At 40.4% G+C, this 111521-nt stretch overlaps 2 protein-coding genes across 2 annotated transcripts; one reads left to right on the top strand and one right to left on the bottom strand.

The window, feature by feature from the left end:
• The first annotated feature begins 572 nt into the window (after positions 1-572).
• Parpbp (PARP1 binding protein) lies at positions 573-59294 on the top strand. Its single transcript, XM_051139774.1, has 11 exons — positions 573-641; positions 4340-4496; positions 20052-20282; positions 25088-25192; positions 33078-33248; positions 34610-34764; positions 44669-44849; positions 47932-48110; positions 50644-50725; positions 58410-58542; positions 58963-59294. The coding sequence occupies exons 2-11, from the start codon at positions 4344-4346 to the stop codon at positions 59292-59294; spliced, it is 1722 nt and encodes a 573-aa protein (XP_050995731.1). The 5' UTR covers positions 573-641; positions 4340-4343.
• Positions 59295-59442: 148 nt separating this feature from the next.
• Pmch (pro-melanin concentrating hormone) lies at positions 59443-60745 on the bottom strand. The gene is made up of 3 exons (XM_051139775.1): positions 60477-60745; positions 59958-60156; positions 59443-59687 (listed from the first exon to the last, which is right to left on the bottom strand). The coding sequence occupies exons 1-3, from the start codon at positions 60723-60725 to the stop codon at positions 59638-59640; spliced, it is 498 nt and encodes a 165-aa protein (XP_050995732.1). The 5' UTR covers positions 60726-60745; the 3' UTR covers positions 59443-59637.
• Positions 60746-111521: the final 50776 nt, after the last annotated feature.

Here is a 111521-nt window from a genome sequence, read left to right as displayed (position 1 = left end):
AAACAAAACAAAAAACCTCCACATTAAATACCTTTTGAGTATCTGACTTTCACATGAGTCCCACCTCAGGGAGCTTAACCTTAAAGAACATTCCAGACTGGACACGCGTGATGCGTGACCAGCAGATGAAAAAGTCCATAAAGCAGAGAGGAATAGGACGTGCAGGAGATTCTAGGTCCCGGATTTGATGGTGACCCCTCACTTCCAGGTCTTTAAAGCCTTTGGGATGGGGGGCGGGGGGATGCCAACATTCCCAGGGCCTCCCCGGAAGGCGCGGAACAAGCAGTCAAGTCTCTGAAGTGTGTCCCCCACGCCTCTCACGACCCACCTCGCGGGGTCACGGGGAAGAACTCGGGGGGACCGGGAAGGGTCCCTGGGGTTAGCGGCACAAGCTGGCGGCCTCCGCGATCTGTACGCACCTAGGGCAAGAAGGCAACCCGAGCACAGCTCTGCAGTCCGTGTGTGGCCGCGGCGTGCGCCGGCTCTGCTTCCGGGTCGGAGGGCGAGCGCGGCGATTGGTTCCCGGGTTTTGCCGCGAGGTTTGAACTGCGAGACGCCGCGGCGCGTCAAACCTTCGCCTTCCGGCATCCCCGCTGCACCACTCCGGCCTCTACCTGCACCCGCCTGGGTCGCTGAACTAGGTGAATCTGGCTTTTACCCTGCTCCGCGGTCGCATTTCGAGTCGTAACTCAGGCCGCTGCTTTGTGAAGGCTTTTCGGGGACAGAGCCTTGCCTTGTGTCAGTCGTCAGGGGTGTTGTCTGTGCGGTGGCTTCGCCCTGACTTCTGGCTTCTTTGAGGCCGATTTCACAGAAGTTTGTGAAAAAGCACCTGGGAGGGCGCGAGGGCTCGACGGGGGAGCCCATCAAGATCTGCTTTCAGTCCATTAGACCGATCTGTCTGTCGCAGGACATGTGCAGAATCTGTCTGCTCTTCCACCCTTTAAAGGGACATCCTGGAGCAGACTAGGAGAATAACATTGTCAACTGTCACTTTCTTAATGGAGATTTTTCTAAGTGCTGGCTATAAGGAATTTGCACATTTGGTTCACTGATGCCTCATAATTCTGTTAAGTAGATGTTACCGTCCCCTGTACGGACGTGAAGAAATTTATGTTCATCACGATGTACAGCCAGTGCAGGCTTGTGGTAGCAGGGATGCTGGGCAGTGTAGCGCTCTCATTTTGCCTTTCCATCGACAATTTCCTGTCTCAAAATTTCTGCTCCGGTGTACCTTGGATGCAGTTTTAAAGCAAGAGTTACTGCTTCCGCCGCATTCTACCTCTGCTTTTCTAGTTCGTCCTCCCTTCCCGCCTCTTTCTTCACTCACATTCACTAGTTTTGTCATTTTCATATTCAGTGTCTCACTGATTCTTCACAACAGGCTTGGAGATAAAGAACAGAGGGTGAGGCATAGTCCCGGTTCCTTTCTGATAATACGTCTGCCCGGGCAGCCAGGGATAAAGTTAAAACAGGCTTAGGCAGCCCCGGAAAAGCTGCGTCTGCAGTAGAGGCCAGCTGCAGTGCTTATTTGTGGACGGCCAGTTCCAGAGCTAAACATGGTCTTTACATGTTTGAATTGTTGGTGAAAACAAGGAATATGTTGTGACTTCTGAAAAAGCATATAAAAACAAGGTTTTATTGTCCATAAATAAAATTCTAGCGGGGCCCAGCAATGTTTGTATATGCGTTGTTCCTGACTGCCTTTATAAAATGACAAGGTCAAGGGAAATGGTTGCGACACAGACTGCATAGCCTAAATGTCTCAAAAATTTAGTATTTGCCTCTTTCCAAAAAAGTTGTAGACTCCTAGATGAGAGACTCCTGGCTTTCTGACACTGCTAGTAATGCTCTTTCCATTTTAATGCAAAAACCTTAAAAATGTGCTTGGCATTGCTGTAAAAGCTTTATATGTAGTTCAGTCTTTTCATAAAACTATACAAGATAAGAACTTTTTTTTTTTTTTTTTCATTTTCACTATAAGGAAGTCGAGGCATAGCAGATGATGGAGCCAGGGAGTCAGGACGATCTAATTCTGGGTGAGATCTTATTTATAGAAATCTAAACACTCATTTATTTCAGGCAAGCCAAATCGTATACATCACAGATTATAATTTATTATTTGGCAAGTGATGTGTGCCTTTTTTTTTATTGGATAAACCTGAGACACCTACATCCCCATTGTTGTACTCTCCACAGCAGCCGAGTTATATGGTGATGTCCTAGATGCCCGTCAAGGAATGAGTGAGTCGGGGCTGGGGAGGTGGGCACAGTGGATAAAGCATCTGCACGGTTATGAGGACCGGAATCCAAATCCTCAGAATGAATAGAAACGCCGCCGGTATAGTAGTCTGCTTGCAATCCCCGTGTGCTGCAGGTGCAGACAAGAGACACCTGAGCAAGCTGGCTCTCCAGACTAGCTGATATGGTGAGCGCTGGTCCTCAAGACGCTGGTCCTCAATCTAAGGTGAAGAACAAGAGAGGCAAACACTCCTTGTTAACCTTGGGCCTCTGTACAAGTGAACTCCCACATAAGCGAAAACGCACGCATAGACAGACATTTCAGAAAAGATGAACGCCATGAGGAAGAAGAATTGACAGCAAACAGGGCACCACCTAGGGTTGGTCTCTAGAATATAGACACCACGTCAGGTCATTTTTGAAAGGGTTTTGTATGCATCCAGGAGACGTTATGAAAAACTTAGAAATCTTGGATTTATGTCTTTTAGCTACTTAGTTGCTTTGTGTCATTGGACATTACTTTCTTCATGGGTCAAGTGCAGATAATCAGAGACTGACATCATTAGGACAGTCATGAAAACTAAGCAAAGTATTTAATATGACACCTTTGAAAAGTATCTGGCACTGTGTGCCTTCGTGTGTTAGGCAGCACGTTGATTATCTGGAAAAGAACACCAAGAACCCAGTCACTGGAAAATAACCCAAGTATTTGCTCACAGGTATTTGCTTAAAATTCTGTGGGTGAGCAGTCTGGACTGGGTCAGGTAGTTGATTCCTCTGCTCGCCTTGGCAGAGATGACCCATGCTGCTGAAGTTTACCTTCTGTGTTTTCGGGGTCTCCAAGGAATAGGGTGGCCTCATTGTGCCGGTGAGTAGGTGTCAGTTGTCAGCTGGAATGCCTTACTTCTCCTTCACATGTCTTCTTCAGCAGGTTAGCTGGCTTGGTACAGCAGGCTCAGGTCGGCAAGAGAGTAAGATGGGTATCTGCTAGGAGGACCTCAACATTTGGGTGTAGTTGTGGATGTGAATTATTTATTACTCAGAAGGAGCAGGATGGTGCCAGCGAAGGGAAAAGGCATGGGATGTGAAGTCCAGGGAGATCAGGCACAGGCTTTTAAATGGCCCTGTGATAGAGTCAGAGTCATGCTTAATTCTTTTGGCCACATGTTGTGACAATCCATCGGAAGTGATGTCTATCAAGGAATGTTCCAGAAGCTCTGCCAGAGTTTTTGCCAGGGACTAGACTCATAGGCATGCCCTGTCCAACATGTACTCAAAACTCCAGACTCAAAGGAAATTAGATGTTCATCATAAAACATATATTGCTTATAAAAACAGTTTAGCACAGTAGTAAAATATTCTCAGTGGAAACACTACTGAAATCTCCTTTCTAGACCCTTGCTGTAGTAACTCTTTTGTTCAAACCTCTTAAGGCTTAGGCTTAGAATTTTTATTTTTACATTTTTTTCCAAACAAGGTTTCTCTGTGTAGCCTTGGATGTCCTGGACTCTGTATACTAGGCTGGCCTTGAACTCACATTGATCTGCCTGTCTCTGCTTCCCAAGTGTTGGGATTAAAGGCATGTGCCACCATGCCCAGCTAGAATTTTTATTATCTCATAATCTACTAGTCAAATCAAGTCATGAGACTGTTCCAGACTCAAATGGGTAGAAAAGTAAACCACTTCTTTTGGGACAATTCAGGAATGAGAGGAAACACCCCTCCCCCTAATCTGCCACTTTTAGTACCATTTTTCTCAAAACAACTATCTTAAAATACAGACTTAATTAGTGATGTCTGTGTCTATAATTATAAATTTGCAGAATTTGCATGTCTGTTTTATGTGAATTTTCAAAATTGAAGGTTGGATTTTTGGTATTTCAAAAGATTTGGCTTAAAAAAACTAAAGTAGAGGAAAATATGATTGGGTAGAAATTGTATTATTCTGTTTTCCTAGATTTAATTAAAAGCAATCTTGGTAAATGTGAAATGACCTCTTGTCCGCTACTTATTTTTTTCTAACCATGCTTGCTCACACATGTTAAATGTTACTTTCCAATTAAAGCAAGTCACTTTAACATTGTATTCTGTTCTACTTTAGGAGAATGACTGTGTGTAATCAGACGTCTGTCTTGGACATGATTAAAGAGTTTAGAAGGAATTGGCGTGCTCTTTGTAACTCTGAAAGAACAACGTTATGTGGTCCAGACTCCATGCTTTTGGCACTGCAGCTTTCCATAGCAGAAAGCAACAAACAGGTCAGTAAACTATGTTTAGCTTAATGTTTTTTACACCGAATTTAACTTGTTGCCCATTATAATAAGCTTGAGCTTGATTAAATGCATTATTTTCTTTGCAGTCTTTGCCCTCCTAAAATGAGATGTTTCCGAAATGCTTCTGTATATCTGTGTTAAGATATTGCAGCTGGAATTTTTTGAGAAACATTGCCTATGTATCTGAAATGACTTATTTCATGTGAATAATTTGAATTTGGAATGTAGACATTTGATATCTCGAAAAAAATCATAAAGATTAAATCCGAAACTTATAGTTAAATATATTCTTATTTAATAATTGTTCCATTGTTCCCTAAAAGAAGCTCCCTGATTGTTGGTTCAGTCTCTGAGCCCTGCTTAGTTGATTCTGTGGGCTGTGCTCTTGTGGTGTCCTTGAGCCCTTTGCCTCCTACAACCCTTCCTTTCCTGCTTCTGTAGGATTCCCATTTTGGAGATCTTAAAACAAAACAAAACAAAAAACTAGTTTATTGGAGTTTGTTGGCACAGGCCTGGAAACTCAGTTTCTCAGAAGACAGAGACAGGATGATTAGAAGTTCAAGACCTATCTGGACTAAAGAGTGAGTTACAGGCCAGCCCATGCCTTGGGCCTTTAAGGCTCTGTCTCAAAATAACTGGAGAAAGTTCACTGGCAGAATGCTTCCTTAGCTCATGGGAGACACAAGGTTCAATCTTCAGTACTGCCAACCAACAACAAAAAATAGAAGTTGGTACCTTGTTTCCCTAATCATTCTCCAGTGATCTGCTGGAAACTGCCTTTTAGAAAATAGTGTGGGCCCACTGACTTTCCATGGGTGATGGTTGTGGGATAAATGCAGGCTAGGATGGCAAAGGAAGGCTTCTTGTTTATAGATCGATCCTAGATAGAAAGGAGGATTTAGAGAAGGGGTAAAGAGAGGGAGGGTTTAGAGAAGTTCAGGGAAAGCAAAGTCATGGTTTAGAGTTGATAAAGACAGTAGCTTATCTATGGAAGAGCTTGTTTGCAGAGTGATGAGTGATAGTTTCAGTGTCTTGGCATGGGTAGTGAAATGGCATTCTGGATTTCACAGACCAATAAACTTTCATAAAGTATTAAACACTGATAGGATCCTTTCTAAATGAAGCCATTTATGAAAAAGAAAAACAAAACAGTTAATATGTAATATAACCATTCTTTAAAAAGGAAAATTATTTTAACACCTAAAAATTCAGAAGCTGACATCAAAGGGTAGAGTGTTAGTCACTTTTCCCCCTGCCTCTGTGACAAGTGCCTGTGGGAAATAAAGGCGCATATGAACTTGCTTTGGCTTATGGTTTTCAGGTCTTAATTCAGCCATTCAGCCTTGACTATATTACTTTGGGGTCCATGGCGAGGCAAAGCATATCCTGGCAGTGAGAGTGTATGGCAGCAGCTGCTCCTCCACTCATGACAGATAGGAGGCAGCGAGAACTGCACCTTTGATGGAATGTAGCCTTCCAAAGCATGCCCCCAGTAACCTCCAACTTGGCCCCATCTCCTAAAGTCTCTAGTACCTTCCAAAGAAGTGTTACAAATTGGCGGCCAGGCGTTCAATTCATAAATCTATGGGAAACATTTCATATTCAAATCCTAGTAGAATTGCCTTTGCATGGAGAGTTCACAGCTTTGTATATGTAAACCAGTATATAGATGATTTTGAATGGAGAAGGATTTTGGCAATGTTTTAATCTTATGTATTTATTAAAAAATATTTATTGAGCTTTTATGTCTTAGTCATTGCTATAAACATTGGAGATACAACAATTTAGGGACTCCCTGATGTTACAAAGTTAATCTTGTGGAGAAATGCAGCTACTCACTACTCAAGACAGAAGCATTTTAGGTCATCATAAGTGCTATGGAGATATAAAGACCCAAGCTAAGGTGTAATAAATAGGGGTGGAGGGAGAGGGGTGTGGCAGTTTTAAGAGCAGGAAAATTTCAACTGGAAAGTACCATTAAGGCAAAAATGGGAAGAAATAGGGAAATTTACACAAACTGCTGTAGCTAGCCCCCACTGTTTCTCAGGCATGCCGGGAACGCCCCACCTTGGTGGCACGTGCGTGTGCCTTTCTTGTAACTCTTGCTTCTGCCTGGAAGGCTGCAGGTCTGCAGTTGCTGACACTGCTCTTTTCTTTATTTTAAGCATTGACTATGTTGTAGGCATTGTGGTAAGCTGGAGGTAGAATGGTGAGCTGGGATGTTGAAGCTACTTTATGAGCCAAAGGTGAAGAAGACATTAAGCAGATAATTATGCCAGTATATGCAAATAATAGCTACGAGCAGTCTATGGGGCTCTGAGACCAAGTGCTTGATTGGGAAAAAGAGATGAAGATGAACATGAAGGATGATGAAGTTGAACCATAAAGGAAGGAATATCATTGACTAGGTCAAGAAGTAGGAGGTAAGACAGGATGAGGCACCAGCAGGTGCTTGAGAAATCCCTACGGGACAGGATAGCCCCAGTAGGCCGTGGCGTTTACATGTCCTGTTTGTTTATATATTTTTTCATTACGGCTATTAAAAAAATCAATGGTACATAGGTACATTGAGCAAATTGAAGTAGTACTTATTTTACTTAGTGTTTTGGTAATAAAAGTTAAGTTGATGGGAAAGTTGAAGGACTAGTGCACAGATCCCTGTGTGCCTTCTACTTTAGTTCATCAGCTATCCAGTCGCCACATTTATACACGATCGTCCTTTTAAACGTCATGACAGTTTGCCTGTGTGTGTATTTTGATTCTTATACTTTAAAGACTGCAGTAGAATTGGTCTGTAGACCTTCTTCTGGTTCCTTTTCGTTGCTGTGATGAGATGCCGTGACCGGAATTTATTTTGGCTAAGCTTCCAGAGGCGAAGTCCTTATTGCTCACTAGCAGGTGGCCTGAGCAGGAAGCTGGGAGATCTCATCTCTTTCTACATGCAGGGAGCAGAGAGTGAAATGGAATGGGGCGAGGCTATAACTCTCAAATCCCATCCCAGTGACAAACTTCCTCCAGTAATGCCCCCCCTAAAAGTTCCATAATCGCCCCAAACAGTGCCCCCAACAAGGGATAAGGATTCAAATACATGACCCCATGGAGGACATGTCTCATTCAGAACATCATGACTTATAACAAATTTTCCTCACCCAAGATCATGGAATTGCTGTTAGAATCTCTTTATTCTCTTTTATTGTGAGTCAGCCTTTATGTCTATTAGGACTGACATTTTTAGGTCTATCAATCACTTATTTTGTAGAGTGTCCCTACATTTTGGATGTTTTATTGTTACTTTGTACATAGTAACCATTTTTGAGTGAAACAACTTGCAAATGATGGCCATGATCCTGAAAAGCCATTACCTTCTGAGGAATCATGACAGCATGTTTTCCCGTGATGGGCGCTGCTCATCTCCTACTGGAGGCTGGTTAATGTAATCTGTTCATCCTTTCAGTTCCGAGCAACCAGTCACCCATCTTTCTGTTGTCTCCATATACTTTTCATTTTTTGTTTATTTTATTTTAGTTTTCGTTTTTTGAAACAGAGTTTCTCTGTGTAGCCTTGACCATTCTGAAACTTACTCTGGAGAGCAGGCTGGCCTCAAATTCTGAGAGATTTGCCTGCCTCTGCCTCCCAAGTGCTGGGATTAAAGGTATGTGCCACCCACTGCCCAGCTTTGTTTCTTTTCTTTCTTCCTTCCTTCCTTCCTTCCTTCCTTCCTTCCTTTCTTCTTTCAAATAGTTATGTGTGCATATATGCGTAAATATACTTATATTCATATATAGTACAAATATATGTACACATAATCATATACTTCTTTATGAATCATGTGACAGGAAGTAGTGGGCAGCTTGAGCTTTTATCCCTAAAAACTTGAGCCTCTATTTCATATCTAATGCTATTCTCTTGTGTGGCCACAGTATAGTTGTTAATTTTAGGAAATTTTACTATGCTGCTATTCTATATTTAATTTAGTGTCCTCTGCTAATAGAAAACAATCCTTGGGGAAAATCTGAGTGAAGAACCCAAGTGATACACAGTACTAAAGTTATTTCCAATTGATTCAGTGGGATCCCAATCACAGCCTTGTGGGAAGGTTTTTTTCCTAGTGACCATATAGAGTGCTGGTTTTCAACAGATTTTGGCTTTGTGTGACAGAGTGGATGGATGGGTCTTTCACCCAGCTTCCCGCCTTTCTTGGGTGATTTTTTCTATCTTCTAGTGCTCTAAATTCTTTCTTTAATGTTTCAAAAATTTCAAAAGTCATTAACGTTTTGCTTCATGACTAGGCTTATTCTGTGTTGCATTTGTATTTTAAGGCAATAGTGAATGAGATTGTTTCCCTTCTTTCTCAGCAGGTTTGCTTTAGTAAATAGGAAAGCTACTGCTTTTTCTGTGTTAATTTTGGATCCTGCAACTTTGCTGGAAGTTGAAGAGCTTTCTGTTGGAATATTTAGGGTCTTTTAAAAATACTTTTGGTTGTTTTTTTCTACCTATCTAACATCTATCTATCTATCTATCCATCCATCCATCCATCTATCCATCTATCCATGCATCCATCCATCCATCCATCCATCTATCTATCCACCCATCCATCTATCCATCCATCCATCCATCCATCCATCCATCCATCTATCTATCCATCTATCCATCTATCCCTTTATTTATTTACTTTGCATCCCAGTCTTAGCCCCCTCCCTTCTCTCCTCCCAGTCCCACCTTCCCTCCCTCTTTCCCCATCCCCCTCCCCTACTCCTCAGAGAAGAGGAGTACTCCCTCCCCACCAACCCACCCTAGCACATTGAGTTGTATCAGGACTGAGCCCCTCTTCTTCTTCCCCTGTGGCCTGGTGAGGCAGCTCCTCCAGGGGGAAGTGATTTAAAAGCAGGCAACGGAGTCCATGTTAGAGTCAGACCCCGCTCCCCTTGTAGGAGACCTTCATGAAGCCTAAACTGCTCACTGGCTACATCTGTGTAGGGGGCCAAGGTCCAGTCCACGCATGGTCCTTGGTTGGTATTTCAGTCTTTGCCAGCCACCCTGGGCCCAAGTTAATTGACTCTGTTGGTTGTGTGGAGCTCCTGTCTCCTCCGGGTCCTTCTTTCCTTCTCTCAACTCTTCCACAAGACTCCCTGTGCTCCACCTAATGTTTGGCTGTGAGTCTCAGCATCTGTATAGATTGTTGTAGGGTGGAGCCTCTCAAAGCACAGCTATGCTAGGCTCTTTTTTTTTTTTTTTTTTTTTTTTTTACAATGTGTGTGTGTGTGTGTGTGTGTGTGTGTGTGTGTGTGTATGCGCGCGCGTGTAGGCAGGTTCATATGTATGTGTGTATGTGTATGTGTGTGCAAGTTCACTTGTGCCATGCTGTGTATGTGGAAGTCAATCTGTTCACTCCTAAATTGTGGGTTCTGGGAACTGAATTTAAGTCATCAGGCTTGTGTGGCAAGTGCCTTTTTTGTAACCTGCTGAGCCAGCTGGATTTTGGGTTTTTTCTTTTTTCTTTTGTTATAAAAGCCTATCATTGTCAAACAAAGATAGTTTGACTTCTCCCCCTCCAAGTTGTATCCCATTTATCTCCTTCTCTTACTGCTCTAGCTAAGGCTTCAAACACTGTATTAAGTGTGGAGGAAATGGATACTCTTGTTTGCAATTTTAATGGAAATTGAATTTTCTCCCATCAAATACGATGTTGCCATTGGTTTGTTTTTTGTCTTTGTTCTATACAGCCTTTATTATGATGAGATGCTCCTCATGGTCTCTCTAGTCCTTTTCTCACGAAGAGATGTTTTCTGTATCTAATGAGATGATTGTGTGATTTCTGTCCATGCGTCCAGTTGTGTGGTGTAGTCCACTTATTGACTTGCTTCTGTTGAGCTATTTCTGCATCTCTGGATTGAAGGCAACTTGACCATGTGTTATTTAACTCCATTTGTGAGTATTCTATTGAGAAATTTTGCATTTATGTTCATCATAGAGATTAGTCTGTAATTTTCTCTTTGTTTTGTTGTGTCTTTATCTAGTTTTTGGTATCAAGATAATACTGGCATCATAAAAACATTTCCATAGACTTCCTCTCCTTGGAGAAACATTCAAGTCAGTTCATTAAGTTCCATCTGGAATTTTGAAGTGAATCCACCTGGGCTTGGGAGCTTTTCTTATTGTTGTTGATATTGAGAAATCTTGTTATTGCTGTTTTAATCTCCTTGTTTGCTATAGATCTACTTAAAATTGTTTATCTACTCTTTGTTTAATCTTGGTGAGTGCTCAGCTTCCTTTAGGTTTCCTAGGCTTGTGGAATATAAGTCTTTAAGATGTCTCCTGATGATGTCATTGGTATCTTCTAACATTTCCTTTTTATATAATTTTATCAATTTAGGTTTTGTCTTTTGGTTAGTTTGGCTAAGAGTTTATGAATATTGTTTATCTTTTACAAAGAACCAACACATTATTTCATTGATATCTTATTTTTTTTAAGTTTCCTTTTCATTAACTTCTACTCTGCTTGTAATTATTCTATTTATTGATTTTGGGTTTGAACCATTCTTATTTTCCCAAGTCCCTAACATGCACTGTTATTTGTTTTCAATCTGTGTGATATTTTAACATAGGCACTAACAGCTGTAAGGTTCCCTCTCAGGACTGAGTGCATTGGTCCCGTAGCTTTTGGTATGCTCTGTTTTCATTTTCATTCAATTCTAAGAGCTTCTTGATCTCCAATAACCTTTTCATTGTCTAATTGTGTGTTCAATAACTGCGAGGTTGTATATGCTCTGTAGTTTCTCTTGCTGTATATTTCTACTTTTGTTTCTTTGTGGCCATATAGAATACACAAAGTTATTTCAATGTGCCTATATTTGTTGAGATTTACTCTGTGTTCTATTATATGACTGATTTTATAGAAAGTTCCATGTGCTGCTAAGAAGGATGTATACTCTGCACCACTGGATGGAGTGTTCTAGCAATATCTGGTCTCAAGTGTCCTTTAGTTCAGATGTTTATTTTTGTCAGGTAACTTGTCTGCTGATGAGAACAGGACATTGAAGTGACCCAATGTGGTGTTTGGGTTAGTCTCTGTCTTCGTTCTTGTAGTTCATGATCTATAAAATTGAATGTACATGCATTTCGTGCATATATTCAAAAATATTTAAGGAACACTCACACTGCTTTCCTGTTACAGGTGCACTAATTTTCACACCTGTTTAGAGTACAGCGGTTCTTCTTTCTCCATATCTTCAATATTACTTAGCTTTCGTCTCTTTTTTTGTTCTTTGCTTTTTGTTTTTTTGAGACAGGGTTTCTCTGTGTAGCCCTGGCTGCCCTGGACTCACTTTGTGGACCAGGTTGGCCTCGAACTTACAGAGATCCACCTGCCTCTGCCTCCTGAGTGCTGGGATTAAAGGCGTGCGCCACCAATGCCCGGCTTAACAAATCTTTTAAAACTATATAAAAGGCCTTACAGAACATATACAGACAGTAAACATACACAAAGATGTGGACTATCATCTGCCATTAGAGAACTAAAGATAACAAGATACCACTCTACACCTATCTGAATGGCCAGAATATAGAAGATTACATCACTTGCTGGCGAAGATCACGCGAGGCTCAGGAAACATAGTAGAAAAAGGCAGGAAGATTGTGAGAGACAAAATCATGAAGTTGGCTGTCAGATTGTGTCTCCTAGAAATGTCTGTTGTGGCTAATTTATCAGTATAGCCTAATAATGTTTATTACTAGTCCTATAATTATTATTATGGCAGTATTTTCTAACCCGCTGGCAATCAAAGAAGACACAGACACATGTAATATTTAAAAATAGTCGGTTCACCTGGGGCAGAGCAGATATTAATCTCCTAAACTACCTCCCACGCCATCTGCTTCTGATGATTTCTATCGAGCTCCCTCCCATCATAATCCTAAATACTTGCTAATGCTCTCCATCTGGGCCGCACTCTCCATCCACTGGCCTTGGGCTTCTTCCTTTCTCTAGCCATGGGTGTGGCCTCCTCCTTCCCGCTCTTCTCCTGTCCCTCCTCTTTTTCAAGAATCTGTCTGTCTCTCAAAGCCTGGGAACCTTAGCCACGCCTATCCCATTTGCCCTGCCCAGGTGTGATGGCCTTTTATTGGTCAAACAGGTTAGGCTCTTAGACAAGGTACAATTTGGGCCACAGAGACCACAAGCGTAAATATCATCAAAATACATCAGGCCGACCTCCAATAAATGTCAGAAGCTACATCCATGAAGTCCATGGCTGTCTAAACGTGACCCGAACAAGACCAACTACTAGCTATGCTAATGCAGAATGCTCTTGAGGGCCTCTACCTTAGACAAAACACTTCAGGCAACGAAGGAATGCTGAGAGTGGGAGAGATAGTCTTCCCACACAAGAGTTCACCGATCGCATCAAATGGTCAGCCCTGAAAACATATAGACTGAACAGGCTGTCTTTATACATTTAGGAACAGACAGACAGACAGGCAGGCAGGCAGGCAGGCAGACAGGTTGTCTTTATACATTTAGGAATACACAGACAGACGGGCTGTATTTATAGGGACACATGGACAGACAGACAGAAAGACAGACACAAACACACATACACACACAAGAACAACTCAAAAATTAAAAAGGCCGTCATTTTGAAAGAAGGTGGTAGAGGGTTACATTTGGAGGGTGGGAAGGGAAAGGGGAAATGAGTACTCTTTCACCATTTTTGCCAGGGTACCCAGGTGAAACCTCACTGTTTCAATGGACAGTCCACTGGTCGGTCGCTCTGGGCAGTTTTCATTTTCCTTTTTCAGTCTAAGGTTACAGACAGAGCTACTTGTTCAGCTTTACGTGGGCACCTGGATTCTAGCCCAGGTCCTCACACTTGCTCAGCAAGACCCTCACCCTAGCTCCAGCGCCTCTAGCTCCTTACTGGGGACCTTTGATTTTGTGTCTTGGCAAAAATTTTTGGGGAACAGTTATTGTTTGGCCTTTTCTTTAGAAATAGCTTCACAGTTTGAATCTGGCAGTGTATCTTCCCTATAATAGGGCATTTGTCACTTTGTTAGGTGAAAGAATGTTACTTATGTTTTACTGCATGAACCAAAGATACCTCATAACTTCACACAGAGCAATTATTATAGCACCTGTGGTAAACTCTTAGCTTTGAAGATGGCCTAACAAATAGGAATAAATGTACGTAACAATCACACACTTAACGATCTTCATTTCAAGAATTATTTTACCTTGAAAGGGGAAAGAGATAAAAATAGATAATTTTAGTTAACAATTATCAAATTTTATTTAATCTGTAAAATTTTATTTTGTAACCAGAGAAACTGAGTTGGTGATATTTTGCATAACTAATTTTACAGAAATAATTAATCCATGCTCTTTTCTCTAATGGTACCAAATGAAGTCAAATTAATTAAAATTTTACATTTTATTTAAAAGCTGAGTCATCATAAACTAATTTTATATACAGGGTGCATATGCTCTTAAAAATGACATTCCTGCTACATAGTGTCCTCTAGACATGATAGGGGAACTGCACCAAGAAATCTCAACACTATGGTTGCCTGAATGTGACTTGCATAATTACAACACTGACATGCCTGTGTGGGTGAGAGGAAACTCTAAAAGTCTCTTCCCTAAATGCAGAGCCTCAGGCAGTCAGTGGCTTCTAAGAGAGGGACAATCAGTTTTCTTCAAGAGTAAACTCGTACATAGCATGTCCAATACCAACTGGTTAGTCCTGGACTCGGGTACATTCAAATAATGCTAAATGAATTCATTAGGTTGTGTATACACATACATATGGTCTTAGTTAGGGTTTCTATTGCTGCAATGAAACATCATGATCAAAAAGCAAAGTTGGGGTAGGAAAGGACTTATTTGGCTTACACTTCCGTATTGCTGTTCACCATTGAAGGAGGTTAGGAGAGGCACTCAAACAGGGCAAGGCCCTGGAGGCAGGAGCTGATGCAGAGGCCATGGATTCCTTACCCTGTCTTGCTCAGCCTGCTTTCTTATAGAACCAGGACCACCAGCCTAGGGATGGATCCACCCACAGTGGGTTGGGTCCTCCCCCACCAATCACTAATTAAGAAAATGCCTTATAGCTGGATCTTATGCAGACATCTTCTCAACTGAAGTTCTCTCAGATAACTCTAGTTGGTTTGTGAAGCGACCTAGTCTAGTCAGCACATATGTACGTGCAGCAATAATGAAGAAGTGACCGGGGGTGCAGCAGAGAAGGATCAGGAATAATACAGATGCAGTACTTACACAGAAGTTCTCAAAAGGAAGTGTAATTCTTGCACTTCTCATTTTTTTTTCTTGTAAAGTACAGCTCACATCCATCCAAGAATTAAAGAGTTGAACATTTTGAACTGGCTTCATACATTAGTCAGCTGGCCTGTTTTCAGAGTAAAACGTGTTCTAATCTGACCACTTACTCTCTCCATCAGTTGTTACTGGTTTGAATCATAGATTATTCTCTCATGATACACATGTGATTCTGTAAGCTGGTGTGTGGGGTGCCCTTTTGTTTGGCTTTAAAACTTTTTTGCAATACCAGTGTGAACGGTGTTAGTCTGGTAATATACAAGATGGTGCACTTGCATAATTTTACTTTAACTATCTGTAGTCAACAGAACGAGAGTAAGCTCTGTCTTTTGCCTTTTAGAAGCTTTCAGTTTCGTGAGATGCCATTGATTGATTGCTGTTCTCAGTGCCTGCACTATCAGTCCTCTGTTCAGGAAGCTGTCTTCTGTGCCAAGGTTATTACCCACTTTCCCTTCTAGTAGGCTCACTGTATCTGGTTTTATATTGAAGTCTTTGATCCACTTGGACTTGAGTTTTGTGCAAGGTGATGAATATGGATCTATTTTTGACCAGCACAGTTTGTTAAAGATGATGTCTTTGTTTCATTGTGTATTTCTTAAAAATCAGGTGGCCATAGGTATGTGAATTTCCATCTGTGTCTTTGATTTGATTCCATTGATCAGCCTGTCTATTTTTATTGCCAGTACCATGCAGTTTTTATTGCTCTGTAGTACAGCTTGAAATCGGGGATGATGATACCTTCAGAAGTTCTTTTATTGTACAGGATTGTTTCAGCTACTTTGGGGTTTTTGTTTTTCCATAACAAGTTGAGTATTTTCCTTTCAAGGTCTTAAAGAATTGTGTTGGAATTTTACTTTGTTGATCATACTGATTCATAAGCATGGGGATCTTTCCATCTTCTGATATCTTCAACTTCTTTTTTCAAAGCCTTGAAGGTTTTTTTTCTCATTTAAAATTTTATTATAATTTATTCATATTACATCCTGATTGTTATCTCCTCGCTTTTATCTTCCCATTCCCACCCTTCCTTCCTTGATTTTTTTTTTTTTTTTGTCATACAGGTTAGAGTTTCCCCAAGATACCTTAATATGATTTGTGGCTATTGTAAAGGGTGCTATTTTTCTGTTTTTTTCCCCCTCCCCTGGTTGTCACTTGTGTATAGGAGGATTGCTCATTTTTTGAGTTAATCTTGTATCCTGCCACTTCACTAAAGGTGATTATCAGCTGAGAGAGTTACTTGGCAGAATTTTGGGGGCCACTTATGTATATTATATACTATCTGTGAATAGGCCTACGTTAACTTTTTCCATGTACCTTTTAGTCCTTGTTGTGATGAATGTCAACACACATGATGGTGCCTCCTGCTTGGCCAGGTCCAAAAATCTACCAATGATTTTTAAATTTCTGTTATTTTATTTTTGCTATTGGTGATAGTGTGTGTGTGTGTGTGTGTGTGTGTGTGTGTGTGTGTGTGTATGTGTGTGTGTGTTGGGTTTCTTTGGGTTTTGCTGGTGTGAGATTATTGTCTGTATTTTCGTGGGTGTAGTTAGCCTCCTTGGGTTGGAGTTTTTCTTCTAGAACCTTCTGAAGGGCTAGATTTGTGGATAGATATTGCTTAAGTTTGGTTTTGTCATGGAATATCTTGTTTTCTTCATTTGTGGTGATTGCAAGTTTTGATGAGTAGTAGTCTGGGCTGGCATCTTTGGTCTCAGAGTCTTCTGGGTATCTGTTTAGGCCCTTCTGGCTTTTAGAGTCTCCATTGAGAAGTCAGGTGCAATTTGAATAGATCTGCTTTCATATGTTACTTGGCCTTTTTCTCTTGCAGCTTTTAATATTCTTCTTTGTTCTGTGTGTTTAGTGTTTTGATTATTGTGTGGTGAGGGGACTTCCTTTTGTGGTCCAGTCTATTTGGTGTTCTACAAGCTTCTTATACCTTTATAGGCATGTGTCCTCCTTTAGGTTAGGAAAAATTTCTCCTGTGATTTTACTAAAACTATTTTCTGGTCCTTTGAGCTGGTATTTTTCTTTTAGTTCTATTATTCTTAGGTTTGGTCTTTTAATAGTGTCCCAGATGTCTTGGATGCTTTATGTCAGGAATTGATTAGATTTAATGTAATGTTTTCTATGACTGATGTATTTCTTCTATTGTAACTTTAACACCTGAGAGTCTCTGTTTTATTCTTGGCATTTTGCTGGTGATACTTGTATCTGTAGTTCCTGTAGATTTTCTATTTCCCTAATTCCTTCAGTTTGTGTTTGTTTATTGCTTCTATTTCCATTTTCAGGAAATAGTTTTATTTTTTTAAACAAATAGTTTGTTTCTGTCAATGTTTTTTTTTTTCCCCCTCCTTCTTGGCTTTCTTGAAGGGATTTATTAATTTTCTCTTTAAGGACCTCTATCATCTTTATAAAGTTGGTTTTAAGGTCATTTTCTTATACTTCATCCATGTTGGGATACCCAGAGCTTGCTGTCGTAGGACAGCTGTGCTCTGGTGATGACATACTGCCCTGGCTATTGCCAGCTGTATTTTTACACTGGCATCTAGGTATCTGGATTTGGGATGATTATTGGTCTTGGTGCCTATTTCTGAGTTTGTCTTTGTTGAATGGGTGTTTTGTTTCTTGGTTTCTGTTGTCCTTTCTGGTATTCTAGCTAGAGTGGCCTGTGGTTGAGTAGAAGGTCCCTGCCTGAGCTGGGGCCTGGAGTTCTGGCAGCCTGCCAGGGGTTCTAGGGTACTGGCTGCTGGTGTGGTTGCTGACAGAACAGGGGGCATCCACTGGAGGTGTGGGCCAGGGTATGGTGATGAGGAGAGGAGAGGCTGTTGGGCGGGTGCTGGAGGAGTGTTGGTGGTCTGCAAGTGAGGGGCTTTTCTGGGGATCTGGGTGCCAGAGAGTCCTCTGCACCCAGGCACTCTTAAATATCTTTAAAATCTGGATCTCAAAGAACATATGTGACTGATTATCATGAAAGATATAAAGAGACAGGTTTTTAGTAATTCAAATATGCAAAAAATGTATGCTTTGAGTGTATTGATTTATTTTGTATTATTCTTGATTAAGATTTCATCCCAATGATAACAGTTGCTAACTACTTAAGTACCTATCCATTTTAAATGGGACTACTGTACAAGTCCTAGTGTCAGTAGAAACTGGAAGAAGCTTAGCTGTGGAAGGCAGCACATCCTATCCTTCACAGAACCCCATACGAATGCTAAAACATATTTGTTATTCATGGTGAATTGAAAGTGAAAAATTAGAATTTTTTAATGAGTTAAGGCTGGTGCTTTTTGGCTGTCACCATTATTAATATCTTGCATATTAATAGAGGAAAAGGTCATATTGAATGCAAAGCAACCTTTAGCATGTCTGCTGAAAATGTATCGTGTCATTACCCAGGGAGATACGTTAAGGAAAGCTTTTATACTGAGGTGCAATCATGTCAGTAATGCTATTGGGTCCCTCATAAACCACACACTAGTACAGTCAGATCACAATCTTTTGGTGTCTTTCAGGAAAAACAGAATCCAAGAAGTAAAAGAATAAATTTGTCTGCTTAGTAGCATCTAAGTATTTGTAGAAAGCAGCATAATTTGACATTTGGCACTTATTCATTATAATTTAGTGTAGTTAGGACCAGGGAAGAAACAAATCTTTCCAGACTCCAGGGTTTGCAATGAAACGTTTGTTTCTTTTCAATAGTAACAAACTGGAAATAAGTAATAATAACAATAACCTGACACTAAGACTGAATTTAAAGCCAGTACTTGGAATATATTTTGTTTTATAGGACTGCCTCTTGGCATTGGGTATATAAAGTAAAAGATTAAAAACACTTTAGCAAAGTCCAGTTTATTGTGTGCTCATGCTTTTACTTTGCGTAAAAGATATAGTGGAATTGAAGATATGAAACGTTGATTATGCATTTATTAAATTTTTTCATTTATTTATTTGTTCATTTTACATCCCAATTGCAACCCCACTCTCTCCTCTCCTCTCAGTCCCACCCTCCCACCCTCTTTCCCCATACTCCACCCTCCTGCCTGGGTACCAATGCACCCTGGCACATCAAATCCCATCAGGACTAAGTGTCTCCTCTTTCCCTGAGCCAAGACAAGGTATCCCTGCTAAGGAAATGGCATCTAGCGGAGGCAACAGAGTCCAAGACAGACATACTCCCAGCTCTAACTGCTAGTGAACCCACTTGAGGACCAAGCAGCCCATCAGCTTCATATGTGTAGGGAGCCTAGGACCAACCAGTCCATGCATGTTCTTTGGTTGGTGGGTCAGTCTCTATGAGCTCTCATGGGCCCAGGTTAGTTGGCTATGTATGTCTTCCTGTGATGTCCTTGACCTCTCCAGCTCCCTCAATACGTACCTCAACTCTTCCACAAGACTCCCTGAGTTCTGCCTAAGGTTTGTCATCTGTTTCCATTATCTGCTGGATGAAGCCTCTCAGAGGACAGCTGTACTAGGTTCTCATCTGCAAGGATGGTAGAGTTATCATTAATAGTGTCAGGGGTTGGGTCTCTCCCATGGGGAGGGTCTCAAGTTGGGCCAGTCATTGGTTGGACATTCCCTCAATCTCTGTTCCATCTTTTATCCCTATATATCTTGTAGGCAGAATAAATTTTGCATTGAGGGTTTTGTGGGTGGGTTAATAGTTGTATGGGTGGGTTGGTATGCCCCACTCTCCACTGGAAGTGCTGCCTAGCTATTGGACGTAGCCACTTTAACCTCAGTGTCCCCTGCTATAAAAGTCTTGGCTAGGGTCGCCTCTATATCTTCCCAGGAGCCTCCTCCATCGCAGGTCTCCAGCTTTTCCCAGGGATGCCCAACACCAATTTCCCCTTTCTCCCCATTCTGCTCTCTCTTCACCTGATTTCTCCCCACTTATCCCCTCTATCTCTTCTTTCACCCAGTTCCTTGTTTTTCAAGACATGGTTTCTCTGTGTTCCAATAGCTGTCCTTGAACTTACAGACCAGGCTAACCTCTGCCTCCCAAGTCTTGGGATTAAAAGTGTGCTCCACCATGCCCAACCCCATTTGTTAAATTTTTTTATCTGCCTGTTTGTTTATATTTTATCAAATTATCAAAATTTTTGTGTTTAGCAACATGCTACATGCATTTCTCATATCAATTAAAAGCCTTGCTAAATGGACGTCCAAGCATCAAGCACTCAAATTTATCTTTCTTTCCCCATCTTTTTCAGCACAATGGAGAATTTACAGTCTGTCTCAGTGATGTCTTACTGACGTGGAAATACCTCTTACATGAGAAACTGAACTTGCCCATTGAAAGTATGAAAGTGGTTGACCACTATGAAGACATTAAGAATACATATGATGATTTCTTGAAGAACAGTAATATGCTAGATCTGATTGATGTTTATAAAAAATGTAGCACCTTGACTTCTAATTGTGAGAATAACATGATGTCCTCTGTAAGTATTCTAAAAAATAATTCTATTTTAATCAAATTAAAGTTCAGCTAAATTACTTTTATTTTAAACTGTAGAGTTACTAGTCTTAGAAATATGGTGGAAGGCAGAAAAAATAGTCTTTATTTACAGTACTAAAGTACTGGGTAAACAGAAAAGATATGATGAGTTGATATTTTTGCTTTGTAAATCATGTTAAAAATGGAAAATTTAGCTACTTAAAGGCTAGTTTTTGAGAAAAAAAAAATCTCTTTATGTAGCCTTGGATGTAGTGGACTCTCTTTGTAGACCAGGCTAGCCTTGAACTCATAAAGATCCACCTGTCTCTGCCTCCCCAAGTGCTGGGATTACAGGTGTGTGCCACTGCTCCCTGTTAGTTTTTACACAAAAGAAATATTTTTGTTGGGCTTGTGGTACTGTTCTTTGGTATAAGAACATTTTTCTTAATAGATAAAAATTTGGCAAAGAAATAAGTTCCAAATGCCAGATTTCTTTTGAATTAGATCAAAGATTTCCTGTCTACAACTTTTTTCGTTTTTGTTGAATGTACATCTGTTTATTTGGTACATCTATGAGTTCGAGGCCAGCCTGGTCTACAAAGTCAGTCCAGGACTAAGGCTACACAGAGAAACCCTGTCTCTTGTCATGTATTACTATTAGAGGATAAAATGATATAATATCTATGAGATAACAGACTTCTGTGCGTAAACATTTACCTTTAATAGGGTATAAGTTTAAAAGCCATAGTATATCTTAGATTTGTTTATATTAGAATTGATGAACTATTTTAGAATCTATTTGTTATGTAAAGGTTTTAGTTTTGGAGTATTGAAAATACTACTTTCTGTGTGCCAATAAAGTATTAAGTAAATGCTGGTAATGACTGAATATAGCTGGAGTTAGGAGGAAATATTTATTGTCTTTTGTGAAATACTAAGCTCTTTTCATGTGATAATTGGGAATAGTATATAAATTCAGTATAATGGAAATCTCTACTATAAAAATGTGTTTAGAGGGCTGGAGAGATGGCTCAGTGGTTAAGAGAATGCTGCTCTTCTAGAAGACCCGAGTTCAGTTCCCAGCACCCCCATGGCAGCTCACACAACCATGTCTAGTGGAATCTGATTTCCTCTTCTGGTGTGCATGAGAATAGAACACTCATGAACATAAAATAAAAACAAATATTTTTAAAAAATGTGTTTAGAGGAAGTAGAAGTTCATTTCACGTAGAAGACCCACGTGATTCTCACTTAAAGGTCACAGGGCTGTTGGAGTTGCAACAGTACAGTGGTGCTCATTGCAGGAGGCGGTAGGACTGGGGAATGGCATTCTCCTTTTAAGGGAAAAACTTTGTGCTTCAGTCTAGTTGCTTAAAGCTTAGTGGAGGGTGTGTAGAGAATATAGTCTTTATGCAGAGTAGTCACGTGCCAGGGTGGAGGCAAATCTTCTGTTAGTAAGTAGGAAAGGGAGAGCAGATATGGGGTAGCTTGTTGCCTTTACTTCATTGGCACGTCATGCAGACCTTTGCCCTACTATAACTTGTTCAAGTATACATTCACATGTGGTCCTCTGTGTCCTTGAAAGAAGATTTCTTTCTTGCTTATAGGGCTGGTTTTTGACTCGCCCCCATACAGCTAATATCTAGAGCTAATTATATGTAAGCACTGAGTTGCAGGAACTCTTGGGCAGACTGTTTTCATCCCATTCTTCCCCCTGCTTAGGGGGAGTGGGTCCCCTAACACATGTCCTCATTGAGTAAATGGGACAGGTAAAGGTTGCTCGTCAGGCCGTCTATGTGGAAGATTGTCTGCAAGGGTCAGCAGGGTTCTGCAGAGCGCCAAAAATTAAACTGAAGCTGCCAAGGTGCTAGTTTGTGAGCAAAACTCTGGAATTCTAACAACTTGGTCTCAGACACTAATGTTTTCTCAAGGAAACAACAATTGTACAGCAAAACTTACCTGTGGTTGACTTCTCAAAAGCACATTAAATGTAACCCTAATTAATTTGTGCTTTCTTTAAAGTTACATATCAGAATATCCCAAATAGTTCTGATCCTTCATGCTCTTGAATCTTCATGGTCGTAATAGAGCTGCTTTGTTTCTTGTGTGCTGTAGTTTAATGCACAGATTATCGGGAGTTAAGATAGACAAAGGTGAGGTAGACCTGGAAACATGGTAATTTGAACCTTACTTCCTAGATTACAATTCTTCTCCATCTGGGAGCATACAAGGCTTTGGGTTTTAACTGGAATATCAAGGAGAGAGATTTGGAGTAGAGTTGGGTTTCACATGAAAAGAACTTCAAGTGTCTAGACCACCAAGGACCTATGGCCAGTAGAAACATCCATCTCAGAAGAACTTAGGCACAGAGATCTGTGGACGCTCGGTGACAGATCAGCAGATGTTATCTGTGCCTGGCAGGGTTCTCTGTCTCCCTCTCTAACCAAGAAGTCATTCTATTGCTTCCTGTTGGCATGGAGACAAGCGGGACGATTTCCTTGGCCAGAGAGCGAAAAGTCAACTGGCGACATATTCACAACAAAAGAGGGCTGTTAAGGGGAGAATAACATCTTAAATACACAGAAATTCACAGATAACACGCGAGCAGCACAAGACTTGCTGGATCTTACCTAACAAAGACACGCTTGCTGGGGATGCCGTGTGGTGACGTAGGGGTGGATGTTAGGGCACGTGCTCCAACTGTCGCGGCTGCAAGGAGAGGGCCCCAGACGCAGCTTCCTTCGTTGAACTCCGGCCGGCGAGAGAGCTCTTTCCCCTGATGGGCCCACGCTTAAGAAAACTCACAGAACACAGGACTCCTGAGGAAGCTACCCTTAGCTGTCGCCAGAGACCTGTAGGAGATGCCCTGAGCCTTTGTGAACGGAGGGTGGAAGATGGACTCCTAACACCTTCATACCTTTCCAAAGACGTCCTCGTTCCTGAGACAGAGGTCAGCACCACAGCTACCTCTCGGAAAAGGAAGCCCAGGCGGCCCTGTAAGCAGTTAAGGCCCTGCCAGGACCTCTCAGCTCCGGGGGAAGATCCCTCCGTGTTATCTTCACTGGTTGAACATCCACCACAGAAGCGACAGTCTCTCACAGCCATGTCTCGGAACTCACCATTGCCCAAGATTCTCCACAAGACCCGCAGGGGAAAGCGAGACCCCACGAAGCGGGCAGCTGTCATGGAGCGAGTGAGGCAGTGGGAAAGTCGCCTGCTCCAGAATCTTGAGGAAGCCGCGCAGCACCACCTCACCATTGAAACCGAGAAAAAGAAACCAGTGACCCAGCTTAATGCAGAAGACCAGCCAGAAGCCTCCTCTGAGGTCCACACAGGGCACAGACATTTGTTCTTTTGGACACATAGCCACTAAATATAAAGCTGGCATCACCCTTACAAATGTTTGTACCACCCACTTTATCCTTAAAAAAAAAAAAAAAAAAGCTCTTTGATTGTAAAACCGTAAGCACCATTACTTTCCAGCACCCTCCCCCACTTTCTCCTGTTTTACCCCACCCCTTCTTCAGGTGCAGGGAGGAGCGTGTGTGCAGGTAAAAAGCTAGTTGCTAGAGTGGAAACCAGCACAGCTACTGCGTGAAACTGGAAATTGACTTGGGAAAGCAGTCTATTATATGCCAAGGGCATGTAAGGTCTAGGTTGTTCCAAGAGGCAGGTGAGGAGGATAATTTTTAAGCTTCAGGTTGGGTGGAAAGTATTTCTTCTTCTAGTTTGTGTCAGAATAAGAGGCATTGTTTTGGAGGGTTACCAACGTTCAGAAAATCAGGAAATCTGCCAATGAATTAGATGCAGGCCGACAGCGGTGGTCAGTGGGATCCTTCCATATTTCATCCACCCCAGTTCTGCGTGTGGGAGGAATTTACTGTGTAAGATGGCTCAGCATTTATAACTTTTATAAACTTCCTCCTGTGTGAACAGGGTATTCAGTTGGCTCAGTTTTTTCCTTGTAATTACTAATAGCTGATAAAAAAACAACAAAAAATATGTTACAAAAATGATGTCTGCTACCTTTTCAAATAAAACATGAAAATATAAAGAAACACAAAAACTTACTATGTAATGTTCCCAAATAAAGCCTCCTAATTTTTATGAAAAATAAGCTGTTTTCATGATAATTTGGAAAAAATAATGAGGAAAGATTTCCCAGTACAACAGGCATATTGACATAAAAATTAGTATCCTAAGAAGTGGTAAATTTAAAGACCTTAGAGAACTTGACATGAAGATGCTAGTAGTTTCTCCAGAAGGGAAAATACCTGAGGGTATAACTAGTCTATTTGTCATAGTCAATAGTACTGCGAGCTGAAGAGAAATTGTAGTCTGCTGATGATCAGTTTTAAGTTCTAGGATGTGTGGATGAAAAGATACATATGTAGATATGACTTGATAAATATTATAAGATTCCTTAGTTAGGGGTTGGAGAGATGGTTCAGTGGTTAAGAGCACTGTCCGCTCTTCCAAAGGACCTGGGTTCAATTCACAGCACCCACATGGCAATTCACAACTGTCACTCCACTTCCAAGGTATCTGACACCTTCACACTAATGCACATAAAAAAAAATTTTAAAAAGATTCCTTAGTTATAATTTATTATTGAATTATAATTTGTTATTTAATAAAAGATTAATTAAATGATAATTGCTTATCATTCAGTTTAAAAGGACCTCTGAGAATATGCTGAAGTACATAAAGACACTGTTGTGCTCATTTGTAACTGTCTTTGCACTGGAACGCCCCTGACACTTGGTGTTCTGTTTCCTATTCTTTTATTATGCCATATATCGCCTACAGATTCAACTACGGGATTTTCTGTCTGGCACAGAGTGTGCAGTAAATGACGAAACTAGCCCTCATATACCAGCATCCCCAGTGACATGCAACCGGAGCGATGAGCAGGTACTGATAACACTGTCAGCCAGCTAAAGCAGCATGTGGTCCATACGTCTGCTGGCTCGTTGGGGTTATTGTTTTGTTTATCTTCATTTCCCCAAGTTTTTAAGTTGTTTAAAATAAAGCTGAATTTGCAAAGGATAATGCATTGGGATTGATAAGGATGTCATTCTAACTGCATCCTCATGTTTGGGCCACGGTAACCAACCAGCACCGAGCAAACACAGGTACAGCTAAAAGTGACAGAGACACTTTCAGTTTCAGGTTGTCAGGTCTGTCTGTCTGTCTGTCTATCTATCATTCTATCTATCTGAAACTTTCTACTATGCAAAGTTGACACCTGCTGTTTCAGATGACTGGTTCTTAAGCCGATGTGTTCCATAACTGATGATGTTCTTTCGGTGTATGCACTGTGCATACCACTCAAAATTAGTACCATGTTCAGGTTTGTCCAAATGAGGTTTATCCTTAGCTGAAGATTATGCTAGATACCTATTACCTCAACTCACCACAAGTTAATATTTATGAAAGTGTCTGTTTAATAGAAACACCATTGATGAGAGTTTAGAATGTTGGCAAAGTCAGTAAAATTTATTGAAGTATTTTGAAATCCTACCTTTCATGGCGGTCTATGCCGATAAACTTAACACACTTGGTGAATCCCTCTTTCCGTTTTTCGGGAAACATTGCTGAGGTAGATTCTTCTGAAAGCCTATGCTAAGCAGATTGCACTTTAAAGAACACATTCTGTCATCAACTCCAACTACATGCTTACTTGCTTCCTAGATTTAATAATGTACCTGATTTTTTTCCTATGTCTCCTTTTTTGTCTTAAGGATTAAATCCTGTGCCATATGCCTGAAATTCCTCAGTATGTGTTTCCTGACAATAAAGAATAAATACAATGTCTGATGTCTCCACATGTTCCTAAAATAGTTATGTGTCTCTGTTGATTGTTTTAATGTTAAAATTAGGATTCCCTAATTTTATTTTTCTCTCTTTGTCTGCTTAATACTCTCCTGTTCTTTAACTTGTCCCATCTCTAATAAAAAGCTATGTCAAGATTTAGTGTTCAAATTTTCTAGGAAATTCATCATGGCTGATATGGAATCTTTCACTTTGTATCACATTAGGAAATAGAAATTCAGGTTGTTCTGAGCTGGCAGATCTCTAATATAAAAATTAGTTTCCGCTGTGTCATCACCAAAGACTATTAGAAGCTCTTCTGGCACCATTTTAACAGGCCTGTTTCACAGCAACCTTTTACCTAATGGATTCTTTTTAATGCATGCAGTGATTATCCTTGCCTGAATCAATTGTTTCTCAGCAGTTGTAGAACCCTGAGTTTTTAATTTATAATATTTTCATTAAATACTTTCAGTCACCTAAGGCTTTGTCTTGTCTAATGGGGTAAACATAGCTCTAAAGTTGTGAAGGTCATTGCCTAAACCACGTTAGCAATTTAGGAGTTGGTGTGATAGAGCTACATAAGAGGTAAATCAGATAAATGTTTTCTGTTTGCCTTTGTTGTTTATTCAGTGCTCTGAAAGTTATTATATTTTACTGCTAAAATGGAGGGAGCTCCATTAAGGCAGCTCTACTGTCTTTTTTTTCATGTGCCCTATTAGATTTTTTTGAGTATTTTCTTGTTTCTGTTATAAAAATATCCCAGTGCTACCATGAATGTTTCCTGTCCAGAATACCAGGTGTGTGTGTGTGTGTGTGTGTGTGTGTGTGTGTGTGTGTGTGTGTGTGTGTGTGTGTGTGTGTGTGAGAGAGAGAGAGAGAGAGAGAGAGAGAGAGAGAGAGAGAGAGAGAGAGAGATATTTGTCTTCTCTTTGTTTTTTGCTCTTGTCTGCGTGCAGCTCCCACCATCTCTTTTTTAATGAAAAAGTTAGCTCTGTAAAACCGATGAAGGCTTCTTTTGACGCTCTGAACAGCTGAGCGAGAGCCAGTCGTTCCACACAGTAAGTGTGCTTCCCAACTTTTCAGACTGACCCCAACTTTCAGGAAGTGAAAGAAATTGGCAGAAGAGCCAGTCTGAAGACGACACTGTGGAGGCGTTCCCACTGTGGTGGGGGAATACCATCTCTGACACACTACCAAAGCCAGTTTTAGGGATCAAGCCCTAGCAGGTGTCTGCTTTTAAGGGAATTCAATGTTGATAGTGGAAGGGGAAAGAAAACATAAAAATGAATACTCTCACACCACGAGGAACTTGTGCCAAGTGAGAGTCAGGAGGAAGTGTCAGTGCTAGCAGGAAGTCTGCATCAGGCTAGCCTTGGAAACATTCTATTAGGAGCATGTCCTCCCTCTGCCACGTGTAGTGTCTGTGTTCTTGCACATAGCTTAAAACAAAACACACAGCGTACACTGGCGCGCACACCCATACCAGTAAGAACAGACTCTGCTGTTTATAAAACGATGTAAAAAAAAATACCTTTTTATACTGTACAGCCACCAAAAGTAGAGTTATCAAAGATGCACACACTTCACTTGGCATCTCCAGAACCTGCATCCAGCTGTGCGGACTCGGTTTTGGCGTGTTGATGCTCTGCAGAGCTGCTGTCATACTTGCTGACATCAGCTTCCCGGCCTTCACTTTGGATACTTTGTCTCCTTTCTAGGGACCTTTTTGGGCTTGTGCCTGACAAGGTGCTTTTAGAAATCAGTATGCTTAAAATTCTAAAGTAACTTTTGGAGATGCAGTCTTACAAAGATATATTCTGATTTTTTTTGTTTTTTGCTTTTCAAGACAGGGTTTCTCTCTGTGCAGCTTTGGCTGTCCTGGACTCACAGAGATCCACCTGCCTCTGCCTCCCTGAGTGTTGGAATCACAGGTGTACACACGGTGTCGGGCTGGGATATTCTGATTACCAAACACATTTACTAATGGCACACCACAAATCTTCATATGGAACAGTGAGATGAGTTTAAGAAATGTTCTTTATTTTCTTATTTTACCCCATTGTCCTCCCTAACTATTGCTTTAGAAATGCCGAGGGAACAAAGTGGAATATATGAAAAAGTTCCCTTACCGGGTGTTTAAGCAAATCAGAAATTCTACCACCATATTAGTTCTAGTCCGATGTTTTGTCATTATGTACAAGCATTTATGTGTTAGCGAGGAATATTTTTAGCAAGGAAAGCAAGAACTTTTTTTTCATTTAAAAATTCTCACTTCAAATTCAGATTGGTTATTTGTATCTCAGTAAGGATTGGAGGAGAATAAGTGTGACACAGTTTAGAAATTAAGCAGAAATGTCCAGCTCCCAGAAACTGTAAGTGATATGGCCAGAATGTATTAAGTAAATAAAACAATGCACTCACTTTGGTGTCTTGCTACAGCTTTAGTCTGGTAGATTTTTGTTCAATTTAGGTTCTTTCTCTCTGGATGTCATGTAGGCTCAATTTTCTTAGCAAACATATTTTATTATGAACTTATTAACTGAGAGTACCTCACTTATAACCTGACTAACCTAAACAATGGGAAAAGGAGATTAAAGACTACAATAATGAAGCCGTAAGGATATCAGCTCCGAGGAACGATTCTCCTGGCATAATCAGCAATGCCATGACTGTTTCTATGGACTGCTTTTCCAAAGACCCTTTTAAAAACCCACTCGCACATACAAGGGCACAGAAACCGTAACTGCCGTGTTATCTGACCGTAATGAGAGAGGGGTACAGGCCCAGCTGCAGACAGAGCTTAAAGAAGCCCTCCACGTGAGGACGCCAAGATCCTTTCCCCAGTGTTTGCCCAGCAGCACTGATCAGAGAAATGGAGTTTGTAAGCCTTAAAGAGCAAGTTGTAGGTGTGTAAGCTTATGTGCATGTGTATGTGTGTATATATATTATATAATATACTTTGATCAAATCTATCTCCTATCCCTTCTCATCCAGTTCCTCCTATCCCCCATTTCTACTTTTCCTTTTCAACTTTGTATGTTAGATATATTGTCTCTATATATGTATATATACATGCACATATACATATATATAGCTATATATGTGTAATGCATGTAAATCCACTGAGCAGTGCCGGCTGTATGAGCATGGGTATAGGACCATCTACTGGGGCCTGAGGAGCCTTTTAGGGGCTGCATCCCTGAAGACAACTTACTCTCTCCTCTCAAGCAGCTAACGGTCGTGTCTCAGCTAGGGCGGGCCTCGCATGAGAGTGCCTTGCGCTTAGAGCTTATACTCTTGATAGAAGGCTGCCCTCGTCTATTGTGGTGTGCCTCCTTTCAACCAAGCAGGCAGCTTTAGGAGGCACACACATGCTGCGGTAGGGAGGAAGGGCCAGCTAGCTGGATCAGCTGAGGCACCCCTGATGCACAGTGCGTGAACATTTATTACACCCGGGTTCCCTTACCTCTGTCTTGGGGTTTATCTTTGGGCTTTGCATTCTTTTTGTTTGTTTGTTTGTTTTTGTTTTGTTTTGTTTTGTTTGAGACAGGGTTTCTCTGTGTAGCCTTGGATGTCATAGACTCATTGTGTAGACCAGGCTGGCCTTGAACTCACATCGATCTGCCTGCCTCTGCCTCCCAAGTGCTGGGATTAAAGGTGTGAGCCACCTCGCCCAGCTGGGCTTTGCTTTCTTGTACTTTGTGAAATTTTTTTTCTTTCTTTCTTTTGGTTGCTATTTGTTTTTGAAAAGGGCTACTATGTAATCCTAACTTTGAACGTTATGTAAGCTAGACCTGCCTCAAAGTTAGAGATCTGTTTGACTATCTCCTGAATGCTGGGATTAAAGGCATGTGCCACTGCCTGGCCCTACTTTTGTTAATAGTTTATCTAAAGTCTATAATTTCAGTAACCTTTTCGTATCCTATGTAGCCTTTTGTTGAATTTGCTTAATTTTTGTTTTTGTGAGGCAGGGTTTCACGCTGTAGCTCAGGCTGTCCAGGAACTCATTATGTAGTTCAAGCTGCCCTGCAGTGCTCAGATATCCTCCTGCCTTAGACCACCATGTGCTGGGAATTACAGATTTGAGCCACCAAGCAAAGTGGGCACTGTCTAAGGGTTTGTTTTTTAAATTAATAATGACTGTTTCTCATTTAAACAATCCAAAGGCTTGCTGTCTTTAAATTTCTTTTGAAATATATGCTAACTTGGGATCTGCTCACTATTTACCTGAAGTTTCCTAATGAGTTCATCGTTATCTATCGGAAGCACATTATATAATATGTGCTTCAAACCATTTTAATGTGGTTAGGCAGAACAGACACGTATTAGTTAAAATAATTTCTGTTTATTCTCTGGCGATTTTATATACGCTCTCTGCATTACGGTCCTGTTGCTGTGAAGAGATAGTATGACTATGGTAGCTTACAGGAGAAATGTTTAGTGGGAACTTAATTAACGTTTCTCATTGTCAGAGGGTGAGTCCATTGCCGTCATGGCAGGGAGCATGCCAGTAGGCAGGCATGGTGCTGAGAGCTTGTATGTTAGGACAGCAATCAGGAGGCAGAGAGAGCCCAGGGCAGTGCTGTGGGCCACGCCTCTAGTGACACACCTCCAACAAGACCACACCTTCTAATTCTTTCAGAATGTTTCTATCAACTGGGGACCAAACATTCAAATATATAGGCCGGGGGTGCGGATGGGTTGAGGTGGGGCTCTCATATACTTTTATAATATTCATTCCTACTCTCCTCTCTTAACCTCCAACTCCATCTAGAATCTTTCTTCTCCTCAATACATCCTGCTCCTAATTTCATGCATTAAAAAAAAAGCCTAATGAGTTTAATTGTGGTTGGATGCCTGGACATAGTGCATGGTTATTTACCAGGGTCTGTGCTTCTGAAGGGAAATAGCTCGTCTGACCCTAGCAGTCATCAATTGCCAATAGTTCCTTAGCAAGGGGTGGTATGTGTTCCTCCTTCATGCATCCGGGAACGTTGCGCTGTGCAGGTTTTGTGGACATAACTGCAGCTCCTGTCAGCTCATGTATGTAATATCTGTCCCTTGTCCGGAGGATAGTGTTTCACATTTTTGCCCTGCTCTCTGGTTTTTACAGTCTTTCTGTACCCTCTTCCTTGGATGTTCCCTGAGCTTTGGGAAGGACTGGGATGGCGGCTGATAGAGATGTCTCATTTGGGGAGGAGCACTCACTCAGTCTTAGTATTTTGATCAGCTCTGAGTCTTTTCATTAACTGTTGTTCCTTACAAAGAGACATTTCTGTGCCTTAGGCTGAGAGCAGTACCAGAGTATGCACACAAACACAAATATTTGGAGGGTAGTGTGATAACATGGCACTATAAACATGTAGTACAGCAGTGATAGATATCTCCCCACCTCTCTTGGCCCCGTAACCTCCCTAGTCACAGGCTTTTGGGCAGATTTATAATATCAGGCATCAATTCCCTTCTGTATATGAGTCGCAAAAATCAGTCAGAAAGTGTCTGGTTACATTCATAACATTCAAACCACTACTGTATCTGTGGGCACATTTTGCCTTGCATGTCAGTATTGTAGCATGCACACTGCTAGGTAAGACCTTTGACAACCTTTCCCTGCTAAGTAGCTTGCACAGCACCTTCTGGAACTATGAAACGTAGCAAGTAGGCTGGTTTGAATTTGATTACTCTATGCCCTGCCACCAAAGTGTGTTGTGTTTTCAGCAGTAGGGTCTGATAGGTAGTTCTGATAGGCAACCAGGAACAGCAGGGGTAGTCTGTATTGCTTTTGGAGTATTGGGGTCTCTTTGGCCAACAGTCCATAGGGAGGTATTCTATCTCTTAAACTGGGCTAAGAAAACTTAAATAAAATACTTTGAATTTGGAGATGACACATTACTGGGGCTTCAGATTTACGGTGTTATTGGAGCATGTATAAATTTCTTGATTTGACTATGAATTGAGCTCAGCACTTGCAAATCTGTTATCTGAGGAGATGGTCTAGAAGATTCTGAGTGTACTACATGAGAGCTAGAAGTAGAAACAAACAATTCCAGAGCTATAGGTGGCAGCCACAGTTGAAGGGAACACAAAGGAGTCAGTCCTTCAGAGGAGTTCAGTTCTGCTGGGATCTAAGTTTTGTTTATTTGTTTCTTTCCTCCCCCCCCCCCCCTTGAATATGCTATTGGTGTCAAATCTAAGTTCTCTGCCCAATCCTATGTTTTCTTAAAAAAGTTGTACAACTGTATTTACATTTATGAGTTTGAGCTAACTTTCATAAAAGGCGTGAGCTTTTGGTTGAGATTCATTTGTTTTCATATGAATATTGGAGACCTCTTGCCCCAGTCTCAAGAATGGAGCACCCTCTGTTTTCTACTTATGTTGCTGCTTCTGGGTCCTTTTCAAATCCTACCGAGCTGGGTAGCTGTGTCTTTGCTAACACCTCTCTATCTTGATTATTCGAATGGTGTAGAAACTCTTGAGATTTGTTCACACATGTAATATGTTTTTATACGGCTTACATATTTCGTAGTCGGTCAGTTAATGCCAACACCCTCTAAGTGCCATTGTTTTCTTAACATCTGTTTTATTCATTTTGATCTTTAATTATTTGATAATGTTAAAGTTGTTATCAAAATGACTCAAAAACTTAAGTATTTAACTTTAGCGCTGTATCTGCTTTACAGTGGGATAGGTTCTGGAAACTATATCGTTGGCGGTTACTTTCTAGCAAGTTTATGCAGAGGAGTAAGGTAAAAGCCTCACCAGAAAGGCCTTGATGAACTGTCTTTGATGTCATTTTCCAGGAGTTAGCATTCAGTAAGAATGCTGGTTATCCAGCTTGTTCCCAGTTTGTCTGCCTGTTCTTTTTGCCTAAAGAACGGGAAGCAGTGTTGTGATCCCACGAGTCTGTGCATTCTGACTGCGTATGAAAAAGAGGTTCAGAACAACTGCCATAAAGAAAATAACGGAATACTTTACCGTACAGGTGTGGCTACTGGCAAAGACCATTTTCTTTTCCTATTTGAGCCTGCTAGTGAATTCAAGGAATGACCTGGCCCTGGCTCATATTCTCAACATCCCTGACCGAGGACTGGGAAGAGAGGCCTTCACCAGCCTGAAGCATGCTGCTCGAGAGAAACAATTGTCTATGTTTTTGGTATGGATGCTTACATTTTTAGGACTTGTAATTATAATGAAACAATTTTTAAGTAGGTTGTTATGTTTTATCTTCATATTTGAAAATCTATTGACTTTTTTTTCATGTTTAGCAAGGGAGAATTTCTCTTAAGCAGTATTTTCTACAAATATATTCTACAGACTGTTTGCCCAAGTAAATACATGTATAGTTTTCCTCTTCTTTTCTCCTTCCTTCTTCCTTTACTTTGCGGGGCTTTGCTCTGTGGCTAAGCTGACCACAGCTTCTCGGTCCTCTTGTCTCTGTTTAAGTGCTGGCTTACGAGCATGTGTTACTGTGCCTGGCTTTCATAGCCTCTTCTTGAATGAGTATTTCCAAGGGCAAATTCTTCAGACATAGCATACGTGCTGCTGGTTTACATGTTGCGTATCTGTGCAGTAAGAGCTTTGAGAAGTCTCTCAGCAAAGCGATTTTTTATGTCTCATAAGCAGTTAACCTTGTTACTTCATCTGTTTTTCCTCAAGCTGTTTGACCAGCAATCTTTCCCACAGATTAATTTCATAATGTGCCTTTTAGAGGATAGTTTGGAAGATACTGCTTTTGGAACATTTTATCTTTTTGTTGGAGATGTTCTTGGATAAAGCTATCACATACATATTTTTATCGGTGTAAAGACAGCTCTCTGAACTGCTTATCCTGGAATGTGAAAACTTGCTGGAATCTAGTGATTATCTTGTACAAATCATGTCTCATAGCAAAGCAAAATAAAGGTTTGGGCCCATTTAAAACAACAGAGTAGTTAACATTGAAAATGAATTTCTTTTATATAATGGTTTCAATAGCCAATCATCCATATAAATCAAACTATACTCATTATTAAAATCTGCACAGTCAATGGTCTGCTCTTAAGAATATGAATTTAAACTGGGCATTGTGGCACACACCTTTAATCCCAGCACTCGGGAGGCAGAAGTAGAGGATCGCTGTGAGTTCGAGGTCAGTCTGGTCTACAAAGTGAATCCAGGACAGCCAAGGCTACACAGAGAAACCCTGTCTCTAAAAACAAAACAAACAAAAACTCCCACCCACCCACCAAACAAACAAAACAAAACCAAAGAATACAAATATGTTCTTTTTTCCCTTGCTTTGTCATTTGAATTAGCACCTCAGTCTTCCCTTGCAGCGTTAGTCTCTCCAACTAGTGCACAAACTCCATATGGCACTTACTCTTGTGATTATTTGCTCCTCAAAGAGTGACATGCCCCGTGAAATGTGCTTCACTGTAGCTGTGTGCCTAGGGTTATATAAATGGACCCAGCCTCATTATATTATAGTTTAACCTTCAAAATCATTAAAATTGCTACATCCGTTTTCATTCACAGATGGCCACGTCATTTGTTAGAGCGTTAGAGCTTGGAGGGAAAGGCTATGCGCCGTCACCGGCAGATCCTTTATGGGCACATGCCAAAGGGCTGTCTGACTTCATTCATTTCATCGGCAAGTTAGAGGAAATCCTCGGAGAGATACCCAGTCCAAGGTAATGACGTACAAAGTATAAATGTTTGCTGTTAATCTCTTTCTAAAAGTTTACAGAACCAGAGGCGGGAATGAAGGTGATATGGAAATCACCAAGCACCAGAGCAAATCTTAGGTAGAAGGAATGAAATACCAAAATGAGTAAATCATAACGACACGCCATGGTACTGTGTTTGTGTGTGGTGTGAGTGTGTGTGTGTGTGTCTGTCTCTCTGTGTGTGTCTGTAACTGTCTCTCTCTGTGTCTGTCTGTGACTGTGTGTGACTGTCTCTGTGTGTCTGTGACTGTGTGTGTGTGTGTGTGTGTGCAACTCTCTCTCTCTCTTGTGTGTGTGTGTGTGTGTGTGTGTGTGTGTGTGTGTGTGAAAACCAAAGGATTTGTTCCAGCTGAGTTTTGTTAGTGAAGATGGTTATTATTTACCTTTATCTGGAAGAAACAGTTTCAGAGCTGGAGATGACCAAGTAATTCGTTAAAGTGTACTCTTAGCAGTAAAGGAAACCACCACCAAGAGTGAGGAGGGAGAGTGAAAAGAGTGAATTCCATACTCTGGGTTTTGCTGTTTTTCATTTTCTTACATCTGCAAGTCTCTGCTTTATTTAGGTTTTGTTTTATGTGACATTAGAGACAATCATTCTTTTTAAATCAGAGAGGCTTGCATTAATAATATACATATGTTAGATGTTCAGTTTATAGTATTTTGTGGGCTGGAGTAGATTGTCCCTACTAGCAGTTGTGGATGGCTGCCATTTTGGTTGGTGAGCCATAGGGCTGTTCAAGTAAATGTAACTGATACTTACTAACCCTTTTGCCCTGGACATTGTTTTAAACTCTTCTGTGTAGATTGCTACTTGGTCAGTATAGAGCCTTATGTGGTAGACAGTGTGTTATCCTCAGTTCAGAGATGAAGACACTGAAGCCCGGGATCAAGCAGTTCACCCCGATTACACCACCACAAGCACCAGAGCTCGGACTTGAATTAGTCCAGTTCCTGATGGACAATCTGTCATCTTGTTCTGAGGACCTTCTTTCCATTTCAACAATCAGATTCTGTATTTCTTTTCTTTTCTTTCTTTAACATATGTGTGTGCCTGTGTGGATAGGGAGCGCCCAGGTATACCACGACATGGGAATGGAGGTCAGAGACAACCTACAGGAGTTGGTTCTCTCCTACCATGCGGGTCCCAGGGATCGAACTCAAGTTGTCGCGTTTGGCAGCAAGCACCTTTATCCACTGAGCCATCTTGCCAGCCCACATTCCGTATTTTTTACGAATTATGTTCTGAATTGTGATGTATCACCTTATATGGATATCTATCACATAAGAGCAGCAAGGTGGCTGCTTACACTGCATTACCCAGGAAGCACAGTAAAAAGGAAGTGAGGCCAGCATCTAAAGCCTCCAGACGCCCCCACTGAACCACTTCAGAAACGTTTTGCTACCTTCCCAAGCAGCTCTACCAGGCAGGAGCCGGGTTCAAACATGAGCCTAAGGGGGCCATTTCACATTCTAAACACCTGCTGTCTACATTTGTTTCCTATTTATTTTTCATCAATCAAGCTTGACAAATTCTGTGTTAATATTAGTCCATCTACCAATTCATCATTTGCCCTTGAAGACATTGCTCCTGCAGAGTCTCCCTCACTGTCTGCTCTATACCTTTGCCTGCTAGGCCTTCCTCGGAGTGGTCACTAGAAAGCTGTATCAGCACCTTGTAAATTTTCTTTGCCTCTGCCCTGCTCCCTGGACCCCATGGCTTTACTTTTCATTGGTAAGCTTTACTTTGCTCAGATAGCTTCTTAAAAGCAAACCCTTGGACAAGTGAGATGGGCCAGCAGGTAAAGGCATTTGCCGCAAAAACCTGATGACTAAGTTGATTCCTGCATCTTACAGTAGGAGAGAATCAACTCCTGACAGTTGTCCTCTGTCTGCAACATGCCATGCATGCCACTGCCTGCCCCTCCACCCTACCCCCACAATAATAAGAATAAAGGAAGAAGAATAAATAAAAGCAAGCAGAAAACAAACACCTTTAGTCACATAGTTGACTTTATTTGGTTTTGTCATATTTTATCTAGGATTATTAATCATATTTAAAATGTGCATGATGACTCAAACTTGTTCAAAGCACTTGGGAAGTTGAGCCAAGAAAATTGCCTTGACTTCAAGGCAAGCCAGGGCTCTAGTGTGAGACCATCCCTCAGGGGTGAGAAGAAAAGCTAGAAGAAAAGAATAAAATCTTTATCAGCCTCTAGATGGTGCTTGTTTATCTAAGGATTTTCTTTCTTTCTTTCTTTCTTTCTTTCTTTCTTTCTTTCTTTCTTTCTGGTTTGGCTTTTATTTTTCCCTCTGTTAGAGTATTCTCAGAAGGTATGGCAATTCCAACTGTCTTTTCTTGCTCACAAGTGAGGCCCTGTAAAGCTGAGCAGCAGCCCGGTTGTTAGGACTCAACTCTGCACATGTCAGATACTTTCTTAGGATCTTTCCACATTTTTTCCCCAGATTCATCCTTTAGTCTCTGAACACTGTAATTCTGGCCTGTGATGGGCTTGTAGATGCTGAGCTCATAGCTCAGTAAGTAAAATTTTACTCTCTTTACTTTCAACCTGCTGCCCCAGGGTCTGGGTCCTGCCCAGCCTACTCTTCTGAGTGATCCCGCCTTTGACATGGAAGACGGGATATAGGATGTAAGTGCTCCATATGACACTCAAGTTCTCAACATTCCTTGCTTGGGCCATCTGCAGCGTCTTCAGGTTCTAAGGGTCCCACTGGTGTTCCTTTATTTTCTATAAACAGTGAGTGACTTGGACTTATTTTTTTGGGGGGGGTGGGGGTTATGGGTAGTTAATGCTTGTCTATCTGCTTTCTGTATTTCCATACTTTGATGAAATGTTTCTGCTATTACTAATATTGTCTTCTACTTTTCTTTTTCTGTATGTATTTTAAAAATCTGGTTTGCTCTTTTTTTTTTTTTTTTTTTTTTTTTTTTTTGACTTCGGTAAGGCTTAGGAAGAAAGCTAAGATAAATTTGTACATTCAGTTCAACAAATCTGTTAAATTTTTCATGGACTGTCTCTGATGGGAAAATTGACTAATGGTTAGAAATGTATTTCTTTTACAGGAAGCTAGAATGAAAGAATATATTTCTTCAACTTAGCAACATTTATTTGAAGTATTCAGTTTGGTCGTAATGAATAATTAATTACCTCATCTTGTGCGGAAGACACCAGTGAAGTGGGTATCTAAATAGTATCTTCAAGTGGGAGTCCACTTAAACAATTTTGTTTTCAGCTAGGTTCGGTGGCACATGCCTGTAATCCCAGTACTTGGAAAGGCAGAGGTAGATAGATCTATTTGAGTTCCAGGCCAGCCAGGTCTACAAAGTGAGTCCAGGACAGCCAAGGCTACCCAGAGAAACCGTGACTCGAAAAATAAAACAAACGCCCAAACAAACAAAAGACAATTTTGTTTTCGTCTTTTTAAATTGTAAGTATATGTTAATTTTATAATTCAAAGTGGTAAAACTATCAAAAACTAAAAACATACCCTACTTCTGCAGTATTTGGTGGAAGAGATACAGTGAGAAGGACCTAGGTTGACTGGTTTGTGGAAGCTTGTCATAAAGGCGTTAGGACGGCATGCCTGGAAAAATGTTACATTGCGCTCGATCTAAAGGATAAACTTGCAGTGAGCCAGCTGTGGAGTTATGGATAGCTTAGTGGGCTTTTGCTGCATTGCTTATGCATTTTATCTTACAGTTTTACACTTTTTCTTGCCTAGTACTTTAGCCATAGTCTTATAAGGATAGGAAGAAGAAGAAGAAGAAGAAGAAGAAGAAGAAGAAGAAGAAGAAGAAGAAGAAGAAGAAGAAGAAGAAGAAGAAGAAGAAGAAACAAAACAAAAAACCAACCAACCAAAAAAAAAAAAACCCTCAAGCTATGTTTTCTGTTCCAGTTCCTTTTCCATCTTTTTGCTCAGATTCATGAAAACTAGTGTTCTTTATTTCCCTCCTTCTCTATTTTCTATCTTGATACATTTCTTCCTGAGCAGTAAGTGTCCTAAGAGCTTGTCTTTGCTAACATGGCAGCCATAGCACAGTTTCTGAGGCAGAGCAGAGGGTAATTTGCTGATACCCTTGAGCGGCTCACACTGTTGCCATCCCTACTCTTCTCTCGATGATGTGCTCTGGCAGCTACTACCATCTGCAGTGTTGTGATTCCTCGTTTTTGCTCACTTTTTAGAACTTCTTCTCGTAGCATCTGTGATGCCATGCTGTCATTTTCTTCCTCTCTAACGTCCTCTGTGTAAATTCTTCCCAGTCTGGTCTTTGGTGAAACCCAACTTCAGCACCGAGCTTCCAAGACATCTTCAGTCATCTCTGAGACGGTGCCTCAAAGTAGCTCAAATTTAACACACAGCAAGAATTAATTTTCATCTTTCTCTGAAAGCTACTTGCCACCTTAGTGGATTCACCTCTCCTCCCTCCAGTTAACCAAGTATAAGTCTTACATATCTGTAAGTCTCTGACTTAGCTTGCCTTAAACAAAACAAAACAAAACAAAACAACAGAATAAAGCAAGAGACATTTTTACCTCTTCTCTTGTCTTCGCTTCCTGTAATTACTACCTTATTTCTAGTTTTTGTTGCCTGTATCAGTCCTCATCCTTGCTTACCTGGTTTTTTTCGCCTGAGCTGTTCATTCCTCCTCCAGTCCTGTGTTGCTCTGTCCTGTCCTTGCACCAGTGTCAGTGTGATCCCTCTGAAATGGCTTTTGATAGCACTGTGATTAAAGACCTTCAAGATTCCATGCTAGGTACAGGATGAAGCCTCAGGAGTCTTGGCCCATATGCACAACTGTGTGTAATCTGACTCCTCCTTTTCCCTCCGGTTTCTTTATCCTCTTTGTTCCTCCACCTGATAACTTAAGAGATAAAGATATATTTAACTATTGTATCTGATTTCAAGTTTGTGCTTATCCTATAAAGGAAACATTGTGATATCCATGGAGTCTAAGGAAGAATGAAGATAGGTAGAGAGGAAAAAAGGGGGAAATGGAAAAATGCAATCTGATGCTCATTGTCCTCTGCCAGCTCTTCATGAGGCCATTTTAGCTAAGCTGGCTGCATTTCTGAACTTTGCCAGTAGGTGCCACCATAAAAATGCTTGCTATACTTTTACCTGAAAATATCTTGGAAGCTTCAGTGTTTATCAATCAGTTAGATTCTGTTGTTAAGAACTTCAAAATGCTGTACTTCAAGTTTACTATACAGCTTTTTAATGAATAAATATCTGCGTTATGTATTGGACTAAATATATAGTTATAGAATATTAATTTGGCTAAAAATTACCTGTTTCATGTATTGCTAATTATTATTTTGTTTGAAAATACTTCAGAAGTGTTTTGATACTGCTTATATACCTTTATCATATTTATTTTTAAAGATATTAAAGCAAATAGTTATCAAATTCTTGACTACATAATGGCAAAGCTCAATACTTTATTTAGCAAAATGAAGAGTAACCAATTGCATAAAGTATTTAGTCGTATTATTGCTTAGTATTTTCTTCCAGCCACTTTATTTTTTAATTGTGATTTTCCATTTTCATTGCCAGCAACACTGTATCTTCTGCCCAGGGACTGTAGTGTGATGGAATTGGGAGCTACAGTTGGTCTTAAGTTGTTTTTTAAGTTCTTTAAATTGTTCTTTAAGTTATTCTTTTAATGTTTATCTAAATTAGCAAAAATTATTTTGAGATTAACTCATTCTTTTTTTTTTAAATAACTCATTCTTCCTTCCACTTTTCCACTCAAGTGCCCTCTACACTTTTAGTATCATTCTATGCCCTCAAAAGCTTTTATTCATCTTGTAAACCAGTGTGTGGCACAGATGGCTTGGAGTACTGGGTTAACAACCCCTGGAACTTTGAGGTTCTAAAAGTAGCAACTTGAATTAAGCTACCAAACCGGCACTAGAAAGTATAATGGTTGGCTTTACTAGGAAATATATGAATTAGTCATGGTAGCAGTATTTAGAATGTTTGCTGGTAGCCAAAGTTCTAGCCTTGGCAAGCAGTTAGAATAAGTCTTATAAATCTTTTGCTAGCTACAATTCTGGCAGCAAATTACATCATCTTGAGAATTCAGCAGTTTTGTTCTCATAGAAAGAATGAGGGCGATGGGGAGGACAAATGGTTAATTTTTCCTAATATTATTTGAAAATTTTAATTTTTATAATTTGCACCTAAGACATTCTTTCACATTTTATTATCCTTAATATTTCCACTAAAATGATTTGATGATTTATTTGTACCTTTAATAAACATATGTAACTGACCTAGCTACTTCAATAAAAGGATAAATTTAAAAACTACTCAGAAGACCCTCTTTAATAAAAACGATTTTTATCAGGCCAGCAACCTCACCCAATATTACCTTATTGACATAGGTCTTGCGAACTGTAGCTACTGTGCTAAAATTTCCCCATTACTATTTGCATTACAAGTTAGAGGGCTACTTAACATGGGGTGGGATGAGGACTCATGTGGGTATAATATGCATAGCATTTCACAGCCACAAGAACAAGTATAGTTCAGTTAGGGGAAAGCCAACCGAAATTGGAATCGTACAAACATTTAGCTTAAAATATTGATAGAAAACATAAAATAGCTATATATGCACATAATGTGTTCTATAGCTGTCAGAGTTTTTTAAATAGTCATCCTTAATAGTCCTAATCAAGTATTATGATTAACTAATACTAGTTTTATTCCAAAAGGGCCCATTACACATCTGTCAGTTTTAGTACTGTAATGGCTAGCCTGCAAGTCATTAAGCATGCATCATCTAAAGAAAAATAAATCACTGTCCTTTATGTATAGCAGCAGTAGCTTGTCACTACCAACCCACATTATCACATCACAGAAGTCTGAGTGATAGAATGACTTGAGAGCATTTGTAATGTATTGTAAACAATTTTGACAAATGAATGAAACCAAAGTACTTTACAGAATTTACTATCGAAACCCTTTCAGAGAGTAATTCCCAGAAAAAGCAGAAAGTGCCAAACTGCCAACTATGGATTAGTTTTGGCTACATTTCATCCAGTTTGTCTGTTCTCTTAGGAGAAATACAAGTTTAAAGTAACAGCTGAAAAGAAAGTTCTCAGGTAAGTGAAGAGACTCCTAGAACCAGCCTAGACTTCTGATTACAGAAATACAACAGACATTCCCCAGAATGACCCTTTCATTGACACAAATTAATAGCACTGGATAGATTTTAATTATTTTACCTACCTTTTATATTTCTTGCCTTACTGATTTGAATTGTCCATAAAATACTGTGCTTGAGAAGAATTGATGACAGCAGGAACTCTCATCTGAATCTTACATTGAATGCTAAAACATTTTATAATCGCTAGGCTTTCATAGGAACCCTCCTCATCCTTAGGTCATCTTTATGCTGAGGGATCGTCCCTGTAGGTGATTATATGCTCCTGCAAGACCTGCAATTTGAGCTGTCCCAGTACTGTCCCATAGTATTGTTAGTGGCTATTCAAACGGAAGTTTTTCTGGGTTGGAGAGATGGTTCAGTGGGTAAAATGCTTATCATGCAAGCCTGAGTACCTGAATTTGATGCCCAGCCTGGTGCAGTAAAGTACACCAGTAATTACAGAGCTAGGAAGGGGAAGACAGCAGATCCCTGGGACTCACCGGCCAACTGCCAAGGCCTACTAGTCAAGGTCCAGATGCCAGTGAGACCTGGCCTCAAAATATGAGGTGGACAGCTCCTCAGGCAGTTGATCTCTGGATCCCATACACATTTCTACAACACACACACACACACACACACACACACACACACACACACACACAGAGAGAGAGAGAGAGAGAGAGAGAGAGAGAGAGAGAGAGAGAGAGAGAGAGAGAGAGAGAGAGAGAATAGAATAGAATCCACCTGGTCTTCTATTTGACTTGCTCCATTTTTTACTTGTCCCTCTGACTTTTCTTCACCTGATTCTTAGCCTGTATTTTTATTATTTTTGCTCAATGAGATGTCTACCCCAAGTATGGACCATGATAATGTAAATTCAACCTCCTATGTACTACTATATTGCATTGGAGTATGAGTAATAAAGAATAACATTTTCTACAGTTAAAACCTTTAGCTTTGGCACACCCATTCCTAGGACTGTGATCAGAGGTGCTCAGAATGTACAGCATTGAGCATCCCATCATAGACTTTCTGACAATACAGCCTCTAACAAAACTAGGTTGTCCCAAACTCTTGGTGACAGAATTATTTATCTTTATAGTATGCAGACATATGTTTATATTATACAGACTTCAAGGGGTTTCTCCCGTGAGACCTAAGTCTTTATGAGATTGCCAAAGACAAAACAAAAAAGCACATCCTAGGGCCTAATGTTCCCTGTGTGCAGCATACTTTTTTATTGAAGAGCAGAAGACCATTGTGAAAGTGTTGAAGCACCGTTAGATAACTAAATAAATATGAAGCTTTTATTAAGTAATACAAATAAAGGCTCATTCTGCAGGGGAAATGTGCAGTGTTTTATTACTACAGTCTTCAGGTGGGGCAGGGCTCTGTTCCTCATCAACATCAGTCCTCTCTTCAAGGGGAAGCGGGTATCTGAAGATTGTTAAATGCAGTTCCTCTCTCAGAGCTGATTTCTGTGTGAAATGGTTCCCACACTGCTCTAGCCTAAAGGTCACCCATGCTACCAACACAGTTACATAGCACCCTTCCTGGAGAAAGTGACTCAGAAAGCCAAGATCAGGAGTTACTGTTTCAAACAAAGCTGAGTATAATTCTTATGACAGGAAATGTGAGAGAGATGGAGCTAATGAGTTGCCATTGTCTCATAATTTTCCCCTTCTATATGGACCAAATATTTACCTCATCAGTCATATTTCAGATGCTTGTTAGAGCACCTGACTGAGATGTATGATCTGATGGTAATATATTGAGGCTAACAGCATCAGTTCATAGTGTTTCCTTTATGTTATCACAAAAGAGATGCTTAGAGCCTGCTCAAGGAGGAGAGAGGTAGAACTGCATCAGACATATCTTATTGAGCACAGCCTTTCCAGGGATACCTCATGACTTCAAAGGAGAGTCGTCTTTTACTGTTGGACACTTCTAGTTTCTTCTTTAGGACAGACCAAGATCCACCCCGTGTGTTCCTCACACTGGACCTAGGCCAGTCCTGTACAGCAGGAGCTGCAGCTTCATTTCAGGCATATAAAGGAACATTGATTTCAGGGTTTGAAAAACACTGGTCTATTAGCCATAAGTGGTTTAGTTTTGGGGTTGCTTTGGGTCAATATTGACTTGCTTACTTTCCTCTTCTGTATATGATATGATATAATATAATATAATATAATACTTTCATTTTCATGTGTGGCAGTATAGTATTTACTTCAGGTGAGCCTTCTTTTTTCCTTCTCCCTTCCTAGAACACCATGTGACCTAGATCAAGTTATTTAATCCTTATGAGACTCGTAGCAGCTTATTGAATTGGTTTTAAGATTAATGTAATGTGTTAGGCGTTCAATGAGAGGTGACTGTTTCTGTTATCTTAGTAGTGTGTAAAGGTAATGCCCTACATATATAGACATATACTTGATATATATAGGAATCCATCAGATCTGCCGTCATACTGCATAGACATGGCTTTGAAATCAAGGAAGATGTAACTTGTGTCATGCTGGGCCTCAGAACATCTTTATTTTGTTTCTCTTGGTTTTTATCTTTCTCTTATTTGATCTGTAAGATCAAAGCTCTGTTCTTTGAAAGGTGTTGATTAACACTAAGAAACAAGTTTTCAAGCTTATAAGCATTCTGTCATTTACAAAACTATGACAAGCACACTCTTATCTCTGTTTCCAGCCTTGCAGGGGGTCGGATATTATTGGTGATAAAGACACAGCTGACCAAAGGCCACAGCAGTGGGGATCCTTTCTATAAAGCAGTGGAGGAGGTTGTTCAGGATTTGAATTTGAGGATTAAAAATATTATCAATTCTCAAGAAGATGTAGCTGTCAGCTCCACCAGCCTCAGTCCTGCACCGGTAACAGATTTATTCTTCATTGTCCTTCTATACAAAACATAATCTCTTCTGTTCACTGCAGAAATTGTTTGCTGTTGCTACTTAAGACAGAAGATGTATTTTCTATGCTTTAAGATGACACCGTCAAATTAAATTTTCTCAATAGGATTATGTTCAATTTAGGTAAATCATAACACCCTTGGGGAAAATATATTTGTTACAATAAGGCTTTGGATAATCTCCAGTATCTCTTTCAGCACTGAATATTTAAGGCGCTTAGGACTACTTTTCAATAATTATCCTTATAATACCATTATTTTCCTAGTTACTTAGATGTAAAATTATAGTCTGGGTTTTGGCCCCAGTACTCTTCTCTCTGCAGGACATCAACAGTCCCATTAGAACAGGTTTTGTAGTCAGAAATTTAGTTTTCATTTATAGAGCTATATAATTTTTATTACTAATTACATTTCCAGTTGGCTACATTTCAGTCATCCTTGTATTTTGGAATCTTATCCAGCATACACATCTTCTCTGGCTTCTTTGCATTGATAGTCAGTTTTAATAATTACTATAGAAGTGAGCTACCAGGATTTTAAATACAGAACAGAACCTCAGAGCGCATATTATAGTGGGTCTGTGTTTTTCTTCTTTTCTTTCTTTGTTTTTATTTGAGAAAAAGTCTTACTGTGTAGCCCAGGTTGGTTTGGAACTCACTATGTAGCCCAGGCTGGCCTCAAGCTCCTAGTATAGATCTATGATGCTGGAATTGCACATGTAAACCATTGTGCCTGTCCACATTGTAGTATTTATTTGGTTAACAAAGGCCCCTTTCATTAAGTGTCACCATGGCAGGCAGTGCATGAACAAACACTTTTGCTATTTATTCATTCTTTCATCCAGAGGCCTTGGTGATCATTTTTATCTGTTTTCCTACAAAAATGTGTGGTCTTAGATTTCCTTCAAAGGCATCATGGGGAAGATTCTGGGATTCCACCCCATTTATTTCATGTGCATGCCAACATTCTGAGTGACTGTGTTGGCACCACGCACAAGGGTGCTATCACTGCAAGTTTATGCCAGGAACCACTGCCATCTCAGATCACTCAGAGTGCCAGTCTCCCATTTGTAGGCAATCAAAATCCCCACACATGCCACCTGTTTTAGTTTTGTGTTTTCCACTAAGTCACAAATCTTGAAAAGATAACCAAACAACACTCAGTGAGGGCACTATTAGCAACGTGGCACTTGCTGACACTGATGTGAACTATGTGGTAATTATCTGTTCATCGTAGGCTCTTGGTTTTACTTTGGGTAGAGCTGCACGTTCAGTTCATCTGGTATCCCTAGCTGCCAAACAGAGAAAAGAAGCCAAAAGCACGTTAATAAATGCTGAGGGGACTTGCACAGGTGCTGAATGTAAATGTTTTTTCTATAGCCTCTCTAGCTCCCAAATAATGAGATAGAGACCTGTTAGATTTATTAATAAGCTTTAAAGCACTATAGCTGGGCAGATTCTCATCTATTCTAACCCGTCTACACTAGCCTGGCTCCTTCCCAGACATGTGTCCTCTTATCTGTCTTCTAGTCTTACCCTGGCCACCCCTGCTCCATCTTGTCCTCATGGTGACTCCTCATGTGCTACACCGTGGCCCTGTGACTTCTTCCTCTTCCTTTCACCCTCTCTACCTACTGTCTCTTCCTTCCAGCCCATGTCTAGATTGCAACTTGAGCTTGGGGCAGAGAAATCAGTATCTGAACACACAATGAACAAGACCAACCCTAGGCACACAGGTGCCACAGAGGGCTCTGAAAGGTTGTCTCTGATATTTTAGACACCATGTCCCTCACCCCAGTGGGCAGGGCACTGTCATTGTTCCTCTCTTGCCAGGGAAGTACATCTTGAACATAGAGCAGTTAAGCATCTTTCCAGAGTCTGTCGTGTACATAATTAGTAGATTATTTCAAACCTAACAAAAATCTCCAAAAGTTTATGTTCGTATGTACCTGCATGTAATTTTGCATTGTCATGTATTACTTGTGACATTCGTTTTTTCTCTCATTGCTACTTTTCCCAGCTCTCCATTTTTAATCTGCTGTATCTCTAGCACTCTTTATTTCAGACTACTTAATTTCAAAGCTAATTTATTGTAGCCTTTTAATCTGCTGCAGCTGTGTCCATATTTGACAAACTTTGTCCCAAAATATATTTTACCCATTGCTATTGTTGATTTTTCTAAGGTCTAAATGAGATTATTGAACTTGCTTAGTGGGACGCCGCCTTCCCCCTGGCACCTAGACCTCCCCTGTCTGTCTGTCTCTGAAGCCCCTTCCTCTCTCACTGGACTCCTCCCCAGGCTGTCCTTTATGCCACAGGACTCTCACCATTGTGAATGTTTCTACCACACTGTGTATTTACGTTGGAAATGTCACAGCACTCTAATGTAGATTTTTGATAATGTATTTATCTTATCAGAGGGCTGTGATTTTGTTGAAGATCGTGGTTTTCACCTTTGAAGCCTTAGTTTCTTAACAGAATGCTTAGAATATAGAATAATCATGCTTTTGCTTTTTTGAGGCAGGATCTCATTATAAGCCAGGCTGATCTTCAACTTATGTACCTGAAACTAGTCTTGCTCTGCCTCTGCATCCCCAGTGCTGGGGTTATAGGCGAGCGCCACCATTCCTGGCTCTTGATTAGATTTGGTTTGGATTGCCAGGACTCCATCCCCCTTTTGTATGAGAGGAAAAATACACAGAGATTAAGAGATAAAAGTCATGGTGTTGAGACTTAGCTAGATGGTTATTAGGTTTTTCTCTCTTAAAGCACAATGCTTCTCACATCAGAATATGATATTCATATACATATGCATATGTATATATATTATATTTTTATATATCTGAAAATTGGTAAGATTGATTATAGTGTGGTTGAAGGGAGAAATGTCTACATATCTTATATCTACTTTTTATAGCTGATTTTCTGTGATTTCAGCAATAGAAGAAGAAGAAGAAGAGTGGCATTTGAAATAGAAACGCGTGGCTTGACTCACCTAGTTGGGAATAATTGTTATGTCTACTTTAAAACCAATTTCCCTTCTAGCCAAAATCTTTTGCCATAAACCATGACACTGCATACTGTGGCAGAGATGCTGTGAAAATGTTGCTGATTCTTTTGGACGAAGATGCGGCCAGTGCCCCGACCAGGAACAGAGCAGACCTTTTATGTAATGATGAGAGCACACTTCCTCACAGCGGGATGTCTCTCCTCACACTCTTCAGGTATGTGATGTGGAAGCAATGTGTGTAAGTACTAGCTTGAATGTTTTTTAATATGAAAAATACCTGCTGATTATCAGAAGAATGTGTACTTATGGCGCAAAACCTGGAAGAGGCTGGATAATATGGAAAAAGCGAAAGCTAAAGAAAGATTGGACATGTCACTGCAGCACAGTTCTGTTTATGATGTAGCAGTTAAGAGTGGAGCTGCTTGTTTCCATTTTAGTGTTTTCATTTCAGTGTTTTGCTGTGGAAAAAAAATGATTTGTTTTGGTATGTGTCAAGAACTTTGTTAAGACATGGCCCGCAAAGCCGTTTCTTTTAGTAGCATCCTCACTGTCTAAGTGAAGAACTGAGAATTGAGGGTGTGTGAAAAATATGCTGAAGAGAGCTGTTAGCAAAGGCTTCTTTCCCAAATGTGAAGCCATTCCTCCTTGCTAAGTGAATGTTGGTGTTCTATAAAGACCTTGTACGGCCATGGTATTGCTCCGGCAGCTGTAATAAATAGCATAGACCGATACAGACTGCTGTTAAACAACACAGACCTAGTGTGAAGTGAGAAGTGGCATAGGTGGGTTCTGGTGAGAACTTTGCCTTGTTAGAAGATGCCCGTTTGTTTTGTTTTGTTTTTCTTACATGACCCTTTTAAAGTGTGTGCACATAATATTCTCTCTCTCTTGCCCCTTCCTCACCAGGCATTTGTCCTATCCAATTGAGAGGTGCTCTAAGGAGCTCCTTTACCTGCAGCTATCTCTCTTCAAATCCTTGTCTCCAAGTACAGTCACATTTAGTGGCTGAATACAATCAGATGATGGCAGGGCTTTTTCTTGTAAATATGCTTATGAGAGTAGGGAGAAAACCAGTTTAAAAGCTACTCTGTCCATAAATTTTGGGAATTCCTCATTTTTAATAGCTGAGTAGTATTCCATCGTATAAATATACCACAGTTTCTTAGTCCATTCTTCTACTGAGGGACACTTAGGCTGTTTCCATGTTCTGGCTATTATGTATAAAGCAGCTATAAACATGGTTGAGCATATGTCCCTGTTGTGTGGTAGGGCATTTTCTGGGTATATTCCAAGGAGTGGGATAGCTGGGTCTTGAGGAAGCCCTATTCCCATTTTTCTGAGAAAGCACCAGATAGCTTTCCAAAGTGGTTGTACTAGTTTGCATTCCCACCAGCAATGAAGGAGTGTTCCTTTCTCTCCACATCCTCGCCAACATGTGGTGTCGTTTGAGTTTTTGATCTTAGCCATTCTGATGGGTGTAAGATGGAATCTCAGTGTCGTTTTGATTTGCATTTCTCTGATGACTAACAAGGACGAGCATTTCTTTAAGTGTTTCTTGGCCATTTGATATTCCTCTGTTGAGAATTCTCTGTTAAGTTCCAAGCCCCATTTTGCAATTGGGTTGTTTGGTTTTGTGTTGTTTAATTTCTTGAGTTCTTTATATATTTTGGATATTAAACCTTTGTCAGATGAAGGGTTGGTGAAGATCTTTTCCCATTCTGTAGGCTGTCGCTTTGTTCTAGAAATTATAATAATGAGTGAGTTCACCCAGAAGCAAAAAGAAACAAACGGTATATACTCACTTATATCAAAACACTAGTCCAAGGGATATGTACCATGAAAATCTTTACTTACCAAGAAAGTGGGTCAGAGGAGAGGACATCCGATTGAGACTTTAGGCAAGAGTAGCATGGAAGAAAGGGGAAATAGGACCCACAGGGTCCTGGAAACCTACAAGAAGAACTTTATGACAGGCAGATCTGGATCCTGGGGTCCTCCTCAAACTAAGGCACCAGCCAAGGAGAATATACGCAGTAAGCTTCGAACCCCTACCAAGACCTAGCCGATGAACAGGATATTCTCCACCGTTGAGTGGAGAGTGAGATCTGACTCTCACACGAACTCTGGTGCCCCTTTTCTGACCATGTCCCCTGGATGGGGAGACCTGGTGGCACTCAGAGGAAGGACAGCAAGTTACCAAGAAGAGACTTGATATTCTAAGAGCATATATAGGGGGAGGAGGTCTCCCTCAGTCACAGACATAGGGGAGGGGAGAAGGAGAGAAATGGGAGGGAGGGAAGAATGGGAGGAAACAGGGGAAGGGCTAACAATCAAGATATAATATGAATAAATTAATAAAATTAAAGAAAAAAAAAAGCTACTCTGGCCAATGAGTGTCACAGTTCATGTGAGTTACTACCAAAGGGTGTCTGAGACTGGGTAACTTATGAATGACAGACTCATTTCTCATGGTTCTGTAGGCTGGAAATTCAGGATCAAAGTGTCAGCAGACTGGTTGTCATTTATAGCTAGAGGCCTGCTCCTCATGAATAGCACCTGCCGTGCATCTTCACATGGCTGGAAATTTGAAAGGACAACAATGGCCAAACTGGCCAAGCTCTTACACTAACCCGAACACTTTCTAAAGGCCTTCCCTTGTAATATAGTTTCATTGGTGCTTAAATGTCAATATAAATTTTGAAAGAACAGAATCATTCAAGCCTTATTAATGTGTTTTTTCCCCATAGGTCTCCCACACAAATGAATAACACATCAATTAAACCCCTCAGAGAGAGAATCCATAAATCAATGCAAGTGGAAAAAAATAAGGTACAATAAAGTTTAATTATAAAATGATAAATATTGTTTTATTTTGGAAGAAGTAAATATATAAAACAGGGATGGATATTGTAATTATGTAATTCATATAGCACAATAAGAAGGAAATAATAAAAAGCAATAACAGTTTATAAAAACATTGCTTTTATATAATCTTGACCTATCTGTGGCTTTTCAATTTATATGAACTAAAATAAAAGGAATAAGCAGCTGCTGTTGTAAATGTTACGTTAATGTCTATTGAATCAGTGAAAGGAACTGTGGTCTTATTTGTACTTCTGATATTGTTAATGGAATGGAGCCTCGATGTGTTTCTATCACTGTAATAGTACTAAGACTATAAAGAAGAAAGGCCTTTGGATGACATTCTAAATTATATATAATTAAAAATTAATTTTATGTTATATGTAAAAATTTAAAATTTAATAAGTATATGTAATATAATTATATGTAATATGTAAAATTTGTGTGTAATATAATTTAATTATATATAACACATATATAATCCAAATTATAAATTCTGAAGACATAATGGCAGAAGATCTTTTTAGATTCTGATGAGAGAGTCTTTACTTTGTTCCTTAGCCGTTGGTTATATTTTCACTTATCATGAAGTAGGTTTTCTGATTTTCCAGTAGAACATATGTGACTATAGCTGATAATGTGTTTATTCAAACATTTAAATTTTTTATTTTATGTTTTACAGGGATATACTTTTATCCAATAGGTACTATATTGTGGGCATATAGTATATGTTATATATTAGTAATTATTAATTTGTTACAAGTTTTTATATAAAAGTTATTATTATCAAATAATTTTTCATCTTGTTATAACAGAAAAAATAACTGTAGCTTGTGCTATTTATTAGTCAGCATCATTTTTTTATTACTTCCTAGTAGTTGTTAGTAATTAATGTCTGGGTAATACATCATTAAGTTTGCTGTATCTTTTTTCTATGAATCAAATTTGTCAACTTTGTTGATATAAATACTTTTGGACAAAGGATAAAGTTTTTCAAAACACATCTATCTTTGAAGCATTATGGAAACAATTTTAGTGTATAAATTCTTTTTCAATCTACAGTAATTATTGACAACTTTAAATATTTTTAATTTTAAAAAGTCTGTGATATTTTCATGCAACCAATTGAATCAAAAAGAAAAACTGATGGTTTAATTTTATGTAAATTTTTCTTTTATATTTCTTTTTAAATTTGTTTCTTTTTATTTTAATCATAATTACATCATTTCCCATTTCCTTCCTTCAGACCTCTCACATATCCCCTCCTTTTTCTCTTTGAAATTCATGGCCTCATTTTTGTTAGTTGTTATGTGTGTACATGCATCTGTGTATTGGTACACACGCACGTGTGCTCTAATACAACCTGTTTAGTCTGTATAATGTTACTTGTTTGTATTTACTTTCATGGCTGACCATTTGGTATTGGTGTCCTTGTCCCTGGGGAAGACTATTTTTCCTACTTTCAGCATTCCTGAGTTGCCTATAGTTCTCTGTGCAGGGCAGATGCCCCTTGAGGTCCCTTCCCTGCCTCCCTCACTGCCCTCATCTATGTTAGCATGTCGGCTGATGTCATCCATGTGTAGGCCATGTCTAGGCAGCCATGTTGGTGAGATTTTATGAATGTAGCTTCTAATACTAATCTCACAACAAGTTTCCTGATTCCCCAGCTCCAAAAAGTCTCTTTGCCCTCTCTTCTCCGTTGATCCCTGAGCCTTACTTAGGTGCTGCAGTTGTGTTGTAGATGTAGCTTTGGGGCCCGGATTCCACTATTCTCTGTTTTGATTGCTTATGGTTTTCTGTAGTGGCCTCCATCTGTTGCAGAGTAGTTTCCTTGGCAAAGTGGTGAGGACTGCATTTATCTGTGGGCAAAAGGACAAATACTTAGAATGTGCTTTGGGATTGTGCATTTTCAGAATTCTCAAGGATAAGCTAATTACTGTAAAATGAGAACAAATTCATGTGTATTAGAGAAATAGAAAAGATCATCTAATTTAGTGTCATGTACATAGATAGAAACAGATTTTAGAGGGATGCTGTCTATTACAATGACCATGCAGTATTTTATGTCAGTGTGCAAAACCATGAAATTAAACTTTCATTGCTTTATTATTTAACAACGGAGTCAGCCTAGTCTACAAAGCTCTGAAACCAAAGACACATAAAATAATTAGAGTTCATAATTATGCTTTGTCATAAGCAGCCTTTGCAAAGTCAGATGTGAAATCCATTAGTTTAGCCACTCATACAACTGAAGCACAGCCAGGGTAGAGTGTTTGTTGGAAATAACAAGAATATTTGCTCCTAGAGTGACAATCAAGCCATAGTTCAACCACTTATTGCTGATTTAGTATAAAGTTGTAGTGATGTCTTTGTTTTGTTATGGGAATTATATGTGATCAAAACTTGAACTACTTTGCGCATTTTAAAAGAGGACAATGCTAGAGGATTTAGAGCTTTTGTACTTGGTGACATATATCCAAATCAGTATTCTATTAACTGATTGCATAATTATTACAATAATTAGTCAATATTACACAATCAATTCTCATTAGATTTGAGTGCCTTTATTCATAAATATACATGGATGCTCCTCTGGTCAAAAATTAGGTATTCAACTTTCATTTCACACTGGGGTCTATTGGGAAATTTGCATCTGATAGTCTAATAAACTGCCCTGTGAAGGAAACGGAAAGGCTCTCACTAAATCTTCATGGCTTTGATATAGACAGACCCTTGGAGAATATTTCTTTCATTTCTTTACCATTACTTTTTTATTACAAGATTTTAAAGGGCACATTTAGCCTTCTTAAACTTTATTCCTTCCATCCTGGTTTGCCAGCACCTTGCATATCTGTCTTTTCTCTACTGTGTCTTCAGTGCCTTTTACCGTCTCGGTGAATCTGTGTTATATGTGTATTTATCTACTTAATAATGGAAACTACCCAATCAAGAAGGTATAGGATCCTTAAAACAAGGAGCAGTGGGCACGGTGAACTTGAGACATGAGGAGGGTAAGAAAGTTCTCCTCTCTGTGATTCTGCTGCCTCCATCAACAGTGCTTGTCTTGTGGTGTTAGAAAATTCTTTCTTAGATAACTTGAAAATGTATCCAAATTAAATAGGTGCATTGAGATTTATTCTAAAAATCTCCTCTCTCTTGCTTCCTAAAATGAATTAAAAAGTAATTAAAACTTAAAAAAAAAAAATAGGGCTGAGGAGATGATGGTTCAGTGGGTGGAGGGTTTGCTGTGCAAGCCTAGAGGCTTGGGTTCAGATTCCTAGGAACCAAGGAAAAGCTGTCATGCTGGCTTGCCCCTGTGGCCCTAGCTCTGGGCGGGGAGGAAGGCAGTGGTAGGGTGGATAGGTCGATCCTGATGTGCACTGGCCACCCAGCTAAGCTAAATTGGCAGTCTCCAGTTTCAGTGAGTGACCCTGCCTCAAAGCTTACAGTGATGAAATGACTGAGGGAAGCTTCCTGACATCAACCTCTGACTTCCACAAGTGACACACACACACACACACACACACACACACACTCCAAAATAATCACTGAGAAAAATAACAAAACATATTGTAATAAGTTGCAGTGCCCCTCAACATGGCCAACAACAGAAGCTAAAAGTCTCAGAAGAAAGAAGCTTAGCATGATTTAGCAACTTAATTTAGTCCTAGTTATCAGATACAGAGGTGCAGAACCAATCTAGTCCAGGTTATTAGATACAGAGATGCAACGCCAATCTAGTCCTAATCATCAGATACAGAGGTGTAGTGCCAATCCAGTCCTAATCATCAGTTACAGAGATGCAGTACCAATCTAGTCCTAATCATCAGATACAGGGGTGCAGTACCAATCTAGTCCTAATCATCAGATACAGGGGTGCAGTACCAATCTAGTCCTAGTTATCAGATACAGAGGTATAAGTACCAATCTAGTCCTAGGCCTGGTTACCAGATAACAGATATAGTACTATTGAATACACATAATTATGGGAATTCTCCTTAGAATTACTTAAACTGAGAAGCAAGTAAATGTGTGTTTTTTTCTTGTAGCCACAAGCAACTGGATAGCAATGTGTGAGAACGAACCTTAAAATGTATGTACTGAGAGGTGTGAAGCCTCCCAGGCTCCATACTAAGTCCCATCCAAATGGTCCTCTAGTTAGAATGAAGTATAGCCCCTGATGAGATAAAGTAGACCTTGTGGTAATATATACTAATAAACTCAAGAAGGGGACCCAGAAAGCAGAACTTCTTTAGAGGTTGCCTCAGGTAACCTCAACATCTACCCCAGCCATCCCTTGGGCAACAGAAAAAAAAATGTGGGCCAGAAAATATATGACTTTCAAGTAAGGGAATAGAACTAAGTAATCGGCCACAGACTGGAGACTCCCAGCTAGTGGCTGAGCACCACTTGTCATACAGTGCGAGAAATAAAAAAGGCAGATAAGCTTAGGGAACACATCTTAGAGACATGTTAAAGCTATGAAGCAGAAGAGCTAAAATCAGAATCCAGAGAGAATGACTCCTCAGGTAAATAGTCTAGTAATTGTTTTCTTTCTGGTGTTATTTGCCAGTTTGGAACATGTGCTGAGAAATTGCTATTGCCCATGTAAAGGGAGTCTATGGAAGGAAGGAGACGAGTCCAGGAAGCTTGTGTGTGTGCGATCCCTTGGGACTGGAGTTACAGACAGTTGTGAGCTGCCATGTGGATGCTGGGAATTGAACCTGGGTCTCTGGAAGAGCAGCTGGTGCTCTTAACTGCTGAGCCATCTCTTTAGTCCACGTTGGTGTGTTTTAAGAGGCTGACCTCCATTTGAAAGCTCCAGAGCTCCTAAATATTGTTTAGATGACTTTTTTCTATTTAGCTGTATAGTTGACTTTTCTCTGATAGCAAAATACTTTATATATTTGTAAGTTCTTTAGTATCAAAAGATATAAGATCTCTATTCTTCTGAAAATGTGATAAAGTAAGAATAGAAAGATAACTTTGGAATAATTTAAGATACCCAGTTAGCAGGTATTCCCTCTTTAAGCTTAAGACCTTCCTTTCTTTAATGTATCTAACTTGGGAGTGTCTATGCCTGTTCAGTGCTTTAACTCAGCTCATGCTTTCCTATGTGAAGTTCTGTTTCCCTCTTACTGGGAACGTCCTAATGAGTGTACAAAGCGCTGTGGCAAAGGGCTTTCCCGTGCTTGGCAAGTCTGAAGCTCGTTGCAGTTTCACTGTGAATAGCAATCTTCCCAAAGGAGGGAAGTCATGCCACAAAAGAAAACATTCAATCCATTTCTCTCATGTGACTTGAACATGAAATGATTTTAACAGCCATGTATGAATCTGGACATTATTCTGAGCTGTTTAGTACTTCAAAAGCACTTTCAAGAGGGGACTGTTTTGCTTACTTGTGATTCCAAATCAAATACACAGAGAGATTTGGAAGATTTACAATAGGAAGTAATTTCAATTCTATGTGACCACTAATCTTGTGCAGAAAAATTCAGCTTTTATGAACAAAGGAAAACCATTCTCTTTCAAGTTATAAATGTAAGCCAGTGTAGCTTGCACTGTTTTAATAATTAAACAAAGAAGCTAATTATAAGGTCTTTGTTTTGAGCTACATTCTGTTGTCCTTTCAGAATTGGCCTGGACCTGAGGAACCTGATTCAGCAGAACTTACTTTATGGCGTCCATCCTTCCTCTGTGTTACAATAGTCACCCAGTGTCTATATTAGAACTCCAGAGTGAACATAAATATCACATATATGTCCCAATCTTTAATCACCTGTACTTTGGTGTTTGGGACAAGGGGACACACACACACACACACACACACACACACACACACACACACATACACATTTTTGTTGTTGTTGTTGTTGAGACAGTGTCATCTGGCTCTTGTTGGCCTAGATCTTGCTCTGTAGGCGAGGCTGGCCTTGAACTAACAGAGATCTGACTACCTTTGTCTTCTGAGTGCTGGGATCAAAGGTGTACACAATGCTCAGCAATGTTTATGTTTTTTACTTCTATAATGCTAACAGTTCTGTGAAGTGAATATTATTATACTTATGTGTGGACATATTAGAGGTTGATGATTTATTTATTTATTCAAGTTATCTAGTTAATAATAAGGGTCTGGCATGATGGTGCAGTGGATAAAGGAGCTTGTTTTTTGTATTTTGATATGTATTTCATGGTTAATTATTTTTTTCATCTGTACCTGTTCTCATTACTATATGAACACACTGCTTTGTAGCTGTAGTTTTCTGAATTTTTATACTTTCTTGCAACTTTGTGATTAAAAAAAATCCAATTGTCTAGTTCTTCATTGAAAATTATGAAACACAATTTTTTCTAATATGGAAATGTGTGTCATTAGTCATAAAGATAATTTATCACTCTGAATGAAATTGGCTTTTATGAAGCAGCTGAAAAGGAGGCTGCTCTCATATCTTTTAAACAATGGTCAGGGATTTCATTGCCATCATCTTTGCAAACATCTAAGTGAGTTGGAGCACTGGTCTCTGATTACATAACAACATTATTGAATATAATATATAATTACATTTCAATCAATAAATACTCTCAGTAATATCCAACATAATATAATTGGAAGTGTTAAAAGGATGTAAGGTAGCTTCTAATGATTTGGAGAAATCTCTCATAAGATTAATGGTGATGGGCCAAGTGTAACTGATGGCGGTCACGTTATGTGTTGTTCTGAAATGTCTTCCTAATTCTATAATAGCTCAGTAGTCTCATATTTGCAGAATGAATTTCAAGCTGCTTGTTTTCCTGTCCTATTTGCTAAATTAACTTTCTCTTTTCCTTCTCCTCTCCCTCCTTGCCATCCAGTGTCTCAGAATATAATCCAGACTGGCCTTTAACTTTTCATCCGCCCACATTAGCCTCTGCGTGTTAGGACTTCAGTGTGTTACCACACCCCGCTTAGAAGGAACGTTACCTGTCTGATTATCTTTGGTTTATGAGAAAGTTGGGCTTTCATTTCTTATTTTTGACATTAAGTTTAAGAATATATTTTGAAATTTTGACCATTAATACTCTTTGTTGACTCTTCCTAGGATGATATAATGACAAACTTTCGTTTTCCCTAATATTTGTTTGAACCAAGAAGCAATGTCTTCCTTGTTGTTTGTGCTCCTCTTGCTAAGCATCTGCCACTTCTGTTTCTTTTAGCTTCTCCGGTCCCATTTTTGTCCTGCTTTTCTCCTTCTGCCAGTCTCTTTAGCCATATGTACTACTCTTTCTCTCAAAGTGTTGTGTTCCTTTTTTCATTACATGGAGAACTCCCATTTTTTTATGATTTTTATGTGTGTATTATTACTTCAGTTATTATAACAGTCACTTCAGAGCAGCCCAAAGGAAGGAATGCATCCCAGAACCTCTAAAGACTATAAAATTGAATTTTAAAACTTTTATAAAAATATACTATATATGGATAAAGCTAGTGTTTCTAAAAAGAACTAAGAGGCTAGCCATAGTAATGAGTGCGTTTGAAAACTAAACAAAATATGGTTAAAAGTTCCCTATAAGGACAGTCTGTGTATTCTGTGTTAATCACCAGGCAGTGTGTATATAGCTAAATGGAAAATAAGACAAAATATAATTGCACATTTCTTCTTCTTGTTATCAGATGAGGCAGACATTGATTAGATCACAGTTTGCTTGCACTTATAAAGACGACTACCTGATGAGCAAGAATAAATGGGATGTTCATTTATCATCAAAGCCGTTGTGTGCTCTGCACTTGGAAAATGATGCTTCTGGTAATTAACCTTGTTTGAACAATTAGTCAGCCAAACGGTTTTATCTTAGTAAAACTAGATTTTTTTTGCAAAGCACTAAGAAATGTAAAGATATTTTTTAGCCCTGGATTTGTTTAAGAAATTGAACCTAAGTACAGATTTACTGATAGGAGTATGATGTAATACACTCTTAAGTAGATTTTGAAAATAATTCATGGTTTTACCTGTTGTATTCTTACATAGATATTCATGCTTGGGACGGGCAATGGCATAGTAAGATGAAAATGTGATTATATACTTCTTGACATTTAATTGAATAGGATTATTTTATTGTAACTATGCCTTTAAATACTCTGGCCATTTTTAATGATTATTTTTATGTCTCATAATTTAAAATACTAAATATCATTATTCCTTTCCCCTTGTCATCCTTTGTAATAGAGGGAGCACACTCATCTGTTGGAAGAGCAGGACCTGAAACAAGTTCTGAAAATGTGCATCTGGGCAAGTATAAAGATGACAAAATGTTAAGAAAATCTACAGAAAAGAAAATATCAAAAAGGAAACAGATGGATTTTGACAGTGAGAATGTTCACTGTGATAATGGAAACGAACTGCACCAACATAAAGATGTTAAGATCCCTAAAGCACCCAATGACGCACGCAGTAAAGCTGGTGGCAAGCTAGCCCGAGGGGCAAAAGGCAGTAGGTGTGCTGCCAAGGTCAAACTGATTCCTGGCCAGACCAAGATAAGTCAGTTTTTTAGGCTATGATTTTGTCATTTGTGTGCTCCAGATTTAGGTATATATAAGGCCATTCACCAAAGCCATGAACTAATTTTAAATCTCAAGACATAAATGTTGACGCTTTATCATTTTGATAAATATACTTGAGGCTCACACGTTAACTACTATTCAAAAACACCAGTAAGTCAGAATTATGCAGAACTTTTATGAAGTTTAATGCACAAGTCAAAGCATATCATGTCGATTATTACATATCTTAAGTAGTTTTCTTGTAAAGCAGACACTTCAGATAAAACAGTCATATCAACATAAGGGCTTTTCTCTCCACTTGGAATGAGCCGTTGGAAAGGGTGGCATGGACCAGCAGCTGTCAGACTTGCCAGCAGGGCCGGTAGACTCTTCCCAGCATGCACCTGAGCACTGAAAGGTAAAAAACAACAGCTATAATTACCGCACAGAATTAAGAAAAGCTATGGACTTATAGTGAACTCTAAATAAATCAAACCACAATTACTGATTTTTTAAAAAATTCCACATTTTGACAGGGGTCACCTACGAACCGGTAGAACTGAACCAGGGTCTTACTTGATTTTTTTTTTTTTTTTTTTTTTTGTGCTCATAAACAAGTCAGTGAGCACAGAGCTCTTTTTACAGAGTTATGTGGAGTTGAGTTTTTAAAAGGCTACTCACTGTCAAAATCTCTCCTTCCTATAGGAAATTTAGCTGAATTTTCTTCATCCCCAATTTCTCTCTTTTCTTGTGTTGACTCAGTGTTCTGAGCTCCATTCTCAGCTGGAAAAGCTACGGATCCTTTCAGAGCAAGATAAGGTTTTATAGCCAGATTCAGTGGCAGGCCACGGCTTATGAGATTCTGTTTGAAGCCTGTGTTCTGTAAGAGAAGATTGGTTTGTATGCCAGCTGTCCAGAGTGGAGCTAAACCCAGTTGCACAATGGTCTTGCTGATCAATTCTAAGATGCTCTGTGCTTCTTTTCACTTCCAAAACCTCTTAGATACAAGAACCAAAGGTTTTGGATAAGATGGGAGACGTGCCTGGTTCGTATGAACTTATACTAGATATCTGAATGCGTACTGTGGCTCTGTTTGCACGTACTCTTTATAAAATGAAAATATGACATCCACTTCTGGGTGACTTGTGAAAATCGCTCTCATTACTAGTGCAGCAAAAGACAGACTACATGTACACTCACCTTTGAAATTTTGTTCTCGTCATCAGTCATGAAGCCGTTGTCATCGTTTTTATATTGTTCCAGAGAAGGGGCAACAACTGACCTTTCTGCCGTATCCTCCTTCTGAAAGGCTTTTCCCATCCTAAATGTATTAAATACTATGTCGTCTTCTAAATTCCTTATGGACTTGGATGCCGAAAGTAGAATACCTTGAGAGAACAGAGAAACGGTCAGCATTAACGTGCAGGAAGAAAGGCCCATTTTTGCCATCCTTAGTTGGATGCTAAAGGCAAACACGAGTGCGTAAGGGGGACAGTTTCGCACTCTGCCGGTGGCTGAATGATCCCTGCCTTTATATGTTTTCTGTCTGAATAGAAAACACTTGAAAGGCTTATCTTTTCATCATTTTAGAAGTGACTCATTGCGCAGAGCCTGGCCCTTTGTAAAGCTGCTAACCCCGGCATTGTTTTGGTTTTAGTGGCCTGTTGTTTATTTTGTGTGTGAATTTTCTCAGAATCTGATTAAGGTCTTTGATAGGAAGCTTTCTGTTGAATAGATTATAGGCTCTTGAGAGTGGGTTGTCATTAAGGAAGACCACAGGACACTGGGCTCCCTTAATATTAGTGTTTTCTTCTGTGTATTTTCTGATTAAGATATTAAAACAAGTTATTTAACTCATGGATAATAGGGATAAAAGTTTTATGTCCTTTTAATCCTTATTAAATGGAAGATATCTCTAGAGAAGATTTTCCTTTATAAACACTTGATATGCTCTTTTGTGATTAAAGTCCATACTCTTGTCAGCATAGACTAAAGACATTGCTCTAAAGCTGATTTGACTGATGTGTTTTTTTCTTAGTTCCAAGAGGACAATGCTGGTTTTTATTAGTGAATTTAGTAATTAATAGATAGTCATGGAATCTATAAGGATTACTTTTAGAATGTTTAGGTTTTTCTTTGTTTCTTATTTATTGAGACAGGATCTTGTTATGTAGGCCTACCTGGCCTTAAAGTTATGGCAATCCTCCTGCCTCACCCCACCAAATACAGGGATTACAGGTATGTGTTGCCACCACATCCAGTTTAGAAATTGTTTCTTAATCACATTTCAGACTTAATTTTTAAGATTGTAATGCTTTCTGCTCTCTCTCTCTCTCTCTCTCTCTCTCTCTCTCTCTCTCTCTCTCTCTCTCTGTGTGTGTGTGTGTGTGTGTGTGTGTGTGTGTGTGTGTGTCTGTGTGTGGTGCTTTTAAAACTATGTTTTTAGCTGTGGACTTTCTAGGCCATGGAATATGTGATTTAGAAATGCCAATTTTTCTTTCCAAATTGTTGTAACCAATTTATACTTTAATTTAATGGGGTATAAGAATCCCTGTTGCCACATATTCTACCTTGACATTGCTTGAGTATTTCATTATACTTTGAATTTTTAATTCCCTAGTTACTAAAGAGGTTGAGCTTTTAGGTGTTTTCTGTGTTCTCTCCCTTGCATTGAGATTTGAACCTAGGATGCTCTCCCACTGAGTTGCCTCTCTAGCTCTTTTTTTCTTTTAGTTTTCATTCTTTAGATGGTGTAGTACTGTTTTCCAATGTGCCCCACATAGGCCTTAACTTTTCAGTCCTCCTCAACATCCAGAGAGGCAAGAGGAGTAAGCCTGGCTCTTAGTTGTCTTTTGATAATTGGTTATGAGCTCTTTTCACATACTATTCTGGACCTTGGATATGTATATGGAAATATTTTTCTTGTTTTGGGGCCTTATTGTTTCAACTTGTTTGCAGTGTATTTTAGTGGCCCAAACTGTTTACTATTTAATATGTGAATTTTTTATTCATGTTTAGTTATTTTTAATATGTTGTTTTTACAGGAAATCTTTACTAACTCTGCGATTATTAACATATTTCCATATATTTTCCTTTTTAAAACTTGCTTTTATTTTCACATTCGTTATTTGTTAATTAAATCTAAATTATTTAGGATGTTGCAAACAGTGGTCTATTAAGGCTTTTCTCTTTCTGGTGTCTACATACCTCCTGCTGCTGCCCTGCAGTACTGTCTGTGTAGTACAACAGGCTTCCTTGAATGTGTGAGCCCCTTTCTCAATCCCTCACTCTGCTGTCACATCAACAGCCTTATCAATCTGTGTTTTAATGTCTTGTGGGTGAAGCCTACACGCTATCTCATCTGCTGCCAGTTTTTCTTAAGCAATTCCTTGGCTATTCTTGGGACAATTCTTGCTTCAAAAGCATATGGATTCCTGTAGGACTTCCTATGAAGACTTACTGCCCAGACCTCAAGCGGGTGTTGAAATAAAAAGAGACGCAGACATCTTTACAGTACTGATGGTTTTATAATGACTAGCAACACTTTACCCTGGAGCAGGCTGTAGGTCTCTAGTATACTGTCTAAAGGGCAAGGGATTCTATTTCTGCCTTACTAACAATTTTACCACAAATTGTTGGATTTTATTGAATGCCTAATACTCTATGTATTTTGGAAACGATCATACAATTTTCTTCTTTAGTATGCTAATAGATTTTTTTCTAGTATTAAGGTTTTCATGTGAATGTAAAACATCTTTTATTTATATCCAACTTGGAAGTATTTCATTCAGTATTATTACATTTATTATAACGAATGAGATCCTGAGTTCTCTTTTTATGTTGAGTGTGTCTGAGTTTGACATTAGATTGTACTCATTTCCTAAGATGGAATGAAAGAGCGTCTATTCCTTTATTGTTGAACTATTTGGGTGTGGGATTCTGTTGATAGGATTTAAACTTCTTGTTATTTTCAGCTGTAGAGAAGTATTTAACTTTTCCTCTTTTGTTTTAGTAATTTACATTATATGATGTATGCAAGGTATCAGATAGACATAGTTATGCTCAGTCACTTGAGACTACTAAAATAGGCAAGTGTTTCTATGGATGTTACTTAAACAAAAATCTCTGATGTTTTTGCTCTTAGAGAATGCTTATCTGTTTTTTGCTCCTGCTTGTTTGCTTTTAATCTTCTTAATGCTGTTTTTTTGTGGCCCATTCCCCGCCCCTCTCCCACCCCCAGCATTTAAAACCTGCTTTGGAGGTGTGTGCTTCTTCTATAGAAGTGCTTGTTAATACTCACCCTTTTCTTTTCTTCTTAGTTGCAGTCTTGAAGTATAATAAATATTAACAATTATGTATTTTATTTTAAGTTTCCACTGGGTGAATTGTTTTGGCTAGGCTTCCTCTAAGATTGGGGCCAAATCCAAACCATTCTGACAGTTTAAAAATTAGTTATTTTCCTTTATTTTGCTTCAACTGTTCCAGCCTCTGAACACTATGAGGTTCCCAAACCATTTAATTATGGAGATAGTTTCCAGGTTTTAATGATAACTTCTTTTACATCGGTTACTCTGATGTGCAGTAGAGCATGGCAGATTTCTTTTTCATTGATGCTGAAAATGAAAGTTCCCCAAGTGGTAGAAAGCAACTTTGAAGAAGAAAAACTATTTCCAGATGGAATTCTGTGGTTCAGGAAACCTGTCTGAATACTAGGTTTATGTCAAATGTGGCCTTATTTTCTGACCAACTACTGCATACACCATCTTTATAAATCATTTTATTATTAAGATTCTCTCACTTCTTATAATTACCATGCTGTTGCTATGTAAATTTCTGAGAATTGTGTCTGATGATACTCTGATGTTTGCCTTTATAGGTGGTCAGTTATTTAAAAGCCAGGAAAGCAGGAACTTGTATATTCAAATACTTTTTCCTTAGTTTGTTGCTTTAAAAAATAAGAATGGCCCATAAGTACCCATAATCTAGTACACATCTTAATAATAGATAAGATGATTTTCAATAAGACAGGCAGGAAATATGAAGGCATATTAACCACTGGTAAGCCATGCACAATGGATGGATGGTCTCTCCTTTTAGCCATTCTTGTAGATGGTTAGTGATGTCTTATTGTGGCGTTAGTTCTATTTCCCAGAGGCTGAGATTTTTAGCTATTCAGAGATCTTCTGTGTAAGCTGTTTAAATGTTTTGCTCCCACGGTTCTTGTAGAGCATGTGTGTTTCCTTTTGTTAACTGAGTTGTAAGAGTTCATTATTACTAGTGTATTTCTCTCTCTCTCTCTCTCTCTCTCTCTCTCTCTCTCTCTCTCTCTCTGTGTGTGTGTGTGTGTGTGTGTGTGTGACTATTATCTCTTAGTCTTCCCTCAGCTTAGTAAAATTTTGGTGAGCATAAAATTTTCCTTTTGATTAGACACAATTTATCAAATTAAAGAGTTATTGTATATGTAAAAAATAAAATAAAAAAGAGGAAAAGAAAGAATTGTTATTGCTTTAATTTCCTAAGAAGTATTTGCTTATTTCTAACATATGAAAGTTTTTTCCATTTATTTATTTATTTGTTTATTTTACATCCCAATCACAACCCCATTCCCTCCGTCCCCCCATCCCACCTTCCCACCTACTTCCCCATGCCTCAGCCCCCAGACCAACCTGCCCTGGCACATCAAGTCATATCAGGACTAAGTGTCTCCTCTTTCCTTGAGGCAAGACAAGGTAGCCCTGCTAGGGAAACAGGATCCAGAGGGGGCAACAGAGTCCATTCCAGTTGTTAGGGGACCCACTTGAGGACCAAGCAGCCTATCAGCTTCATATGTGTAGGGGGTCTAGGTCCAGCCCATGCATGCTCTTTGGCTAGTGGTTCAGTTTCTATGAAGCCCCCATGGGCCCAGGTTAGTTGGCTATTTAAGTCTTCTTGTGGTATCCTTGACTCCTCCAGCTCCCTCAACCCTCCCCTGACTCTTCCACAAGACTCCCTGAGTTCTGCTTAATGTTTGGCTGTGGGTCTCTGCATCTGTTTCCATTATCTGCTTCACGAAGCCTCTCAGATGACAGCTATGCTAGGCTCCTGTCTGCAAGGATAGCAGAGAATCATTAATAGTGTCAGCAGTTGGGTCTCTTCCATGGGGTGAGTCTCAAGTTGCCCAGTCATTGGTTGGCCATTCCCTCAATCTCTGTTCCATCTTTTATCCTTGCACATCTTGTAGGCAGGACACTTTTTGGGTTGAGGGTTTTGTGGGTGGGTTGACATGCCCCTCCCTCCACTGGAAGTCCTGCCTGGCTACATGAAGTGGCCACTTCAGTCTCAGTATCCCTGCGGCTAGGAGTCTCAGGTAGGGTCATATCTTCCTAAGAGCTTCCCCACTTCCTAAGAGCTTGTCCCAGAGATACCCCAACCTCAACTTCCCTTAAATTTCCCAGCCCTCTCATCTCTCCCAGTCCCTGCTCTCCCCACACCTGATTCCCCACCCCAACCTCATTCCCCTCTCCAACTCCCCTCACCCAGTTTCCTTTTTGCCTCCACTTGTGATGTTATCTTATTTCCCCTCCTTAGTGGGATTCAAGTATCCTCCCTTGAGTCCTCCTTGTTACTTAGCTTCTTTGGGTTTGTGAGTTATAGCATGCTTATCCTGTACTGTATGACCAATATCCACTTAAGACACACCATGTGTGTCTGTCTAGATTTGGGCTACCTCACTCAGAATGATATTTTCTAGTTCCATCCATTTGCCTGCAATTTTCATGATGTCCTTGTATTTAATAGCTGAGTAATAGTCCATTTTATAAATGTTTCTTATACTTCTGAATGTTTTTTATCTTATATTTAAATCTATCATCTTTCATATTAATTCTTGCATTTTGTAAGTCGTAGGACATAGTTCCTCTGTTTTTTTTTTTTTTCTTTCCACATGGAGATCCAACTGAAACAGTTTTCCTTCCTCTAACTGCTTTGCTTTGATGCCTATTTCAAGAATTAAATCCCTAACAGTAAAGAGCTGTTGGAGACTTCCTAACTTGTTTATTGGTTGAGGTATTTATTTAGGTTTTACTGCTATAATGTCTTGATGCATACTTGACACTTGCTAAGAGAGCAGATTTTAAAGGTGATGGAATAACTTTGCCATATATCAGCTTGTCTTTATAATAATATTGGAGTCGATTACACAGTTTGTTTCATTTTCATGATTGTTATGTATGCTAAGCTTTCTTTTTTAAATCATAGATTATACTTTGAAATCACAGTCCCACTCTCATGCTCCCCTCCCCCCACTTCTTCTTCCCCTCCTCTGAGGGGAAGAGGAGTCCCTCATGGTTACTCACCACCCTGGCACATTAAGTCTCAGCAGGACTAAAGAGCATTCTCTCTCACTGAGGCCAGACAAGGCAACCCAGCTAGGAGAAAGGGATCCAAAGGCAGTCAGCAGTCAGAGATAGCTCCTACTCCCATTGTTGGGCACCCACATGATGACCATCTGCTACATATATGTAGGGGGCCCAGGCCCAGCCCATGAATGCTCTTTGGTTGTTGGTTCAGTCTCTGTGAGCCTCCATGGGCCCAGGTTACTTTACTCTGTAGGTCTTCTTGTGGTGTCCTTGACCCCTCTGGCTCCCTCAGTCCTTTCCCACACTCTTCCGTAAGATGCCCCAAGATCTACCTGTCTTTTGGATGTGGATCTCCACATCTGTTTCCATCTGTTGCTGTATGAATCCTCTCAGACGACAGTTATGCTAAGCTCCTGTCTACAACCATAGCCAAGTATCATTAATAGTGTTGGGTTGGCTCTCTCCCCAGGGGATAGTTTAGGCCAGTCATTGGTTTGCCATTCCCTCAATCTCTGCTCCATCTTTATCCCTACATTTCTTGTAGGCAGGACAAATTTTGGGTTGAAGGTTTTGTGGGTGGGCTGGTGTCTCCTCCCTGCACTGGGAGTCCAGCCAGCCTAGAGGATGTGGCCACTTCAGGCTCATGTCTCTCCCTGCTAGAAGTCTCAGCTACCCTAAGGGACTCCCAGGAGCCTTCCCTTATCCCTTAACCCTTATCCCAGGTCTCTGGCTTTTCCCAGAGATGCCACCCCCACTAATTTCCATTCTCTCTCCCAGTCCTCCTACCCTACTCTCCCCACATCTGGTCCCCACCACTGTTCCCTTCTCCCACTCCCCCAGTTTCCTCCTGCCATCCACTTTTTATGACTATTTTATTTCCTCTTCCGAGTGAGATGCTACCACCTTCCCTTGGGCCCACTTAGTGACTTAGCTTCTTCGGGTCTGTGGATTGTAGCCTAGTTATCCTGTACCTTATGGCTAATATCCACTTATGAGTGAGTACATGCCATGTGTGTCTTTCTGGGTCTGGGTTACAGCTTGCTTAACTTGGATAATTGTGGATTTGGTCTTTTCTCCTCGTGTTTCTCAGATTTCACACACACACACACACACACACACACACACACACACACACACAAACATGTATACAGATTTACACAAACACATATCCAGAAATGACAATCTTCAACCATGTTTTACAAATTAAATGAACAATAAATTGGCAAACATTTTTCTGCAGAGGGCTAGATATTTTTTCTGGGCCGCAGGGCCATAGCTGCTTAGTGCTACTACAGTAGTGCAAAAGCAACCATGACACGTACTATGTGCTTTAAAGGGTTGACTGTGTCACAATAAATCTTTACTTGTAAATATGAGCAACTTGTAAGGGTATAGTTTTCTGACTTTTGTAAACAAATAGTAAATATTAATAAGAAGGCTGGCACAAGAAAAGTTTAATAATTAAATATTTCTGTGTCCATGAAAGTCATTGAATGCATGAGTTAAAACTACTGTCACAGGGAAGATGACTTTACTGATAAATTCTTTCACACAATAATACCTAAATCTTGCCTGGGGTGACAGTTCAGTTTTAAAGTCCTTACTGTGCAAACATGAAGACCTAATTTGGTCTCCAAGAACCCAAGGTTTTCTTTTTCTTTTTTTAGTGTATAGCACCGTACATATGCCATATCGCTGGGAAAGAGGAGACAGGTGAATCCTTAGGGCTCATTGGCCAGCCTAGCTTACTCAGGAAGAGACCTTGTCCTGAGCTATAGAGATGGCTCAGTAGTTAAGGGCACTTGCTGCTCCTGCAGAAGACTTAGATTTGGTTCCTGGCACCCAGCATGCAAGGCACTCACATACATACAGGTAAAACATAAAAATAAATATTTTAATTAAGTAGGGGGGAACCTTTTCTTGGGAATAAAAAATAAAAAGGTGTATAACATTTGAGGAACACCGTCACCCAAGGTTGTTCTGGCCTCTGCATGCACGCGCGCGCGCGCGCGCGCGCACACACACACACACACACACACACACACACACACACCAATCTTATAGAAACCTTTTAGAAAAATAGAGAAAGTAACACTCTCCTGTTCCCTCAGATCAAACCTCCTCAGTCCCATGCCCAGATCTACAGCAGAACACCTTTTGGCAGCCTTTCCTGTCCTCTGCTTCCATTCTCTGTGGACCCCACAGATTTTCCTCTTCTAACTCTCCCCCACTTTGGTTTTTGCAATCCCTAACTCCAGCAGGCACTCCTTGCTACCCTAAGGGCTGTTCTTCCCAGGGCAACAGTAGGCTGAAGGTGGATCCAAATTGACCACATGCAAAGACAAAAAACAAATCTCAACAACTACAAGAACATTGAAATAACTCCCTGGATCCTGTCCGACCATCATGGATTAAAGCTGGATATCAACAACAGAAGCCTTACAAATGCATGCAAACTGAAGAGCTCTCTACTGAATGATAAATGGGTCAAACAGAATTAAAGGAAAAGACTTTCTAGTATTAAACAAAAATGGATACACAGCATGGAAAATTTATGGGCCACCACAAAAGTGGTGCTAAGAGGAAGGTTCATAGCACTAAATGCCTACATAAAAATTGAAGAGATCTCCTTTGGCAGCTTAACAGCACACCTGAAAGCTCTAGAACAAGCAGTAGCAAATACACCCAAGAGAAGTAGATGGCAGAAAATAAACTGAGAGCTGAAATCAATAAAATAGAAACAAAGCAAATACAAAGAATCAATGAAACAGCTGGTTCTTTAAGAAAATCTAGACAAACTCTTATCTAAACTAACTAAAAGACAGGAAGCGCATAACCAAATTAGCAAACTCAGACATGAAAGGGGGATATAACAGACACATGATGAAATCCAAAGAATCTTAGGTCATAGTTGAAAAACCTGTATGTCAAATTGAAAAATCTAGAAGAAATTGATAATTTTCTCAGATAGGTACTATTTACCAAAATTAAATCAAGATCAGGTAAACAGTTTAAATAGACCTATAGCCACCAGTGGAATGAGAACAGTAATTAAAAGTCTCCCAATGGGGGTGAAAAAACTCAGGAACAGATGGTTTTAGTGAAGAATTTTACCAGACTTTCAAAAAAGAGTTCACACCAATAATTCTCAAATTATATCACAAATTAGAAACAAGAAATATTGCCCAATTCATTTTATGAGGCCACAGTTACTTTGGTACCCAAACCATATAGACTCCACAAAGAGAGAGAATTACAGTCCAATTTCCCTTATAGATGCAAAAATACATAATAAAATATTTGGAAAACTAAATCCAAGAACTCCTCAAAAAAGATCATCCACCATGATCAGTGGGCTTCATCCCAGAGAGGCAGGGATGGTTCAATATATGAAGTGTAAACGTAATCCACCATATAGGCAAAGTGAAAGAAAAAAAATATCTCATTGAATGCAGAATAGTCATTTGACAAAGTCCAAAATACCTTGTTAAAAGTCCTGGAAGGATTAGGGATACGGGGGATATACTTCAAGGGAATTTATAACAAACCTATAGCCAACATCAAATTAAATGAAGAGAAACTAAAAGCCATTCCACTAAAATCAGGGACAAGACTAGATTGTTCACCCTCTTCGTATTTATTCTATATAGGCGATCAAGAAAATACAAAGTAGAAAGAAGTCAAAATTTTGCTATTTTCTGATGATATGATAGTATACACAATGGCCCTAAAACTTCCAACAGGGAGCTCATAGATCTGATAAACACTTTCATCAAAGTGCCGGATAGAAAATCAACACACAGACACCAGTACCCTCCTATGTTCAAATGACAGACTGACAAATTAAGGAAACAACTTTCACGATAGCCATGACTAATATAAAATATTTTGGATTAACTCCAACCAAGCAAGTGAAAAACTTTGTATGATTAAAAAAAAAAAAAAAAAAGCTTCAAGTCATTGAAGAAAGAAATTAAAATTTATTTCAGAAGATAGAAAGATCTCCTGTGGTGATGGATTTCGAGCATTAATGGCAAAAATGCCCATCCTTCCAAAAACAGTTAACAGATTCAATGCAATCCCCATTAAAATTCTACCACGATTCATTAAAAACTTTAAATGGACAATTCTCAACTTTATATAGAAATCACAGGATATCTGGGATAATAAAAGAGGGCTCACCATTCCCAATTTGAAGCTGTACTACAGAACTATAGTAATAAAAACTGCTTGATATTGACATAAAAACAGACCCCCCCCTCCCCCGATCAATGGCATCAAATTGAAGACCCATATATAAATCTACACTTCTATAGACACCTGATCTTTGATTTAAAAAAAAAAAAGCCAGAAATATACTCTGGAAAAATGTATCTTCAACAAATGGTACTGGTCCAAGTGGATGTCCGCCTGTAGAAGAATGCAAATAAATCCACACATATCACCCTGCACAAAAGTTAAATCCAGGTGGATCAAAGACCTCAACATAAAACCAGATACCCTGACCTGATTGAAGAGAAAGTAGGAAATAGCCTTGAAGTTATTGGCACAGAAGAGGATTTTCTAATAGTGCAAACACTAAGTTCAACAATTAATAAATGATACCTTATGAAACTGTAAGGCAAAGGACTGTCATTCAGACAAAGAGGTAGCCTACAGAATAGAAAAATATTTTTCACCTCCACATTCAGTACAGGACTAATATCCGAAATATATAGAGTTTAAGAAACTAGATATAAAAAAGATCCAATTAAAATGGGGTGCACAAGTTTGCATTTCCACCAGCAATGAAGGTGTGTTCCTCTTCACATCCTCGCCAGCATGTGGTGTCACTTGAATTTTTGATCTTAATCATTCTGATGGGTGTAAGATGGAATCTCAGAGTTGTTTGAATTTGCATTTCTCTGATGACTAGAGACGTTGAACATTTCTTTAAGTGTTTCTCAGCCATTTGATATTCCTCTGTTGAGAATTCTCTGTTTAGTTCTGAGCCCCATTTCTCAATTGGGCTATTTGGTTCAGTGGTGTTTAATTTCTTGAGTTCTTTATATATTTTGGATATTAGACCTTTGTCAGATGTAGGGTTGGTGAAGATCTTTTCCCAGTCTGTGGGCTGTCGCTTTGTTCTCTTGACAGTGTCTCCTGCCTTACAGAAGCTTCTCAGCCTCATGAGGTCCCATTTGTTAATTGTTGACCTTAAGGCCTGGGCTGTTAGTGTTCTGTTCAGGAAGTTGTCTCCTGTGCCAGTGTGATCCAGGCTCTTACCCACTTTTTCTTCTAACTGATTTAGTGTCTCTGGTGATTTTGTGCATGGTGACAAATATGGGTTTAATTGCAGTTTTCTACATGTAGATATCCAGTTCGACCAGCACCACTTGTTGAAGATGCTATCCTTTTTCCATTGAATAGATCATGTGTGTGGATTCATATCTGGGTCTTCGATTCCATTCCATTGATCAACCAGCCTATTGCTGTGCCAGTACCATGGTGTTTTAATTACTGTTGCTCTATAATACAGCTTGAGATCAGGGATGGAGATTCCTCCATAGGATCTTTTATTGTATAGGATTGTTTTAGCAATTCTGGTTTTTTTTTTTTTTTTTTTTTTTTTTTTTTTTTCCATATGAAGCCTATCTGGTGCTTTCTCAGAAAACTGGGAATAGGGCTTCCTCAAGTCCCAGCTATTTGACTCCTTGGAATATACCCAGAAAATGCTCCACCACACAACAGGGACATATGCTCAACCATGTTCATAGCAGCTTTATTCATAATAGCCAGAACCTGAAACAGCCAAATGGATAAAGAAACTCAGTTGAAGAGTGGATAAAGAAGCTATGGTACATTTACACTATGGAATACTACTCAGCTATTAAAAACAAGGAAATCCCAAAATTTGTGGACAAATGGAGGGAATTAGAAATGATCATACTGACTGAGTTAACCCAGAAGCAGAAAGACTCATATGGTATATTCTCACTTATAATTGGGCAATAGCCCAAAAAGCAGGTCCCATGAAAGTCTTCACTTACCAGGAGATTGGGATAGATGTGAGGACATCCTACTGGGACTCTATGTAAGACAAATATAGGAGATGGGGAAATAGAATGATCCAGAGGATCTTAGAAACTTATAGGAAGAACATTGTAACGGGTGGATCAGGGAGCCCAGGGGTATCTGCTCAAACTATTGCACTAACCAAGGACAATACAAGTAGTAAACATTGAACCCCTACTTGGATCTAGCCAATGGACAGGACATTCTCCACAGTTGGGTGGAGAGCAGGGACTAACTCTGAAATGAACTCTGGTGCCCCATATTTGACGACCTCCCCTTGATGGGGAGCCCTGGCGGTGCTCAAAGAAAGAATAAGCAGGCTACCAAGATGAGATTTGATAGCCTATGACCATATAGTGGGAGAGGAGATCCCCTTTGGACATGGACTTAGGGGAGGGGAAAAGAGTGGAAGTGGGACAGAGGGAGGAACGGGTGGATACAAGTGATGGGATACAATTGAGTTGTAATCTGAATAAATTAATTAAAAATAAAATAAAATAACAAAATAAAATGAGTGCACATGTAAACAGAATTCTCAATAGAGAGTCTCAAATGGCTAGGAATCAAAGAAATGTCCAGTATCCTTGGCCATCAGAGAAATACAAATCAAAACTACTTTGAGGTTCCATTTTTTACCTGCCAGAATGGCTAAGATCAAAACCACAGTGACAGCTTATGCTGGTAGGGGTGTGGAGCAAGGGGAAGTCTACATTGCTGGTGAAAGTGCAAAATTGTACAGCCAGTATGGAAATCAATATGACAGTTCCTCAGAAAGTTAGGAATCACTCTCCTTCAAGATCGAGCTATACCAGATTTGGGCATATAACCAAAGGATGCTCTATCTTATCACAGGGACATTTGCTCAACTATGTTTACTGTGGCTTTATTCATACCAGCCAGACACTAGAAACAACCTAGATGTCCCTCAACAGAAGAACAAATAAAGAAAATGTGGTACATTAACACAATGAAGTATCATTTAGCTGTTAAAAAAAATGACATCATGAAATTTGTAGGCAGACGGATGGAATTAGACATAATTTTCCTGAGTGAGGTAACTGAAACATAGAAAGATAAAAAATGGCATATATCATTTATAAGTGAATATTAGTCTTTAAGTAAGTTATTACCAAGCTATAATTTGTAGATCCAGAGAGGTTAGGTAAAGAGGAGGTGTATCTGGGGGAGCACATGCATCTTCCTGGGAGAGGGGAAATATAATATATTTTATGGGTGGGCTGGGGGTGAGGACCAGCTAGGGGAGGGAGATGGTGCAGAGGGCAAGAGTGTCAGGAGAGATGGCTAGAATTGGGGGTACTTTGTGGGGAGGTGTGGAAACCCCGGAATCTCTGAAGGCGATCCTAATGAAGACCTCTAGTAATGGGGGTGGTGGTGGTTTGGAGTGAGTCTCAACAGGCCGTCTCATGTTGCTAGGTGAAGCTTCCAGTGGTGGTATTGGGTTGTGTTCAATTGAATTGTTAACCAAGGAATCCATGAGCACCCACCCGCAAAGAACCCAGGCTGTTACTAAGACAAAGCGTTGTTATCCACAAACAGACATCAGGGCCCCATTGCTGAAGACAACACCCACAGAATTTGTGGAACATGTAGAGGTCAAACTGGTGCCTACATGCCTTCACCCCTACATTATAGTCTCTTTCCTGAGGGAAGATACTTTCCAGGCTACTGAAAGAGAAGCATGGAAACCCAACCCTACCATGAAACCTTTGACCTATAATCTGTCCTGCCTGAAAGATATAATAGGGCAATGGTGGCACAGAACTTCTGGGACTAGCCAACTAATGTCTGATTTGACTTAAGGCTCATTCCATAAGAAAGAAGCCATACTCAGCACTAGACACTGCTCATGTAACCAAGAATGGCTCAGAGATCTAGGGTAGAACCAAACGCTGCTGGAGAGAGAGAGAGAGAGAGAGAGAGAGGGAGAGAGAGAGAGAGAGAGAGAGAGAGAGAGAGAGAGGAGAAGAGAACGAGCGAGCAATAAATGAATCCTAATGATATTCTTCTACACTCGTAGATCAGTGCCTTATCCAGTTATGATCAAAGACTCTTCCTCAGGCAACAGATGGAAACAGGTGCAAAGTCCCACAGCTAGCCATTATGCTGAGAGTGTCTAACTGGGATGTCTCCATCAAATGCCCCCTCAACAGGAGCTGAGGGAATCCTGTGTAAGCGGAGGTAAAAAGATTGTAAGAGCCAGAGGGGATGAAGGACATCAGGAGAACAGGGCCCTCTGAACCAACTACCCAAGGCACACATGGGCTCACAGAGACTGAAGCAGCAAGCACAGGGCCTACATGGATCTGCACCAGGTCCTCTGCATATATGCTACAGCTGTCGCCTTAGGGTTTTTATGGGACTCCTGACTGAGAACACAAGTGGGTCTCTGACTCTTGTTCCTGCTTCTGGGACTCTTTCCTCCTGTTGGGTTGTTATGTACAACTTTTGATATGATAGGGTTTTTTGTTTTTTTTTTTTTTTTACTTCATCCAATTATATTTTATGTTGTTATATTTAGTTGTTGTCTTTTAGAAGCCTTTTCTTATGTGAGTCGGAAAGGGAGTGAATCTGCAGGAGTCAGGGGAGATGGGAAGAAACAGGAGAAGTGGAGGGAGGGAAAACTATAATTAGGATAATAGTATATGAAAAAAGAGTCTGTTTTCAATAAAAGAAAAATAAAACAGAAGTATTTTGGCTGTGGGAGGAGAATTTGGAAAATACTGATCGAAGAAGAAAAAAATCGTTAGGAATAAGTTCAAACATGTATCGTATAAGGTAGTGACTATAGCTCATAACAACGTATGTACTTGAAAGTTGTCAAGAGTGTGGGTTCTAAGCGTTCTTGTGTAGATTTTTCAGTATATCTACTTGCTTTGACTGAACTGTATTTTCAGAATTTTGCTGTCTTTATCTGTATGCTTCCAGTTGGTGTGGGGCACAGGGGCCATTGAGAACTGGAAGTGAAGGAAAATAAGTCTCTGTCATTCACACATGATGTCACTTGTTTGTTGGGTCACCTCACTGGCCTTGGTAGCAGTCAGGCCTATTATTTCTCTGCTTTCCCTTGGAATCATGTTCAATTTCTCTGGCTCCGTGTGTGTGTGTGTGTGTGTGTGTGTGTGTGTGTGTGTGTGTGTGTGTGTGTTCTGTATTGGAGGGTTCAGCCATGGGAAAGTCTGATGACTCTCACTCTGTTTCAAGCCATGCTGATTTCAAGTAGATTCTGGTTGCCTCTATTATTTTGTTCCTTGGTGTTTAATTTATATCCATCTGATGTCAGCTTGCCTGGTCTGTGGATGTCAGCAGGAGATGGAATGATTTTTACAAGGGGTGTGAAATTAGCTACCACAGTTGCATGTGATTAAATCCCTATGGTAAATCATGTGTATGTTTGTGTATTGTGCATATCTACATGTATGTTTAATTTTTTTGCTGCATCCTGACTGATTTTTATAAGTCTGGCATAAACTTGGTTACCAAAACCTAAAAAGAATATTAAAAGTAGAGAAAACAATAAAGGCTAGCCATTATTTCTCATGAATATAGGTATAAAAACCCTCAACAAAATATTCTCATCTAGAATCTAGTTATATGGAAGTCATATGTCATGACCAGATGCTATTTATTTTAGGAATGTACTTTTTAATTTTCCAAAATTCAAATAAAGTCACTGTAAATTAATAAATAGATGCACTATAACACATGGAACAACCATCTGTGCCAATTGCTACTGTGTTTATGAGAGCTAATATTGTTGACTTCATCATATGGTGCTCACTAGTCACCTTAACCAATCATTTGTCAATAATACTAATAGGTACTCATCCCTGATGGGAAAAGATTTAAGGATGAATGAGGAGGACTAGGGGGAGACATTGACTAGTGACACTATGCCAAGGATTTATAGTGAGGAATGCAGAAAAGGTGAATTATACACAAACATGGTGTGACACTAAGGGAAGATTCCAATTAAAGATGGAAGATCTAACATGGTGATAATGCTGACAAGACAAGTGAATTTGTGAGGCAAATAATAGAAAATTTCATATTCTCCTAACGGTATAAACTGAAAAGGACATTCATCTCACTTCCCAATTCTTAAACATATGTAGAAATCAGTGAAGTGGATAAACTTCTAAATGTACCTGGTATTCTGATAGCATAGTTTAAAGATAAGGGGGAGGGGGGAGAGAAAACCTAATGGAAATGAAGGTGGAGGAAACAGGTAACAAAAGTGATGTCTGCATGTAGAGCAGAGTCAATAGAGCAGATGGTATAGTAGGTTTTGGCTTGCAGAAGAATCCATTCCGCCACTCCCTCTCCAGGGGCCTCTGGGTTGTGTTATAGAGTTAACAGGGAAGTATAGTTATTTTGGCCACTCAGAGTCAACAGTACTGAGCTGGGCATGCTGGTTCTCCTGCCGTCCTAGAATCCTACAGGTGGAGGCAGGAGGATCATGAGGCCAGTGCCAGTCTCATTTCCACATAGTGAGGTCAGCCTGGCCTTGGATCTTGTTACCAGATGGGACATTGTATTTCATGCGGCGTAAACAAAATTAATTCAGCCAGTCGAGCCAGTTGTAAGGAATAGAACATACTCAAATATTAGAATTTTAAACTGATAATTTTAAGAATTCCTTTCATGCTTTGTCACAAACCAAGACTTAAGTACCACTGAAAGTTGATGAACATGCTTAAGATAATATTCATGACTGTTTTCATGACTGTTCTTGAAAAGATGATTTTTGAACTTTGTTTTCATTCCCAGCAGTTTTAGAGTTATATGATATCTTGCTTCCAGAAAAACAATCTGATGGTAGCTTTCAACACTGGGTTACCAACAAGAATTGCTTTATGTATACATTGATTCCAAATTCAAGGCTTCTTCCTGTTATTTACTGTAAAGCTACACTGCATCTTCATTGTTATGCACGTTAGGAATCTTAGGTTTGTGCTCTCATGGATTTCTTTAGCCCTCAAACATTCCTACTTATTATATTTCAAACTCTAAACTACTAAAACACTTTAAAATGTAGTGGTTTCTTCTATATAGGTTAAATGTGTGGCTCATTCGTAAGGCTACATTTTCCTGTGTGTGGTACATTGGATAGTGAAAAATTCTGGATAACAGGCATAACTGCTAATCTTTTCATCATTTCCATGGCAGTACTCTTTACCATCATCATTGCTATACTAACGATAACTCTTGCTCTTAAAATCCCTTCATTTTGTCCGTCCGTCCGTCCGTCCGTCCATCCATCCATCCATCCATCCATCCATCCATCCATCTACCCATCCACCCATCCATCCACCCACCCATCCATCCATCCACCCACCCACCCACCCACCCATCCATCCATCTATCCACCCATCCACCCATCCATCCAAATCTAAAACGTTCTTCAAGATCCTACTTCTTGGATTCCATAAAATTTGTCCTATGAAAATATGACGACCTGAGTTTCAGTTCCAGAATTCAGTGAAAGAGGCAAGCATTGTAGCATACATCTATAATTCTAGTACCGGGATATGAGTATAGGCAGGTACCTGGAGCTCACTGGCTATTCTGCCTAGCTAACTGGCGAACTATGGGTTCAGCAACAGAACCTGTCCCTCAAAGTCAGGTAGAGAACAGTTGAGGAAGATACCTTGTGTTGACTTCTGGCCTCTACACATGTGTACTTGTATTTGCACAAAACATGTGCTCCCACAGACATGCACATACCACCACATACATGCATGCATGCATACATACAGACAGACATACAGACATACATACGACTCTTCATCTTCTAGCTTTGTCTGAGCACTCTAGCCAAGCTTTATATTTTGAATCTTCACTCTTGCAATACATTGCTACAATTAAAATTATGTATTTATTAGTGTAAAAAGCTATCCTTGTCTGCCAAGTCTTGCCATCATGACCTCACTCTTCGCTAGAATCATGCGATGTAACTTTGTAGCTCACTCTTTGACTCTGATCTCCAGTTTAGTGATTAGCCTTCACTAAGGTCATGCTCATCAAATATTACATAAGGAGATGCTAGGAACAGTGTTATATTTGAGAAGCCTTTCCCACGTCAACCTTTGCCATCATCATAAGAACCTTCACTAGCTAGGAGGACCATATCACGTAGGCCTTCCTCAATCAGCAGACATCTGCTTAATCTCAAAATACTAGGGTAAGACAAGTTGCCATCAGCCTCTATGCCTAGCTGGTTCCTATTTGACCCCAAAAGCACAATCCATAAACATTTATTGTTGAATGCCTTCTGAAGTTTTGCATGCTTTTGGTGCATGAAAGACAAATCAATCCATCTTTCTTATCAAAGTATCATTGTAACTCCCATCTTCCTTGCTGAGTGTGCTTGTTAAGAGTCTCCCTCTTTCATCACTCTTTAGCCATGCTGTTCTTCTTTCTTTTGCTGTGTTATGCCAAGATCAGTTTTGGTCAGTCTTCTCTGCCATTACTGGTCTGAAGCCCCTTCCCCCTGTTCCAGCTTCTGCCACTCATCATAAGGCTCATTCAACTCTCACCGTTTCTGAGAGCGTTTCCTTGGTCACACGAGATAAAGGAGCCCGTCACCTCTGTCGTGTACTGTTCTCCCTCCCTTTTTATGCCACTTACTATACTTTTCTGTAAAACCACCCCATTTGTTTACTAGTTTATTGCCTATCTCACATGATAGTTCTTTCTTTGTTTGAAGAATAGTGGCACATCATAAAATTTCAATGCACACAAGATAAAAATATGGATGCCTTAGCCAGGTGTGGTGATGCACGCCTTTGATCCCAGCACTTGGGAGGCAGAGGCAGGTGGATCGCTGTGAGTTCAAGGCCAGCCTGGTCTACAAAGTGAGTCCAGGACAGCCAAGGTTACACAGAGAAACCCTGTCAGAAGAAAAAAAAAAGATGCCTTATCTTGTTAAGAAACAAGCTGGCACAATATATGATAGCTATTTATTAATTATCTAGGCCTGCTGTAACAAATGACCATACACTTAGTAGCTTAAACAGATGATTCTCTTTTACAGCTTTTAAGATACAAGTCTGAAATCAATGTGTGGGCCTGACAGTTCTCCTTCCGGAGGCTCAGGGGATGGTCTTTTCTTGCCTCTTCCAGTTTCTGGTGACTGTTAGCCTTCCTTGGTTTGTGGCAGAATATTTCTCTGCTCTGCCTTTAATGGTGCTCTCTTTGTGTCTGTCCTTACTCCCCTGCCTTTCTTTTATAAGTATTCATATGATGGCATTTAGTGCCCACTAAGATAACCCAGAATAATCTCATCTTAAACCCTTTAACATAGTTATATTTTCAAAGACATTCTAAATCATGTAACATTTACGGGTTTGGAGGGAATCTAACAATGAACTAGTGTGTGTGAGACAGCTTAGCATGTGAACGTGTATATGAGCCACAGGAGCATCATTTAAAAGCACATGCTAAGGGGCCTCACATCCTTGTGTTTGACTCTCAGGGTTGCTGCTCACATGGGTATGACCATGTTACCTAACGGTTCTGTGCTTATTTCCTCTTTGGCAAAACACGAGTGATAATTACTGTTTTAGAACATTGTTGACATTGGTGTGCAAGCGGGCGGGGCAGTTTCTGTGATGGATTCCGTGGCCACTCAGTCACGAAACTCGTAAAGTCTCCCTTGTATTCACTATATACCATGTTTCTAAATGCATTTCACGTGTTAGCTAGGCAAAGTATTGGTGGGCAGAGGATAAGTCATTGCTCAAGATCAGACATCTAGTTTGTGATACAGATGAAGCTCAGCCACACACATGGAGTTGGCCTTTAACATTTTCAGGATAACTAGAAGTTTCTAGAATGCACAGGAATTGCAGCATAGAAATCCTTGTGGCTTTGTGTTAAATTGACCTCCTTTGGGCAGTTGTGGTTGCTCACTAATCTCATTACCTTTCTGTGAAACATGGATTGCTGGCACATCTAGAGACTGCTTCTGGAGGGGTCCATCCCTCTGGGACTTTAGGCAAATAGAACAAGTGCATCTTTCCATTTCTCAGTTTCTTAATACAAGAACATACTTGGGTTTTTTTTAGTCTCTCTCCTGTTCTGACAAAGTACTTTGACAAAACAATGTTAATGGTTTATTTTGGCTCACAGCTCAAGGATATGGCCCATCATTGTGGGGAGATCCAGGTGGCGGGAGCTTGTCATATAACATTCACAGTTGGAATAGCAGTGACCACTACACCCTGTTGCTCATGCTCAGTTCTCTCTCTCTGATTAGTGCAGGATCCCAGACATCTCCCAGCACCACCTACATTGGGCAGTTCTTCTCCCTCAACCATTACGATGAAGATGGTTTCCTATGCACATGCTCAAATCCCAGGGGATTCGACATCCTGTCAATTTGACTAGTTAACAGCACAAAGCATCACAACATCCATTAGAAGTACTTTTTTATCCTGTGGAGTGTTGTTGCAAATATTTGTGGATTTGTTTGTTTTGCTTTTTCAAGACAAAGTTTCTCTGTGTAACCTTGGCTGTCCTGGACTCGCTTTGTAGACCAGGCTGGCCTCGATCTCACAGAGATCTGCCTGCCTCTCCCTCCCAAGTGCTGGGATTAAATGTGTGTTCTACCACTGCCCGGCTCTGTTGCAAATATCTATAAGATCATCTTTTAACAGATTAGAACATGTTAGTGTAAATAGTATCTGAATTAAGAAAAAAAAACTCTCTCTGTAAACTGAGTAGTATTTGTTCTTGGCTATGCCACTGTATGTATGCCAGTTAGAATGCAAAGTAACAGAAGGCGGAGGAGTCTACCACGCTTTGTCCCAGTTCTCTCCTTTTACCCCCCTGCTACCACCTACCCTCATCATCCACCTTTTTACATTTAACACGCAGGGTAGACCTTTGAAAACACCAACTGTCTCGTTTCAAGGGTCCATTAGAAACCTTGCCAGGCACGCTGGCACATGCCTATGCTCCTACTGCTTGGGAGATGGAGTCAGGGGGATCAAGCCATCCTCAGCTGCAGAGCAAGTTTGAGGTCAGCCTTGGTTACACGAGATTCTGTCACCACAAATCAGTAGGTAGGTAGTTAGATAGATAGATAGATAGATAGATAGATAGATAGATAGATAGATAGATGATAGATAGATGATAGATGATAGATAGATAGATAGATGATAGATAGATAGATGATAGATAGATAGATGATAGATAGATGATAGATGATAGATAGATGATAGATGATAGATAGATGATAGATAGATGATAGATGATAGATAGATGATAGATGATAGATAGATGATAGATGATAGATAGATGATAGATAGATGATAGATGATAGATAGATGATAGATGATAGATAGATGATAGATGATAGATAGATGATAGATAGATGATAGATAGATGATAGATGATAGATAGATGATAGATGATAGATAGATGATAGATGATAGATAGATGATAGATGATAGATAGATGATAGATGATAGATAGATGATAAATGATAGATAGATGATAGATGATAGATAGATAGATAGATGATAGATAGATAGATAGATGATAGATAGATGATAGATGATAGATAGATGATAGATGATAGATAGATGATAAATGATAGATAGATGATAGATGATAGATAGATAGATAGATGATAGATAGATAGATAGATGATAGATAGATGATAGATGATAGATAGATGATAGGTGATAGATAGATGATAGATGATAGATAGATGATAGATAGGATAGCTAGATAGATGATAGATAGATAGATAGATAGATAGATAGATGGATGGATGGACAGATAAAGAATAAAGCCTTTGAAACCATATCCTAAGGGTTATATTTAAAGTCCTTGTAGCTGTACCCCAGCCTCCCCTCAATCTGGTACCCTTTCTGATCTCTTCTAGGGTTTGTCTTCATCTTGTGTTGATATTTGAGTTTGTAATCCCAGCAATGTTGTATATCCAAACGCTGTTAGTACTCAGTAGAGCCAACAGTGGCACAACTCTTTCCCACTCTTTCTTTAAATATAACTTAGAAGAGTACAGTTCTCATGTAAACAATGTGCTGACTAGCATCCCTGGATTTTTGTTTTGGCTGTGTATATTTTGGGTGTAGTGGCAGTGTGTGTGTGGCAGGGGCCAGGGGCGCTTTCAGCCCCAAACATAATTTAAGGTTCCCCAAGCTCTGAGACATTCTTCAGTGAATGTTTGAGAAACACTAATGGGTGCTGCGTAGAGTCAGACGGAGTGAGGCATCGTGGTACTGCCGCTGCCGTAGCCACATGCCCAGAGCTTGATTGCCACACCTGAGTGGTGACTGCAGAACATTCTCGTCGCTGGAGGGTGTTCTGTTGGATTCCGGTCCAACATTAGAACTTGGATGTGGGGCTTGTGAACCGTGCCTCTAGGGGAGTTGGCGTGGCACTAGCGAGACAGAACATGTTCAATACCGCCCCCCCCCCCCCAAATATCAAAACTTGACATTTAAAATCTCATCCTGAGAATGGAAAGTGTGTGACAAAGCCCTCTCCATGTTTCCGAGCCTGCCTCAGGAGCACGTGACACAACCTCAAGGTGTGGTCAGTTATGTAAGCTTGTTGCGTATTATCTTTCCCTGTGCAGATAGAGCATCACCACTAGTCCCCATCCCAGCCAATGAGAGACATTCATCCTCAAAGCCCCTCCCTACTGCCCAAGGTTTATAAGTCCCCGTTTCACATGAAATAAAGCAGCGATCACCGTCTATTTCATCAAACAAACTGACTATTTATTCTGAGCTGTAACACTGGGGAATGAAGGAGCCCGTTCTCCCCCGAAGAATTCATTCCTGGGCCCCTGATTTGGCTGCCGGCAGCACAGATCGCTGTTGCTCTTTCACGCTGTTCCCGAAGCAGCTGCAGCCAGACTCCGTAAGTTAGGCTGGCCCCTTGTGCCACCTGGCTCAGTTTTGGAGCCCCGAGTTCTGAGCTACCTCCTGGCCTGGTGCGGACAGGCCAGCCAAAAGAACAATAACATATATTGCGGAGAATATCTTCTTTTCCTGCACCTCGGCTGAACCAGAGATTTTGTGACATGGACCTCACTCTGTGTCTCATCTTTTTCCACCTGGAAACCAACAATGGACGCTCAGACCTTCCAGTGGGGGAAATGCACACTTCCAGCTCTGTGCATCCAGGGGCCCTTCTGGGAGATGCAGGACCACACTTTGGTGCTTCCCTCTCTCCATCATCTCTTACCTCCCTTCCATCCTTATCAAACTGCCTTCCCCCACCCCGCCCCCACATACCACTCCGTTTCCTCATATTTATGACTCTTGCTTTTGTTTTGTGAGCCATTTGCTAGGGCCATCTGTGTGACAGATTGGAACCATCCATTAGAACCTGGTGGGCCACCAGTGGGTGCACAAAGGAAGGCAACGACTCTCCTCCCTCAATCTCTCAGTAGCACAAAGTTCAGCAGTGAGGAGTAGGCCCCCAAAACCCACCTCCATGCCTAACTGTTGATAGGCTCACCCCTGAGCAGATGCTGAGCAGGTATCCACAGGGACCTCGAGTTCCTGATTGCAATGCCTGTCTTGCCCAGGAGATGGCAGTTTGGAGCCCTTCCCCCTATCTTTTGTAGCTTGAGTCCTTTCCAAGTCCTTCCCTTAGGCCTAGAGAGCATGGGATAAATGTCTTTTCCCCACATTCCCCCACACCGTGTGTGTGTGTGTATGTGTGTGTGTGTGTGTGTGTGTGTGTGTGTGTGTGTGTGTGTGTGTGTGTGTGTGTGTGTGTGTGTGTGTGTGTGTGTACACTTGTGCAGAGGCCAGACAGAGCACATTAGAGTTGGATATTAGGTGTTTTTCTCTACCTCAAGTCACTTTACTTTTTGAGACAGGTTCTCTCCATGAATGAGAAGTTTGCCAATTTGGTCCCAGCCAAACACTCTACCTGTCTTTGCCTGCCCCAAGCACATGCCGCTGTGCCTGGCTTTTTACTGAGCCTCTAGGAAAATCTAAATTCAAGCCCTCTGTTTGTACAGCAATCACTTTTCTCAGATAGCTCCACCTAGCCCTGTTTTATGTTCTGTCTCACCAGTGGGAAATGATAAAAAATTTTTAACTTTTTGTTGTTGTTGTTTTTTTGTTTGTTTGTTTTTTGAGACAGAGTTTCTTTGTGTAGCCTTGGCTATCCTGGACTCGCTTTGTAGACCAGGCTGGCCTCGAACTCACAACAATCCACCTGCCTCTGCCTCCCGAGTGCTGGGATTAAAGGTGTGCACCACCACGTCCAGCTAGAAATTTGTGTCTTATGATTCTCTTATACAAATATTTTTTCTCGTCTAGTACATGTGGGTCACTAAAGTAAGTACTGTGAATTAGGTTGTGGATAAGATCGTTTAAAGCTCCTCCCCCCATGTCCCGCCCATATGGCAAGTATTCTAATGAGAAAAGCAATCATTAAGTAGTCAGATAGATATGTAGAATTTTACCATGATATGTGTAGTAGCTGTTTGTGTCACTCTTAAGGAATTGACTAAGTGTACACGGTCCCACCAACTTCTTAGATAGTGTTAAGTTTGAGGCACAAAAAGCCAGATACAATTCATGGCTGAGGCCTACAGATTCTGTTGGCATTTTAGTGCAGGCAATAGATAGTAATGTTCAGCCTTATTGCTGTGTTTTTCTTGTCTCTGACATAGAGCAATGGTTATGTCAGTTTCCCTGTGGTGTAAAGCCACAGTTATCCTGGGAGGACACAGTTGCCATCACTGAGCAATAACTGATCCAGAAGGATTCTGGCCATGGTCTTGCCAATGACGGAAAGAAATGATAGGCTCTAGCAGCTGCCAGAAGTTATATTTTTCTTGTCAGTGGCAATCTTTTTGTCTTGAAACTCTTTCTATGTTGTGACTTGTGCCCATAGTAGTGATTGCTGGGAGGCAGAGATGGTGCTATTTCATTAAACAGACCCAGTTACACATAAGCTGAAAGTTATCTGGATACCTAATAAATGTTTCTCATGATGATATTCCATAGAAGGTTGCAGAAGATAAACCAGAAACGTTGGGACTTTACTATTGTTCATTATTTTAGTTTTTTTTTTCCCTCTCCACATCCCAGTGCTGTTATTCTGGTAAATCCTAGCAACCTTCTTTAATTTGAAGAGGATTATGAAATGTAATTCCTTTCTCAGAGGATTTTTGTGTGCATCTTTTTTTTTTTTTTTTTAAGGTTTTTGAGACAGGGTTTCTCTGTGTAGGCTTGGTTGTCCTGGACTCACTTTGTAGACCAGGCTGGCTTTGAACTCATAGTGATCCACCTGCCTCTGCCTCCCAAGTACTGGGATTAAAGGTGTGTGCCACCACATCCAGCTGAGTGTGTGTATCTTAATCTACACTTCTGTTAAATGGTGTGTCAGTGGATGCTGACACTGTTTACATATATATATATATATATATATATATATATATATATATATATATATATATATATATATATATATAACTGATTATTGTATCAATAGTTGTCTGAGGAACAGAAATCCATAGTAGAGGATCTGAAATAATTGGGCGGGCATTCCTGATGACCAGACTCCTTATTTTTCTTGTTGTTGAACATAGTGAATGGATTCTTTTCCTTAAAGTCATGAGGTAGTTGCTGCAGTTGCAGCCATTCCAGATTCCTGCTTGGAAGGTGCTAGAAAGCAGGCAAAGAGAAAACGATGCACGCTGTTGGCTCAGTTATTCCTTGCAAAGTCCTTTTCTTGATGTCCTACAAGGCTTGATCTTGCTCCCTCTCATATAATCACTCATTATTGCAAGGAGTGGCAGGTAAGAAGTGCTCTCTTCAGTTGTCACTCCAAATGATGTAGTTTCATTCTAAGGGATCCTAGTGACAGAACATGTGTTGTAGCCAGGTAGGATAGTGCCTGCCTACAACCCCAGTGTTAGAGAAGTGGAGTGAGAGGATAGAGAATTCCAGGCTGGCTTGTGGAAGCCCCATCTCAGATGTCAATAGCAAAGTGAAGGAATGTGCTGGTAGCTTACAACTTTACTCCTGAGTAGCGATTTTGTTGGCGAACTGTGGAGTGGGCAAGAGGGAAAAGTCAGTTTTAATCTCACTTCCTAATGTTTTTTTTTTAATTTGCATGCTATTTATAATACAATTTTAATCACTTGAACAGTTTTAAGAGGTACTCTGATATGAAACAACTGCATGAGAATTAAATGTAGCTCTACAGGAAGCTGGAGAAATGTCCCCTTCTGGGTGACATTACCTAAGTGCCTCTAGTAGCTCTTATTTAATCATTACTAGTCTGGTTAATCCCATGACCTTTTGATCTGTCAGGAAAGAAAACTAGGTATCAAATGAATGTTATTGAAATGGATTATATTGGCCTGTCTTTCTTTAGAAATTCTTCCTTAATAATCCAAATACCACCACACAAACTGTGGATTATTAATGGTTCTTGGTAAAGGGTGTCATCAGGCACTAAAATCGACTCTTTTTTTTTTTTTTTTTTTTTTTGAGGAGAGGGTGTGCATTTGTTTTTCATTGTTTTATTTTTATTTTCTACTCAAGAGTGTTTTCCCTGCACGCCTGCATGTGTCTCGTCTGTGTGCATTGCCCGTGGAGGCTAGAAGAGGGGTCAGAATCCCTGTGAGTGGAGTTACAGACTCTTGCAAGCTGCCTCGTGGGTGCTAGAAATCAAACCCAGGTCTTCTGCAGTAGTATCCAATGCTCTTACCTGCCAGCCATTAGTTTCAGCTTTGTGCTGTTTGTTTTTAAGACAGGGTCTCATTGCATGCCTCAGGTTTTTTTCTTTTTTCTTTAATTAATTTATTCAGATTACAACTTAATTTTTATCCCATCACTTGTATTCTCCTATTGCTCCCTCCCTGTGGCTTTCACCCTATTCCGTTCCCCTAGGTCTAAGACCGAGGGGGACCTCCTCCTCCACTATATGGTCATAGGCTATCAAGTCCCTCTTGGTAGCCTGCTTATTCTTTCTTTGACTGAGTGCCACCAGGCCTCCCAAATAAGAGGAGGTGGTCAAATAGGAGCACCAGAGTTCATGTCAAAGTCAGTCCCCGCTCTCCACATAACTGTGGAGCATGTCCTGTCCATTGGGTAGATCAGAGTAGGGGTTCGATGTTTACTATTGTTTTGTCTTTGGTTAGTGAAATAGTTTGAGCAGACCCCCCTGGGCCCTGATCCACCCGTCACGATGTTGTAGGTTTCCAGGACCCTCTGGATCCTTCTATTTCCCCATTCTCCTGTATTTCTCTTACCTAGAGTCCCAGTAGGATGTCCTCACATCTATCCCAATCTCCTGGTAAGTGAAGACTTTTGTGGGACATGCCTTTTGGGCCAGTTCCCAATTATAAGTGAGTATATACCATGTGAGTCTTTCTGCTTCTGGGTTAACTCACTCAGGATGATCATTCCTAGTTCCATCCATTTGTCCACAAATTTCAGGATTTCCTTGTTTTTAATAGCTGAGTAGTATTCCATAGTGTAAACGTGCCACAGCTTCTTTATCCATTCTTTGACTGAGGGTCATTTAGGCTGTTTCCAGCCTCATATCTGTGTGGCTGAGAATGACCTTGAGTACTGATTCCTGTTGACACCATTTCCCAGGTGTTCTTGAGGGACAATGGAAGCAGGCGCTATCTGTGACTCTTTTGCTTGCTTTTGGGACCTTTCTCCTCCTCCTGGGTTGCCTTGTCTAGCTTTGATGGGAAAACATGTGCCTGATCTATTGTAGTTTGTTAGTCCTTATTTGGTTGGTGTCCTTGGAAGGCCTGCTCTCTTCTGAGGGGAGGTGAAGGGGGAGATGGATCTGGGGCAGGGGGCGAATGACAACAGACAGTCAGACAAAAACCTATGGCAGAGCACTTGTTAAGTCCCTATCATGTTGATTCAGTTCCTAGTCAACTAATAAAATATACGTATATAACAAAGTTTGATGGTTGATGTTTATTGTCCACTTGGCAGGGTCTAGATTCCCCATGGAGGCAAACCTCTGGGCACATCTGTGAGAACGTTTCTAGATTTTGGGGTTAACTGGAGTGGGAAAAAAACCTACCTTAAGTATGGGGGTCACTGTTTCAGGGGCTATATTTCTAGACTGAACAAACAGGAAGAAGCAAGCTGAACAAACGTTGGCGTTCGCCTGTTTGCTGACTGAATGCAGCACGATCAGTGGCTTCCCTCTTCAGCTGCGACACCTCCCCTTCCATGATGCACTGCACCCTCAGTCTCAAACACGCACCGAAACAAGCCCGTCTATAAGTTGCTTTTGTCAGGTTATTTTGTTACACACAAGGAAAGCAACTGCTACTTTAGTGACTTAATGAGTTATAATTTATAGTGGTTTTTTTTTTTTCATTACACTATACAAAAATACATTGCATTACACACAAAAACAGAAAGGGACATGGAAGGTTCAGTGAGTTAAGAGCTACAACAGCCACTGGCGAGGTCAAGAAACAAAACATTTCCATGCATTACCCAAGCCCACCTGGGCTCATGCGCCTTGTCATCCCTCACTTATGCTCTCAGAGGAACTGCTGTTACTGCTTCATAACCATTAACTGATTACATTTCTTTGTTTTCTTATTGTTCAAATGCACATGTCATAGTTTAGAATTTAGTCTTTCTTATTGAAAAAGATGCTGTTCCTTTTCATATACACATCTCTCCCCCATTATTTTCTGTTTCTCATAATTCGCCCAGTGAAAGAACCAAAAAATAAGTCATCTATAGAGTGTCCCAGCCAGAATTTTGCTCATAGTGAAGTTCGGCTTATTTATTTCCTTTTCATACAAATTAGTAATAGTACCTAGAGAATTAGAAAGACTCGGGTTTGGCCCCTTTGACAGGAGTTCAAGTGAGTCCTTTTGTTTCAAAATCAGAAGTAATATAATTAACTGTTGATGCTTAATTAACTGGCAGCTTAAAGTAATGCTATTTTATTTTTATAATTTTTAATTAAAAATTGTGGGTATGGATATTTTGCCTGCATGCATGTCTGTTGCCTACAGAGGCTGAAAGTAGGCATCAGATCCCCTGGAACTGGAATTATAGACAGTTGTGAGCTGCCAAATGGGTGCTGGGAATCGAACCCAGGTCCTCTGGAAGAGCACCTGGTGCTTGTAACCACGGAACCATCTCCAGCTACATATTGTTTCTTTCATAATTTATTATTTGAAATATTTTCTAAAAAAAAATAAACACCTTTATCTGTTACTTTGTTACTTAATAGTATGAGATTCACATAAGAAATGAAGACAGAGTGCTCAATTATTTTTAGTTATTGTAGCACTCAGAATAAAGGGAGGGAGATGCCTCTCCTCTCCTGAAGGTGGCCAGTTACTCTCTAGGTGTTGACACAAACTAACATACTTAAACATAATTGCTGGTGTTATCCAACCTAAAGCTCAAATTGTCCCATCTTTGGCCATTGAAAGAGTCTTCTCTTAGGCACTAGCTTCCATGTCAAGGCATGATGCGTATTAATACCAAGTCCATCCTGACACTTCTTGCCCTAGACTTGGAACCTAGCACTTCTTTCACAAGTCTTGTGGTAAAAACTGGGATTGTAATGAGGGTGCTCTTGGTTGTAGGGACAAGTGCTCGTAGAGATGATCTTTTCTAGGTCTCCATGGTGGGTGAGAGCAAATGAAAGCATTATGCGGAATGAGTGAAACACCTCATGAATTTATACTGATGCTTCTGGCTACAACTCTACATGGGTTTTATGTGTAATCTAAAATTTTTTCCTTACTAAAAATTCCAATTCTTAACTTTAGAGTTGATATTAAAGTGTCTAATGATTACTTATTTTACCCTAGGTCACTTGCAACTTCAAAACAGTAGTCTGCGAGGTGTCTTTTTGTGTATACTGTCTTTGTTTTTTTTTTTGTAGTTGTACAAGAGTTCATTATCTGACCATATGACCATCTCATATTGTTGTCTTCCTTTTAAATGGTCATTTAGTCTTAGTCTCATAATGTTTTTGTTATTATTAGTATAGTACAGCATAGTATAGCATAACAGCATTGCATAATAGTCTTATTATGCTTTAAACATTTATTACTACCCTTAGTTTAATTCTCTAGTTATTTTGGTTGTATGAAGTAAATTCTCAGCATGGGGCAAGGGCATGAGAAAACAGCAATTTTTGATCATTTTTGCAGCATTTAAAATGAGCTCATCTTATATCCTTGACTATCTTAGATATGGTTTTCTTGATTTCTATTAAATTATTAGAATAAATACTATAGATATACCTGAAAAATAAATCTTAAATTAAGGAAGAACACAAGAGCAATTATATTGTTATAAATTAACACCAATATGATAGTTTACATTGAAACATTTCCGCTATTGGCAGGTGAAGATCAGTGTGCCAGTCATTATCCATTACCATTGTCTTAGAAAATTAAACAAATTCATTAAGGAGTGTGTGGCAGCACATGCCCAGAATCCCTGCATTTGGGGGGTAGACACATGAAGATCAAGAGTTCAAGAAATTGCTCAGCTGTATAGTGAGTTCAAGGCCAGTGTCTCAAAATACTAAAACAAAAAATAATAGCCAGAAATATGGAGACTCATCACTGTTTAATGTTCAGTAACTAAGTGACTGTTGGGTGCTCAGCCCTAAACAGGACATCTGCCTCACCACTTCAATGCTCAGGGAACATGGTGGGAAAGGGGATGGAAGGAATGCAAGAACCAGAGGATGGGTACCAGCGCTCTAAGATGCTGTCTTCTGAATACAACTATACACCTGAGCAGTTGTGACTACCTGCAGGGGCTCTGCACAAAGTTGGACCCATCTACATCCCATCATGGATGAGGAGAGGGGATCATGAAGCTGCACCCCTCCCTGAGGAGCTACTTGCAGTTAGTGGTTGCTGATGGTAGGCAGAGGGGGATGTGTCTACTTGGTGGTGTAGCCACCAGTAAGTTGCCCATGTTCCATTAAATAATTTACCACCAATGCTTGAGTAAGCAACCCTAGTTCAACTCAATAGGTCACACATACACATCACACACACACATCACACACACACATTCGCACACATCATACTCACACACACACACACTCACATACACATCACACACACAATCACACATATCACACACTCACACACAATCACACACATCACACACAATCACACATAGACACACACACTCACACATCATAAAAACACATCACACACTCAGACACACACAGACACACTCACACATCACACAAACACATCACACACACTCACACACATCATATACACTCACACACTCACATCACACAAGACACGCGCACACACACACACGAGACATGTAAGTTCTTCTTGTTGCAGGGAAGAATAGATTCATCAGGAGTGGGAAAGAAAGGGCAGACAAAATACAAAACTTTTAGAAAGGGACAAAGCTGTGTAGGCTTTGAACTTTTTCAAACCTACTTTTTTGGGGGGTTCTTTAATGCTTACACCTCCCTTCCAACCCACCTAGCCTAGATAGGGGAGAAAGATGTTAATGGAAACAAGAGAGTTAGACTTTGTAAGACTCAGTTCCTTGGAGCGATTCCACTGGTGAAGTCAACAGGATTCCAACAGAGCTGTTAAACAGCAAACCAGCAATTCAGCAAAAGTGACTGGAAAGCGGAGCAGCAGCCAGAACCTGGAATCTCAAAGTGTTTGCTGGAGCAGTTCTCTCTAGGAGCATCTCAAAGTCCAGTGACGAACAACCAAGACCAAAAAGCCCCACCTCTTGTTTTGGGCTCATATCTATCTATCTATCTATCTATCTATCTATCTATCTATCTATCTATCTATCTTCTCTCTCTCTCTCTCTCTCTCTCTCTCTCTCTCTCTCTCTCTCTCTCTCTCTCTCTACCTATCTCCTCTCAGAGTCCATGCTAGGATGTTTATCAGTTGGCAAAGACCATGCCCCCGCAAGAGATGGTTCCTCTTCCAGTGGACAAACATCACCTGTTCTCTCATCGCACACCCTTACACAAGTCTGTTTCACACCCCACACTTGTGATCAAAGCAAAAGTGTGTTTACATCCACTACACAGCTGTCATCGTTTACTGACAGTACTGCTAGAACTCTGCGTGGGGAAAAGAACTCTGAGTGCAGCATTATCAGTACCTAACAAAACTTATTTGTTTTTGTTGTGTGTGGTATGCACTCGTGTATATGTTTACACGTGAGTGCACATATATGTATAAATATGTGTGTGTGATCATTAAGAGTGATTATAGATGCTCCTGGTATATGCCTTTAATCCCAGCACTGGGGAGGTGGAAGCAGGCAGAACTCTTTGAGTTCAGGGCCAGATTGGTCTGCACAGTGAGTTTCAGGACAGACAGGGCTGCATAGATCCTATCTCCCAAGAACTAATGATGATGATGATGATGATGATGATGATGATGATGATGACGACATATGAAGTAAGGCAACTCTTTGAATACATTAAAAATAAGCACATTTTAAATTTATATATTCACATACCCATATACGTGTGTGTGTGTGTGTGTGTGTGTGTGTGTGTGTGTGTGTGTGTGTGTTTCTTAAAGTTGATACCTAGCAGTACAATTTCTCAAAGTAGGATTTGGGGTACATGTATTTTCTTTATGATTTTTCTGTATTCTGAGTTTTGTAAATTAAATTCTATTGTATAAAAATGTGAGGTAAAAATTACTTACCTCTACTGTTTTTAATCTTATTGGACTCATAAGAAGTATGTTTTGTTGTAGACATAGCTGTTTTGGGTTGATTTATAACTTGTGTCGTTTATTTTAGTCAGTGGCTATCCTGTCCTGATTCCTGCTGATTGTACAGGCCCAGGCTGAGACTTCCTTCCCCTGGAGCCAATGCATAATTGGAGCTATTTCTTTGATCTTCAATACTCTTGCTTTGCCTGTGATTAACAGTTTTCCTTTTGTCATGACCCTAGGACTCCTCCCCACACCTGGTGACTGACCTCTGGTCAGTTCTGTTGCAACATGCCGCTATGTACAGATAGTTATATCTACTCAAGGTAACATTCACAGGGATTTTTTAAAAGTGTATTTTATCTCCAAATATTGTTGGAAGCAGTGATTAAGAATCGCAATAGGTTACAGCAGTTTTGTCTTTGTTAAGTCCTTTGGAAGACTACCAGGTTATATTTAATTATGTTTCTATTTTGGGAAAAAAATCAAAAGATCGACAGTCCAGGATTTCTAAAAGATCTAATTTTAATTTGTGTAGGTGTGTCTGTGTCTGTGTGTGGATATGTCTATGAGTGCGATTGCCCACAGAAGCCAGATGATTCCCCTGAGATGGGAGATACACTTAGTTGTGAGGCATCTGGCATGGGTTCTGGGAATCGAACTCAGGTCCTCTGTAAGAGCAGTATCTGCTCTTAACGGCAAAGACATCTTTCCAGCCCCTGTTCTGGCACTTTCGACATAATGGTATACAACAAAGCCTGTAAGAACATTACCTTGAATATGGCTTTGTTCTTAAATGACCCTCCACATCTCCTGTGAGAATCTGACGCATCAATAGAGTGCTTCTTTGCCAAGTGACAACCCATGCCAAGCAACCGCTAAGCAGCTTACTCCATACGTAGCCACCACGCGGACTTCTGCATGAGGGCTTCAGTCGTAATGGTAAAGAATGACGTATTGCTTGTGGTGCGGTGGTCACCACTGCCGTTTTCATCCTTGTTTTCCATGGCTCCATTTCCTTGGAAGCTCTTTAACCAGGACCATCGGTGTGGAAGTCTGATGGTGTTGCTCATGGTGGTGCCCTCTGAAACTGGTACCCGCCCAAGCCAGGAATAAATTGCGGCGAATTTATTGACACTAGCGTGGTCCTTAACTATCTGTCTAATCCATGGCTTACACTGGCTTCTGCATTCCCAAAGGCTCTTCTGTGAAGTGAATTCCTCATAAGCCTGTTTCACACATGACTTCTTTTCTTTATGCAAGTCCACGTTCTGCTGAAATGTCCGTGGAATCCGGCAAATCTTCAGGTCCAAAGGCGTAAACCTACTCATCCATTTCTCTTTTACTCAGTTCTTACAAAACAGCATTTATTAGGTGTCTGCATTTACTTAATTCTTAATTGTTGTTTTTATGATAGCCAATAGCTACTCAGTTCTGAAGAAAAATTACTGATTTTTAAATATGATTCTGGTTTTAGGAATGCAACACTCTAGTTTGCTATCACATACTTTAAGTGGGAGGAACTAGGAGAGTATTACAGAAGAAAATGTCACAATTAATATGTATTAAATAATATATTATACATTAAATTATATACATACACATCATCCCATGCCTGTCTAGGCCTGCCCTCTCTCCGTGCTGTTAATGGGAATGCTTGGAGGCTGCTTCTAACCCTGGCACCAAAGTGGTCAGTTTTTCCACACTTTCTCCCAGAAAAGATCAGGAAGTGCAATAAGGTTCATGAAAATTTAGAAAACTCAAAACAACCCAAACCCTCAAACATTCAGTTTGGTTTGAATCTTAGACAAACGTTTGCTGTGCAACAAGTGGAGTTGGTCCAGTTTAAGGGCGGTAGTAACTTCATTTCAGGGCCAGTGACGGGGAAATTATGAAACCATAACTTGGATCTCGTTTTAAGAAAACCAAGAAAGAAAAACACTTACTGGGGAATCTGCTCGGGAAAGGAGGGCCTGCCTAACCCCAATTGCTGCTATTTCACTGTGGCAGCTTCTCTCACTATAGGAATTACAAAATTGTTCTCTGTTCCCCCAGAGAATGATGACTTTTGAAAGTGATTGAGTAGCCTGCATCCAATTTATAAGCCTCCTGATGTGCACAATGGGGGGTGGGGGGGTGGGGCGGGAATCTTTCATAGGTGGCTGAACCAAGGCCTGTCACAGTGATTTCCCTTGTGCTCAGCTTCCATTTCCAAAGTCACCCCAGAACTGCTGTAGCTGTCTACCTACCTAACTCCTGAAGCAAAGTTTCTGCTTCCAAGAGAGCCCAATATTTTAGGCTCTATCTCCTTAGTATACAATTTATTCGTCTCAGGAACAAGAACCAAGTTTAATGACCATCGAGTGCCTTCATTGTATTTGGCATGATATAATGTTCTAAGCGTAGATATGTAACATGGGAGAAACACCATCAAAATTTTTATACATGAACAGTATTCAACAGTGGAAACATCTTAAAACAAATATGGGCAAAGAGTCATGCTGAAAAACAGTCAGAAAACTTTGATTAGAAAGACCAAGCATAGAGAATCTTATCTCTTTAGAGTCAATCACCTATCAAATACTACGGAGCCCAGTGAGAGCAAACCCCAGCGTCTGCAGTGAGAAAGACAGACAGCCCGAAGACAGAATTAGTCCCGCTGCAGTTGTGAAGCAGGCAGTGGCAAGAGCGTGTGTTATTTGCCTTACAATCAAGTGACCAAAGCGACAAAGCTCCAGCTAGTAAGTATTAAACTATTCACAATATCTACCTTATAAACCACACTTTAAAAAACCGTGAGTGCATTTGGTTGGTGACGCGGTTGGATTCCGTCAAGCACGAATTATTCTTTTCAGCAATCACTTCTGCTCTTACATGGAATCATGTTACCATGAAATTTGAACTAATTCACATGAAATTGATGAGTCACAGGCCAGGGAAATGTGGTTCATGAGATTTGGTGTAACTTGAAAGTTTTCCTTTTTGCATTTTTTAAAAAAAAAATACTGTTTGAAATATTATGCTTTGATGACATCAATATGTAATTCATTTCCTTCTTTCTGTTTGTCTTTCAGAAGTACAGAAAGAATGCGGGATTCTTGGAATATAAATGCATCTAGCTAACTTTTCAACATTTGGATATTTCTTAGAATCATTTTCTGGTTGAATAATTATACAGTTGACAGTGGAATTATAGAAGTTTAATTGTACATCTTGATGCTGGATATTTACTGAGCTCTTTCCAGCCAATAAACTTTATGAAGAGTTCTATACTTAGTCATGAAACAAAGGTTAAAGAAATGAAATAAACTTGAATGTAAAGGTCTGTTACAGGGTGAGGGTCACAAGCTCCAAACGCATAAATTATCATTTCCAGACAAAAACAGGCCAAGTGTTCATGGGAGATGTGATGTTGCTATTCACAGGTGTATGAATTTTTTTTTTCCTTTGTTGTGTGTGTGTGTGTGTGTGTTTTGAGACAGGGTTTCTCTGTGTAGCCTTGGCTGTCTTGGACATGCTTTGTAGACCAGGCCGGCCTCGAACTCAAAGTGATCCGCCTGCTTCTGCCTCCCGAGTGCTGGGGTTAAAGGCGTGCGCCACCACGCCCGGCTCAAACCTGCTTTGTATGGAAGCAGCAGTTGAGGCTTACATAGACAAGATCACCAAAGGTTTTGTGAGTGCTGGAGTGGGCGGGAGGGCAGTTGTTTGAGGTATGAGCTGTGGGTGATAGAAAGTGGATACAGGAAAGGAGGCCGAGAAGGAGCAAGGGAGCGAGCCGGAATATGAAAGAATGACGGATAAACAGTCAAGCAGCTCTCCACAACCATCGGTGCAGGCAGCACTCACGCTTCAGAGAGGCTGGGCGGAATAAGACAGGCAGTGCAGTTGACTTGAAAGAAAGGGTCCTGGATCCAATCAGGAGTAGTTGCCATAAAGGAAACCCAGCTGATTGGGGGAAAGGATAGACCGAAGAAAGCGGAAGCAGTAGGGAAATTCACTCTGTAGGTAGAAAGGACAAAACGGTAGCAGGATGAGGTCTGGTTTCCCCCTTTCTAGGGCCACATGGGCTTCCTGGGTTGTGCCTATCTCTCTGTATAACTACCATTATATGCCAACGATCCCCCAAAAGGCTTAGAGCTCATTCGGAGACTCCGTAAAGCCTAGGTATTAGTTGCTACTGGGGCGCCACTTTCGTTCCTGAAATGGAACTCATGTTTTCTCTTTCTCTTTAAAACGACATGAAACAAACTACAAATGACAATTTCTGGTTTCTGTATCTCAGAAGCGATGCTGCCAGTGCTACAAACCTCAAGGTCATTAAAAAAATTTTTTTTGGGTTTAAATCATAATGTTTTGTTGACGTTTTGGAGGTTATTTTTATACCCCCTATTCTCTCTTAATTTATCTTGTCTAATCTGTTGCCAAATTTGTGACTTCTCCTGATAGTGGAAGTCACTGTCACCTGGACTAACATTCAGTAACTTTCTATCTGGCCCTCTGTATCCTCTCTTGCTTTTCACACAACTCAGGGTCATCCTTTAAGATCATAAATCAGATTAATGTTGTTCTCCTGTTTCACACCTTCCCGTGCCCCTTTTATCTTTCAAGGCAAGTGATAATATGGGCAGCACTATTGGTTGGCTGTGGCAACTAACTACATATGTAGGAATGAGGGAAGGATTTGGTTGGGAAGCTGACATGTGTCTTTTTATAAGAGTCAGGTAAGAACAGAGAGGAGGGCACGGGTAGCAAACCATTTCAGTTGGTGAGTGTCGTACACCAAGATAGCAAGTATTTAGAAAACAAAAGTGACGCCTTTAGAGTGGCCGTTTGGAAATGTTAGGGGTGGAGAGGGTTTTCTATTTGTTTGTTGTTTTGCTCCTGTTTGGTTTGGTCTGGTTTGGGCTTTTGAGACAGAGTCTCACTGCATAGCCCTGGCTGGCTTAGAATTCACTACATAGACCTGGATGGTCTTTAACTCAGAGATCTGCAGGCCTCTGCTTCTGCCTCTACCTCTACCTCTTGAACGCTGAGACTAAAGATGTCTACTTATGTGTGAGATTTCTAAATATGTATCTATGTATCCCCTATATCTACCCTGCTTTAAAAAAAGGCATATGGTACTTTTATTAATCCTATGATTTAAAACCTTAATTTGTAATTTCATACACACATACAATATAATACATACATACAATATTTTTTAAAATCACACACATGCCCTATTCTTCCCCATAACTCCTGGCCCTTCCATTTCCCTTTTGTGTCCCGACCGTGAAGAGAACTTGCTATAGGTCACCAAATAATGAAGCCAACCAATCATGGGCTGTAAACCCCCAAACTGAATCTTTTCTCATTAAATTTCTGTTGCTTTGTTACAGCAGTAGAAGGCTAGCTAGCACTGGGAACTGGAGATGGGGGTGGTCTTTGGCATTACAGTGTAAGCGATGATTCAGAAGCACCTTTGGAGTTGATTCGAAGGAGGGCTTTGGAAAAGCTTGCAGGAATGGGCCAGGGAAAGCCTAGAATGTTGATTAGAATTTACACATCGGATAATAGGCTGATGAGGTTTCTGTTGAAAATTGGACCTAATTTTCATGTTACACTATGACGAAGAATTTAGCTGCATTTTCCCCAGCCTCTGAGTTTTTGTGGGAGGGTAATCTCAAAGGGGATGGAGTTCAAGACAGGCAAGCACTCACACAGTGACATGGCTGTTACAGTTACTTTTATAAAACAGTGGTTGTTTCTCTTAGTTCATGTCTTAACCTGGCTATCACACAAATAACAGAAACTCTTTTATATCATATTTATATATATTTATAAATGTGTATTTATAAATATATATACATTTATGTTCATATTTATATTGTTAAAAATTAACTTTACAATACAGTCTTGAACCTTGAGTAGTTTAAGTCTGTTCTTAGCCATCTATGTTGTTTGTTTTACTCCCAGCAAACATTCCAACGATACTCGCACTTGGTAGCTTTCCTTGGCCCCAGCTCCTCCTTCCTGATCTTTCTTGGACCTCTACCCATGGCTGAACCCCCTGGCTGAATCCCCTACTTCCTGTTCTAACTCCCCCTTCCCTGGCTGGCAGGAAGTCCAGCCCTATTCTCTCCACTGCTCAATGATTGGCTGTAAACTGCTTTATTGGCATATCAGGGAACAATCAGGGAGCAGTGTTTACATAACATTGAGACAGAAATCAGAGTTTAAACTACACAATAACCTACACATGGGTACTCTCAGCTGCATTTAGCCAAATTTATTGTGAGAATCAGGAGCAAAGAGGGACAGACAGAAAGATTTGAAATACACACACACACACACACACACACACACACAGGTATGGTGAAGGAACAGACAAGTATTTGCAATGAAAGAATATAAAACATGCCTCGAAGGCAGCTAAGCAGTCTGAAGGCCATCCTACCATCACAGGCTCAACCATGTAAAAACTCAAATATTTTTTTCAAAGACTTTGATTTGAGGGAAGCTACTTCCCTAGGCACATTTGGAAGCACCTTGTGATGAATTTTTGTGTTCGTCCAGCAAAGTTTACTCAAAGGACCCTGCAGCCCTGACTCAGGTGGGCCCTGGTATCGCTCACACTTGCATCAGACCTCTGCATTGTCCGTGCATTTTGCAGACACTCATTAGAGTTGGGGGTCACTGAAGCCTCTAAGAAAGTTTCAAAGGAAATCCTTGGGGTGGGGGCGAGGTCAGGCAGTATTATAGTCTGGTTCATGTTCTGATAGGCCTACGCTGCACAGCGGCTTACACATGAAACTGGCACTGGAAAGGAGAACCCACAAGGATGCAGGTGCTAGAGGCACATGCTGCCCACCAATGGAAGCTAAGATGGTGAGCAAAGCTAGTGAGCTACAGTAGCCAAGTGGGCTGTCATCAGCAAAGCCAGAGGGGAGGGGCTGCTAAACCCTTGGGAGCTCATGTGCTGCCGGTGGGACCTTGATAAAGAAACAGACCTCAGACCTGTAGAAATTAATATTTGCTCTTGCGGATTTCAGACTTGCTTTTGTTCAACTCCTTGTTATTTTGTGGTCCTTGTCTTTTTTTTTTTTTAAGGATGGGGTTTAATTTTTAGCCTGTGCCTTCCCCCACTGTAGTTTTGGAAGTCTGTAGCTTTCTATTTTGATTTTTAGCAAGAACTTGTATCTGTTTGCCTTGTATCTCAGAGAATGTTGGACTTAGACTTTTGAACAGTATTTAAAAAGTTAAAAGTTTGGGACATTGGAGCATGAGGTGATTGTATCTTTGCATTGTAAGGTGGACCTAACCCCTTGAGAGTCAGGGGCAGATTCTGTGGTATGGATAAATATCATTTAAAGGCATATGTGTTGAAGGCTTGATGACCGTTCCGTGTCACTATGGAATCCTCTGGTGGTAAAAGCTTGTTGGAGGCTTTTAGGTCAATGGGAATGTACTCTGTAACGTGATGTGGGTACATGGCACCTTCTTATTCTCTGGCGATAAGACAGTGAACTTTTGCTATGGTACATGCTTCTACCATGACACGCTGTCCTACCACAAGTCCCAAAGGAGAGGACCAACAAACCTCCAAACCTCAGAACTCAAGTAGACCATTTCTCTTCACAAACTGATGAATCCAGGTATTTGTTATAGTAATAGAGTTGGCTGAATTAGCTAGAAATATACATGAGTTTACAAAATTTAAGTTTCTTTTATATATGGAGCCCTATGGATGAGATGAAAAACAGGAAAAGAAAGTTCCAATATGAATAAAGCACATTTTGTGTCTTTGAGGAAGCATATTATTCAATGGAAAAGTTTAATGTTAACAAATATGTTAGGTGAGTGGAAGGGAGTGCCAAGCCCACAGTCAGTATGATTATTCTAGCCTCGGGCTTACAAATTGGAGCCTCTGCCTTCTGGTAAGTGCTGTTCCTACAGTGTGGCTAGGCAGGTGGGTTGTAGGGAGTGGAGTCCAGGTTCTGAGTCTCAGAGAGTTAATAGACTTGTCTTTGGCAGATGTATATAAAGGATTTTAGTCAAAGCCATTAACTAAGATCACAGCTTATTGCTTATATAAAAAGTACAAAGGATGGTTCACTTGGTTGTAAATAGATACAGTGCACATTTTTTGGCAAGACTAAGACGAAAGCTTTGATGGAGTTATGCAACTGTGGCGACATATTTTCAACGGTGGCACTGCTTGCCAAGTCATCACTAGAGTTAGTGTACTACTTAGCAGGCAGGCAGGCATGCTGGCGTAAACAACATAAGAGGCTGCAGACTAAACTGAGGGCTGATAAAGGAATGGTGCTCTACAGCATATTTATGTCAATTGCATTTGTTGTACGTATCGTATCCAGTTCTTGGATGAGTGTCGTTAGATTTTTCTGGGTTGAATTTAGCGTGAAGGTAACAGGATTGTGTTTCTGAAGACAGGGTATTTATGGCATTCAAAATCTTGCTAAGATATTCTTTCTCTCTCATTCACTCTTCTAGACGGTAACTGTTTTCTGGTGGTGAAGAAATGTTCTTTATTGGTTTGCCTTTGAGCTTTGAGGATAAATAATAGGTGAAACAAAGCTGGAGTAGTTATAAAAAAAATCACTTCTCAGTTTTAAAGAATGTAAGAATATAAATAGTGTGTATGGTATATACACTTGGTAATAGATTTTTTCTTCATCATATTATATGGAAAGTTGTGAAAACTGTGACAAGTTACTAAAATTTAATATTTTATTACTATTATTCTGTGTGTATGTGTGTGTGTGTTTGTGTGTGTGAGAGAGAGACAGAGAGAAAGAGAGAGACAGAGAGACAGAGAGAGAGAGAGACAGAGAGAGAGAGAGACAGAGAGAGAGTGAGAGAGAGAGACAGACACAGAGAAAGACAGAGAGACAGAGCCAGAGAGACAGAGCATGCAGTCATGTCCCATGACAACTGGGCTCATGGAAATCAGAGACAACATTGTATAGTTAGTTTTCTCATTCCACCTATAAGTAGGTTCCAGGGGTTGAACTCAGGTTTCCAGGCCTCTTTGCAAGCAATTTAATCCACTAAGCCATCTCACTAGTCCCTTGTGACTGTGCATAACTTTCAAAATGTAGACCCCGAATGTGACAAGAAGCCTAGGCCAACCTCGACTATGTTTCTGTCGCCTCTAATCCTCATGCATTCGTACAAGCATCTTGCCCACAGAGCCATGTCCTCAGCCCCATCTCTCTCTCTCTCTCTCTCTCTCTCTCTCTCTCTCTCTCTCTCTCTCTCTCTCGTTTTGTGCCATGTTAAAATCATGGTGAGGTTGATGATATTAAGGCACTGAAGGTTAGGTGAACTGGGTCATGAGGCACTGCTCTCTCTTACATACTCTGACTTAAACTGAGACAAGTAAAAGTTAAGCCACTTGAGACTCAAGTGTCTGAACCAGCATTCCTCACAACTGTCAAGTGCAGTCAAGTCTAGTGCTTATAACCAGCACACCACATCTCCTGCTGGTAATCTGCCAGCACTTCTTATGGCTAGAGCAAAAACCAAAACAACCCTCCCCTCAAAGCCCAGAGTGTTTGAGTGGTCATGTGGGACAGCTGCAGATTTAGGAGAGTGAGGGGGGAGGAGGAGAATTTGTGAAGACCACCGCGGACAGCTGAGTGAGGGGGCACCAAGTCACAGTGATTATAAGAAAAAAAAAAAAAAACCTTAAACCAACAAAAGCTGCAAAGGCAGAGAAGCTTGAAGGGTGAGACCACCCACTTCACGATTTTGTCCAAATACAAACTTGTGTGCAAAAAATAATTTTGTGTAGTATGCCAAAAGAAAATCCCTGTGTGTGCGATTTCTAAATCTTATCTATGTATCCACTATAACTATCCAGCTACACATGTACTTTTTGAAAGGGATGCTCTCCTATTAACAGATGTTGTCTTATCCTACCCTTAGAACCTACGGCTTTATTATACATTACACTTTGTTTGTTGCTTTGCTCCCTATGCCACAGTGCCCAGAAAAGCTCACTGTAAATATCTGGAAGGCCAATTACTTATTGAATGAACGAACAATGATGTTATCCCTTTATTCTCCATGCCACACAGCATCTTGGAATCATATTTGAGTAGAGAAAAGGGATGCTTTAAGGGGAGGCAGGGCGGGGCAGGGAGCCTCTGAAAGGCTATGGAAATACCAAACTGTTCTATGATTTCTACCCCTGCCTGTCAAGAACTGAGATTGATAAAGTCATTTAGGATCTAGTACTGCCGCTCTGTTTCCAAGAGTAAAGAGGAGCCAAGCAAAAGAGCAGCCAGTAAAAATACTCTGTTGTTCCTCCGTCAGCCCCAGTGTCCACATGCACAAGAGTACATGGCCCACCACGTCCACGTGCACATATATAAACTCAGTATTTCTTTTGTCTATTTGTCCAGTCAGCTCAAATAGGGTAGGCTCGTGTTTTGGCTCCTGCCACCAAACCAGACTCTGGCTCACTCTACCTGTGAACTTTTTTGGCCCGCTTGGATATAGTGGAGTGGTTTAGATTTCTGAGAACAAATAATTCAGCTGTAGGAAAAGGCCATGGTTATACAAAACCCGTTCATTTCTGCTCCTGTGGGCTTGGTGTCTCTGAAAAGCGGACCATAAAGTTAGACAAGGACAGTGTTTAGCCGTGTGGGCTTTGTGGCCTTTTCTCTGTAGTGTTATCAGAACATTAATTTAATTAGTAGATCCAGAGTGAGCTAAACTGTGGAGTCAAGACTTCCAAATTACATTGCCCCTTGTCCAACATGTATTTTGAAGCAGTTGGTGTCGGTGTGGACCAGAAAGCTGACTTCACTGATGTTCTTGCCTCCATTTTTTGGCCTCTGGGTCAATGAGATATCACATTAAAAAGGAGGTATATTTGTCTCACATATTTTATGGACATGCTATCCCTGTGGAAATTTATCCAACTAATCCTATCACCTTTTCTGTATTTCTTGGATTTTTTCCAGACAGTAAGAACACGGAGAGCTGTGTTGTTGGTGCTGCCCTGACTTACAGTAGAGATGCTCTGTATGCCCATGAATTGGTTTTCAGAGACCAGAGGCAGTAGTTGCAGCAGATACACAAATGTACAAAGATGTATAAATCTCTCCTTTAAGCTTCTTTTCCTCAGTGCTGGGGGAAGACAGGACCGTGTGCGTGGTAGGCAAGTCTTCTAATGCTGTGTTACATCTTCAGACTAAACCAATTTTCATCTGGTTTAAAAGTATAACCTTGCAGAAATTCTGTTTTTATGCCCCTTTCTTTTTTCTTCATCAAGAAAAAAACATGCAGGAAGTCTTCTTTATCTAGGCCTTTTATTTTGTGTTTTAAATGTGTGTGCATGCACACTCCCAGAGGCCAAAAGAAGGTGTCATATTCTCTGTATCTGGGGTTACAGGCAATTGTGAGCAGGCTAATGTGAGTTCTGGCAATGTTCTCTGCAAGAACAGCAAACCTCTGAGCCATCTCTCCAGCACACCCGCCTTTAGCCTTTTTCTAAGCAATGACTTGTCTTGCAGAATTATTGATATGTACTCATTCAAAATAACTTTCAGCTGGATGAGGTGGTGCACACCTTTAATCCCAGCACTCGGGAGGCAGAGGCAGGCGGATCTCTGTAAGTTCGAGGCCAGCTTGATCTACAAAGCAAAATCAAGACAGCCAAAGACTACAAAGAGAAACCCTGTTTCGGAAAAAAAAAAAAAAATCAAATAACTTTCAATGTTCTCCTTCCATTTGCCTTTATTTCCATACTATTTTTGTCTTTGCAGTGCTGGTATAAAACCAGGGGCCTTTGTGCATGCTAGTCAAATGCTCTACCACCAACAGGATTGTCGCTCTTCTACAAGTTACAGACATATAATTTCATGTGGACAGCTTTGTCTATGAAGCTTGGAGTGTAAAGTGAATAAGAAAGAGAGCATGAAACACTTTTCATATATTGTAGCTTAGAACCACGTGTGAAGAAACAGCGTGCTGGGCCTTTCATATCTTGGAGTACCAGAAAAACAGGTGATGGTTTTCCAATGGTCTCCTTTTTCTTTTTCCAATCATACTTATCATATGGTATTTTAGTATTCAGAGATCATCAATGCCACTTGAAAGTTAGTAGGATAAAAAGTTATTTTGGACAGTCAGGTGGAGGCAGGGGAGACTATGAATGGAGTAACAGCTTACATGTTGGATGGAGAGAGTGAAAAAAATTATCCAAGTGCAAGATGTCAGAATTTACTGTTCCTGCCCCCAAGTAAACTTTTGTGGGGTAACCATAATTCTTTAACTAAAAAATAAAGACAAAACTATGGCAGGAAATCGGTTTAAGACCAATACTCATGTACCAGAGAAGCAAGGGCATGTCCTGTCTTACATCTGTGTGGCCACCCTCACCCTCTGCCCTTCCAATGTAGCAAAAAGCACTACTGCTCCTCCAGGCTCTCTATGTAGCAAAAAGCACTACTGCTCCTCCAGGCTCTCGCCAGCCTTGCTGATTTGAATATTTCCTTATTCTTTTAGATTGCCTGTTTGTTTTACTATGCTTTTATTTAGTTTTGGATGCAAGATCCTGCTTTGTAGCCCAGCATGGCCACGATCTCCCCATCTTCCTACCTTACCATTCTGAATGCTGGAGCTACAGTCGTGTGTGGCTATGCTTGCCTCTGCATCCCTTTTAGTTTCTGAGATATCTATTTCTTTTCAGTCCGAATGTCTAAGAAGGTGGAAGTGAGAGTTTGGAGAGGGAAGGTGAGGGCCACGTTTTGAGTCTGGAAGTGGACATTGGGCACATTATTTTATGCTGCAGGTACAATGCTGTAGTCCCAACGGGTCTCTGGGACGCTGGGTTTCCAGTCTTTATCCTGCCATTCCTTTAAAATGCCAGAGTTTTCCTTGTGTCTCCTAATAGTGGACTTACTATGATGTCGTACAGTGATCAATCTAGGTTTTGTGCTTTTCGTAGGAACACTGAAATTTTGTAGGCAGCAAAGATTTGAAGGGTCACCCCCCAAAAAGGCCATTAGCCACACAGCTGCAGCCAGATCTCCCACCAAAAACAAATGGTGCATTTGTGGCCCTGTGGACAGGGTCACTGATAGTTATGGCAGACTCCTAAAAACAGGAGGAATACACCCTGTTTTGTTTTGTTTATTTTGAAATGGAACCCCTCACTGTCCTGGATCTCATTGATTATGCTGGACTGGTTGGTCAGAAAGCCCAAGGCATCTGTCTATTTCAGCGTCTCTAATGCTGGGAGTGTGGACCGACAACTCTTTTTTTTTTTTTTTTTTTTTTCTTAAACATGGGTTCTGGGGACTGAGTCCAAGAGTCCAGGTACTGATGCTTGCAAGGTAAGCACTTTAGCAACTGAGCATCCTCCCCTGTTGGCTTCTTAAAACAGCGTCTGAAGCTGAGGATGGCAGAGGAGAGCCAAGGTGAGACACAAAGCACCATTGATGAGGCCGAAATCTCCTTTGGGCGAAAACAGCACAAACGAGTGCAGGGCAGACGAGCTCTGCCTGCCTTCTCGTAGGACCACAAAACCAGATTGTGTGCTACTCAGGGAGGCCCTTGGGCAGCCATCCTTTGTCACTGGGCAAGGAGCGTTGCTCCCTAAAGGACAAGTCCTTAGAAGGAATCAAATGGCTTCTGACGGCTCTAACCTGGGCTTCCCAACAAGGAGAGATCAGAGGCAAGGAAGTGTAAACCCCTCTGTTGCTGGCTCTTTCAAGACCCTGCATTCTTTCTGCACTATGCTTAGACTCCACGTACAATGAAGCTTTTGATATGTGAACTTTTACGCTTTATTATTTTACATCTTACTGGAACTTTTCCTGGTTTAATGGCTCGTTTTAAAATAAAAATCGCTCCTGCCTCTGTACTTTTCCTTACGGAAAGTGTTTTCTGATTGTTTTTTTTTTTTTTTTTCCACCGCGTCTCCCTCAGTCCAAATCCTACTCCCTAGTGGTTCCCTCTGGCAATGTTTTGATGTATAGCCTTCCAACCTTCTTCAATTATTTTATATGCTAACTGGACTCACAGACTCTTATAGCTGGAAGAGGCCCTGGAGAGCATCTTCCCTTCTCCCCATTTCTACCTTGCAGGCTTCCGTACGATAAATGCCCCATCTAAAATCCCATCACAGTGTGGAGCTGACAAACTTGGGTGGGACTAGAACTTAGATCTTTTCCAAGTTCCACTCACAATTATATATTCTAAAGTCTTGGATGACCCAGAGACGTGGTTCCTGTAAGATATGTGTAATGGCTGGTGGTGATTTCCTTTACAAGGTAACCACCCATTTTCTAAAGGAAAGTAAAGCTAGTTCTCCTAACCAAACAGAAACTCCTTCCGTAGCTTTTCCTTTGGCCAGAGGCTGGTTGCACAAGCCTGGTGCTCTGCAGCGCTCTTGTACGAGGTTGTCTTTAAGTCTCTCCATCACACAGACGCCATTGCCTCTATTTTTTCCTTTTTCCTCCAGTGCTTTGGCCATAGTCACAGGTCTCCTTATATTTGATTCAAGTGCTTCTAGAAGGCTGGAGCTTATCCCAGGCAGGTGGCTCACACAGCCTATTCTCTGAATGTCTTCTGAATGTTCCCCATAAAACCCAGGATTTTCTCCTGGTGCAGAACATCATGTTTTTCTTTTTTTTTTCTCTTTTTCTTCACTCACATACCTTCAGAAGAAATTTATAGCTCGCTTAGTAGAGTCTGACCTACCTTAGACGTCTAGTCTGGCCTTCTTTTATATTTTTAAAACAGATCCTCCCTAAGGCTTTTACTCTAAGTACAAGCTGAGCTCCTTCCGTACGATGGAAATTGCACATGCTCATGAAATAGCCCTAATGCGAACCTTCAGGCCCCCTTCTGTCTCCTTTTCCTAATCTTTCTCAGAACATCTCACTCACCTGACCCACTTGGACATCCTCTGGTTGTGTTTCTTCCACCTGGGAGAGAATTTTAGTCTTGTTCAAATCCTAATGTATCTTCAGAGTTAAGAGCAAACACATTTGCTTTGACTATGGTCAGATCTCTGTCATAGATCAAACTAATAGTAAATTTTGTGCGAGGTTTTGTTGTTGGTGTTGTTTTGCTCTGTTTTTATTTTTTGCAAGGGATCCAGATTGACCAAACTTGAACTTTAAAGGAGAACATATTAAGAGTGGGTGTCAGGGAGGCCCACTCTGCAAATCTATTTTGTAATCAACAGAGTACAGGCAAGCTCTTCTGAGCTTGGTGCTGTGGTTACTGTGTAGGGACTTTTCTCTCATATTAGCCTTTGCCTGCTGTTTCCTTTTGTGTGTGTGTGTGTGTGTGTGTGTGTGTGTGTGTGTGTGTGTGGTGTGTTTATGTTAAACAAGCATTATTTTGTTTCTGCAAACTCCAGAATAACGCTCTCATGTTTACCATTCATATCCACTTTAAAAGGTTGGGATCTGCTTTACAACTGGGACCACTGCTGGGAAGCATGGCCTCCAGCTCAGGCTCCTGCCTCTGAGCTCTAATCACATGCAGATGCTCCTGTGAATCACCAATTCCCCTCTCTGCCTAATCGGCCTGAGCAATGAGCTGCCTAACTTGGATCCTCCAGGCTTCTTGAAAAAAAAAAAAAAAAAAAAAAAAACCTCCACAGACTGCCTTCCTAGCACACTGCTAACACACAGAAGATTGATATTTCCCAGACCCAAGCAGGACTTTGAAATAATACCTATTCCTTGCAGAGAGAGCTATTTATCTTCCCTTCCTCCCACAAGGGGGTTTCTCATACATGATCTCATTTTATCCTTCAATAAGTCCTGGGAGTTCATCAGGGAAAGTCAGATTCTCCCCCCTCGGTCGGAACCTGAGGTCTTGATGTTCGGTTGCTTGCTCAAGGTCACACAATTAGCTTGGGCTCCTGGCCCTGCTATTCTTTCTACCGAAACAACACCAGCATTTGCTTTGTCCCGTGTCAAAGTTGCCCAGGATGCTGTCAGGATCTAGATGGAGCCAGTCTGCCTATCATAGAGCTTAGATGTAAGTTATGGTTTTCAAATTGTTTAATTATTTATGTACTTTATTCGCTTTACATTTCTGATCATAGCCCTGTCCTTCCTCTCCTCCAGGTCCCACCCTCTCTCCCTCTTCCCTCTGTGCCCTCCCCTACTTCTCACATAAGGGGAGCTCCCTCACCCACCAACTCACCCCAGCACATCAAGTCTCATCAGGACTGAGAACATCTTCTTCCCCTGTGGCCTGAGGAGGCAGCTCTAGCTAGGGAAGTGATGGGAAAGCAGGTAACAGAGTCCCATGTCAGAGACAGTCCCCCACTTCCCTTTCTAGGGGACCCACACGAAGCCCTGCACTTGAAGTTACATTGGTAGCAGCATGTGGCATTTTGTTTTTTTCTCCTAGGTCTCAAAGCTATGTATCAAAGGCAGGCCTAAAATCATTTGGGATAGCTTGTTTAGTAGATACTGGTTCAGAAGACCAAAGATATAGCCCCCAATTCAGCATAAAAAAAGTGCTCTTAACCAGTGATCCATCTCTCCAGGCCCCAGAATACAGAGCTTTAAGAAGCTCGCCCTATGTCCCCAGCTATTCAGCAGGGTCTGTGTGATGAGCTCTTTTTCTATAGGAATAAGGAGGCTGAGCTTTCAGGATTGATACGTACAATGAACTGAGGTTAACACAGAAGCTCATCTTATGAGTTTATACAAGTCCTGGGAGAACTACAGCCATCTGAAGACTCACAGGCTTAAACCCACCTATGTATCCAGGTAAAATTTGCTAAGTGGCACCCGTGGAAACATGTGACAGTGAACACAGAGATGTGGAAGCATTGTATTTGAAATATCCTCATGGCTGTTGGAGAGCCGGGGCACAGTTGGGGATCTTATAATTAAGGCTCCTATGAAAAAAAGCACATGTGAGCAGGGTCATCTGCAGAACTGGTGACAGTTGGGAGCTTTGAGCTGCACTTCCAGCTCTGGTCCGGGTCGTGCAGATTTTTAACTTAGCTCCAACATCTTTATCCCCTTGTCTATGCAACACATAATGTCAGTTCACGTGAGCTGCTGGTGCTTTTAATCTGAAGCCAGGGCCAGGAAATTGGGAAGGTTTTTTTTTTTTTTTTCTTTTTTTCTTTTTTTTTTTTTTTTTTTTTTTTTTCCTTTTTTTTTACATCTGGTAATATTTACCTCAAGATTTTGAGAAAGAGTTCTTGGTCTGAGAGAGGAGAGGAGCAAGACCCAGAACCAAAGCATTCATTTCCAGCTCAGCAAACAACAGGCTGTGCACACGATTAGAAGGAGAAGAAATGTCTTCCTTCTGAGGCCAGAAACATACTGCACTTGAAACGCGGTCCTTATTGATGGTAGGCTATGGTAGGCTTCCACATCAGATGACAACGATCAATGGTTACTGGGCTGGAGAGATGGCTCAGAGGTTAGCAGAACAGACTGCTCTTCCAGGGGTCCTGAGTTCAATTCCCAGCAACCACATGGTGGTTCACAATCATCTATAATGAGATCTGCTGCCCTCTTCTGGCGAGCAAGTGTTACATGCAGGCCCAACACTGTATCCATAATAAATAAATCTTAAAAAAAAAAAAAAAAAAAAAAAAAGATTAGTATTGAAGGATTTAGGAGAAAGAAGCTGTAGGAGCAATGCTAATTTAATGTGCCAAAAAGTGCCTGGCACAGTCCAATGTAAACTTCTAAAATAAAGGTTCCTTCTACTTTCTAATGTTTGTGAAACCCTGTTCCCACTGAGAATACAATTATGAATGCCGTTTAGGATTTCATGTATAGAAGATATCACTTCATGGCACTTCTCTTGATCCTCTGGCTCTCACAGTCTTTCTGCCGAGATGTTAGTTAACTGAGCCTTCGCAGCGGCGTTAATACAGATGTTAGTTAACTGAGCCTTCGCAGCGGCGTTAATACAGATGTGCCCGTTTAGGGCTGAGCATTCAATTTCTTGTTCTAGTTACACATCTCTCCAGTGACTGCTGTTCACTTCATCTCTGACTAAAATTGAGGGCATCTTCTGCCTATAGGTACAACCATAAGTATTGGGAAGGCGATTTGACAACATGGTCACTTAGCAAAAACAATAGCAGGTTCTATCCTAGCACCAAATGACTTCCCAAGC

This window comes from Acomys russatus, chromosome 31, assembly GCF_903995435.1.
Source record: "Acomys russatus chromosome 31, mAcoRus1.1, whole genome shotgun sequence".
In the NCBI taxonomy this organism is placed as follows: domain Eukaryota; kingdom Metazoa; phylum Chordata; class Mammalia; order Rodentia; family Muridae; genus Acomys; species Acomys russatus.
The sequence above is the reverse complement of the archived record's forward strand: the minus strand, read 5'-3'. Positions and strand labels throughout refer to the sequence as shown.

Bases quoted from the DNA above. Each gene is read 5' to 3' on its own strand.
- Parpbp (XM_051139774.1), top strand. From the start codon at position 4,344: ATGACTGTGTGTAATCAGACGTCTGTCTTGGACATGATTAAAGAGTTT. The intron at 20,283-25,087 runs GTAAGTATTCTA...TATCGCCTACAG, and splicing joins AGAATAACATGATGTCCTCT to ATTCAACTACGGGATTTTCT. The intron at 33,249-34,609 runs GTATGGATGCTT...TTTCATTCACAG, and splicing joins AACAATTGTCTATGTTTTTG to ATGGCCACGTCATTTGTTAG.
- Pmch (XM_051139775.1), bottom strand. From the start codon at position 60,725: ATGGCAAAAATGGGCCTTTCTTCCTGCACGTTAATGCTGACCGTTTCT. The intron at 60,157-60,476 runs GTGAGTGTACAT...CTTCTCTTACAG, and splicing joins ACGAGAACAAAATTTCAAAG to AACACAGGCTTCAAACAGAA. The intron at 59,688-59,957 runs GTGAGTAGCCTT...TTTACCTTTCAG, and splicing joins AGGAAGGAGAGATTTTGACA to TGCTCAGGTGCATGCTGGGA.